The 140392-nt window shown below is 59.0% G+C and overlaps 2 protein-coding genes across 4 annotated transcripts in view; both read right to left on the bottom strand.

Annotated features, from left to right (window-relative positions):
- Positions 1–35, bottom strand: part of LOC311510308 (microtubule-associated protein 1 light chain 3 gamma-like) — a 12007-nt gene extending 11972 nt beyond the window's left edge. Inside the window, exon 1 of the mRNA XM_084609878.1 lies at positions 1–35. This exon is cut by the window's left edge and continues 49 nt beyond it. The gene's annotated coding sequence lies outside the window, so the exon portion shown is untranslated.
- A 47679-nt stretch (positions 36–47714) lies between these two features.
- On the bottom strand, positions 47715–130287 carry OLFM2 (olfactomedin 2). 3 transcript variants are annotated; one of them, XM_084610233.1, is made up of 6 exons: positions 130087–130287; positions 85065–85214; positions 70652–70807; positions 56944–57163; positions 52053–52159; positions 47715–48623 (listed from the first exon to the last, which is right to left on the bottom strand). In XM_084610233.1, the coding sequence occupies exons 1-6, from the start codon at positions 130141–130143 to the stop codon at positions 47946–47948; spliced, it is 1368 nt and encodes a 455-aa protein (XP_084466359.1). In that variant the 5' UTR covers positions 130144–130287; the 3' UTR covers positions 47715–47945. The 3 variants fall into 3 exon arrangements, with proteins under 3 accessions (XP_084466359.1, XP_084466358.1, XP_084466360.1); XM_084610232.1 differs by lacking the exon at positions 130087–130287 and adding an exon at positions 119978–120218; XM_084610234.1 differs by lacking the exons at positions 85065–85214; positions 130087–130287 and adding an exon at positions 76505–76775.
- Positions 130288–140392: the final 10105 nt, after the last annotated feature.

The raw sequence follows: 140392 nt of genomic DNA, 5'->3' as shown, positions 1-140392 counted from the left end.
GCCAGGGAGACTAACTTGGCACACAGCTGGCCGGATGCCCTGTGTCACTGCACGCACAGAGCTGGGCCTGGAACGAGCGATTTGACTCTACCGACTGTTCTGATTGGCCTGGAAAGGAGAGAGCGAGCTCTCAGACCTGTCTGCTTCTCCCAGCTAGAGATCGTACTTGGAGGTCGTGCGAAAAGCGTCCTTGCAGGAAATGGGGCCTCTGACTAGGTGACAGCGTGTGAGTGTGAATGTCCCTGCATCAGGCTGAACCACAGCGACGCAGGCGTCTGAACTAAGCAACCTTCTCTTTGACGGATTGGAATAGTCCCCTACTGCCACCTCCACCACGCTGCCGCAGGATATACTGGAGCAAAGGACAATCTGTCATCCTATTTTCTGATGTGTTTCATATACGTATTTAATATATTTTGCTGTTCTGCAATATATTAGACTGAATTCCTTTGCCATAAAAAATCCTCAGACGTGCTCATCACTGGTTTGGAAAATTACATTAGCAATATATATTCCATCTGTGTAGCAAGTTAGGCTATTATAAATTTATCCCCCTAATAAATTTAATTCTTGAAACTTTGAGTGGGAATCAAAGAGGAGGTTTCACAGGGGAAAGGGTCATTTCAATTCCAGCTGAACTCTGAACCCTAAGCTGATAAATATTAAAAGGCCTCTCAATTTGCTAATAAAGGGAATCGATTACTGTTCACTGGCTTAATTCTATATCCAAGTGGGAACTAATTGCTTTCCTCAGCGCAAAAAAAAGTTTTGAAGAATTTTTATCTCCATTTTAAATTAGTTCATTAAAAGCCAACTTTTATTATTTATTGGTTTAATTTCCAAATATTGCTGAGATATCAGGCTGGACCCAGGAATCCCAGCTCCGCGTGGAAATGTGATGATTTTATTAACCCAAAGTAATTAATTAAAGATGAAGAGAACTTGTTTTTCCTGATTGGAGGATGGCTTTTTAAGGCAGCATCAGTAAAGGTCTTTATGACTCAGCAGAGTCACTTCTCCAGCATTCCCTGCGAAAGGCTGGACCGTCTCCCTATTTCAAAGCCTCTGTTGAGATCTGGAGCCTGATGTGAGATGCCTTGGATGTGATTTTCAGACGTGCTGACGTAGCAAAGTCTCAAGTTTCCCGCCAGGGCCAGCTCATCTCGAGGGGAATCCCTCTGGGGCAGGGGTGTCTTTGTCGCTGCTACTACCATCCTGACACTAATAATGAGAGTGCTAATGATGGGGGGCAGCACGGCCCTAGCCTAGGAGTCTGGACAGCTGGCTTCTGTCCCCAGCTCTGCCTGTGTCCTTGTGGGAAATGGGGTTAGCCTGGGATCGCGGCATGCGGAGGGGGAAGATCTATGTGCTTCTCTTACTGCTGGACCCAGCGGAGAGCCTGGAGCTGTGCTAACAAGAGAGCCCGCGATGGACCAGGCTGCTGCTTCACCGAGTGGGTTGCGGGCTGGTATCCTGAGCATGCTCAGCCTCCGGCCCAGCCAGCTCGTGCTTGTCTAGAAGTCGGGCCCTGCCAGATTCACAGTCCATTTTGGTCAAGTTCATGGTCGTAGGATTTTAAAAATGGCAAATTTCTTGATTTCAGCCATTTAAACCTGAAGTTTCACGGTGTTGTAATGGATGGGGTCCTGACCCAAAAAGGAGTTGTGGAGGTGCGGGGGGGGTTCTCAAGAACATAAGAGTGGCCAGACTGGGTCAGACCAAAGGTCCATCCAGCCCAGTGTCCTGTCTACCGCCAGTGCCCAATGGCAGGTGAGGTTCTTGTAGGAGGGGTTGCGGTACGGCTACCCTCCCTCTGCGCTGCTGCTGGCGGCGACGCTGCCTTCAGAGCGGGGCAGCCGGAGGGGGGCGGCTGCGGGGCGGGAGCCCAGCTCGGAAGGCAGAGCCGCTGCCAGCACCAAGGCAGAAGGAAGGAAGGCAGGGTCTGGTATCGCCACCCTTACTTCTGGGCTGCGGCCTGCAGAGCTGGGCCCTCAGTCAGCAGCCGCCGACACTCTCCGAAGGCAGCAGGGGTGCTGAGCTCTGGGCAGAAGGGGTTTGGCAGGGTTTGTGGGGCTCCCCCACATGCGCTTTAGAAGCCAGCAGGCAACCGGGTCTCCAGAGGCTTTCCTCAGGCAGCCGGCATTCCCTGGATGTAGATATTATAACCCAGCTCCTTCCCTTCTCCCCGAAGGGATCGAATGGTGGGTTGATGAGATGCAGGCTTTATTACCAGCAGCTTCCCTGCCTGTGATTGATGGGGTGGTGACGGCTCCCAGGCTGGGCCTGCTCTTCAAGGAAGCTGCGCTTTTGTCGATGCAGCTCATTGCAAAGGAGACACAGGAGCCACCTGGCGGGATAGATGCCTGAGCTTGCCCTGTCCCCCACCCGGCCTTTCCCTGCGTCAGCCAGCCGAGAGGTGCCTTTGGAACAGGATGCTGAGAGCAGCTGATTGGAAGTGACAAACCGCTCAATGCCCAGATGGAAATGGCTCCTCATCAAAGCGGCCTGGTTAGCAGAGATCAATGGTAGCGCGGTGGGGCAGCAGAGGAACTGAGGATGAGGAAATTGGAAAAAAGGGGGGGGGGATTATCCGCACTGCTCCCACTGCAGTTCTCCCTGCAGCTCCGAGGCCGCACCTCTCTCCTGGGAGGCGTCAGCTGAACTGCCCCCGAGAGCTCACACAGGCTCTGGGATAGAGCAGGGACTTGCACCCCCATCTCCTGAGTCCCAGGGCCTCAATCACAAACCCAGACTAACACGGCTGCTACTCTAAAACCACCTCTGTTAGCCCTTCCTGGGACTCTGAAAACTTTGTCATTGGATCAGGACAGAATTAAGGGCGGCATCAAATGGACTCTCAGACAAACTGTTCTCAGGCCTGTTGTTTCCACAGCTCTGTCCCAGAGATTCGTGGATTTGTAGGACTGAGCTGGGTCTGGGAGCTCCAGGACATGATGCCTGGTGCAACACCATCAGCTGTGGTCCCTCTGGCTGGCGCAATAGCCCTCAGCAGACCCTGCGCGTCTCATGAGGATGGTAACGTCCCCAGTCAGCAACACACATGGACACACCCGTAACTTTCTGCACACGAAACCCTAGCAATGTCGGGCTGGAAGAGACCTGTAGAGGCCAGGTCATCTAGGCTTTCCCACTTGCTGAGGCAGGACCAAGTAAACCTGGATCATCCCTGACAGGTGTTTGTCCAGCCTGCTCCTAAAAACCTCCAGTGACAGGGCACCACAACCCCCTAGGTAACCAATTCCGGTGCTTAGTTAGCCTTAGAGTTTGAATGTTTCTCCTAGTATCTACCCTAAATCTCGCTCACTGCCAACTAAGTCAAGTTTGTCTTCTCCTAGCCTTGCTGGACGTGAAGAGCGATTGCTCACTATCCTGTTTATGACAATCTTGTCCACCTCTGAAGACTGATGTTACGTCCCCCTTTCAGCCTCCCCTTCTCTAGACTAAACATGACCCAGGCTTTTAATATTTCTTCAGAGGTCAGGTTTTCTAAACCGCGGATCAGTTTTGTTCCTCTCCTCTGACACTCCAATTTGTCCCCATCTATCTTAGAGCACAGTGCCCAGAAGTGGACACAGGTCTCCAGTGCCGAGCAGAGTGGGACAATTACTTCCCATGTCTTAGATACAACGTTCCTGCCCCTACAGCAGCACTTGGGTCCTGCTGGCTTCAGTGGGAGGCATGGTCCCGAATGCTTTGCTGAGATCCAACCCACATCTGTGTGGGAGTCCACCTCAGGTGCGTAGTACCAGGCCGTTACGGTGTGTCAGGACAGCTAGTGGAGGTCTCTTTCTTTGCCAACGTACTCGGCGCGTTTTATGAGTCCAGCGCGCTGCGGGGAGCTCCTTGCCAGGCTGCAGGGAGACTGGCAGAGAAATCTCTTGGGAAATAGCCCACATCTCATGCACCGTCCCCTCCATTGTATATTTACCGACTAGCCCCTGCGGGAACCAGAAATTCTCACATGGACCAGGACTGTCTGAGAGAAGCCCCAGAGGCTCCAGGAATCATAGAATCATAGAATATCAGGGTTGGAAGGGACCTCAGGAGGTCATCTAGTCCAACCCCCTGCTCAAAGCAGGACCAATCCCCAACTAAATCATCCCAGCCAGGGCTTTGTCAAGCCTGACCTTAAAAACCTCTAAGGAAGGAGATTCTACCACCTCCCTAGGTAACGCATTCCAGTGTTTCACCACCCTCCTAGTGAAGAAGTTTTTCCTAATATCCAACCTAAACCTCCCCCACTGCAACTTGAGACCATTACTCCTTGTCCTGTCCTCTTCTACCACTGAGAATAGTCTAGAAGCATCCTCTCTGGAACCACCTCTCAGGTAGTTGAAAGCAGCTATCAAATCTCCCCTCACTCCTCTCTTCTGCAGACTAAACAATCCCAGTTCCCTCAGCCTCTCCTCATAAGTCATGTGTTCCAGACCCCTAATCATTTTTGTTGCCCTTCACTGGACTCTCTCCAATTTATCCACATCCTTCTTGTAGTGCGGGGCCCAAAACTGGACACAGTACTCCAGATGAGGCCTCACCAATGTCAAATAGAGGGGAACGATCACGTCCCTCGATCTGCTCGCTATGCTCCTACTTATACATCCCAAAATGCCATTGGCCTTCTTGGCAACAAGGGCACACTGCTGACTCATATCCAGCTTCTCGTCCACTGTCACCCCTAGGTCCTTTTCCACAGAACTGCTGCCTAGCCATTCGGTCCCTAGTCTGTAGCTGTGCATTGGGTTCTTCCGTCCTAAGTGCAGGACCCTGCACTTATCCTTATTGAACCTCATCAGATTTCTTTTGGCCCAATCCTCCAATTTGTCTAGGAATGTTAATTTCTTTGGAGAGCAAACATCCCAGGCGTTATCCAAATAAACTAAAATAAAAAATGCAGGCCCCAGAGTCGGGCCTGTTGCGGGGGAGTGACTTATAATTTATATCCCCAGCTCTGCCAGCACCATGCCGGGGTAGACTTGGAATGAGCGTCTCATCTGTATTCCGGGCTGTGCCCTGCTGGGCCCTCACGGAGCAAATTCCAACTGAAACTCATGAATAAACCCTCTTTGGCACAAGGTAAAGTTTTATTCATAGCTCACTTCGTGAGCCACCGAAATGAAAAAAAAAAACAACCCTAGATTTATTGTTAATCTCAACTGTTAAAGATGAGAGGCTGTGGGTGAATTTCAGGCATAGTTTAGCTCCCAAGGCAGGGGGAGGGGGAGCACCCAAAATGCATCTCTTTAGCTTCATGCTCCCCACCGAGGGCTGAGATTTGCCCAGGACCTGCCCTCTCTGCAGCCGCTGAAGGCAGGTGAAGGAGGATGGAGGGGTCCCCAGGACCCAAGGGGCCCAGCTGCATTTCAGCCCGGCTTTACAGGCACAGTCAGGCCCCGCGTCACAGACCGGGAAGTCCAAGGGGGCAAGAAGCTGTCTTTAGTCTCAGGCGGGGAGGGAGAAGGTGCTTCCTGAATTGTTTCCTTGTGGGTGAGGCCCTGAATTGTGACCCAGGATAGCTGGACTCTGTTCCTGCCTCTGCTGCCGACGCCCTGTGTCTCTTTGGGCCTCCGTTCTGCACTGTGGCGTGGGGGTGATGATCCTTCTGGCAGGGTTTTCTGGGCAGGGATGCTCTCGCGCTGCGTCTTTGTGCCCCTGCCTCTCTGATCCATTCGCAGATACCTGGTGTCACGGAGTCCCTGGGCGATGCTCTGGAACTGCTCCCCATGAAGCCAGTCAGGACTCTGGGGCAGTCACCTTTCTGTGAGCAGCCTGTCTTCAGGACACACAGCTCACACAGCTTCCACCTTCCTGGGTCTGACCTCGGAGCATTCAGCATCCTCTGCCCCTCCGTGCGCTTCCCCCAGTGAGTCCGCTCAGGCGGGGCTCCTGGGGAAGCCAGAGGGTCCGGCACCCCAACTTCGCAGTCAGACGTGACTCTCAGCCAGCCAGTAAAACAGAAGGTTTATTAGATGACAGGAACAAGGTCTAAAACAGAGCTTGCAGGTGCAGAGAACGGGACCCCTCAGCTGGGTCCATTTTGGGGGGCAGTGAGCCAGACGACCACGTCTGCACTTCACTCCATGTCCCAGCCAGGCCCCAAACTGAAACTCCCTCCAGCCCCTCCTCCTCTGGGCTTTGTTCCTTTCCCGGGCCAGGTGGTCACCTGATTCCTTTGTTCTCCAACCCTTTAGCTCTCACCTCGCAGGGGGGGAAGGGCCCAGGCCATCAGTTGCCAGGAAACAGAGTGTTGGCCATTCTCTGTGTCCAGACCCCTGCACACACCTGCCCTCCAGGGCTCTGCAATGATCATACACCCTTACCCCACCCCCTAGATACTTAAGAACTGCCTAGGGGAAACTGAGGCACCCCCACACTATTCAGAGGAAACATTAAGAAGAGTCCCACTTCGTCACACCTGGCCTGCAAACCCAGCCAGGTTCATTCATTGGCTTCTGTTGCCGTGAGCATTGTCTGGTGCACAGCACAGGGAGTGACTTTTTGTGCGAACGGCAGCAGAGGGCCTGCCTGGGGCCTGCCTTCTGGTTCTTTTCCCACATGCAAAGAGGGAGCAAAGTGAACATGCTTTGTTCAGCAATGAGGATGTCCCTGTTCTGCAGCCTGAAATGTTCCTGGGCTGTAACGGGACCCCTTGTCCTCAGGGCAAGGATCAGAGGTGCTGCAGTCTGGCAGCCTGAGCTGCAAACCTTCCCCTGTGCTTGACAAAGGATGCAATTTCCTTCCTTCTCTGCAGGGCACTGAAGTTCATACCTGCCAGGGGCAGGTTACAAGCAATGGCCAAAGTGGTCAAGGGACGAGTGACTGTGGGGGCCTGATTTAGGACACCTTAATGGGGTTTGAGTTCCATGAAACACTGTAGCTCACGAAAGCTCATGCTCAAATAAATTGGTTAGTCTCTACGGTGCCACAAGTCCTCCTGTTCTTTTTGCGGATACAGACTAACACGGCTGCTCCTCTGAAATAAAACACTGAGCGCCCATCCTTTGGAAATCAGCCTCCTTCAAGGTGTCTGAGAGCTGGCTTCTGTTCCCAACTCTCCTCCTGACTCAACGCTTTATCTTTGGGGCTGCCTCCAGGACTCCGGCAGGGATTCCTCATTTCACCTGTTGCCAGCCCTCCGGTGTCACCACGAGAGGAGATCTGGGAAGAGCAGAAGATTCTAACATGAGCCAGGAACACGCTTTGTTTGCGTGTGTCCATTTCCCCGCCACTTCACTTTGACAGGGCTCTATCCATGTATAAAGCCTGACCTGTTTGTCCTCCTTTGAGTCGCTTGCAGCCCACGTTTGTGTGCTCTGCATTTAAAGGGATCAGTAGAGGTCTGGTTATGCTAATCTGCCCAGCAGCACTCTGGATCCTAAACACTGCACCTGGATTAGAAATGTCACACTCAATATTCTGCATCCTTCATTCCCCCCTGTCATAAATATAAAGGGAAGGGTAACCACCTTTCTGTATACAGAGCTATAAAATCCCTCCTGGCCAGAGGCAAAACCCTTTCACCAGTAAAGGGGTAAGAAGTTAAGATCACCTCGCTGGCACCTGACCCAAATGACCAATGAGAGGACAAGATACTTTCAAATCTGGAGTGGGGGGGGACAAAGGGTTCATCTGTCTGTGTGATGCTTTTGCCGGGAACAGATTAGGAATGCAGCCTTACAACTCCTGTTAGTTAGTAAGTAATCTAGCTAGAAATGCCTTAGATTTCCTTTAGGTTAATGGCTGGTAAAATAGCTGTGCTGGAGGGAATGTATATTCCTGTTTTTGTGTCTTTTTGTAACTTAAGGTTTTGCCCAGAGGGATTCTCTGTGTTTTGAATCTGATTACCCTGTAAGGTATTTACCATCCTGAGTTTACAGAGGTGATTCTTTTACTTTTTCTTCTATTAAAATTCTTCTTTTAAGAACCTGCTTGATTTTTCATTGTTCTTAAGATCCAAGGGTTTGGGTCTGTGTTCACCTGTACAAACTGGTGAGGATTTTTATCAAGCCTTCCCCAGGAAAGGGGGTGTAGGGCTTGGGGGGATATTTTGGGGGAAGACGTCTCCAAGTGGGCTCTTTCCCTGATCTTTGTGTAAGACGCTTGGTGGTGGCAGCATACGGTTCAAGGACAAGGCAAAGTTTGTACCTTGGGAAGTTTTAACCTAAGCTGGTAAGAATAAGCTTAGGGGGTCTTTCATGCCGGTCCCCACATCTGTACCCCAGAATTCAGAATGGGGAAGGAACCTTGACACCCCCCCAGCCACTCTCTCTCTCTCTCTCTCTCTCTGTCTCTCTGAGGCTGTAGGTAACCTTGCAAACTCTGCACTTTGTTCTGGTTTCCAGGACTCCGCGGATGAAAACCAACAGCTGTTAACATTCAGGGAAGCAGCAGGTTCTTTTCACTGCAGATGCAGGCATGACTGGAGTGGCTCATCCTTTCCGAAGGAAACCTGATCCACCAGTCTTTTCAGGAAAGAGAAGCCACTTGGATGTTGCTAAGGCAGAGTGGCTGGTCCCCTTCCCCTCCCCCTGCCTTGGTTAAATCTCAGGGACACAGACAGACAATTATAAAGTTAGCAAAACAGTGATTTGTAGCTCAGTGGCCCTTGCAGAGGGTTTTGTGTCTGAATTCACCAGGAACAGCAGGTCCTCTGGGGCCGCTCCTTTAATCTTCATTTTCTGCACAATTAAGTTTAAGCGCAGACAACATTACAGCCTTCTCAATGGCCTTTCGTCCCTGCTTCACAGAGAGATCCCCTCCCCCCCCCCCACACACACGAAGTCACACGTTATCCTGGAACTAAAAGAAAAGGAGGACTTGTGGCACCTTAGAGACTAACAAATTTATTAGTCTCTAAGGTGCCACAAGGCCTCCTTTTCTTTTTGCGGATACAGACTCACACGGCTGCTCCTCTGTATCCTGGAACTGTGTGTCTGGTTTCTCACCGAGGAGGTGGAAGATGGTTGGAGAAGAGCCAGCCAGGGAACAGCCAGGCAGGACAGCAAGGCCACTTTACACCATTTTTATGGCAGCACCTAAGGAACCTAATGGAGCTCTGGGCCCCCTGGGGTCGGGTGCTGCACAGCCAGTCAGAGACGGCGCCTTCCCCAGAAAGCTTCCGGTCTAAATATCAATCCAAAGGGAGGGGAAAAGAGCTGTGAATGATCCTGTTACAAATGGAGAACTGAGGCCCTAGACAAGGGTCTAGGTTTGCCGAAAAGCTAAGGAGTCCAAGCATGTGAACAACTTGGACCTAAGTGACTTGCCTCAGGTCACACAGCAAGTCTGTGGCAGAGCCAGGCGTTGCAGCCTGGTCTCCTAAGTCCCAGCCCAGGCCCTTCCCCACAAGACAGGCCTCCATTGCTGCTTGACCAGCCGTTACCCCAGGAAAGTATCATTCTGCGGCGCTCAGGCGCGTATCTGTGATGCAGGCACCTCGGTCCCATTTTCCAAGGGGACCAAGGTGCTGAGCTGCCCTGCATGGCACTGAAAGGCAGGGGGAGTTGAGCTGCCGAGGGGCAGATTTTCTAAAGTATTTAGGCACCTAACACTGCAGTGAGGTGCCGGGGGGGGGGTAGTGAGACCTGCCCGAGCACTTAAATCCATGGGAGTCAGGCACCCCCATCGGCTTCAGTGCTTTGAAAACCACAAGGGGTGGGTGTATCTCTTTAAGCACCTGAAAGCTATTGAAAGTCTGACCCTTTGGCACCTAAACCTCCCTGACTTTCAACGAGACTGAGGCTCCTAAATCACACCTCAGCTCCTAAATCCCATAGGCATTTTGGGAAACGTTCCCTGCCCTCGAACAGCCTGGCTGGGCTGTTGGGATAATGATGCACGTTCTGCTCTTTGCAAACCTAACAACAATTATGCCATTCGGAGCAAAGGGCACCAGCTCTGTCTTCAGGCTGTCTGGTGCCCTGGCCCCAGATCAGCCACCAGCCTGCTTTGAGAATGAAGCTAACCCCTTCCTTTGCCTGGTGTGACTACATTACCCCCTCCTCTGGCGCTGGCCCGGGGCCCCCCCAGGGAGACAGGAGAATGTGATTGCCTTCCCCAGCATGTAGATTGAAATGCATTCAATTTTTTAGTCTTCCCCTAACCAATCTCCCAGCCCTGACAGCCGGCTACAGAGCCTGCATCCTGAGCAGCTCCTCACACCTGCAAACCATCAGGAGAGAGGCTGGCAATAAAGTGGCTGCAGATCTGTTTGCTTATCTATTCCAGCAGCATCCTGGGCCGGGGGGGAAGCACGGGAATTGTCTCTGAAAGCCAGGGTCCGACCACCCTGCCCCTGCTCACATGTCCTTGTGTCTCCAGCGCGGCTCTGTGCACACCAGACTGGGTCACAACACTCCAGCTCTCTGCAGCCTCACAGACTAGAAGCAGAAGGGGGAGAGAAGAGATTCAAAGTGTTCAAAGGATCTGAAGTGCCCGACTCTCACTGAATTTCCATGGCACTGGTTTGCCAGGCCTGTTGGGAAAGCCCCACCTGAGTCAGGGGCAGAGGTGAACCTGGGGTGGTGTGCTGGTGTTGGGATATCTATCTATCTGTCAATGCACAGTGTGATTGATGTCTCCATGTAATATGTTATCGGGCACTGAGGCCTGGTATGACTGACACATGCTTGGCATGAATGCGTGCGTTGCAAGTTAGCAACCGAAGCAAGGACTCAAGGTCAAGGACTATTAGAACTCTGTGCAAAAACAATCTTCTGTTCCGAGAAAAATACAGGAAATCATCGGAAAAGGAAATAACACCAGCAGGACTGATATAAAATTCCTGTTAGACCCGCAATAGCGGTCTCCCTGCGGGATGGGGAGCAAGCAGATACCAGACACAGTGTTGGTATATAATACTCTAAATGCTCTTTATTGATTACAAAACAAACCTTACTCACTCCACATTCGCACCCCAAACATACCATACCGGAGTCCAAAGGTCAGAATGGTCCCAATGGCCAGTCGAGGTTCCTTCCATCGGGATAAGATCATAAGATGCGGGGAGCCGGTGAAAACCACATCTATATCCACACGGGACTCTGGATCAATAAATGACTCCGATTTGCAGAAATCGTAGGCACCCATTTATAGTCCATTCCGTTGCATCATCGGTTCTTTGCCTTTGTTCGCTAGGCTTTCACCCGCACAACTCCAAAGCGACAATCCTGGGCGAGCTGCCATGATCCAAGGCGTGACATCTCCTGAAATTCTTATACGATTTTATATCCCGCCCTCTACCTCCTTGTGCTTTGTCCTCTACCAGGACCTCTTCCTCTCCCACGGCACCCTGATCGATCAGCACTCTCCTCTGAATATGTTACTGCTTCAAGGAAAGGTACTCTGGGTTTCAATCCTTCCACCTGGCTTCCCCCTTTCATCGTTTGTTGGCACATGCTCCGGCGCGTCCATAACCGTTAACCCCTCATCCTGGGCTGCTGGGTTCACCAACTTAGTAGACAGCGCTAATAAATTTCTGTCCAATCCTTCAAACACATTGTCACGGAGTGTGGGGGAGTCAGGGCCCTGCACCCCCCACTTCTGCGATTCACCCTGACTCTCAGCTAGTAACACAGAAGGTTGATTAGACGACAGGAACACGGTCTAACACAGAGCCTGTAGGTGCAGGGACCAGGACCTCTCAGTCAGGTCCCTCTTGCGGGGCAGGGAGCCCAGACCCAGGTTCTGGGCCTCCCCCCGTCTCCCCAGCCAGCTCCAAACTGCAACTCCCTCCAGCCTCTCACCCAGCCACACACCCCGGCTCCTCCTCCAGCCTTTGTCCAGTTTCGGGGCAGAAGGTGTTCCCTGGCCCCAGCCCCCTCCTGGGCTCAGGTTGTGTGCCGGCCGTCAAGTATCGTCCCTCAGTGAAGTCACCCCCCTGATATCCAGTGGTGAGCTGGAGCCGGTTCGCCCAAACCAGTTGTTAAATTTTGAAGCAGTTTTAGAACTGGTTGTTAACAATTGTTAGGGCTCCCTGAGCTCCCGGCAGGGGAGGCTCCCCCGGCCCCTCCTCCGCCTTCCCCCCTCTTGCAGAGCCCCAGCGTGCCATGCCGCCAGCGCTCTGGGCTGCTCCTGGGCCGCTCGGCAGCTCCTGCCGCGTTGAGCAGCATGGTAAGGGGGTGGGGCTGCGAGCTCCAGCGGGCCACGCGGCATCCAGACACGCTGCCCTGAGCAGCATGGTAAGGGGGCTGGGCCGGGGCTGGGAGTGGGGGGTTGGATAAGGGGCAGGGAGCGGTTGGAGGGGGCCGAGGTTCTGGGGGGCAGTCAGCGGACGGGGAATGGGTGGGGGGGTTGGGTAGGCGTGGGAGTTCCAGGGGTCTGTCGGGGTGGTGGTGGATGGGGTCAGGGCAGTCAGGGGACAGGGAGCAGGGCAAGTTGGGTAGGGGACAGTCAGGGGGGTGGGAACAGGCTGTTTGGCGGGGCACAGCCTTCCCTACTTGGCCCCCGATACAATTTTGCAACCCTGACGTAGCCCTCGGGCCAAAAAGTTTGCCCACCCCAGTCTAGTTTATTATTTTATTAACAGGGGTCGCACTTGCCTCATTCATTATGTTGATATGCATTTAATAAAGTACTACTTTGTGTCTATTGCAATAAACATGTAAAAATGGTTTTTATTTTTTTGATTGTTAAGTATGACTCCCCATGACTCAATGCATCGCCGCTTCTTATGGGGAAAGCTACAAAAAACACACACCATGGCACATCCCTTCAATCAGGACTTTTCATAGGGAACCGGTGGTTAAGATTTTGGCAGCTCATCACTGCTGATATCCCACCACCATCTAGTATCAATGCAGACAGTAAACTAGTAAAACTCCCATGCAACATCACCAGGTTAATACTCCCTGCTCCGTCACATCCATCTTTCCAAATTCCCCCTGATTCAAACCACCTGCCATCAAAGAATCAGCTGTGACATGTCTGATGACCTCCACCCTGGGATTAGTCACCAGTCGTATTTCTCCAGCCAATAATCCCAATGTTATTCTCTTTAACAGGTAATCCCTGGATGAATCTCCAGGCTTCATGTAATCTGCACTGGATAACACCTTCATGGGTCTTTGACCTCTCTCTTTTCCTAACAGCATAATAAATCGTGGTATCAGCTGGTGTGCTTCTGGCTGCCTGTCCAAAACATTTTTCACTTGATCTACTGCCTGTCTAATCTCTCCAGTGGTAGCTGCCCTGATTAACCAACAAGATTCACTCATATTTAAATTCTCTGTTCCTCCTAATTCTGCCCACTGTACTAGACATGTAGCTAAATTTTTCATATTCACTGGGCCTAATGACTTTACCATCAACTGTAAGTGTGACGAACTCGCAGGAATTATTAGTGTTTGCTCTGACTGTATCTCCCCCATTGCATCCTTAATGGTTGATTTCCATTCTACCACTGCTGCAGACTTTTCTGGTTTACGTTCTCCTGGCCAGTTTCTTATTTCTTCCCTCAACTTAGTATAAAACCCCTCTCAAGGTTGCCCAAATTTCCTTTTCTCTTGACCCCCTCGCAGATTCTCTCCATACCAAACATCATTGGAATCCAAATCCAAATCTCTCTCTTTTTGACACGTAGCCGTAAGTCCCAGGTCCTGTATTTTCACTTGTTTTTACAATGCTGCTACAGTTTTCTAGCACCATGTGTGAGCATCGCTTGTGATCTCCTCTTCCTTTTTCTTAGTCAAATCTCGAATTAACTGTTTCATTCCTATCACTTGATGGTCTAATTTATCTTTGTCTGCTTTAATCTTTTCCCAATCCATCATTCTTTTCTCCAATTCCCTATTTTGTTTCCCCATCTGTTCTGAGTTTGCATTATCTGTGCCTGCCTCACTTCCCGTTCCAAATCTTCCTGGGAAGTTTAAAAGGCCCGAGGGCCCCTGGGCTGGGACCTGGAGCAGAGGGAGGCCCCGGATCCCTCACTCTCCACTCCCCTCCTCTAGGACACTAGTGGGGCAGTTAATACCCCAGTTCAGGGGCAAGAAATGGTGCCCTGAACCCCCCCCAAGAAGAGAAAGCGCAAGACCCCCTCACACTAGTGTAGGCAATTTGCCACCGTTTGTAACTCTCAGAACATATGATTGTTTTTGCACAAAGCGTTCTAATGGTCCTTGACCTTAAGTCCTTGCTTTGGTTGCTAACTTGCAGCGCACACATTCATGTCAAGTGCACGTCATTCGTACCAGGCCTCAGTGACCTATAAGATATTAAAAGGATACATGAATCACTCTGTATATTGAGATATACACCCCAACACTGGGGGTGGGTTAACATACTTGGTCTGGGGCAGCAGAAAGAGCTCCTTCTCTTATCCATCAAAATAAACAAAAATGAACCAACATGCAGGGCAGCTGCTAGTGCAAAAGGGTGTGAAACACTCCCATTCCTGCTGGGTAGCATTTTACACTCACTTTGCAGGAGACAGAGGGCAACCTGGCGAGCAGGTGTACAAGCCCCAAAGAGCTTACAGTGTAAGTAGTTTGTTCACGCTGTGCAATGTGAGGCGCATAAATCCCTGCCCTGGGATCAGAAACGTCCTGTCACGGGGTGGATTCCACTGGGCTTTTTTTGGGGCAATCAAGCTCTGCTCGGACACAGCCCCCCCAGTCGCTCGTTATGGGGATTTGTTCACATAGACCACGCTTCACTGAAGCTGTCGTGTCCTGGGAACGTCCCTGCGACAGGGAGTCTCAATGACTCCGCTCCATTCCCATAGGTCCCGCAGGGGGGCAGCCACCCCAGCCGGTGCTGACATGCAAACACAGGCTTTTCAATGGCCCAAGGAGCCCAGCGTGAGATCCGCTGCATCAGTGAAGAATGTCTCGGTTAATACGCTGAACCACAGGCAGGTGTGTGACTTTGTGTTTGTGTGTGCTTTTGGGCATGGGTGCATGCACGTGTGTGTGTGTGTGTGTGTGTGTGCCACACACGACTGCCATCTGAAAAATGAGTTGTTGCCATAGAAGTGAGTTGCAGGGGAGAGACCGGAGCAATGGACCGGAGCAATGGTGAGTGTGTGTGCCCACAAGTGAGCAACACATGGCTGCAAACAAAAATAAGTGCTGTCTCTCCGTACAGCCGTGAAGGCGGTGGGAGTGAAACGTTCGGGAGGCCGTGATCATTCATTTAGCCCACGCAATAACCTGCAGCTGGAGAGAGACCCGCTGCTCAGCCTGGCGTACGGGGGCAGAATGAGCAAGGAGGGTCTGGAAGCAGTCAGGCCCCAGCCCTCCCAGCGTGGAACTAGGTTTCTCTAACTGCGGCCATTCAGCCCAGGTGGGGATCCATAGCTATCAATTACCTACGACGTGCACACCCCCCAGGGCTGCTCAGTCCTTTCCGCTGAACATTCCCTGCTTCTGAAGGATGATAAAGGCCTCACAGCGGCTGGGACTGATGGTGGCCTTGGAAACACAAGGGGGGTCCCTAAAGGGGCAAACAGATACTGGAAGGCAGCGTGAAAAGCGATTTACAGTCCAGCCGAGGACAATTGCTTGAGGTTCGGTGCTTTCCTTTACGGGACTGTTTTAAAGGTGACAGTTATAAGCGCCTGCTGCGAGCTGCTTCCCTTCCATAAATAAGCCTCAATTATCGTGCTCACACTGCATTTTGTTAGGGGAAGGTCCCTGGCGGGCTGTGAAGGGAGCAGCGGCTGCAAACACAACAGTAAGTCTCTGCTGTAAACATGATTAGTGTGCGTCCCCGTGCAGGCGGGAGCGGCGGCAGATCTATGGCTGCTTAACGATGAAGCAGGTTATTAATGGGGAACTCAGTGTTCCGTGAGCTGGGATTCCAGCCGGTCTCGGAGCAAGCATCACACAAGAGATGTTTGGAGTTTGCAAAGTTAACCGCCAGGGTCTCCCAAGTGTCTGAGCCGCAGCAGGGCATGTGGGGAAAACGGAGTGACGAAGTGGGACTGTTCTTAATGTTTCCTCTGAATATTGTGGGGGTGCCTCAGTTTTCCCTAGGCAGTTCTTAAGTATCTAGGGGGTGGAGTAAGGGTGTATGATCATTGCAGAGCCCTAGAGGGCAGGTGTGTGCAGGGGTCTGGATACAGAGAATGGCTGACACCCTCTTTCCTGGCAACTGATGGCCTGGGCCCTTCCCCCTGCAAGGTGAGAGCTAAAGGGTTGGAGAACGAAGGAATCAGGTGACCTCCTGGCCCGGGAAAGGGACAAAGCCCAGAGGAGGAGGGGCTGGAAAGAGTTTCAGTTTGGGGCTGGTTGGGGACGTGGAGTAAAGTGCAGACATGGTTGTCTGGCTCACTGCCCCCACAAATGGACCCGGCTGAGGGGTCCTGTTCTCTGCACCTGCAAGCTCTGTGTTAGACCATGTTCCTGTCGTCTAATAAACCTTCTGTTTTACTGGCTGGCTGAGAGTCCCATCTGACTGCGAAGTTGGGGGGCAGGACCCTCTGGCTTGCCCAGGACCCCGCCTGGGCGGACTCGCTGGGGGAAGCGCACAGAGGGGCAGAGGAGGCTGAATGCTCCAATGTCAGACCCAGGAAGGTGGAAGCCGGGTGAGCTGTGTGTCCTGCAGACAGGCTGCTCCCAGAAAGGAGACTCCCCAGAGTCCTGACTGGCTTCGTAGGGAGCAGGTCCAGAGCATCGCCCAGGGACTCCGTGACAAGTGTCCAGACCCCTGCACACACCTGCCCTCTAGGGCTCTGCAATGATCATACACCCTTATCCCACCACCTAGATACTTCAGAACTGCACAGGGGAAACTGAGGCACCCCCACACTATTCAGAGGAAACATGAAGAACATTCCCGCTTCGTCACAGGCAGCACAAATGATTCCCCAGCATTAGGCCGGGAAGGCGCCATAAATCACTGGGCGCCACCGTTGCGGAGCTGAGAGGGTAAAGGCCTTGTGCCATGCAAACCCCACAGAAGCCATCGCGCAGCGAGCGCCAGGGGCAGACAGCTGCGGGAGGGAGGGCGCGTCACAGGGAGATGCTGAAGGGACCGGTGCGGGCCGGGCGGCAGAAGACTGAGGGGCATCGGCAGAGCTAGGCGTGGGGGGAGCCCAGGGCTGGGATAGCAGGGGGTTTGTGCGTCAGGATTGAGGGGCAGCAGCAGAGCTGTGTGCATGTTGTGGGGAGAACCCCCCAGCTCTGCCGGTGCCCCTCAATCCTGACCCACAGCCCCCTGCTGTCCCAGCCCTGGGTTCCTTTGGTCTTCCCCGTCTAGACGTCCACCATGGCTCCAGCCCCTTCCTGCCAGTTCTCCCCTCTTTAGGATTCACGGCCCTTTACAGGCCCCTGGGAATTCGTCTCCCATTTCTTACAGCTCCCTGGGTGAGGGCAGGCGGCCTGTGCCCCTCTGCAGAGCGGGGACAAAAGACCTGGGACACATCCCAGCGAGTCTGTATTAAGCCCTGTGGGTGGACGGGCGTGTGATGTTCTCCGGGCTCCCTGCCTAGGAGCAGCTGGGCCACGCCCTGCCTGCTAATGCACACGTGTCTGGGGGGGCTGGCACGTCGTTCCACACAGGGCAGCCACTCTGGGAGCGCGGCTGGAGCCTGGCGGACTGATGGCCTCCACCGACCCCCTATGAAACACCCTGTGCATGGCCCGTGTAAGGCCCCGGCTGCTGCTGGGGTGAGAGGTGGCCATGAGGTCTCCCCGTCTGGCTCTGCCCTGTGTCCCGAGGCGAGAGCCGAGGCTGGCAGAGCTGCGGGGCTGGAGTTTTCACCGCAAGAGAAGGGGTGAAAAGGCTGCAGCTTGGGGAAGCGGCTCCTCTTGCAGGCAGCTCCCGGCAGAGGTGTAGGGCTGCGAGGGTGGGCATGTTATGGCTTGTATGGCGGGGACCACAGGCTGTGGCCCAGGGTTCTGTCTCTGTCCCTCGCTCTCCATCGAGGCCTCTAGGTGTGTCTGTGATCCAGACATGAGCCCTCAGCCATGGTATGGCTCATGCCTGGTGCAGATTCAGCTGCTCAGCCCCATCCTGCTAATGTGATATATTTAGATCCTGGTCCCGGCTCCCCAAACGTTCCCTGCATGAGGGGCCTCACACTCTCAGCATCCCCCTTCCTCTCACCGCCAGCTGCTGCGAATTACAGACTTCTTCGGCAGCCCATAACACCGGCGCAGCCAGGAGAGACCCGGCAGCGAGGGTGGGTGGCGTGATCGCGGACGCTCTGCCGCAGATGGCTGGTTAAACACTGTCCATCAGCGCTAGGGAGGGGGAGACGTGCTCAGAGACAACAGCTCTGCTCCACGGAGCAGGCAGCAGAGATTACAGAGAGGGATGGGCTGGCTGCATTCAAAGCCACTTAAATGTGGGAAAACCCTCTGTGTCCCCGGCTTATGCACGCGCTGCAGCAGCTCCTCAGCGTCGCGCCTCTCCGAGGGGCGAGGGACCCTGCCCTGACCCACCCCAGGAGCCGAGCGTGGGAGCTGCGATGACATAGACTCGCTTGGGCAATAAGGGTCATTTGCAGCCCAGGTGTCCTGGGAAAGACACGTCCTTCCCCATGCTACCTCCTGGCAGTGGGTGCAGGCAGAGGATGCCAGGGCTAGGTACGTCCTGGCGAGGAGGCCCAGAGGTCAGTGTTCCTGTGTAACAAGGCCCATGGTGGGTATCGAACCCAGGACCACTGGCTCCTGTTTGCGCGAAGCACACAGCTCAGCTGCAGCAGCTGCGAGGGGGCAAGAGTGGGTCCCTGCGCCAGCCAGGGGGATGGGTGCACTGTGCCGTGGGGAAGGCAGGGCGTCAGGAGATGAGCGAGTCCACGGGGGCCCTGGTTTCCAAAGTGCTCAGCTCCCTGCATGCTCCTTCCAGGACACGCTTTGGAAATCCAGCCCTGCTGTGGGTGCTGAGACAGGCTGGGACTCCAGCCTGAGTGCGGGAGCCCGCACCCAACGGGGCCTGTGACCAATTAACCCTGGGGGTTCCAGGCCAAACCAGCGAGCCGCCCACACCCCGACACTCGCAGGTGACAGAGCTGTGCCTGGCTGGGGGGGCTGCTGCCCCTTTGCTAGCACAGCCCCAGGGGTGGAAATCCAGGAACACACTTTGTCCCAGATGCAGTGAGATGAGGCGTGTGCAGTACGCGGCTTGCACTGGGCCTGGGCTGTGGGAAATCTCCTGGCTGATGCGTCCTCTGCGTCTCTGTCCTTCACGCTGGCCTGGTGCTGTGCTCTATCCACCCCGCCTGCCCTGCACAACACAGACAAACCAACAGAGCTAACGAACCCCTCGCTCGCCCTCCCACCTTCCCGGCGGAGCCTTTCCAAAGTCTCAGCCCAATCAATCCTCATGACATAAGCTCAGGATCTCAGCACGGCCCAGAACAAACATGGCATTTGGCGCCGACTTGCAGAGGGCTCCGTCCTTGGGCTGAAGGTCGGGAGTGACCCCGCAGTCAGAGGATGCCGGCCGCGGGAAGGGCAGAGCGGCACTTGCAGGCAGACTGGGGCTGGGTGCTAGGTCGATGGCCAGACAGCAGAGGCCTGAGCGAGGCTGGGGGTCACTTTGATCGGCAGGGTGTGTGGGCTGCTCTCCTGCAGTGCAGGGGCTAGCTGGAGCACACGGACCTTTTCTGTCCACTCAGCAGCTGCTGGAGGCCAAGCCAGAAGGGCCCATTAGCTCCAGCCTGACCTGCCTAACACAGGCCACGACGTGGCTCCCAGGGACTCCTGCCCTGTGTGAGAGACACGCTCACCCCCATCACCTGTGGCCAAGGACTTGACACTCGCCGCTGGGGCTGGCTTTTGCTGCCAGCTCAGCACCCCCCACCCAGGGCTGTTCGGGAACTCAGGTGCGCATGTTCAAACCTGGCTCCCGGTGCGGGTGCTCAGCCCCTCTGGAGAGCTGGGCCCCGGGTGTTTCTGCGCCTTGGGCCAGTGCGGCCCGGTTTGCTGCAAGACACCATCTTTTGTGGCACTGCTAGCATGGGGCTGTTCTGGGAGCAGGGGGCTGGATTGGGGCACAGGACACCTGGGTTCTCTTCCCAGTGCTGACCTGGTGTGTGAGCTGGGCAGGTCCCTGTCCCTCTCTGTGCGTCTGCCCCCCCCAGCGTTGGGGGTGCCGGGTGCCACGGGGGCCTCACCATGCTGCTGCGATGCCGAGACCAAACAAAAACTGAATTTGCATTTAAATCACCAAAGCCCAGCGAGATGCCTCAGCAGAGGGCTGAATCAGCACCGGCGGGCTGCCAGCGTCCTTAGGGCTTTTATCACCTGCAGACGCGACAGCAGGAGAGTTAGAGAAAGCCAGCTGAGGGCTGCCAGCCCCAGCAGCCGGGGCCCGGCCCAGCCCGGCGCCCACCAAAGGGGCTTTATGGCTGCTCTGGCAGAGGAGTAAGTCAGCTTGGAAGGACACGTCGGACTTTTAGGGCCTCTTCCCACAGGCAGGATGCCAGATATGACCCCGGGCCAGGAGTGCTTCTTCCGGGGCCCATCTGCCACATGCGATCTGCTCAGGGCTGGGGCTGCGCACCACCCCGCACCTGAGCCCAGCAGGCCGGACTGGAACAGGAGCCTTGCAGCTGCATGAGGTGTGGGGTAGCGGATACAAGGCGTCCTGGCAGCGTTGGCTAGATGGCTCCTTCTCTGGAGCATTCACCTGTCCCCCACGACCAGCCTTCGGTGGCCCCTGAGCCCCACTCCTTCAGCTGCCCCGGTGGCATCGCAAAGGCCCAGGCCATGGGCAGAGCCGCTGGCCCTCGCTCCACGGCGTGTTTATTCAGGGCCCCGCCGGCACACGTGCCGCTGATGCGCTGGGTTCACACCGGAAGCCGCTCCACAGGCCAGAGTTGATAGTGGCTGAAATATGGCCCCATTGCTCCAGCTGGTGAAATACCCGGCAGAACCCGGCTCTGGCGCTGCTCTCCCCTCGCCCGGCACAAGGCTCCTGCACCGCGGCTTGGCAGGACCAGTCCCTTTGGGTGGCTCCAATTCATTCCGCTGTGGGGCTGGGGCTGCAGGACGCCATCTCTGAGCGGGGGCAGCCTGAGAGCTCGCGGGTTGCACATTTCACTGCGCCCACTTGGGGGCTGGCACAGCTGCTTAAACTGGTGAGACTTGCAATACAGAGCAGGCCCTAGACGCCAACCAAGTGTTTCCCTTTGGGGTGCCCGGGGGCTCTGGCCACATCCCAGCCCCACTTGGAGAGACTCTGGGGAAAGCCGAATTCGGGACACAACCCTCCGGAGCGGCCAGCTTGGTGCTCATGTCTCCGGTTCCTGCCCTGCGGGTTTATCCCTGCGAGGCAGCCGTGGAAGCGCCTTGCTCCGCCTGAGCTGGGTCCCTGGGCAATTCACGTGTCCTGCTCAGAGACTGGCTCTCTTCATTAGCTCCTATCACTCCAGGGCTATAAATAACTGTAATTGCTACAGACTGGAGCCCGCTTGGTCTCCAGCTCACGCCTCCTCTCCTGGGCTTTGGGGAGTCCTTCAGCGCCTTGGGCGTGGAGCCGAGTTGGCGGGGCAGGGCAGCGTGCCTGGAGATCTCCTGTGGGACTGGAGGCATGGTTTGCCGCAATGTTTCGACCCAGATCCAGCCTTTGGATCAAGGGCAGAGTCCCAGACTCGCTCCATGTCACTGGGTGTGACGGTGCCCTGAGCGGGCAGCAAACCTGTCACTTTAGCAATGACAGTGCTGTTGATTACAGTTGTTGTGTGTCTGGGCAGCACCCAACATGACGGGGCCCCCATCTCGGTCACTGTGCGTCTGGGCAGCACCCAACATGACGGGGCCCCCATCTCGGTCACTGTGCGTCTGGGCAGCACCCAACATGACGGGGCCCCCATCTCGGTTGCTGTGTGTCTGGGCAGGGCCCGGCACAACGGGGCCCCCATTCCGGTCGCTGTGCGTCTGGGCAGCACCCAACATGACAGGGCCCCCATCTCGGTCACTGTGCGTCTGGGCAGCATCCAACATGACGGGGCCCCCATCTCGGTCGCTGTGTGTCTGGGCAGGGCCCGGCACAACGGGGCCCCCATCTCGGTCACCGTGCGTCTGGGCAGCATCCAACATGACGGGGCCCTCATCTCAGTCACTGTGCGTCTGGGCAGGGCCCGGTGCGACAGGGCCCCCATTCCGGTCGCTGTGTGTCTGGGCAGTGCTGACAGATGGTCACCCGATCACCACCCAGCCTCTGCTTAGAGCTCACAGGCCGAACACTCAGAGGCGGATCAATGGGGGCGGGGGAGGCTGTTTTACTGATGATCTGGCGAGGAACAGGCTGATGGATGCGATCATTGCCCTGTCCACATGTCATGGCTGGAGCCCAGAGCAGGCTCCTGGCTCTGCTAGGTGGGGATGCTGTGCCCCCACACCCAGGTGCTGGTCATCGGCCGCCACGGCACTGCCAGGAGCTGGGAACCTGCTGCTATCTGTACCACTGAGGCACCTAGAGACCAAGGGCCTGTCATGCCAGGCGCTGCCCAGACCCCGGCCGAGACCAGGGCCCCGTCTTGCCGGGCGCTGCCCAGACCCCGACCGAGATCAGGGCCCAGTCGTGCCAGGCACTGCCCAGACTCTGATCGAGATCAGGGCTCTGTCGTGCCGGGCGCTGCCCAGACCCCGACCGAGATCAGGGCCCCCTCGCGCCGGGCACTGCCTAGAACCCGACTGAGATCAGGGCCCCGTCGTGCCGGGAGCTGCCCAGACCCCAACCGAGATCAGGGCTCTGTCGTGCCGGGCGCTGCCCAGACCCCGGCCGAGACCAGGGCCCCGTCTTGCCGGGCGCTGCCCAGACCCCGACCGAGATCAGGGCCCAGTCGTGCCAGGCACTGCCCAGACTCTGATCGAGATCAGGGCTCTGTCGTGCCGGGCGCTGCCCAGACCCCGACCGAGATCAGGGCCCCCTCGCGCCGGGCACTGCCCAGAACCCGACTGAGATCAGGGCCCCGTCGTGCCGGGAGCTGCCCAGACCCCAACCGAGATCAGGGCTCTGTCGTGCCGGGCGCTGCCCAGACCCCGACCGAGATCAGGGCCCTGTCGTGCCGGGCGCTGCCCAGACCCCGACCGAGATCAGGGCCCCGTCGTGCCAGGCACTGCCCAGACTCTGATCGAGATCAGGGCTCTGTCGTGCCGGGCGCTGCCCAGACCCCGACCGAGATCAGGGCCCCCTCGCGCCGGGCACTGCCCAGAACCCGACTGAGATCAGGGCCTCGTCGCACCGGGCACTGCTCAGACCCCAGCCGAGACCAGGGCCCCATCGTGCCGGGAGCTGCCCAGACCCCGACCGAGATCAGGGCTCTGTCGTGCCGGGCACTGCCCAGACCCCAACCGAGATCAGGGCCCCGTCATGCCAGGCCCTGCACAGACCCCGACCCATAAAGGATGGAAATATACAAACTTCTCCTGGATGATGTTAGATTGCGATTCCTCCAGAGGGCAGCTCGCTTACTTACCAGATCAGCAGTCGGGGTCACCGATGTGGTCCGACGTTGGCTGCGTGTGTTCGTCCAGTGTGGTGTCCCAGCTCTGTGCAGGTCGCGGAGACAGCAGGCCTCAATTAAAATGCCCAATAAATTCCCAGACTCTGTTTTCCGCAAAGATGCCAGGCCAGGTTTATTGTCGATGGAGCACGGTAATAGCCCCTGGCAGACTCTACGAGGAGACTAGGACACGTCTGCCTGTGACAATGGACCAGCTCAGTCAGTGGTGGGACTTTCCAGTCCCCCCTCGGGTGGCCAAAGACACCCCCTGTGAGATACCTCTTTATACCCCGGTACAAACAAGTCAGTTCTGCCCCGACATAGTTACTGCCCCGACCTCGCCAGTTATCACCTATCACCTTGTACAGGTCGGTTCAATCAAAACATCTCTATTCACCACGCTGTCATCCTGACTGTATCTTTTAGGAGGGTTCAGTGCATTGCTGTTACCCTTGGGGAATGTGTCTGTACCATCCTTGACATCGGGATGTTCTGGTACCGCGGGATGTGTCTGCCTGAGCACTGTGTGCCTAGCACGGCTTAGGAATGTGTATTTTTGCAATATTAGCCCTGTTCTTGCTAAATTCTGTGAGCAGGTCCTGCCTCATTCCAGGCCTCTAATACAAGGGCTTATGTCTCAGGCTCTCTTCCTACTACCCTTGTTAAATGAAAGCTGCGTATCTGATGTCACCATGAGTTGGGGCCCCGCGCACGGGCCTGTGGGGTACCTGGATTCAGGGGAGGGAGCCTTTTTAGGTACCTAGAGAGACAGAAGCAGAAACATCTCCCCCCCACACACACTCACTGTCTGTAGTGCTGCACTTTCCCAGCTATCCTCTGTCAGGCCCCCATCCTTGCACTACCCGAGCCTCAGACTCTGCCGTGCATTCGTCCCCCGGGGGGCAGGGAAGCGTCCCCCGCATGTTACAGCTGGGCTCGGAGACTGGGCAGACGCAGTGACTCCCCCAAGGTCACACGAACAGTCAGCAGCAGCGTATTGAACCCAGGTGTCCTGGGCCCCAGGATTGATGTTGCTCCCCCTTCAGCAATGATTGGTTAATAAAACTGGTGGAGCCGGGCCACCCTAATCCGCGGGCTGCCTTCCCTGCCCCTTTTCCCACCCCCAAGGGCAGAGGGAGGGGGCCGGGGCAGTGCTTCCTCGGTACCCTGCCATACGCTGCCTGGAGCATGTTCTCCAAATCGATACCTACGAAGAGCAGCTTTAGCCCTTCTCATGCCGCTGTTGCTATAGTGATGCGAAGATCCCTCCGTGCAGATGGGCCTGTGCTGACGTCTCCAGCCGCAAGACGGAGAACAAACTTTATAGCAAACGTGGAGCCTGGGAGAGCCCCCCAGTCCCGCAGTGACTGAGCAGGGACATGACCCCTGGGCTCCCTCGGCTCCGGGCTCTCCAGCACCAGCACCTTGCAGCACTGAGCCAGCATCATGCTGGTGCCAAGGGCGGCACGACAGTCTGTCTGGGTCTCTTGCAAAGCCCCAGCCCCCTGCGCCCGGCCCAAATTTGCAGCTGAGCTTGGGAGTGAAAAACAAACTGGGCAGGAAGTTTCTGCCCCTGGGGGCTGCAGAGGAAAGTGCGGGAACGTGGCCCCGGCAGGCTCAGGAGCCGGACAGTGAGTGGAAGGAACCCGCCACTGCTGATCCGTTTTACGATTTCACGATGTGGGGGCCTGGCTCCTGCCTGTTGCATGCCTGGGGCTGGTGATGTGGGCTCCAGGCACAGGGCAATATAGAACCAGGCCCCGCCTGCAATCTTACCCCAGAGCTCCCAGTCCTTTATCTCCCCCCGGCCCCCCACCCTCCCTGCTAATCTGGGAACACCGGCCCCCGGCATGACCCCGCCACGCTGCAAGGAGCTCACCGGCTCTGCAGCGCTTGGTGATAGAGCGAGTGATGGCTGGGAAGCCGGCGGGGTCGTTCAGCGCCATGGCCAGCACCTGTGTGTAGCCAGCCAGCGCTTGCGTCTTTCGCCAGCAGCACCGAGCCGGCTTGGGAACCCCTGGACTCACGGAGCCCGATTCCCGCCCACCCAGTACCACCCACAGCCATTGCATTAGGACAGGGTGGTCTCGCAGTGCCACTGGTCGCACCCAGGGTCACGTCCTGCCCCCTCTGGCTGGGTCCAGGGCAGCAGTCAGCCCGTTGCACGTCCAGGGCAGAGCCCAGCCCAGGCAGCCAACGCGGGGCCGGGGGCTTGGAGAACCAGCCCCCCACCAGAGCCGGCTGTAGCCACCAACCTTCTGCAGAGACGCGCCGCCCAGGAGCCCTGCCCCTTGGGCCCTTGGCAAAGTGTGAGCGTGTGCACACGTAACGGTGTGCACGCATGCCGGTAGCGTGGACGTGAGCGTGTGCACATTGTGTTAGTGACTGCACAGGGGTGTGCGGGGGCTGTGCATTGTGTCCTGGGGGGAGGGCCCGGGCGGATGCGAGGCACGCTGGTGAGGGGTTTGTGGGCGTTATGCCTGCACCCGCCCTCATTCCCTCCGGGGAGGCTCCTGCGAGTTTAACGTGCTCGTTTGTCATGGGGAAACATAACCAGGCAGCCGCGCTGTGCCAGGCCCCCGGGAATTGCAGAGGGGGAGCAGCCGAAGGCAGGAGCCATTCAAAGCCGAGCCTGATGGGGATACCGTCGGCCAGGCTCCCCGGAGACGCGGGGCTCCGGGGCAGCAGCAGCCAGGGGGGATTCACTCCCGTGCAAAGGCCCCAGAGCAGTCCCCAGGCAGCCCTGGCCCGTTTTGCACAGGGAAGGGAGGTCGGGCTGTCGATCGATAGCGCTGCCAGCGTCCTCATTTGGAAAACAAGGGCCCTGCAGCAGGAGCCTGCGGGGGAATCGATTGGCGGGGGCTGCAGTGACAGGGTGGTCGGTCAGGGCAGCGTGGGAGTGTCACCCCCATTGACCGGCACCGGCTGGAAGGAGCCGCGGGGCCCAAGCCCCTGCAGCCGTCTGGCACCGCTCGGCTGCCTTGCAGCTCCAGAAGGCTGGGCTCTGAGCCCCCCGGGTGCCTGGGGCCGCGTGCCGGGCTGGGCTCTAGGACACACAGGCAGAGAAATGCAGCCGCACCTCCCCATGCTCAGACCCTGCCCTGGGTCCCAACTCAGTTCCAAACGGCCACCCTGGGCAGCCTCGGCTGACCCTGCTGCATGGGCCCGCTCCAGCCCCTCCCACGCACACGCCCTGGCACCCAGGTCTGCAGCCAGCCCAAAGCGAGCATGAAGCGTGGCTCTGCTGGCTTTGGTGCAGCATCCCCAGCGGTGCTGGGAGAACCGGTGCCCTGGGCCCCTGGCCAATGCCGCTCGCCCTGCAATGCCACCACCGATAGGGCACAGCCTGCCCCTCCCCCTGCCCCTCCATCATCCCCCCCGCCTCTCTCCCGCGCCTTCGGGGTGGGGGGGAAGCTGTGAACTAGCCCCTGGGCGCTCAGGCTGGGGGCATTGCTCCAAGCGCTCCTAGCAGAGCCGGCTGCACAGAGCTCAGCAGCTGGCAATTGGGAACCCCCATCTGTCTGGGCCCCGTGCATGGGGTGGGGGGAAGAGGTGTTAGAGCCCCTGGGGCCCAGACGGGATGCTCCACAGCACCCCCAGCTAATGGGCCAGTTTGCCTGGCCTAGCAGCTGCTTTGCCCCTTGGAAGAGAAGTTCATGAACTCAACTTACCTGCAAATGCTCCCTGGCTCATTCCCTCCCCAGCCCAGCCCCCCCACTAATAATGCTGGGCACACACACACGCATGGGTGCATGCACTGTGCACACCCGCCCCGCCTGTGCACACACAGGCCACAGCCCCCCACACACACACGGGGGGGCACACGGGGGGCACACACAGGACACAGCCCCCCCACACACGGGGGGGGCACACGGGGGGCACACACAGGACACACACTGTGCACACAGAGGGCATGCACACACATACACACACAAGACACACACAGGACACACGGGGCATGCACACACACACAAACGACACACACTTCGCACACAAGGACACACATTCCTGCATGGTGCTTTGCAATCACCATTTAATCTTTCCCAGCAGCCAAAAGATAACAAATTAAAGCTCTTTGCAGGGCGGTGGCTCCCTGGAACTCAAGAGCAGCAGCTGCTGCTCCAGCCCAGAGCCAGATTAATATTCATGCCCACAGCTTGTTTAGCTCCCGCAATTACCGAGCCAGGGAGTTTCGGCTGGGCCCTAATTGCTAAACAACTGTCTGGGGGCGTCTTGTTTACTGTGTGCTGCCCGGGAGCAGGAGCGGATTGCCGCGCCGCTGATTACATTTTGAATTTGCCCTTTTACCAGAATGCTGTCCCGGCTCGCAGGGAGCGAGGGGGAGCTGGGAACGGTGCTGTACAGCACAGAGCGGGGATTGCCCTGCATATGCCACAACCTGTCAATGCTCAAAGAGCCTTCCCTTGCAGGAACAGAAGTCATTAGGGGAAAGCAGCCTTCGCGGCTACAGGGCGCTTGCCCCGTTGTTCTGAACTCCCTGGTGAGTGTCCCATGCCCTGGTCTCTTGCCTACCCCTGGTGTTCCTCCCTCAGGTGCTCAGCCCACCCCCTAGGTCCTCTGTCCATAGAGAGCCACTTCCGCTCCCTTATGTCCTGGCTGGATAACCAGCCACCTGCCCCTCTCCCAGCAGGAGTGATGCCTGCTGACAGGCACTGAGGGGTCTTGGGGAAATGCAGCCAGTTTGGTACCGCACACAGCAGGGACACTGACAATTGCCCAGACCGTCTAGTACTGGCATGACTGTGATGCCCAGACACCCCGCTGTGCTGGGTACTGCCTCAAAGAGCTCCCAGCCACGCCAGACCCATTTCACACATGGAGATGGAGGCCCAGAGGGATCCAGGCTGGATTTTCAAAGGCACCTGGGCCATTCTCTGACCCTCAGTGACCTCTCCAAGGTCACCGCCGGGGTGTGCGGCACCATCAGGAATCAAACCCAGAAGACCCAAGAGTCCGTCCAGTCTTATAGCCCCACGACTGTTCTTCCCCAAGGCCGTCAAGAAGCCAGCCCGGGCCATTTTCCCGCTGTAGATTTCTCTGCAGGAGGCTGAGTGGGGCTGGGCAGGTGTTTCATGGCCTCGCCCCATCCCGGTGAGATTCCAGGCAAGGCGGGCGATTCAACTGACCAAGATTTCATGGGATTCAGAGGGCAAAGCAGCAGCAGAAAGGCCAGTGACCGGCAGCGCCCCATGACTGCAGCCGTCCCTGGGGGCAGCGCGGCTACGCAGAGTTTGCTCCGGCCTTTCCCGACTGGGTGGGAAGTTTCACAGGCAAAAAGAGCAATAAAGAAGTGACAGACACACTGGCTGGCTCTGGGCAAAGTGCTCCCCGCCTCCGCCCGGCTGTGTTTAATAACGGTTTCCCCAAGACGTGAGGAGCTGGCTGGTGTTTCTCTCGCTCACTGTCTCCAGCAGCCCACGCATTCCTGGCAGCAAATTAAACTCCCTGCCTGCCCTGGGAGCCACAGCCCCAGCGGGAATCGGAGCCCGCCCGCGGGGAGCCCAGCTTCCCTGCTAACAGGTGGGGGGTGCGCAGAGAGCCGCAGGGGCTGGGCTGAGCTGCAGAGCGGGAAAGGAGCTGCCAACAGGGATACATGCAAAGTAATGCACTTTGGAAAACATCATCCCAACTGTACATGTAAAATGATGGGGTCTAAATTAGCTGTTACCACTCACGAGAAAGATCTCGGAGTCATTGTGGATAGTTCTCTGAAAACATCCACTCAATGTGCAGCGGCAGTCAAAAAAGCGAACAGAATGTTGGGGATAATTAGCAAAGGGAGAGATAATAAGACAAAAAATATCATATTGCCTCTATATAAATCCATGGTACACTCACATCTTGAATATTGCGTGCAGATGTGGTTGCCCCATCTCACAAAATATATATTGGAATTGGAAAAGGTTCAGAAAAGGGCAACAAAAATTATTAGAGGTATGGAACAGCTGCCGAATGAGGAGAGATTAATAAGACTGGGACTTTTTGTCACGGAGTCCCCGGGCGATGCTCTGGAACTGCTCCCCATGAAGCCAGTCAGGACTCTGAGTTGCCTTTCTGTGAGCAGCCTGTCTTCAGGACACACAGCTCACACAGCTTCCACCTTCCTGGGTCTGACCTCGGAGCATTCAGCATCCTCTGCCCCTCCGTGCGCTTCCCCCCAGCGAGTCCACTCAGGTGGGGCTCCTGGGGAAGCCAGAGGGTCCTGCACCCCAACTTCGCAGTCAGACGTGACTCTCAGCCAGCCAGTAAAACAGAAGGTTTATTAGACGACAGGAACATGGTCTAAAACAGAGCTTGCAGGTGCAGAGAATGGGACCCCTCAGCTGGGTCCATTTGGGGGGGGGGCAGTGAGCCAGACAACCACGTCTGCACTTCACTCCATGTCCCAGCCAGCCCCAAACTGAAACTCCCTCCAGCCCCCCCTCCTCTGGGCTTTGTTCCTTTCCCGGGCCAGGTGGTCACCTGATTCCTTTGTTCTCCAACCCTTTAGCTCTCACCTTGCAGGGGGGAAGGGCCCAGGCCATCAGTTGCCAGGAAACAGGGTGTCGGCCATTCTCTGTGTCCAGACCCCTGCACACACCTGCCCTCTAGGGCTCTGCAATGATCATACACCCTTACCCCACCACCTAGATACTTAAGAACTGCCTAGGGGAAACTGAGGCACCCCCATACTATTCAGAGGAAACATTAAGAAGAGTCCCACTTCATCACACTTTTCACCTTGGAAAAGAGATGACCAAGCGGGGATATGATAGAGGTCTATAAAATCATGACTGGTGTGGAGAAAGTAAATAAGGAAGTGTTATTTACTCCTTCTCATAACACATGAACTAGGGGTCACCAAATGAAGTTAATAGGCAGGAGGTTTAAAACAAACAAAAGGAAGTATTTCTTCACACAACGCACAGTCAACCCGTGGAACTCCTTGCCAGAGGATGTTGCGAAGACCAAGACTATAAAAGGGCTCAAAAAGAACTCGATAAATTCATGGGGGATAGTGTTATACCAATAAATAAAAACCAGCAGGATCTTATTAAAGGGGAAAAGGCGAAATGCCACATTTATTGTGAATACAGAAAGAATCATAGTAAGCAGTTAGTTATAGCTATAACATTCCATTCAATCTCATATTTATTCACACATTCATTCACAGGTTCTGCAAGGTTGTTATCATCATTACCAGCCTTAGAGTTGCTCATGCCAAGCCACTGGCCAGGCGGCCTGGACATGAGGAGGGAGCAGGGCCTTGTCAGATGCTCATCTGATGCTCCTGGAAGTTGGTTTGCAGAATCAGACCCCAAAGTTCTCACTTTCTAGAGTCCATTTTTATAGGAATTTATTCCTATGCCAGTCTATGGGAATGGCTTCATCATGCTGTTGCTGAATCAGTCAGCAGATGGCACATTCCTGATGGCTCCGTGCTGCCAGGTGTTCTCTTGTTCTTTGGTTCTCCCATCCTTGAGGCTGTTGGGTGGATTCCAGTCTGCCCTTCGGGGGTCCTCTGGTTATTTCCACTTGACGCCTTCTTCAGCCGATGGACACTGGATTCTTAGGCTGGCACCTCCCTGATCACTCAGTTATTATCCACACCAACCATCCATCCACATACATCCTCTATCTCTATTTTAATCACAATTGTTAACAAAGTGAGATGAATACAACAAAAGGGCGGGGAGTCTCTGGGTGCTGCTTCTGCTGTTACAGAGTATTGCTTTGAGTCTCTCTCTGTGTGAGTAGTTGTTGTTACAAAGAATTGCTTTGAGAACAGACTCTGCCTTAGAATGTACTAACACAGTTAGCAGCTTGCAAGTTTCACACACAGAGAGGGAGAGAAACAGCACCAAAAGCCAAGAGACCTCTGAATTAGTAATACCCTGGACTTTAAACTCTGGGGAATCAAACTCATTTGTGATTTTAATACAGAACTTCTTTAATATGATCCAACAATAGATCCATCAATGGCTATTAGCCAGGATGCGCAGGGATGGTGTCCCTAGCCTCTGTTTGCCAGAGGCTGGGAATGGGCAACAGGGGGTGGATCACTGGATGATTCCCTGTTCTGTGGCCCGCGTTGTGCAGGAGGTCAGACTAGATGATCATAATGGTCCCTTCTAATGTCTGTGAGTCTATGTTCATTCTCTCTGGGGCACCTGGATTGGCCACTGTCAGAGGACAGGACACAGGGTGAGATGGGCCTTTGGTCTGACCCAGTCTGGCTGTTCTTATGTTCTTATGGGAATTCTGCAGTGCTCTATGCTCCAGAACTGCCCCCATCCTGTGGGGTGGTCACGTCCCCCCCCGCCCATGGCCTCCTCAGTGGGTCTGGAGGAGGTGGCAAACAAGCAGCGAGAAAGGAAGGTTTGAAAGGTCCTGCAGGATGGGCGTTGCCGCGAGGCCCAGCCAGACATTGGAGTTGCAGAGAGACTCATGGGAGAGAAGGCTGCTCCTCTGAGTGCCGAGCGATAGCAGTCGAGCGCCTTGCTACTTTACCTGTCGCAGGCGGAGAAGGAAATAACGAAGAGGCTGGTGGGGGCGCGAGTGCGCCCTAGGGAGGCGCAGACCCAGCAGCTGTCTGCCAGGTGACCGCCAGGTGCTGGATTGCAAGGCTGATGCAGGCTCAGGCCACCTCGTCTCCCCCTCTGGCGGCGTAGTGGGGCCAGAAGGGAGTTCTGCCCGTGCTGGCCACACCCCGGCTGGCACCGAAGTGGTGTGGCTGGCTCTGTGCCAGCCATGCCCAGGGTAGGGGGCATGAACGCACTGGCCTGTCGTGCTGGTCCCCAGCACTGGTCCCCTGGGGGGCGCACGGGGAGCAGCCACAACTTAGAGCAGCGAGAGGCAGCGGGCATAGGGGCGCCAGACCTAGGACTCCTGGGTTCTGTTCCTAGCTCCAAGCTGCTCCCCATCCCAGCGTCTCGGTTTCCCCTCCTGCCTTTTGCCTGTTGAGACCGTCAGTTCATTGGGCCAGGCATGTCTGCGTCTCATTCAGCACAGTGGGCCCCTGATCTCAGCGGGGTTCTGTGCCCTGACGCTCTGGTCCCCGAGCCTGCAGTGCAGGGACACGGCCCCGGCACGGATGCTGCTGCGACATGTCGTCGCCGTAGTTAGCACGGTTAGCCTGTGAAAGTGCAACGATCTACAGTCGCACTTGGAAGCAATTTACGCTCCTCTCCTGGCACATTAGGCTGGTGGGAAGCAGAGGGCTCGTTAAAAGGAAATTGATTAATCCTCCGGCCTGCAGTGTCTTTGCTCCAGAGAGCAGCCGCGCAGGTGACACCAAGCTCACAGGGGTCACGTCCACTTTATGTCTTATATTTCAGCAGCACCTACCTAGCACCCCCCATTCAAGACAAGGCTGAACCATGCGGGGAGCTTGCCCAGAGAGAGGATGGGACGGGCCCTGCCCAGAAGAGGCTGCATCTAAGCAGCCAGAGGAAGGATTAGCCCCGGAGAACCGAGCCCCAGAGAGTCACTCGAGAAGCCTAGAACTGAACCCAGCTCTCTGGAATCTCAGCCCAGTTCCTGAGCCGCCAGCAGGCCAGTCTTCCCCTCTTCACAGCCACAGCTCAGCCTCCCCTTCCGTGAGCTGTGCAGTGGGGCACACAGGCCAGCGGGACACTGAAGCCCTTCCACCACCTTAAATGCAAACTTTGCAAACAGTCTCTCTCTGGCTGGTTTCAGAGGAGCAGCCGTGTTAGTCTGCATTCGCAAAAAGAGCAGGAGGACTTGTGGCCCCTTAGAGACTAACTGGCTACAGTTATCTGAGGCCCCTGCAGCCCCAGTAGGCTGCTGCGTCTCACCCAGTCAGGGCTCAGCAGGGCTCAGTTGTTTCCTTCCTTGTGCATGAAGCTGGCAGATCAATAACCAGAGACGAAGCGAGGCCCTGGTGTAACGCTGGGCGATAATGATTAGTGGGACCACCTGGGGAGCCCGTGATGAAAACCCAGAGCGGCTGTGGAGGCGTGCCAGAGTCATGGGCTGAGCTGTGGCCGGGATCCAAACATCAGGAGAAACTCGGTGCCACAAGGGAAATTTCAGCAGTAGCAGGGGTCTGAAAGCAGCCACCTCACTGCCCAGGGAAAGGACAGTGCCCACCAAGAGCCAGCGAACCAAACTGTAAGCCCTGGAGACGATGGAAACCGCTGCAAGCCAAGGGATGCAGCCACCCCCCCCAGCCCCAGCACCAAGGCACTGGACAGGATCGGCTGTGAGGGGGCAGAAGTCTCTGGCCAGACTGGACGGACAGCAGGGGCAACAGCGTTGAGCCGGTGGGCACCCACAGCCGGGGCTTTGCCACGGTGACAGGCCCTCCCTGGCATGAGATTAATGGCTTTCCAGTCACAGCCCTGTTGGGCGGAGAGAACACCACCCCCGCCCCCCAGGCAGTACAACCAGAAGCTGGCTCCAGCAGCTGCCCCCCGAAACGAGAACCAGGCCAATTCTGGGTACAGCCTTGTGCCCCGAGCGCTATGGCTGGGACTCACCCTGGCATGAGGCCAAGTCACCCCCCTTGAGCGCTGATACTTCCTCCCTGGGCACCTCCAGCATGTCCTGGCCGTCTGCAATAAGTGGCTGGGACAGGAGTGGCCCCTGGGGGGTTCTCCCCCTCCCGGTCTGGAACTATGGGGAACATGACCAGGGTGCTTTGCTGTTCTCAGCCTGGAAGTTGGGGTGATTAATTCTGCCCCCCCCCGCCCTCCAGCCTGCACCTCGGCCCCGCACTAACCACGCTCGCTGCGCCCTGCCACTATAAAAGGCTTCTGTGGAGGAAGGCAGGAGTCCCAGCTCGCTGGCCCCTCTCCTCCGTTCCATCGATGGCCAGTACCTCGCCTGCTCTGACAACGCAGAGTCACACCCTTTGCACACGCGCCCCTGACTGATTCCTGCCCTCCTGCCCGCACTTAATGGCACCTCCAGTACAACCCCCAGGGCTGCTCTCCTGGGCTTGCACGGGTGGGATTCCTAAGAGAGGCAGACACCCAGTTCAGGGACCACGCTTGGTGTGTATGCGTGTGCACTTCTTGCTCACACGCCTTGAGGTTAGCCGCACCCTCTTTCTTGCACACGCATGCACACTTCCCTCTGCATTTCTCCCCACAGCCCCTCCCCGCGCCAGCCCTCGCGGCTCACGCTACGGTGGAATTAGCAGCCGGGTGGAGCCACGCTCCCGATCGAAATGCCTCCTCCAGTTTGGGAGTGAGTCCCAATGCCCAGCTGGGCTCTGTGTGCAGACGGCCACGGGGGCAAGCCCAAATCTCGGTCCCTACAACCATCAGGCTGTTGGAAAATGGCATCCTAGTGCCAAGGCATGTGCCCACCACCAGAGTTGCCATCCTGGGAAAGGAGACAGAGGGGGTTTCACCCATTCCCCCAGTGGCCCCCTGGCTGGGAGGAGCAACAACAAACACCAAGTACCTGGTTTCCATCAGCAGCACCCCCACGATACAAATTGTTCCTGCCTCCCTGCACTCAGCCCTGCCGAGGCCAGAACCGCCCCTGCTTCAGCAAGTGCTGCTGGCCTCGCACATTGCACTGTGACTGAAGCCAGGGCTGGGAGCGGGACAAGGAGCGCTTGGCAGGACTCGCTCACAGATTGCGCGGCCACAAGGGCCCCTGTGATCAGCTGGTCGGTTCTCCTGCATCGCACCGGCCAAAGACCTGCCCAGAATCGTTCCACCCCAACCCTGGGTAAGTTGTTCCAATGGTTCATTTCTCTCACCATTAAAAATGAACACCCGATTTCCAGTCAGAATTTGTCTGGCTTCCACTTCCAGCCGTTGGCTCATGTTAGCCCTTCCCTGGCTAGACTGACCCATTGACATAGTTAGCTATTTATAGAATGGCATCGAGTCACCCCCGAACCTTCTCACTAGATGAAGCATCTTGAGACTGTCACTACTAATAATTTAATCCTTCTCGTGGCTCTTCAGTCTCTCAGCCTCTGTCACTCCAGAACTGGACACGCTATTCCAGCAGGGATCGCACAGCGCTGCAGCCCCGTCTGCCCTCGCTTGCCTGGCTTTCTGCCAACCCCAGCCTCTGGGCTCCACCTCCAATCAGTGCTTTCTTCATCAGCCCTAGGGCTCCCCCCAGGTGCCGCCTAGCAGGTTACTTTGCCCCTTCTGAGCCACCGTAAATTACCCCTTTGGGGGTGGGGTGAGCACGCCGTCACACGGCCAGAAGTGGGAGTGGATGACAGGGGAGGATCGCTTGATAATTGCCCTGATCTGTTCGTTCCCTCTGTGGCACTGGGCATTGGCCGCTGTCAGCCACAGGAGACTGGGCTAGATGGACCCTTGGTCTGACCCAGTCTGGCCCTTTAATAGAACTGGCCCAGGCTGGAACCGCACGTGAGGATTCCCTGTGCGATGCTACACTCCATAATGTTTTACGGAAATATGCTTATGAGTGTGAATATGAGGTGACTGGAATATGCTTCCTGCAAAAGGTCTCTTGTAAGGCACCATTACAAAGCGTGTGATCTACCGAGTGTGGTCACCCCAGTTGTCTGCGTGTGTCATTTCTGTGTCTGGCGTCAGGAGAATAAGAGATAAACGTGTATCACTGATGCAAATATATTAAGTGGAGGCCATTAAGGGGGCTTCAGAAACCGTGACCTGTGAGTGGCTGTTTACTTCCAAACCTGCCTGGGTACGTGCAGGCCAGCCCAGGAAGAACGGAAGCTGGGGTCTCACAGTGACATGCGACCATGTCACCTGAACTGGAGTCAATCTTAAACCTGGTGCTTTTCCATTGAGAAGGAGGGGTGGGAACCCAGAGAGAGACAAAGGGTTCCCGCCTTTTGCAAAAGATATAAAAGGGGGTGGAACAGAACAAAGGGAGGTCCCAGTCATGAGAAAGCCCCTAGTTACCACCTGAGATGTCTGCTGGAACTAACAAGGACTGTACCGGGGAAAGGATTGGGCCCAGACTAGGAAGGAGTCTAGTCTGTGAAAGAAGCTTATTGGAACATCTCTGAGGGTGAGATATTATCTGTAATCAGTTTCTTAATGTATCAGGCTTAGACTTGCGTTTTTTGTTTTATTTCGCTTGGTAACTTACTTTGTTCTGTCTGTTATTACTTGGAACCACTTAAATCCTACCTTTTACACTTAATAAAATCACTTTTGTTTATTAATAAACCCAGAGTAAGTGATTAATACCTGGCGGAGCAAGCAGCTGTGCATCTCTCTCTATCAGTGTTATAGAGAATGGACAATTTATGAGTTTACCCTGTATAAGCTTTATACAGAGTAAAACGGATTGACTTGGGGGTTGAATCCCACTGGGAGCTGGGTGTCTGGGTGCTGAAGACAGGTGACCTGCTGAGCAGGTTTTGGTTAAAGTCTGCAGCTTTGGGGGCGTGGACAAGAGCTGGGTGTGGGTTGCGGCAGGCTGGCGTGTCTGGCTCAACAAGGCAGGGTTCTGGAGTCCCAAGCTGGCAGGGAAAATGGGCTCAGAGGTAAATTCAGCACATCAGGTGACAGTCCAAAGGGGGTCTCTGTGACCAAACCCATCACACCCTGTGGCCAGTTACTTTAGGCCACCGGTCAGTTAGCTGAGCCGGCTTTTAACCATTCAACGTCTGCCATTTGTCTGGCGGTTTTTTTTAATCAAAATATTGTGCGTCCCGAGACAAATGCCCTATGGAAACCTAAGTGTATTGTGTCAACGCTGTTACCTTTAACAAACAAACTTGAGATCTCATCCAAGGAAGCCAGCCAGTCAGCCTGACAGGCACGATTGTCCACAGACCCACAACGATCCGCTTAATTCTATTCACCTCCTTTACTTCTCCAGGAAGGCTGAGCAAAAGGCCCAGCTCCTGGCAACTCCTCCTCTGCTTTGGCCAGTACAGGTACTGCCCATTCCAGAGCCAGAGGATGAAGAACAAACAAAGCCAAGCCTCTCTATGGCTGCTAAAAAATCCCCAGCTTGACCAGACTCGAAATACAGACGCTGAAATTTCCCTGCCTTCTAATGGGGCTGTGAGCTGAGGCATTTCCTGCCCGGGGATGCTAGGCTGGCCACAGGGCGGAGCACTGCGCTCCCTGCTCTGGCACATCCCAGCCTCTGTGAGAATTGCCGGGAGTCCCCCAGGTGCTGAGAGACAAGGGCAGCCGTAGCCCTGATGGACGGTCCCCGGTCAGGCTGGAGCAAGCCAGACTGGAGGAAGAGGAAGCTGTCCTCTTGCTGCCGAGTAGGGAAAGCCCTGGCCCCAGTGTAGCGCTTTGGTTTGAGGGAGGAGAAGGGTGTGCTGGACTGCTTCCTTCAACACCCGCCTAGACCGTGTCCCTGCTCCTGGGCCTTGCCTGCATCCGCACCCTTTCACCCGCCACTGCAGAATTCTCTCCAGGGAACCCCCCGGGGCCCGAGCCCCAAGGCAGCTGGGCGGGTCATTCCCAGACACACCCGCACTAGCCCTGCTGATAGGGGCACCTAAAATTACAGCACGGCTGCAGCAGCTCAGACCCCTGCGTGCAAACCCAGCTATCTTTAGGTGCTAGCGGAGGTCTTTGCAGGCTGGAAATTGTGCCTCCCAGCTGTGGGGCAGACACGTCCTCAGAGACATGAATTTAGCTTCGCTTGTGGAAGGAGCATGGTCCCCATTTTGGGGACCAGGCCCAGAGAAAGAGTCTCCCGCTGCGGCAGAGCCAGGAATTGAACCGAAATCTCCGGAGTGCCAGCCCACAGCTTTGCACACAGCATCCGTGAGCTCACGCGTGCTTTAACCTATGGCTTTTGGTGCGTGTTACAAATGCTTGTTAGCAGAGCCACCAACGCCCAGGAAAGGAGTCCCTAGTTCTCATGGGTGGAAACTGAGCGGCAGATGGGTAGGTGACGTAGCCAAGGTCACAGAGAGAGTCAGTGGCAGAGATAAAAATCTCTCTGCCTGCAGCTCAAGTAGCTGGATTTCTGTCCCTGGACACGGCCTTGCAGCACGTGGACAGCTGGGCATTGCTCAGGCATCCCAAGGATTCCTTCCTCTGTCCCGGCTTGCTGATTCCTTGTCAATTGGATTAAATTTTGCATTTAAAGGAGGCTGCGGCAAATACAAGCCAGCACAGCACAGAGGCAGGAAGAGCCGATCTCTCACCAGGGTGGAAACATGCATCTGAGCAGAGTGCCCAGGTCTCCAGTCTCCAAAACCCTCTCAGTTGCTTCTCCAGCACATAAGCACATAATGGGATTAGCAGGGGATTAGCCGCTTGCTCCCCACTCAAATGGGGATAAACAGGCCATGGACCAGCCAGCCTCTCCTTGCTTCAATCCAAATGCAGTAAACTTTGCTCCTGTCTCCTGTGGCCAGGCAGCAGGATAAGGGAGGGGTCCAGAACTCAGCCCACAAGCAGCTGGCGGTACCAGGAGCCCGCGGCATTCCAGGAAAGCCAGGGAAAAGAGTTCCCAATAAATACAAGGGCTGGATTCACCACTGCCCTGCACCTCATTGTGCCACCATTTTCACCAGTGCAAAGTGCGTGCCAAGCACACCCAGCGCAGAACAGCAGGGCCTGACGTCCCCTGGCCCCGTGGCAAACGGGGGCACACGTTGCAGGGAAGTGACAAATTAGGCTCTAAATGGGGAGGGGGGGCAGCCCTGGAGCATTGACTGTAGGGACCCCCCAGCCCTGGGGCCGGGAGGCACGAGAAGAGGCCAGGAGGTGAACTGGGGGTGCTCTCCTCGGCCCACCAAAGGATAAGTCCCGGCTGTGGTGCTGCTCACCGTCGACTGTGCAGACATTTCAGTGCTGTTCTGCAGTGTCAGTGGGGCCATCGGGCTTTGATCCAGAGCCTGTCACAGGCAGACCTGTGCCTCGCAGGCTCCTGCAGGCTCTGAAAGGAGCCTTCCAGCCCCTTTCGGTCGCAAAGCTGCCGCCCAAAGCAACAGGCTGCATGGCTGCTCAGAGATAAGCCAGGTGGACTGAGGGGTTTTCCCTCCTTGCAAACAAAGGGGTGAGGAGATCGGTGGCAACCACTGCGTGGTGGTGAGAGAAAGCCGGAGGAATGGTGAGCAGGCATCTGGAGGAGCCGATCCAGGGAGAGGGGGACTTGGGGTTGGTTCTGCTGCAGGACGTCTCCCCGCTGATGACGTAGGAGGCAGGTGAAACTGGGCTGAGATTTCAGGCCCCGGAAGCAGGTTTCCCTCAGCTTGGAGGAATCTCTCCTACCTCACAGCCCTGAGCACACTCCACCTGGTGGAAATCAGTCACAGGCCTCATTCCTCCCACCTCTGCAGCGGTGCTGGGGGGCAGCCGCACCCCCTGGCTTGCAGCGGTTCCCATCACCTCCAAGGGTTACAGTTTGGTTCAGTGGCTCTCGGCACCCCCCCTGCACAAACTGTTCCACGTCCCTGCCTCTCGGGGTATCAGTGCGCTGCAAGCAGCCAGTGCAGGCTCCGCAGCTGGGAAGGGAACCCGACCTCCCCCACCTCTCACCCCATGCCTGGCACCCACCCCAGCGCCCCGCAGTCTGGGCCAGGCCGGCTATTCCCCGGCTGCTCCTCCACTGCTAATTGTTCTGTAAATAATTAAACTTTTATCGTGAATTATTCACAGCCTCCTGAATAACAGTGCCCCTCTCTGTGGGAAGAATCCATCATCTCTGCCAAGCCGGCCGCTGCTGCTGACTCCCTGTGCTGGTTGAGGGGGCTCCGTTCCCCTCCCCACGGACCCCCCCCCAGTTGGCACTAGTGAAAGGTTCTGGATTCTCAGCCCTAGAGGCTGGATCCTGCTGGTCACATCGACTGGGCAAGCTCCCCCTGGCTGCCCCTGCAACAAGAGCCCCACAACCGGGGGCAGCCACCCTGGCCTATTCACCCTTTGCCTTTGCTGCAAAGGCCAAGTGCATCTGGGTGCTGGGGCCCACCCAGCCCCATTCACGTGGGGCCATCTCTGTGACTGGCCTTCGCAGTGCCAGAGAGGTGAAGGGCGGCCCCTGCTGTCAGTGACCCCCCAGAACCGCCTGCCCACCCGTGCGGCTGCCGCACAAGCCAGTCACTGTCTGAAGGTGCCCCGAATCTCCCTTTAAGCAATTCTGAGGCCAGAGGGACAGCTGTGACCTGCGGCCTGATGTGGCCCCTCCAAGTCCCCAGACTAAACCCAGCTGGTGCCAGAGCAGATCTGGCAGGAGTCCAGCATCCGCTCCCCGGCTCCAGCTCCGACGGGAGCCTTGAACGAACCCTAACCCACCCCCTCGGCCCAGTGCGACACCCCTCAGTGTGTGGCTGCTGTGCTGTCCTCGATAACCGGCCTGGCGCTGCATGCCGTGCAAGAGCTGGTGTTGAAGAATTACCTTCTGCAGACCTCCCCTCCGGCCCGCGTGAGCTGCCACTTGGCCCCAGCCTGTTCCTGGCACAGTGCTGCTGGGCCAGCGCTTTCGTTGGGGCCCCGGCCAGCCGCCCAGACTGGCAGCGACCCCATTTGGTGACATGCAGCTGCAGTCGTTGCCGTATCAAAACCAGCTGAACCCAAAGCTGAATCTTGCACGAAATAGCAACAAAAGCCACCAACGGATTTGAAAGGACCCATTTACGTTTTGTTCAGCCCAACAGGAACCCCGGAGCCGAGACCCGCCAGAGCTTTGATCATGGGAGACTGAACCCCCAGAGATGACGGCAGCTGGTTATTCCCTCAGCCGCTGGGCAGCGGTCGCAGGCACCTGAGGAGGACGGTACTTAGTGCGTGTCTGCTCCAGCGGGAAGGGAACTGGGCTGGAAGCCAGGACACCTGGGTTCCAGTCCCAGGGCTGCTGCATGTGCCTCTGGCCTCTGTCCCATCAAGTTAGGGCGTACGATCTCTGAGGCAGGGGCTGTCTCTTGCCAGGTGTGCGTGCAGCACCTGGCGTAATGGGGGGCTGATTTTGGTTGTCCTGCCGTAGTGTGAATGACAACAATTTGCATGGTCAAAGCACTGTGTGGGCATTAGTTAGCTGATCTCCACCAGCCCACTCCTGTGAGATGTCACTATCGCGGTTGCTCCTAAAGGATACTGGGGACCCACTGCACCGTCCCGTGGGGCAGGGACTGTTTGTTCATTCTCTGCACGTACAGCACCTGGCAGAGTGGAGCCCGAGTCTTTGATTAGGGCCCCTAGGTGCTATTGCACTGTTAATATCCCCACAGTACAGACTAGGAAACTGAGTCACGGAACAGAGGCAGGTTAGGAACTCAAAGCCACCTGCCTCCTGACCCTGTGCCCATTCCTCCACAGCATGCTGCCTGAGACAGGGCAGCTGCCCGGGGAGAAACAGCTGCCTCTTTGGACGGGGTGTGGAGAGAGTTTCTGCCTCCCATGTCAGATCTCTCCCACTGCAGACTTTTCTCTCGCTGTGTGAGCAGGAAACAATCCTCAGGGCGGACTTCCTACCAAGAACCCCACTGCGATATCCCCCCGAGAGCTGAGTATCGCAGCCACTGGAAACTCGACCCCGTGGTGCCCTAAAGCCAGTGGGCATCAGGTCTCTCGGAGCAGAGCCGCTCTCAGCTCAGTCACGGCTGGCGAGTTCCAGCCTCCTCAGGAAACCCTTCTGCCAAGGGGCCTGGCAGCCATGAGGGGCCCTTTAACAAGGCTGGCTGGAGCCGCTAGCCAGAGTCTCCCTGGTGTTCCTGCTCTGAGAATGAAATAAACACAACCAAGCGCTCTGGTCACCTGCCCCATTCTGCCCAGAGAACAGAGGGGAAAGGAAACACCAGAGGAGAATGTGGGAAACTCGGGATGATTACGCCCTTGGGCTAAGGAAACCCAGGCTGATTTGTCAGGAGTCCCTTGAACTCTCAGCCCACCTCCTCCACCTGGTACCTGGCTTGCAGAAGCAGTTGATCAGAGCTTTCTGGCTCCTCCTGTCCGGTCTCACCCTATGGTGTGGCTGCAGGCTCAGCTCACCCCCACTTCCGTCATCACTGCCATGTCACCTCCTCGAGGAGTTGGCTTGGCAGGTCCGCCCAGGGCCTCTCAGCCACGCAGATCAGCTCAGCATGGCTCCTACCACCTGCAAGATCTCTGCATTGCACCCATCACCACAGCACCCACACACCTTGCAACGTTCGTTCAACGTCACTGCTCTGCGTGAGCCAGGCCCAGGCTGCTATCCCTGCTATATAAGCAGGAACTAAGCTACAGAGGGGTTGAACTCAGAGCTTTAAGCAAGATCATGCAAAGTCTACAACACAGAGAAGGGGACACCAATTTCTAAGCCCTAAACTAGTATCTCTACCCACTCCACCAGCCTCCCTCTGACCCCAGCTAACTCATTCAGACAAGTCAACTCAACAAGCCCCTTGTCACCAGGAATGAGCACTCACATCATAGCCCTTTTCTGTTTTACTGCTAGCCACACACCATGGCTCAGCTGTGCGTGACTGGAGTTACGGTTAGGGCGACCCCTCACTCAGGGCATATTTCATACTGTTCTTTGGCCCTTTTGCTGCACAATCAGGAGAACTGAATTCCATTACCTCACCACTCCAAACTTAAATGAATTTTTACCAAAATGACCAAAAATTTCACAGTGGAATGGTGCGTAACAAAAATGCAAATGAAGCCCGGGCCCACACCACTTTTTCCCTTGGACACCAGCAAGGGGGCGGGATAGAGACAGCTGAGGCCCAGATCCTCCCATTGGTTTTCCTGAGAGCTGAGCAACCTCAGAGCCCTCAGAGCCCCAGCTATGGGGCTTGCATTTGTCTTTGGCTAATGGCCATGCTCCCACGCCAGGGGTGTGCATGGGTCAGGACAGTCTCACTGTGCGTCCCTGATATAAGAGGGGGGTGTTGCCTCCGCACAGAGATATTCTCTGATACCAGCTGAAATCCACTAGCAACATCAGGGCTGGCAGCCCGAGCAAATGTCTCCTTCACGGTTCAACATCAAGGAGAAAGGCCCACGCACGGCGAGGGGGCGGGGGGGGACAGGGTCGCTGAGGCGTAGCAGCAGCAAGGTCTGGCTGGGCGTTTATCACCAGGTAATAACACTGTCTCCGGCCCATGCAGTCCAGTCGGCCCTCACTCCTCACCCCACAACAGGACGACTGGCTGGGAAGCAGCGGCGGTCTCAGACTTGACTCCTGGGAAAGTGTGTAAATGTGCATGTGTGCACTGAGCATAGGTGGGCACGTGCATGCATGAGTGTGTGCACGTGTGTGTGAATGCGAGTGTGTCTGCATGTGCACGCAGACGCGTGTGTGTGAGAGGGCGAGAGCCTGCGTGCATTTGCAGGTGTGACAGCATGTGTGCACACAGACAGCCACGGGTGTGTCTATGGGAACAGGTGTGGATGTGGATGTGTGACGGTGAGTGTCTGTTGTCCTGAGGATCCCCCTTGACTGTCACTCGGCTGGGGAGGCAGCAAGTCAGAAATGAGCCGCCCGCCCACAGAGATGGGCCCTGAAATCCCCCTTATTCATTGGCTGTCCCTGAGTCCCTGACAGCCTGGGTAACTGTTTCCTGCAGACCTCACCCTTCACCAAAATCAATTAAAAAGAAAAAATAATCCTGCTCCGACACTGCCCAGTACCCCACAGCGTCCTCCTTAACAGAGCTGGACTCAATTTTACTACCAGGGAGCCTTGAGGCCCCAGCTGAGACGAGAGCCCCGTCATGCCAGGCGCTGCCCAGACACACAGCGACCGAGATGGGGGCCCCATTGCGCCAGGCGCTGCCCAGACGCACAGCGACCGAGATGGGGGCCCCGTCGCGCCAGGCGCTGCCCAGACACACAGCAACCGAGATGGGGGCCCCGTCGCACCGGGCCCTGCCCAGACGCACAGCGACCGAGATGGGGGCCCCGTCGCACCGGGCCCTGCCCAGACGCACAGCGACCGAGATGGGGGCCCCGTCGCACCGGGCCCTGCCCAGACGCACAGCGACCGAGATGGGGGCCCCGTCGCACCGGGCCCTGCCCAGACGCACAGCGACCGAGATGGGGGCCCCGTCGCACCGGGCCCTGCCCAGACGCACAGCGACCGAGATGGGGGCCCCGTCGCGCCGGGCCCTGCCCAGACGCACAGCGACCGAGATGGGGGCCCCGTCGCGCCGGGCCCTGCCCAGACGCACAGCGACCGAGATGGGGGCCCCGTCGCGCCGGGCCCTGCCCAGACGCACAGCGACCGAGATGGGGGCCCCGTCGCGCCGGGCCCTGCCCAGACGCACAGCGACCGAGATGGGGGCCCCGTCGCGCAGGGCCCTGCCCAGACGCACAGCGACCGAGATGGGGGTCCCCTCGCACTGGGCCCTGCCCAGACACGCAGCGACCGAGATGGGGTCCCCTCGCACTGGGCCCTGCCCAGACACACAGCGACCGAGATGGGGGCCCCGTCGCACCGGGCCCTGCCCAGACGCACAGCGACCGAGATGGGGGCCCCGTCGCGCAGGGCCCTGCCCAGACGCACAGCGACCGAGATGGGGGTCCCCTCGCACTGGGCCCTGCCCAGACACGCAGCGACCGAGATGGGGTCCCCTCGCACTGGGCCCTGCCCAGACACACAGCGACCGAGATGGGGGTCCCCTCGCACTGGGCCCTGCCCAGACACACAGGAACCGGGATCAGGGCTCTGTCGCACCGGGAGCTGCCCAGGACCCCGACCTCCTACACACAGCACCAGAGCATTTCTCTGCGCACTTCTCCCAGCAGCCTTGCCTTCCCCTGGTCACTGGGGAAATTTCCTGTTTCACGGGGTACAAGACCAGCCGCTGAGCTGGTCTGAGCTCCTGCACAGGGCAGGCCAGAGTCGGGCACCCAGTCCCCATGCATAGCGCCCTGTGTTTGGCTGCACAGCGGCAGAGTTAACACGTTTCGGTTAGCTGGTGCGGAGCAGCCCCTGGCTCCACCCGAGGCGGAACGTGGAACAACTGGCCCGCTTGGCTGACACTTCGGCGAGCCCCTGCTTTTTGCCTTGGCATGCCTTGTTTGTCAGCGCAGCCTTTTGCCAGCAGGGCTTGTGCGCCGAGCACCGGGAAGGGGTGCGGGGCTCATCCCTGAGTCAGCATCTGCACCGAGCCGGGACCGTGTCAGCAGGCGACATCTGACCCCCTGGGCCCAGGCTGAGCCCCCAGGGGCTTTTGCAGGGGCTGGGCCGTTCTCAGCCAGTGCCAGGGGGCAGTGCCCAGGCTAACAAGGGAGGTGAGACGAGGCTGATACAGAGCTTAGCCCTGGAGCCTCTGGAACGCTGCAGGCACTGGGATGCCGGGAGAACCAGCCCCGTCCCCGAGCGCAGATGTGACCCAAATCCCCTTGACAACAGGGTGCTTACAGACTCCAGGGCAGGCAGGGCAACCCAAGCGAGCAGCTTGAGCCTGTGCCCTGCCAGCAGCCTCAGCGACTCCTTGTGTGGGACCCAGGAGGCTCCACCCTCCTGCAGGGAGGCTTTGGCTGAGGCCCATGGCGAGAGGCTGGGTCCTAGAACAGAACGCAGCCTCACGCCTGACAAGACGTGGTGCAGGTGAGGTCCCGGGCCGGGCAGTCCTGTAATGCCAGGCCTCAGCTGAGAGTGCCGTGGCCCCAGCTCCATGGCTCAGCAGGGGAGGGCGCAGGGCTGCAGCCATTCCCCCACTGCACTCCAGCAGCCCAGCTCTCTTCTGCCAGCTGCCCAGGGCTCGTGCAGACGCCGGTCTGACGAAGTGGGACTGTTCTTAATGTTTCCTCTGAATAGTGTGGGGGTGCCTCAGTTTCCCCTAGGCAGTTCTTAAGTATCTAGGGGGGTGGGATAAGGGTGTATGATCCTTGCAGAGCCCTAGAGGGCAGGTGTGTGCAGGGGTCTGGACACAGAGAATGGCCGACACCCTGTTTCCTGGCCACTGATGGCCTGGGCCCTTCCCCCCTGCGAGGTGAGAGCTAAAGGGTTGGAGAACAAAGGAATCAGGTGACCTCCTGGCTCGGGAAAGGGACAAAGCCCAGAGGAGGAGGGGCTGGAGGGAGTTTCAGTTTGGGGCTGGCTGGGACATGGAGTGAAGGGCAGACGGGGTTGTCTGGCTCACTGCCCCCCAAAATGGACCCAGCTGAGGGGTCCTGTTCTCTGCACCTACAAGCTCTGTGTTAGACCATGTCCTTGTTGTCTAATAAACCTTCTGTTTTACTGGCTGGCTGAGAGTCCCGTCTGACTGCAGAGTTGGGGGGCAGGACCCTCTGGCCCCCCCAGAACCCCGCCCGGGCGGACTCGCTGGGGGAAGCGCAGGGGGGGCAGAGGAGGCTGAATGCTCCGAGGTCAGACCCAGGAAGGTGGAAGCCGGGTGAGCTGTGTGTCCTGCAGACAGACTGCTCCCAGAGAGGAGACTTCCCCAGAGTCCTGCCTGGCTTCGTGGGGAGCAGGTCCAGAGCATCGCCCGGGGACTCCGTGACAGCCGGTGCCCGCTCAGAGGGCGCAAGAGGCAATGAAAGCAGCCTGGCAGCAGCTCACACCTGCTGGGCGTGGGGGTAAATGTCTGCACCAGCATCTGGCACAGCGTGGGAGGGCAGCCGGGAGGGCAGGGCATTGGCCAGCACCTGCTGGAACTGGGCCTGGTGTACTCTCACGTGGGGCAGGACGAGAGAATCCACCTGCGGGCAGACACGTTACATGCACGGGGGCAGCCGGAGACCCAGACACCTCGTATGCCCTGGGTGTGTTATGAGCTGTACAGGGTTACCACCGAGGAGCCCCAGTCCTGGAGCAGGACCCCACTGCGCTAGACGCAGTACGGCATCTATCAGGCGTATTACTGAAGTGCCTGGAAGCCCCAGGCATGGGCCAGACCCCATTGTGCTGGTTCCTCTGCACCGAACGACCACAAAAGAAGAGACATGTTACAATCTCTACCACAGCAAGGGCTCTGGGTGACACTGGACTAAGTCAATACCAACAAGGCGCTCGTTCTGTTCTCGCACGTCTAGGGTTTCACACTGACCAGCAGTGTACCCGTATTGCATTTTAAAACCCGTCCTTTCGAACACTTGCCAGTATTTTACTTGCACGTATCGTTTTGAACATTTGTCATTTTAGCTGTATACATTTGATCTCTGTCATTTTGAACATTCACCATTATTCTAGCTGGGTGCTTCGGAGCTCAGCTGTGATGACGGCTGTTATTTCAACATTTAACTCTGGCTGTCGAATCTTTACATTTCTCACCCCTCTGCTTCTATGCACTGGATGTATAATGCACTTTTTGATGTTTGCCATTGTACTGTGTGCGACTCTCACCTATTTCTGTATTTACAGGGGTGAAGTCCCCACAGGAATTAGAAACCCATGTCCCTTGCACAGGGGCAGAGAGACATGGCCAAAATCGGAAAGAAAAGGCACAAGCTCCATCAAATGTCAAAGAGATCATTTTTATTTGCCACCCAAAAGAAAAGAAAAGAAAAGAAAAGAAAAGAATTGACCTTGCCTCCAACGAAAGCAGACGAGATCCATGCGTCATGTGAACCACAGGAAGAAAGAAAAAAACAGCAAAGAAGAACCTCTTGGCTTTGCTTCACGAAAAGAACGGTCGATCCCGAGGTGTAAAAAACGAAAGAGCGAAGAACCGAGTCCGGCAGCGGTTTCACAACTCGCCCGAAGTCTTTATGACGTGGAAGAGCGTGACGTTGTACACGACCTGGTGGCCATTGTTCCATGTGTACAGCACCCTCTCCCGCGGGTTGTAGTCCAGCATGGAGATGTGGGAGTATTGGTTGTGGAACGGGATGTCCGTGTACTCGTAGCTAGAGGTGTTTGTGTAGTAGGCAAAATAGACCTTGGCCCCGGCCAGGTGGGAGTTTGTGACGTAGAGGGTGCCGCAGATCATGAAGGACTCGCCGGCGCTGCGCTTGGGGTAGCCGGTGTCCCAGCTGCGCAGGATCTCCAGCGTCTGCGGGTCCACCTTGCTCACCACGATGTTGCCGGCGTTCTGGTTGGTGGTGTAGACCGCCCACAGCCCGTTCTCGTCCACCATGAAGTCGATGTCGGAGAAGCCGCCCCAGGAGTAGGGGAAGGTGTTGTTGTAGCCGGCGCCGTTGAGGCTGCGTTGCACCAGGACGCTGCGCGAGCGGAAGTGGTACTTCACCACGATGTTGCTCTGGTACTTGTTGTAGTAGAGGGAGCCGTTGAAGACCACGTGGCCCGTCCCGGCCCAGGGGTGCGGCAGCAGGTGCTGCACGAAGTTCTGGCCCGTGATGAAGTCGTTCAGGGTGCGGAACTCCAGCACGCGGCGCCCCTTGTAGTAACCGTCCATGTACCAGACCTGGGCGGGAGGGAACAGCCGCGCGGTTAGACGGGGCGGCGGTTCCCGGGGAAATTCACCCCTGTTTGGGGCCCAGGCCCCTCCAGCCCCCAACCCCTGAGCAGGGCCCAGCACGAAAGAAGTGCCCCCCCCCTCCCAGCAGGGTACTGACTGGCGACACGAGGCGGCCAGGGCAGGAGAGAACAGAGCCCCGTGCGCTCATGCCCCCAATCTTAGCACAGTTCTACATTGTGGCTGGAAATGCCACTTACCCCCCGCTGGCCCAGCCAGCCCGGCTCCCCCAGGGCCAGCGCTGGGCTGAGCCCTATTCTTAGGGCAGAGGAGTCCAGGCACAGAGGATGCCCATCCCCACTGGAGGCTGGGGATAGGCACGGGGGCTTGGAGGCTGGTTTGGTCCTTTGGGACGCCCCCAGGCCGCTGCCCATCTGGTCTGAAAACACAAACCCCACAATCAAAAAGGCCGATTTCTGAATCAATGGCTCCTTCCTCGTCGCATGTTAGAAATCCAATTTCTCCCAGTGGCCATCCATCAGCCCCCGCCGCTCCCCCGAGCCATACACAAAATGTGCCATTTGCAGTGACACGCAGCTCTCCCATCCATCCTGAGCCCTTGTTAATGAGCCAGGCCGCTCAGAGCTGCCAGCACTGGCCAAGCTCCCACGCAGCGCCAGAGCTATGGAGGGCCTGAGCTCTGGCCTCATGGAAGCCTCTCTTCCTTCCTTAATTCAAACCATCAGCAGCATCGGTTACATCTCCACTTGTTACAGCCACGCCCGGTGTGCCTTCGCGCTGCTTTGTGTGGGTGCTGTCTGCGACTCACCCACTGCGCAATTCTTGGGGTCACCCCGTCATATCGCCAGCACTGGGCTCTGACGTGCCGGGCGCTGCCGACACAGGGCAACAAAGGAACGATGCTTGTCCTGAGGCCCAGAGAAAAGTGACTTGCCCAAGTGCTGGGAACAGAATCCAAGAGTTTCTTGCTCTAAACCCGCTCCCCAAGTCAGGGCCGGAGCCCAGGAGTCCTGGCTTCCTTCCCCCCCTCCCTTGATACAGGAATAGAACCCAGGAGTCCTGGCTCCCCGTTTCACTTCCTGAAGCAGTAGGTTCAGTCCCTCTCTTTGACAGCTTATGGCCTTTGGAGCTGGTGGGGGTCACCGAGGACTCCTCCAAGCCCGGAGGCTCCGGGCTCCAAGGCTCACTGATTAACACTAAAAATGTGATGAGCAGGGGCGGGGAGCAGCGCCCACGCGTGGGCAGCAATGTAACACTGCACCAGCTCGGCAAGAATCCGCCACTGACTTGAGTCCGGAGGGCCTGGTCTAGTGCAGTCCCGCAGCTGCCTGGACGCAGCCTCTGCTCTGCTCTGGGGCACAGGGTGGGGCTGTGCGTGGCAGGGGGCGGGTGTGCAGGGCTGGCCTTCTGCCCCAGCTGGCACAATCCCGACACAAACAGCCCGGGCTGAGAGTGTCTCGCCTGGAGGGGCCAGGGCAGTGAAGCACCGTCGCATGGAACGGAGGGCAAACACCCTCTGCAAAACGCCAGCTCCCCAGGAACGTGGGGCCGGGTGCACCGCCTCCGGCACAGAGGGCTCTGGGACACGCACAGAACCTTGCGCCCCGCTTGGGTAACTTCCCCCCGCATCCTGCATCCGTGGCAGGTTCCATCACAAGCGGATGCATGACACAAAGCGTCCCCAGGTGCAATGCACAGCCCCATAGAACCCCGCCCCCCGCAGCCGGCTCTAGGTCAGCCGGCTCCAGCTGGGCTCTGGCTGCGTTCACAAGGCCCTGGCTACGGGCCTGCACGGCCAGCAGGGGCTTCCCCAGCTTCATACAACCAAGGTCCAGTTTGTGTATTGACGGACACACAGAGAAATAAGGCCCCAATTCCCCCTGCACACGGCCACGCGTGCGCCTGCACGGAAGTAACCCACAGCATGAGCTGCAGCCACTGGCATTAGTCTGGCTCCACTTTCCAAGTCGACAAGGCCTAGGATATCTTTAGGCTTCAAGACACCATCTCCGTGGTGAGTGCAGCATGCTTCCCTGCCCCCATCCCCTTCCTAGTCCGCTTTATCCCAACTCCCAAGACCTGCTCCCGGTTGTTCCCAGCCCCGAAGCCAGGGCAAGGTGAAGCCAGGGGAGTCATGCCAGGTTATGCCAGCTGAGGGTCTAAGCCCCTTTGTACCAACGTGTGGCCAGAGGTTACTCCAGGCACCAGGCTCACTCTCCAGCTACGCACGTGTGACATGCTGCTAGGGGGCACCCGACACTGGTTACAGGATGTGCAACAGAAAGACAATTAATGAGAGAGCTGTGGAATTAGAAACAGGATCCTCTGCTTCTGCTCCAAATTGTTAATATCCTCCAGCGTGTGGCCCTAGCACGCCTGGCAGAAAAGCTGGAGTGCATGGCTGCAGAAACAGGCTGCTGTCTCTCACGGGGACCGGGACTTCTCTGCAATAGTAATTGCCTCTCCCGAGCTCTGCTGGGCTCACTGTGCCGAGAAGCTGAGCTCTGCGGAATGAAGACGCTGCACCTTTGCGGGTGTTTCACTGTGTTTTCTTAGCTCTCCCCACCCCCCATTACTCTGCTACATCACACATGGTTTTGCTCTTTCTGCAGAGCGAGCGCATGACGCCGTTTTAAGAGCTAAAGCGGCATCGTGAGAGAAATGCCTGATTTCAGAGCTGTCTGAGCATCACTCCCACCCCGCCGGGCTCCGTCTCCTCTGCCCACGGTTACAGGCGTTTTGTAAGGGGTGCGTGTTTCCCGATGTCTGGATTAAATGCTGGACTGGCCCTGGGCACGTAAATACACAGAGGGGGGCTGGAATTTTCACAAGGGCTCCTTGTCCAGGATCGGGGCTAGCAATCCTTTAGGCCAGGGTTTTCAAACTGGGGGTTGTGACCCCTCAGGGGGTCACGAGCTGTCAGCCTTCACCTCCAGCATTTATAATAGAGTTAAATTTAAAAAAAGGTGCTTTTAATTCATAAGCGGGGTCGCACACACAGGCTGGCTGTGTGAAAGGGTTCACCATACAGGAGTTTGAGAACCGCTGCTTTAGGCACCTGAGTAAGTGGCCAGATTGTCGGAAGCACCCAGCACAGCAGAGCCACACTGGATGCTGAGCTCCGGGGAAAACCCTGCCTTGAGTGACACATCCGGAGCTGCTGGGAGTGGAGAGATCCGGTCCCGACTGCGGGTGCTGCGGCCTTCTTGGGGGCTGGAGATCAGACCCCTTCCTCCACTTGTGCACCCAAAACAACCCTGGAAACCTTGGCCTGCAGCCATCTGAGGCTTTGCAGAGTGATGCAAGCCAGGTGGCTGGATTGCAAGAGGAGAGGAGCCATGGGAAGGTGAGGCAGCCCCCGGACTCCTCCCGCCCCAGCCCGGCACTCACACGCCAGCACAAGCCCTCGGCACTCACCCTGCTGTCAGCGCTGGGAGCCATGGTGTCGGTCATCCACGAGCCGAACCGGGATCCCGACGCCCGGATGGTGATGGGGTTACTGACACCCGTCAGCTTCCCACAGCCTGTGGCAGGGCAGAGAGAATGGTTACAGGAGAGAAACCTGCCCAACTGCTGCAATGCAGGGATGGAGGAAAGGGGGGCAGGGATCAGTGGGGGGCAGAGCAGGGTGCATGGGAGGGGGCTCGGACTGCAGTGACAGAGACCCCTCCACATTCGGTAGCCTCCTGTCCGGGCTGTGCAGTGCTTTGAGAACGTCCCCTACCGACAGCCAGCCGGTTGGTGCCTCCCTGAGCCAGGCAGATGCTGCTCCTGTCCCTGTCTTCATCCCTCACCAGACACCGGCAGCAAAGAACTGCGTGTGTCTCTAGCACTGAATCCCTTTAAACCCCGATTTCTGCTAAAGCAGTGTGACTTTGGGGGGAAAGGCACCCCCGCATCTCCACGAGGACCCCCAATCCCAGGCCAGAGCTAGACAGGAACGGGCTCGAGTCAGCCCCCCGCTTCAGCGGGTGTAAATTACTGCAGCTCCGGTGCCTTTGAGGGGGCAGTGTCGATTCTGGCCAGCGAAGTCTGACATCTTTACAAGGCTCCTCGCCCTCCCACAGTTGATCTGGACCCCTGGGATTCACATCCGAGCAAAGCAGTGACCTTCTGGGGGGTTGTAGCCCAAGCCTGATCTCAGTTAATCCAGTGTAGATCTGGAGTAACTGGGTTCACACGGGCGTAATTCCAGTCCGGGTCCCTCTCCATCGTCACTGACCCGGCTGAGAGCTGGGTCCCAGATTTTGTTCTGCCTGGTGAAATCAAACCCTAAAAGCGCAGCTCAGAAGGGAGCAGGCCCAGGAGCCTCAACAGGCAATGTATGAAGCCTCCAAAAAACACCAGCAAGATTGGGCTGAAAATCCGACATGCAAATATCACTTTGCTTCGGGAGAATTCGTCCACCCCTGGAGCCTTGTGCCCGACTTCCACTGCCTTGGGCACAGCTCCTCACCGCCTGCCCCGGTGAGGGAGTGGCAGGGTCTGAGCCGAGGGGACAGGGTGCAATGGTCAGGGCATGTCCCCGGCCTTGGGGGCCCTGGGTTTAAGACCCTGCTCTGCCACAGGCTCCCTGTGTGACCTGGGGCAAGTCAGTTAACCCCTCTGTGCCTCAGTCCCTGTCTGTGCAATGGGGACACCAGCTCTGCCTGCCTCACAAGGGAACAGAACCGCCCCCAGACCCCCATCTATCACCCGCTCATATTGCCAGGGGTCAGAGCAGCCCGCAACCAGGCTGCCTTGTATACAACAGCCTTCATTCGACACTCCCCCCCACCCACTGTCCCTGTGCAACGCCGGTAGCCAGCGAGCCCGAGCAGGGCTGGGGGAAAGCAGCTGAGTCCTGCCTACCCTGGTTATTACACTATTACGCAGAGACTGGAGCCCCGCTGTGCTGGGCGCTGCCCAGACCCCGGCCGAGACCAGGGCCCCGTCGCGCCGGCTGCTGCCCAGACCCTGACCGAGACCAGGGCCCTGTCGCGCCGGGCGCCGCCCAGACCCCAGCCAAGATCAGGGCCCCGTCGTGCCGGGCGCTGCCCAGACCCCAGCTGAGACCAGGGCCCCGTCGCGCCGGGTGCTGCCCAGACCCCAGCTGAGACCAGGGCCCCGTCGCGCCAGGCGCTGCCCAGACCCCAGCTGAGACCAGGGCCCCGTCGTGCCGGGCGCCGCCCAGACCCCAACCGAGACCAGGGCCCTGTCACATCAGGTGCTGCCCAGACCCCGGCCGAGACCAGGGCACCAACTGTGCCAAGTGCTGCATGGGCCCAGCCACGACTGGGTCCCCCATTGCACGAGGTGCTGCCTGGATGGAGAGCGAGGGACAGCCCCGGCCCCACAGGGCTCACAGGCTAAGCAGGCATCAGGTGAGAGGGGAAAGAGGCCCAGAGAGTGAAGTGTCAGGCCTAGAACCCAGCTCTCCCACTTTCCAGCCCAGCACCACGCTGGCTCATCACACACACAGGTTAACTGGGGGACGCGCAGCCTGGGAGATGCCAGGGGACCGGGGGAGTTTTAAGGAAAACGGCCTGATTCCCTCTGGCTCTGCACGGGGGCAGCGCTTCCTGCCAGCACAGAGCGGGCACAGAACAATCCCGTTCCACTCCTGCTCTGCGCGGGTGCGGGGGAATCGGGCCCCAGGGTCTAAGCATTAGCACTCGAAAGGGATCAGCAGAGCGGCAAACCAGCCATGTGGACGCCGGGTTGCACTGGGACAGCTCCCAGCGCCTGCTGCCTGCATACAGACAAGGGGTTGGCACCAGACCGCAAGCACAGCAGTGGCCCGGAGAGGTGGCGGAGTCCTACCCGCAAACTGCCTCTGTCTCGAGAACCAGGCCTCAGGGCGGCATCCCAAGGCCAGCCCAGCCCAACCGAAGCACCTGCAGCCCTTGGCTACTGATGTATTTGGATTTCTAGCTTGTAGCAGCAAAGCCCGTGGGCTGGGGTCCAGGACAACGAGACACGGGTGAAAAGCAGCCGTTCCCAGCCTGCATCGGAGGGCAAGCAGGGACCCAAGCTGAGAGGGGAAAGCCAGGCAGCCCGACAGAGCTGGGGAGTCATATGCTCATCAGAGCTCCATGCAAGGGCTGCCCCTGCTTCATGGGGAACATGGCGCCCCCTTCTCCCCCCCCACTCCTCCTGGCTCTCATCCCAGGCTGGTCTTGCCCAGGGAAAGCACTCAGGGGACAGGAGACCTGGGTTTCTTGTCTGCTGGGTGACCTGGGGCCCATCACTTCCACTCTCTGTGCCTGCCCCCTGCCACGCCCATTGAATGCCCAGACGGGAAGGGATGGTCTCGCACTGCGCCTAGCATGGTGGACCGCTGAAGGCTGCTGTAATGGTGATGCAAATAGCACTGTAGGAATAAACGCTGGGCTGCTCTCAGCATGGGCCAACCCCGTACAATAGAGTCGTCTTCCAGGGCAAGGCTCAGCTGGATCTTCTGGTCTCCCTATCTCATAGCAAAGGGACGCTCAGTGAAACAAGAAAGTGGCAAGTTCAACGGTAGTGAGAAGGAAACACATTTTCTGTTGGCCAGTGGAACTCTCTGCCACAAGGTGTCACTGACACACAGCTCAGCAGCGTTCACAAAAGGGTTGGACATTCATACGATACAGAGACTATCCACTAAACAAGCAGATGTTCTGGAAGGCTAGAAATCTTCCTGCTTCAGGGTATAACTACTGGGGGTCAGGAGGGGTTTTCCCTGAGGGCAGATTATCCCATCGCTGCCTCCTGCAGAGCTCCATACAACTTCTGACACTGATGGAGACGGGACTGTGACGAAGTGGGAATGTTCATAATGTTTTCTCTGACTACTTTGTGGGTGCCTCAGTTTCCCCTAGGCATTTCTTAAGTATCCAGGTGGTGGGATAAGGGGGTGTGATTGTCCCAGAGCCCTAGAGGGCCAGTGTGATGCTGTCTGCACAGAGAATGGCCGACACCCTGTCTCCTGATGGCCTGGGCCCCCCCTGCCAAGGTGCCAGCTGAAGGGGCTGGAGAACAAAGGGATCAGGTGGCCTCCTGGGCCGGGAAAGAGACAAAGGCTAGAGGAGCGGGGGCTGGAGAGTTTCAGTTTGGAGCTGGCTGGGGAAATGGAGGGAGGCCCAGTTGCGGCTCTGGCCTCCTGGCCCCCAAGAGGGACCCAGCTGAGGGGTCCTGTTCTCTGCACCTACAAGCTCTGTGTTAGACCATGTCCCTGTCGTCTAATAAACCTTCTGTTTTCCTGGCTGGCTGAGAGTCCCGTCTGACTGCGGAGTCGGGGGGCAGGACCCTCTGGCCCCCCCAGGACCCCGCCTGGGCGGACTCGCAGTGGGAAGCGCACGGAGGGGCAGAGGAGGCTGAATGCTCCGAGGTCAGACCCAGGAAGGTGGAAGCCGGGTGAGCTGTGTGTCCTGCAGACAGGCTGCTCCCAGAGAGGAGACTCCCCAGAGTCCTGCCTGGCTTCGTGGGGAGCAGTTCCAGAGCATCGCCCGGGGACCCCGTGACAGGGACACTGGGCTGGTACTTCCTGCTCCTCGCTCTGCATGTGTCCGCTGCGGAGTCTAACCCGGCTGTCTGGCATCAGTCCCTCGGCTGGGGCTGAGCCTGGGAGCATGTGGGAATGAATCAGCCACAATGGAGATGGCATGAGGGTGACACCGTCCCAGGTGCTTTGCAATGGGAGCTGGCACTCCTGGCGCCCTTTGCTGTGGGAGCCCAGGGGAATTCCCGTCACCCTCCTGGTCTGGCCCAGGCGTCCAAAAGTGAGAGAGGACCGGGAGCGTCCCCAGACTCAGCCCACTGGCGTTGAGCTCCTGGAACCAGACTCAGAAACCTGCATCACCTTCCCCAGCAGCAGGCGACACCTCTGCCTACTGTAACACCTCAGCCCCTGCTTCCCTCCCACAGCTGGGATAGAACCCAGGAGTCCTGGCTCCACCCCCTGCTCTAACCTCCCAGAGCTAGGCAGAGAACCCAGGAGTCCTGGCTCCCAGCCTCCCTGCGCTAACCCACCAGACCCTGCTTCCCTCCCAGAGCCAGGGATGGAACCCAGGAGTCCGGGCTCCCAGCTGTGCTAACCCCTAGACCCCATTCCCCTCTGTGCAGAAACAACACAGGGAGTGAGATTAGCGAGACCCTGGCAGGGAACCCTGTGCTCACTCAGCAAGCGGAAACCACACCCAATGGACGTGAAAGAGGCACTTTCATGCCACCCCCCCGAGCTCTCCCTCTTGGCCCTTTGCGAAGCAGAGGGGAGCCCCTGGGTGCTGTCCCAGGCATGCGAGAGGGAGAGGAAGGAAAGGGGAGGGAAAGGCGGCTGGTTCCATACCCAGTTTCTGCATACAGGCATGTAACCGGGCCTCCAGGACCAGCACCCTCCGCTGCAGCTCCTCATAGTCATACGCGCCCATCTCCTCCTGGATTGCCAGCAAGCTCCCTGAGACGTTCCTCACCTCGTCCTTCAGCTGCACGATCATTTTCGTGTCCGCTTTGTATTGATCCAGGACGGGGATCAGAGGCAGCAGCTCCGTCATTTTGTCCTTCAGCTCCTGTCAACATGGCCAAAGGAATCGGTGAAGGGAAAAATGCAACTTCCTGACAGCAGCCAGGTCCCTCTCCCTGTGCCCCCTTTGGACAGGCAAGCATCAGTCATCCCCTGCTCCCCCCCAGACACTCCCCCTACCTACCTACCGCCCGCCCGGGTGCCTCTGCTTCCCGGCCAACGCCAGCACCAAGGGCTTCCAACATCCCTTACTAGCCTTCATGCTTTAGCTTCCAGACTAGACTTAAATTATGTGTATGTCACTAGTGCCTGGTCACCCCACATCCCAGCTCCACGGTGCCGGGCGCTGCCCAGACACACAGCGACCGAGATGGGGGCCCCGTCGCGCCGGGTGCTGCCCAGACACACAGCAACCGAGATGGGGGCCCCATCACACCGGGTCCTGTCCAGACGCACAGTGACCGAGATGGGGGCCACGTCGCGCCGAGTGGATGGGATCAGGACAAGGCTGGATGCCCCCTGCTAGGCCATGGCGCATCTTAAGACTCCTCAGGGCTGAAGTGGGATTTAAGTGGTGCCCAGACCTCCCATGGGGCCTCTGCCCAGGGCCAACGTCCGGCTCAGCACAGAGGGAGGGTTCCCACGGCCTCAAGTCCCCCCAACCCCTCCCCTCTCTGGCCGACTCCCTCTTTGAACCCCCCAGCCTCCCTGGGTGGCTGCCCTTCACTCCTGGCTCACAGGAAGGCAACTCCTGTAACACAGAACCCCTGCAGCTCTCCCACGCTCCGGGAGACGACAGCAGTCCCTCTCTCATCTCCCCCTAATGAAGATCAAGAGGCTTGTGCGCTGTTTACCTCAGACACGATAATGATGACAGAACTCTGGCACCATCGTTAAGGGCTCATTAATATGCCAGAGGCAGGTTCCGGCCCCTGGGTTAGAAATTAATAATAATTACAAAACTTAGCACTTTGCATCTTCCAAGGAGTCGGTGAATATGAGCTAATTAATATTTTGCGATCTGTGTTGTTGTCTCTGTGTTACAGGGGAGAAGGGGCTCACCCAAGGTCACAAAGGGAGTCAGAGTCAGCGTCGGGATCCACTCAGCCTGGATGGCTCTTTCGGAAAAATCCACGCGAGCTCCATCACAAGATATGGGCTGGGTACATAAATCACAGAGTGAAATTCTGCATCCTGCATTCCACAGGAGCTCTGACTAGGTGATCTGAATGGTCCTTTCTGGTCCCAAAAAGCGATGAAACTCAGCACCTCCCAGAGCACATGACTGGTGAACAGCAAACCACTGGCAGCGTTGGCCAAGGTTTGGAAGACAGCTTACAACGAGACACAAGCTGCTCACTTTGGGTGGTTTCTCAAAGAGAGATGGTGAAGAGCTGACTTGTCCCCATCTGGAGAAGATTCCCTGTAGCACAGGGCTCTGGAACCCAGCAGACAAAGACAGACCGGAATCCTGGAGCTGGACGCTGAGGCCCGACACAGCGGGGAGGAATTAACCCGGCAGAGTTTTACTAACGGGTGTGGTAAATCCATGGACGCTTTTCTTGGCTCACTTGCACCTGTATTTCCAGTGACACCGCTCTCAGGGGACATCTGCCTGGCAGCTGGAGGGGAGCAATGGCCGGCTCGGGGAGACCCCCGGATACTAGTTTTGATTGAGCTAGAGCCCTAAAAACAGCAGGGCTGGCTGCCCGAGTGCGACCGCACCCGCGACCCTCACTGCGTTCGCCGGGGGGAGCCCCGGCTGCCGCCTGCACCACTGTCATGGCACGGCGGCTTTCGTGCGCGCCAAGCTGAGCGGGCGCGGGAAACGCTGCATCTCCAGCGGCAGAACCGGCTGCGGCGTCGCACGGGCCGGGCTTTCACCTCAGACTGGGGGGGCCGAGCAGGTTGCTGCCCTTCCCCGTTTACACCAGTGCAAAGCAGATCAGAGCAGCAATGATCTGCACTCACTCGGCGCTGGTATAAGGTGCCAGGCACCGGAGAATCTGGCCTTTGGTGGCTGGCTACAGGATCTGTGCTAGCCCCTGGGAGGGGAGCTCTGGCCTGCGCTATGCAGCCAGCCAAGGTGCTCCCATGGGCCCGTCTGCACTCGGGGGCCGGTCCTCCCCTCCCGACAACCCCAGGAGGATGGTGGTGTTCCCAGGGGTGAGCAGAGGGAGGGGAATCGGGCCCCAGGGCCACGGGCTTGCTAGTCCCCACTGCTTCTCTGAGTCCAGATGCTGCTGTGTGTGCTGCTTTGTGCTCTCCCCCCCTGCCCACGCCGGCGGCGAGACACGGTGCAGGTCCTGCCTGCTGTTGGCCTCCATTATTCCCCTGGCATTTCCTCTGCCCTCCCCAGCTCCCTGCACCTTGCAGACCTGCACTGAGTTCTGGGCAAGGTTGGCTGCACAGAGAGACGCACGCCAGGCCCTGGAAAGCCGGCACAGTAATTGCTGCTGCGTTTTTTATGACCGCTGCTGGAGTGCCGAGTGTGAAAGAGAAGGCCCTGGAACGAGCTGAGCTGCCAAGATCCAGCCTCAGGGACAGGCGGGGGGCGGGCAGTGCCAGCAGGGCGGGGATGGGGGCGTCCAGTGAGGCGGGGGCAACTCAATAGCACTGGGTGCGTGCATGCGGCTCTGACCTGGATGCCTGACTTAAATCACAGAAAAATACCCTTCGACTTGGGGAGCCCAAAGCCAGTGACCAAAATCACCGTCCAGATTGACGGGACCGAATCCACCCTGGAGCTAAATCCAGGCGGCTGCAGCTGAGCGGTGCTTAGCGCTGGAGATGGGAATGAGTCAGACTCACGGCCGAAAGTCCCTCTGCGAGTCAAAAAGCCCCGGCTGGGCTGTGCAGGCAGCCGGCAGCCCTGAGAATTAACGGCCACCCCGGGGGAGTAACATTCCCAGCAAGAGCTGGGGTGGGGGGGAGAGAGCGAGTGAAGGACCCCATCCTGCGGATTAACCCCTTGGCACTCCACCCCCACGCGGCCAAACCCGGAGACCTTGCGTCCGAGCACAGACACAACCCCCGCTGAAACCAACGGGAACCGCGCGTCCGGACCCCCAGGTGGCTTTGACAATCCCGGCCCATGGGGACAGGCGCTTCCAGAACATGCTGAGCTCTCAAGGGGACAGCCCGAGCCCTGGGCTCTGTGGTGCTGCACGGACATCCCAGGCGAGATCAGGGCCCCACCGTGCCAGGCGCTGCGCCGATGGAGAATGAGAGACAGTCTGTCACGGAGTCCCTGGGCGATGCTCTGGAACTGCTCCCCATGAAGCCAGTCAGGACTCTGGGGCAGTCGCCTTTCTGTGAGCAGCCTGTCTTCAGGACACACAGCTCACACAGCTTCCACCTTCCTGGGTCTGACCTCGGAGCATTCAGCATCCTCTGCCCCTCCATGCGCTTCCCCCCAGCGAGTCCACTCAGGCGGAGCTCCTGGGGAAGCCAGAGGGTCCTGCCCCCCAACTCCGCAGTCAGACGTGACTCTCAGCCAGCCAGTAAAACAGAAGGTTTATTAGACGACAGGAACATGGTCTAAAACAGAGCTTGCAGGTGCAGAGAACGGGACCCCTCAGCTGGGTCCATTCTGGGGGGCAGTGAGCCAGACAACCACGTCTGCACTTCACTCCATGTCCCAGCCAGCCCCAAACTGACACTCCCTCCAGCCCCTCCTCCTCTGGGCTTTGTTCCTTTCCCGGGCCAGGTGGTCACCTGATTCCTTTGTTCTCCAACCCTTTAGCTCTCACCGGGCAGGGGGGAAGGGCCCAGGCCATCAGTTGCCAGGAAACAGGGTGTCGGCCATTCTCTGTGTCCAGACTCCTGCACACACCGGCCCTCTAGGGCTCTGCAATGATCATACACCCTTACCCCACCACCTAGATACTTAAGAACTGCCTAGGGGAAACTGAGGCACCCCCACAATATTCAGAGGAAACATTAAGAAGAGTCCCACTTCGTCACACAGTCCCTATGCCAAAGAGCGCTCAGTCTAATCAGACAAAGGGTGGGAAGGGAAACTGAGGCATGGAGGGAGGCAGTGACTTGTCCAAGATCACCAGCAGAGCCAGGAATAGAACCCAGAAGTCCTGAGTCCCTTTGCAGGGCCCCACCCAAGGGAACACGCGCCTCCTGCAATGCCAGGAGCCTGTGGACAGCAGCAGAGATGGTTTAACCGCTGCAGAGCCGGGCAGCCACCGGGAACTCCGGGGCTGGAGAAAGGCTTTGGGGCATGTACTGATGCTTCAGGAAGCAGCCGAGCAAAGCTCCTGCCAGGCACGAAGCCGGGGGGAAGGGGGGGAGCTTGTCATTGAGCTCCCCACTGACAGTCTAGAAGCTGCGATTCCAGGCCATCGCCCAAGGTTCGTGTCACTCGCCCTGGGCTGCTCCACAGAGGCCCCCTTGTGCCCGAGTGCTGTGGACAGAAGCACAGACACCCCCGTCCATCCATGCCAGCCTCATGTGCCATCTCCGGGCTTGCCAGGGCACGGGTCTGGCCTGGACTCAGTGCCACAGGGTCGGCGACTGTTGCTGCATCAGCTGCCTCCCCCTCACCTCACACGCCTGCCTCTGCCCAGTGAGTTACCGCGGCCGGACGCTCGTCTCATCGGAGATGCCGTGGGCTCCCCAGGAACAACGCCCGGCTCGTGCCACGCACCGGAGGCACCGTGTGTGACTTGCCCTCTGTCTCGGGGCCTGGAGACTCACGCCCCTGGAGCGCTGCTCTTAGAAACCGGGGTGATAAACCTGCCAGCCAAGAGCACAAGCCAGATGCAGGGGTGAGGGGAAAAACGAACAAGTGACTCCCCGGCGGGAACCAGCTGCTCTGCTCGGGGCAGTTCTCCAGCCTGGGCACAGCACCTGCGTACGTCTACACTGCAATTACAAACCCACGGCTGGCTGGAGCCAGCTGACTCAGGCTCCCGGGGCTGTTTGATGGCGGTGTGGCTGTCTGGGCTCTGGGACCCTCCTCGCACTCCTGGACCCTGCAAGGTCAAGTGTTCCCGGTCAACACCTCGACTCACACGCACAAACCGATTCGCTTGGTATAGCCTCCTCTGGTTTTATTGCATATGTGAGGGGTGGGGGCTCGGCAGGGATCTCGGCCTGCGAAGCAGGGTCACCTTGGGGGAACGTGGAGAATCACCGAGCAAGAGGAAACACTCTCGTTTGTTGATTGATTTCAGGTTCTTGGTGGAGCCGTGGGAGGTAGGAAGGACGTACTGGTGAAGAGCTGGCAATTTCACTGCCAAGAAGGAACCCTTGTGATTATAGAGCCTGCCCTGAACCACCCAGGCCAGAGAACTCACCCCGAGAGGCTGGCACCCAGCCCCAAACGTCCCTAGTAAGAGCAGTTGTTATTTACTCCTTCTCATAACACCCAATGAAACTAATAGACAGTAGGTTTAAAACAAACAAAAGGAAGTATTTCTTCACACAACGCACAGTCAACCTGTGGAACTCCTTGCCAGAGGATGTTGTGAAGGCCAAGACTATCACAGGGTTCAAAAAAGAACTAGATTAGTTCACGGGGGATAGGTCCATCAATGACTATTAGCCAGGATGGGCAGGGATGGTGTCCCTAGCCTGTTTGCCAGAAGCTGGGAATGAGCGACAGGGGATGGATCACTTGATGATTCCCTGTTCATTCCCTCTGGGGCACTGTCAGAAGACGGGATACTGGGCTATGCGGACCTTTGGTCTGACCCAGTCTGGCCGCTCTTACGTTTTGAGCTACAGCCTCGAGCACAGGCTTCCTCTTCCACGCCCGCCACCAGCCGCTCTGGTCAACGGCAAACGCTGCCCGCCTGTCCTAGGGCGCTGGGTTTGCGGAGGGCGGGTCTGCACTTCAAACGCCGCATCGCGCCGCGGCAGCACGTCGCAGAAGACGTGGGAGGTAGGAAGGACATACTGCTGCTGCCAGAGCGCTGCGCACACCAGGGGCAGGTCGGGATAACGATGCCGCTCGTTTCTCATCCCCCTGAGCGGCCCAGTTGTACCGATGTACGTCCCAGCGCAGACCCGGCCTGAGAGTCACCTCCCCTGGGCTGAGGCAGGAGGGTTGCCTGAGCAGATCTCGGCCTTGGCTCCCCCTGGGCCACGCTGACCTGCGCCTGGCTGGAAATCGCTCTCCAAGTCGCCTTCACTCAAGGACTCCGTAAATCCACCTGCCTTTCAGCGAGCGTCTCCTCGCCCTCAGCAGCCGCACAAAGTCAGGAGACACAGCGATTCCCCTTTTCTTTCCTGCATGTTACTGCGTTTTGGGGTCCTTAACAGTGAGTGAGCCAAGGCCCACGGCTCTCACCTCCCGCTGCTGCAAAGCAAGCTGGAGGGACCTCTCTCCTGGCAGCGCTCGGCTCCTAGACCTGCCAGGGCCTCTTCCCTTGATTTGTGCTTTGACAGCTGGCCCTGGACATGACCATCAGCCCAGGAGGGTGGTGAGGTTTAGCCAGCACCATGCCATGCTCCCTCTGGAGCTGGGCAGGAGGAATTGCTCAGAGGAATGGCCTGGGATCCCGTCGCCACCAGGGGCCAGCACCAGCTGCTCCAGAGACAGGTGCATGAAGCCCCACGGAGGCAGCACTGGGATTATCTGCCCTCTGGGGAAGTTCCCTCATGACCCCTGGCTGTTAGAGGTTGGAAGCAGGAGAGTTCAAGGCCATTCCCGAGTGCCTGTTTCCATCATTCCCACCGGCCTACGAGATGTGCCCCCTTTGGGAATAGCCACAGGACTCTCCTTTTGGTTCCTCTGTCCCTGCAGCCAGAACAGACACGGCTGGCTTCAGGCTCTGGGCATCTGCCTACAGGGACGCATGCACTGACCCAACTCAGCCTCTTGCAGGGTACCAACCTGCCTGCCTCACCCTGCCCGCTGCCCCTCACCCCCCCCCCCATCCCTCCACATCTCACCCTCTGCCCAAGGCGAGGCCAAAATGAGAGACATGTAAGAATAGGTGTCTGCATATGGCACCTTGTTAGCACAGGGATGGGCGCATCCGTATCCAATGGGACAGACAGATAGCAGGGGTGCGTGGTGACAGACAGACAGCTAAAGAGGTGTGAATGGGGATGGACAGCCAGACGATAGCTGTACCCAGCTGAGGTTCCTTTGCCAGTGAATTGACGGATCTGTACAACCCCATTCTCCTACGCTGGGCTCCCTCCTGCAAGCAGCTGGTGCTGGGGGGCTGTGTCCTGCCCGGTGGCCGTGGGTTTGTGCTGACCTCTGCCCTCCCTGCAGCCTGGCAGACCTGCTTCAGTGAAGCAGGAAGGGATCCCAGAGAGCAGGGAGACCTTTCCTAACCAAAGCTTGCAGGCTTTGCTGGGAGAATGGCTCCAGCTCCTCTCTCTCCCACGAACGCAGGCAGCCCATGTGAATCCCAGCCCCACCTTGCTCAGCACCATCTGCAGAACGGCTGGTCCCCCCAGCCCCAGCTCCTGGCAACGCCAGTGCCAATAACCACGAGGCAGTAGCAGGGGGCGGTCACGCTTGCAGGCCCGCGGCTGCTTGGTGGCAAGCAGCAGGTACCTGGGCCCCGGCGTCAGCTGGGAAGGGTTTCATCCATTCCACTGCGCCTGGCAACATGCAGCCTTCCTCAGGGCCTGACCCACCAGGACTGGGAGCAGTGGGCCCTGCGGGTAATTAGCAGCTCTTCACGTGCCCCGGGAGGTGGGCCAGAGTCCCTATCCCCACCCTACAGGGGGAAACTGAGGCACCGAGCAGTGATGTTACTTACCCATAGTCACAGGGGAAGAGAGTGGAAAAGAACCCAGGAGTCCTGACTGCAAGCGCCTTGCTCTTAACCACTACAACACGGCCCCCACCGGAGCAGAATTAGAGCCCAGCAGCCCCCCATTGCTGGTCCCTGCTCTAGCCACTAGACGCACGGGACCCATCCCCCTCACGGACCTCATACCTCCCACCCTTCACAGGCCGGGCGGGCGGCTGGGGGGTTACTGCGGCTGGTGCGGCTTGATGCAGATCTGGGAGGCCCAGACGACAGACAGATGGATAGATGGGCATGTTAGGGCTGGACAGACGGACACTGGCCTGGGGAACGGGACTGGCCAGAGCACCCTGCGGGGAAGGCTATTTAGGGTTTTGGACTTTAGGACAAAACCCCAGCTGCAGAGGGGCCCAGCAGGCTCTGACCCTACTCAGCCCCAGGCTAATCCCTGGGTCTTGGGGCACCCCCCGCAGCGCCCGTATCAGCACAGGGTGCACCTCACATGGGGTCAGTTGGGCTTGGGTGCCTGGGTCACTGTGAGTTACCTCCAGAGACCCCCATGCTCCCGTCCCAGCTGCAGTGGGGAGATTGCAGCTCTTGGCAGCTCTGCTGCCCGGTGGGTCTGGCTGGGTTACAGTTCCTCTCCCATCTGCTGCAGAAATCAACAGCCATCACTCCCAGCAAATGGTTTCTAATCACAGCGGCTTCGGAGCACCTGAAAAATGACTTGGGGGGGCGGGGGGGAAGGGAAGGTGATTGAATGGAGAAGAGGCTGGGGAGGCGGCCGGGCTGCAGTCATTTATCAGCACAGATTCCTCCCCAGGGGCTGCAGGAAAGCCATTTGTTTGTTTACTTATTTTTAATTGCAAATGCCAGGCCCTTCTCCTGGTGTCAGCCTGGTGCTGGCCCATGGCCCTGCCTCCCCCGCTGACTCCTGAGCGGAGCTGATGGAGGCAGGACCAAAGGGCTCCTGGCAAGAGCTGAGCGGCAGGGGCTTGCCTGTAAAGGTGCAGCATCAACTCTGGCCCCAGAGGTACCAGTCTAGTGTCACCTCCTGCGGGCCAGAAAACACCCCCACGAGCCCGGCATCCTGCCCAGGGGCCTGCGGTCTGAGGAGACCACGTCATCCAGAGTCCCCTGCACCTGAGGGTCAGCTGCTCCTGGTCAGTCCCCTCACTGGTATCAGCGCGTGCCTTTGTTCTACACTGAATTCGTCTCGCGCCGCCTGCCAGCCGCTGCCTCTCGCTCTGCCTAGTCTGGGATCGGAAATCTCCTCCCCACGTAGGCAGCGCCGTGATCAAGCCGCGCTGTAACCTTCTCTTCCGTAAGCCCAGCAGATTATCCTTTCGCTGTCGGGCAGGTTTCTCAGACCTCGAGTCCGTCTCCTGGCTGATGCTCAATTAAATGGGTTCGTCTCTAAGGTGCCACAAGTCCCCCTGTTCTTTCTGCGGATACAGACTCACGCGGCTGCTCCTCTGAAACCTGGCTCTCCTCTGAATGCTCTCCAACTTCGCAACTCCCTTTGCCCAAGCTATGAGGCCAGCAGTGGATGCTGCTTTTTTGCAGCTGGGATTTGCAGTGCTGTGGAAGGCTCGCGGCAATGCAGAAGACGTTAGAGATGCAGAGGCCACAGACCATGGAGAAGAAGCAGCTGGGAACAAGCCCGTACTGCCAGCAGAAATGGGACGAGGTAGCCCGGCAGGGTCTCTCCACCTGTAATGTCCATGATCCTCCACAGGCATCACTGCAGACTTCCCAAGGGAGGGGCTGTTTGTGTGGGGACCTCACCTCGCCACCTCCCATGTGAAATCTGTTCCATGCAAGGGGCTGGCAAGACGGCACCTTTCACCAGACCCCACCATGCCAGGCTCCATGGCACCGCCTCCAGAACGAACAGCGATCCACACGAACCCAGCAGGGGTTTTGTCCCTCTTCAGCGGACACGGGAGGTTAACAGCTTACTATAGATACTAGCCGGAGGATCTGCTCCCTTGGCTTGTGTGGCAGCTCAACGACTGACATTTTCAGATGCAACTAGTAGTTTTGGGTGGCCCCATCTGGGGCACCTTAAAGGGTCCTGATCTCCAGGAACACGTACTTACCACATAGTCCCTTTAAGGCAGCTCACCGCTCGGGGTCCCGAACCGCGGCTTTCACAATCAGGCATTGCTTTTGAAAACATCGCACGCTGAAGGCCGCGGGTTCAGACTCTGCTAATGATGCCGGCTGAAGTTTGCCAGGCTGGGGGGGTGAGAAGTTCTGAATGTACGTCTCAGCTGTCGGAGCATCTCTCGCTGAGCTGTAAAATGCTGCTGAACCCCAGGCGTCCCCTGCTTGCGGAATAGACGCCCGCCTCTGCGGCAGAGAGGAATCGCGGGCTCCTGAAGAGTCTGTCTGTACCTGCGACGCTTTGATTCCACCGAGCAGGACTGTTCAAAGCACCATCGGGGGAGAAAACAGGATGAAATATTCATGTGTGCGGCTCGCGAACAGGCAGGTGGCAGCTCTGGGCAAGGATGCCACAAGCTCTCTCATTAGGGAGGAAGAGATGAGAAAACAACTTTCCAGCCAGCATCTCCCTCTCGGCAGCTCCTGCCCGTTCTGTGGGAGACACCTCCTCCACTGAGCAAGTCCGACAGCACTACGCTTTCCTGGCAGGGGCACAAAGGACACAGGGACGGCCAGACCGGAGCAGCTCCGGGTGCCATCTACCCTGGTATCCCATCATCTACAGTGACCAGCACGAGCTGCTTCACAGCTAGGCGTGACCCCTCTTGCAGTCGGCAGAGATGGGGGGCAGCAGGCAGGGGTGGGCCTAGGGCAGGCCAGCCGCAGAGGGTGCAGGGAGCTTGTCTTTGGGGCGTGGGTGATTGGAACGGGCCCACAGCCAGGGAAGCCACATTACAGGTCGACTGAGATCCCTGGGCCTCCCAACTCAAGGGCACGTGAAGACGCTTCACTCTGCAGCATTCACTGCCTGTTGCTTCTGCTCGTGTGAGGTGAAATTGACCCCCAGGCAGTGGGGCAGCCAAAGGCCTAAACCCAGCAGGACTTAAGTGATGCCTGGGTCTGGAGCTGGGCCCTGCCCCGGGGTGAGGAGCTGTGGGGGGAACAAGGCCTCATGCCAGGGCCTGCCCGGGGTTTGTGGGGGGTGCATGCTGGTACTTCTGGAACGGCATGGGCCAGCCCCGGTGCATGTGCAGTCCTGCAAAACAGCATCCCCCAGAACCCGTCAGGGACAAACTCCTCCAGAAACAGGCCTGGCCGGTTTAAACCTGGGTAATTGGCCTGCCTATGGGGGCACTGGACCATCACCGCTGTACCAGCAAGGACTCCAGATGGACACGTCTGAGATCCTGCTTCGTCTTCCCCTCCCTCGGGTGGCCCTTTCCAACCCGCCAGCCCAACACATCCCTCCGTGATGGAGCAGCCGCCCTGCATTTGGAGAACAACAAACCCCATATTTCCCCATCTGTACTGGCCTAGTGCTGCTCCCCCTCCTGGGTCCGGTTTGTCAAAAGCAGGCAGGTGCCCATTGCTCCCAGCCCAGAACCGACCGCCACCACGGAGGGCTGGACAGCACGAGATGCTCACCGATGTCCAGTCTCTGAGACCACGATAGGCAGGGCGTACGGTTGCTTTCAGTCCTCACTCAGTTCAATTTCAACCGGCCTTTGGTTTGGGTTTCATTCCTTGCCCCAGCACATTTGCCATGGCGCTGAGCAGGCTGAGGTCTCTGTGCCAGCCCCGAACCCTGGGCAGCGACAGGGTCGTGTTAACACCTTCCACTCTTTGGGCCTTTATTCCGCTCAGTTTAATACAACAGGCTCAGGCCCGGGGCTGGCCCATCCCCTGGGGTGAAGGGTGGGAGGCCAGGCCTGGTGCTGGGCCCTGCCTGGGGGTGAGGAGCTGGGGGGTGGCCCTGGGCCTGGTGCTGGCCCATCCTCTGGGGTGAATTTCACTCACCAGGTGCAAGGCCCCACCCTACCTCTTGTCCTCCTTCAAGGCATGTTTTGGTGCCTGCAGCCACCCCTCAGGAGCTTCCCCGCAAGCCAGGGTCTCCTGGAAGCCGCTGACCAAGACCAGTCCTCAGCCTTCAGCTCCCATCAACTGGGGTTTTTCTCTCCGGTTCTCGCCAGGGCCATGATTCCCAGCCGGTGTCCTTGGGCCACAACTCCTGCCTCTTGACAGGATCGTATCCCAGTCCCAGGGGCCTGGCACCTGCCGCTGTGATTAAACCCACGAAGACATTTGCTACAGCTCAGATGTTTGATCAACGCCTCGTCTCTGCGACTGTCAGCTCCGGGTCCCTGCTCCGCCTCCGCTTCCTTGGGCCAGGTTTCAGCATTTGGCACTGGCCGCTCCCGAGACACAAACACACTTTGGCTGTCAGGGCTCAGGCTGACAGCTTCAGAAAGAACCCCATTTCCTCGAGGGAAGGTCCCTGTGTGTAGGGATCAGCCTGGTGCTTACTCGGTGTTCGGTCACAGAGTCCACCCATTATGGCACATGGGAGCTGGTTGTCACTTGCTGGGTAGCAATTGCACATTTGCCGGGACAGAGCCCTATTTCATTGACTCATGCACTTATTTAGGGACACCTCAATGTGGCTAAGGCTCTGGACTGGGAATAGAGACCCGGGCCCGGTCATTCCACTCCCTGCACCTTCTTGGTTAGGTGTGATTTTCCCACCGACATCTCTCTGCTGGGAGAAGCTCCAGTGCAGAAACAATTCTGCCACCATGAACGCACATAACCCAGCACAGACCAGAATAAGGGACACTAGCATAAGTGCTTTTAGCCCCGACAGAACTGTCTACATTGTCACGGAGTGGGGGGGAGTCCGGGGCCTGCACCCCTCTTCCTGGCATTCACTGAGACTCTCAGCCAGCCAGTAACACAGAAGGTTTATTGGACCACAGGAACACAGTCTCAAACAGAGCTTTTGTGGGTACAACCGGGACCCCTCAGTCACGTCCTTCTGGGGGGCAGGGAGCTTAGACCCCAGCCCTGGGGTTCCCTGCGTTCCTCCACCCAGCACCCAACAGAAACTAAACCCCCCCAGCAGGCCCCCTCCTGCAGCCTCTGTCCACATTCCCGGGCAGAGGTGTCACTCCCCCTCCCCCTCCCGGCTCAGGTGACAGGCTCTCAGGTCTCCCCTCCCCAGGTCAACACTCCCCCCTCCCTGCTGCCTCACATCGTCACAGATGTGCCGGGGCGTTTGAAGATGCTCCCTTCGGCCAAAGGCCGGGGTCTCCCACTGACGCAGGCACGGAGGCTGACAGGAGAATTCGGTCTACACCAGGGGCCAGGTCGGTTTAACCACGTTGCTCGTGGGAGATGAGGGCGGTGGCGGATTTTTCACGCCCCTGAGCGACGCAGTTATCCGGCCCACATTCCTAGAGCCGACCAGGCCAAGGGCAGGTTTGTGGCTGGCATGTTACAGCAGCAGGACATGGGCCTTGGCCTCGTCCATTTAGGCTGTGAGCTCATTGGGCAGGACGGTCTGTGCAGCCCCCGGCGCCATGCGGCGCTGGTCACAGCTGGTGCCTCTGGGCACTCCTAGCAGACGCAGAATGGGATTTGCAAAGCCACCTCGACGCCCAAATCCCGCCAAGGCCTGGGCATCACTTATGCCTCTCTGCCTCTTGCCCCATAGCCTCAGCTGGACCCACGTAACAGCAGCACCATCCCTATGCTCCAGGCACTCCTGGCATCACTCAGAACCACAGCGCTGACTGCACCCAAGGGCAGCAGTACCAGACAGCTAGACCACTGGCAAACGGGAGTCTGCAAAGGGTTACCTGGAAGCTTTTAGTGTTCAGGCTTTTCTGGCTTTCGGTGGCCACCTTCAGCCTGGAATCCAGCCCCTTCATGAGGGACTCCGTGTGGCGCACGTACTGCAGGTCGCGGTAGGTTCTCAGGTCCAGCACCTCCATGGACTGGGAGACGTTCTGCACCTGGAAAAGCAAAACAGAGCGGTGAGAGCAGGTGCGCTCTTGGGGGTACGGCCCCTCCTTCCCAGAGCAGCCCTGGGGACTGGTACAGGCGAGAGCACGCGGTGTGGTCGTGGGACACGTGCTCTCTCTCTAGGTACATTCGTCACCTCTATTGCTGTTCCCGGGGGATTTCCCTCCTACAGGAACTCAAGTTCTGCTGAAGTTCAGCAATATTTCTACTTCCCAAAGCCCAGAGCTCAGGACCCACAGGATTGTCCAGCTCCTTCCCCATCACGCAAAACAACCCAGATCCATGCAATATAGATCCCGAAATCAGAGCTCAGCACGGATGAGAGCGGAGGAAGAGTTGGCCACCGGAGTTGTTCTGAGTGTTATTAATAAGGACCTGGGAACAGAACGAAGCTCTGATTTAATACCAGCGCTCCAGGGAGATGCCTCATTAGCAGCGCACTCTTCTGCCTTCCCTGGGAAGGCTGCAGGTGACTTTCCCATTTGGATTCTGCAAAGAGTTGGCCAGAATTGATTTGATACGCCCTGCTCCCTTCCCTGATCTCTGTTTAATTAATGAGGCCCTCTCCCAGCTCTGCACCTCCTGCCCATAATGAAAAGATGATTGTGCTAAATGAATTACAGGCATGCAAGCAGAAAGCATTTTCGCTCTGCACCAGAGAGATGGGGAAGCGAGCAGGCAGCTGGCCTGGCAGCATCAGCAGCCATTAGTCACTCATTCGAGCATAGTCACTGCATCCAGCTCCCCTCCTCCTTTTGATCACACTCAGTGTGGGAGCAGATTCTCACTTACAACCAGGCCTGTTTGTGCTGCCAACACCATGTAAAGGGGTTACCAGGTGAGTGACAATGAGGCCCATTATATGCCGAGCCACAGGGCACCAGGAGCGGTGTGCGTGGGGGTTTGTTTCAATCCATTCATATCCACGAGTGGATGGCAACTGGGTTACAGCCAGAAGCTTTGGGATTGTTTTTTTTCCAAATAAATGTTTAGATTCTGGGCACCGCACTGGAACCTGCTGGCGAGCCTTGTGCCTGGGGAGGGAGCGCGAATTAGCGGGGAGGGCGCTGGATTGAGACTCAGCAGATCTGCCTTCTATTCCCAGCCTCTCTGGGCCCGTTTCTCTTTTGTCCGTCTTATCTAGCCACCCTGCGTGTTTGCTACGGCACAGAACCGTCTCTCCCTACCAGGGCTGGGCACGTTGCTGCCTGGAACAGCCATGGAACGGACCCACGAAAAAACCTTTCACTTTGGGTCAAACGGAATCAGAATTTTTGGTGACTTTGGGTCTGTTCCAGAACGAGAATTTCAACCTGCGTCGCCCACCTCCCAGGTGAGCGCCCCAACCCCTGGAAACCGTGAGCCTAGTGGGTTAGGGTGCGAGCCCCCCCCCCCATCTCCTCCTCCTGCAGCCCTTTCACGAGTGGCCGAAACTATTCATGTCAGAGTCACGAGTCAGTTCAAGTCGACCACAACTGCATTTTTCGCTGAATAAAATATTTTCTGACAAATTTCACCCAGGGCTACTCCGGCGCGTGAGCAGGCCCCAGCGCACGGGGCCGGTGTAGCTACTGGCCAGCGGACTGCAGGGGAGCGCTCCCGCCCTGGGACAGCCGGCACCACACCGCCCTGCTGGCTCCTACCGCACACGTCACACAGCACAGGTGTCTCCAGGCGGCAGGGGCAGCGGGCGGGCTGGGGAGGGGAAACGAGGCAGCACAGGGTACGTCACCGGTTCCCAGTTCATCACCCCGCACCGCCCAGTCTCGATGCCAGCTCTTTAATTCCCAGTGTGGCAGTGACATCTCCGGGATGCCTCTGCCCCAGTGCCCCGCTCCCACCCTGCACCCCGTGGGAGGAGAAAGGGACCGCGGCAATGTTCTCCACTACCGCCTGGGCTGGAGAACGAGCAATCCCCACTGCCCAGCGTTACGGACATGTAAACCCTGCGATAAGTGGCTCCAAACCCCAGGCACGGCACGGCCAGGCTTCCTCAGCACCTGGGTAGACACTGACATACGCCCAGCAACGGTGACACTGAAACTGCCGGGCCCACCGTTCCGGCAGAGGGAAGTTTGCCGTAATCGCACAGCAGCAGAACACAGGTGCTGGCCACGGATCTCCAGCTCTGTGTCCTGTGGGGAAGGGTCACGCTACAGCCTGATTTCCCTAACCTCTGCCTGCCCGGGGCTCTCTCTTTTCCTGCTTTCCTCCGCCAGCATCCGCTCCCCCGTCACACGCTGCAGCGCAGTGTCCGTAGCCCGGGGTGCACGCGAGACGTGTGTGAAGATCTTTGCAAATGCAATTTGCTTGCTCACTTGGCTGCGCGTGGTGTCTCGGCCTGGCTGGTGCGTCACCCCCGTGCACCGGTTCTGGATAGACAAACTGCCTGCTGAACGAGAGGTAGCTCTGAGGGGACTGCTCACCGCAGAGAGCAGCACCGAGGTCACTAGCAAAGCCCATCCAGCCGCGGGTATTTAACAAACACCCAGCTTACCTCCCAGAGGCCAGGACAGAGCAGCTATAGGAGGCTAAATAAATACAGCACTGACTGATTGCACACTACGGTCGCACCGACAGGCTCCCGGGAGACCAGGGGCCGGTTGTGCCGGGCGCTGCGCAGACACGGAGATGGACAGAAAGTCCACCCCAACCGGAGGGACTGAATTCTCCTGCAGGTCTGTCTAAGGCACCACGCCGCGCCAGGCAGAGAAGCTCTCCAGCTCAGGCAAAACAGGATGATCACAATCCCGGCCTCGGAATCTCTGCAGCCCAGCTGTCCCAATTCCTGGTCTCGCGCCTAGGGTGCATAGTTAGGCCACTTACATAAACGCGGCCGAGAAGACTCCTCTTCCTGCAGCTTTCATGTATAAACTCCCATCTTTTGTTCAGGGCTGCCGCTGTTCTTTGGCTCTTAAACCACCCGAGTGCACATTTCTTGTGGGCTTCGGTTCTTTCATTTCATCGGCCGCCGCCACTAAAATTAGTTTATTTCAGCGCCTTAACGAGACGAGAACGCAGCCACGTTCCCTCAGTGGTTATTTATTTATTGACAGGGGCCCTTTTGGTGTTTACAGCTGCGGCTGCAGCCTCGGAAGGCTTCAGAGCCGTTTTGCAGCAAGTTATAATAAAAGTTTAATCATTTTTTTGTGTGTGAATGTATAAAAAGCCGAGAGGAAATGAAAGGAAAGCCACCTCCTCGTGGACTCTGCCCACCGCAGATGGGGGAATTGAGACCAGTTAGAAAACTTAACAGCTTTTATTAACATTTACCGCGGTAAAGCGACCCAGGGGGCGATTCCTACGTGGGGAGAGAGGGCAGGTCTCTCTCTGCAGCACCTCGCAGAGATGCAACGTCATCTCCAGAGGCTGCATCCCCCTGTGGAGCACTGCCAGGCACCCCGGGATGCCAACCTTTGGGCAAAGCCCCCCGACCTCCCAAGCTAAGCCGGAGGGGAGACCTCCAAAGGCAGCCCAGGGAGCCACAGCACAGTTAGCTCGGAGCCAGCCAGCTCCGGGAACAGCAGCGGGGCGGGGTGACTGCTCCAGGGCGGGGCAGGGTCCCAGGCGGGGCTGTGTGCTCGTGCGGCATGCTCGTGCGGCTGTTGTTTTCCATGCTAGCTAGGGCCAGGTCGCAGCTCACATGGCAGCGGAGACAAGCCCTGTGTCTCTGCTGGAAGTCCAGGGGGAGCAGGTCATTGGAGCCAGGTCCTGGGGGGCACCCCAACCCCTCCACCCCCCTTCCCCTAGAAACGTCAGCTCTGCGTGCACCCTGGTGCCCCCTTCCCGGCTCGCCTCTGCTGGAATGCTGCAGAGAGCTGCCATCAGCGAGCGCTGGGCTGTGGTCACAGCTCCAGACTGGGACTCCTGCACATCCTGCTAGCTTTGGGACCTTGTCCCTCCCACCCTGGGCAGGTCTCGTCTTTGGGACTGTAGTTCAGTACGTGTTTGTACAGCTCCTAGCACAGCAGGGCACCATCGTGGCTAGCCTCTGGCACGACTGCAATGTGGACATTAAACAACCACCACCAACACCCTCGCACTGGTGTGACCGCTGCCTCGCCAGGGACCGGACTGGGGGCTAAGCACTTGAGCTGCTTCAGCTGTAACCGCCTCTCACACTCTGAAGAACAGGCACTCGGGGGACCCGTAACACCCGCTCCCCAGCAGCTCACACTCACACCTTTGCTTCTGCCGCAGCCTTCCTCTTGCAACCAAAACCCACTCACGCCGATGCAGCCCCAGGCAGGGCAGAGAACAGTGTTCATAATTCATCGGGGGCCCCCCACCCCCAAGTTGGGTCTGACCTGCTGCTTCAGCACGCTGCTAGGGGGCCTTTCAGGCCTGCTGTCAAACTGAGCCCCTGCCGCCCACTTTCCACAAGCGCTCACGGGGTTAACCCTAATGTCGTCATAGAATCATAGAATATCAGGGTTGGAAGGGACCCCAGAAGGTCATCTAGTCCAACCCCCTGCTCAAAGCAGGACCAATTCCCAGTTAAATCATCCCAGCCAGGGCTTTGTCAAGCCTGACCTTAAAAACTTCTAAGGAAGGAGATTCCACCACCTCCCTAGGTAACGCATTCCAGTGTTTCACCACCCTCTTAGTGAAAAAGTTTTTCCTAATATCCAATCTAAACCTTCCCCACTGCAACTTGAGACCATTACTCCTTGTCCTGTCATCTGCTACCATTGAGAACAGTCTAGAGCCATCCTCTTTGGAACCCCCTTTCAGGTAGTTGAAAGCAGCTATCAAATCCCCCCTCATTCTTCTCTTCTGCAGGCTAAACAATCCCAGCTCCCTCAGCCTCTCCTCATAACTCATGTGTTCCAGTCCCCTAATCATTTTTGTTGCCCTCCGCTGGACTCTCTCCAATTTATCCACATCCTTCTTGAAGTGTGGGGCCCAAAATTGGACACAGTACTCCAGATGAGGCCTCACCAATGTCGAATAGAGGGGAACGATCACGTCCCTCGATCTGCTCGCTATGCCCCTACTTATACATCCCAAAATGCCATTGGCCTTCTTGGCAACAAGGGCACACTGCTGACTCATATCCAGCTTCTCGTCCACTGTCACCCCTAGGTCCTTTTCCGCAGAACTGCTGCCTAGCCATTCGGTCCCTAGTCTGTAGCTGTGCATTGGGTTCTTCCGTCCTAAGTGCAGGACCTGTCTTCTCTTCTTAATCCTTAGCCAGCCAGGGGCAAGAGTTACACCTTGCCAGGAACAGGTTACAGGGCCCTGGGCGCGTCCCGGCTGGTGGGATCCTACTTCCCCCGTAGCGCATTCCGAATGCCGGAGTCCCCTCTGCGCCCTGCCCCGATGCCCGGCTGTTAAACTGACACTGCTCCTCACCCTAGAAGTAGCTGCATGTTAGCGGTGGGGGAAGTGCCCCTCATGTGTGTCTGGGAGGCTCCACCTGACTGGGCTGGGTGCTGCGCACGTTGCCCAGAGTTTACAATCTAAGCAGACAAAGGCAAGATACTGGGTGGCCCCATGCTTACACCGAGGGGAGCTGAGACCCACCGTCACATACACAGTCAGCGCAAAGCTGGGAGCTGAGACCAGATCTCATGCATCCCCGCCCACTGCTTCAATCCGCCAGGCCAGCCGGCCCTCAGCCGAGGGCCCTGCCTGGAAAGAGCCCACAGGGCGAGCGGCGCTGTAAACGTCCACGAGTATCTTACATCGGAGGCTGCACCAGCAGCAGGATCTCTCGTCCGTCTCCCCTCCCCGCACGTGGAACACGGGTCCTTCCTTTCGCAGCTCTCCCATCTCCTGCCATCCCAGCTGCCGCTGAGAGGAACAGACGGCTGGCAAAACGGGCAGCGTGGCTGCAAAGAGACTTCCCCTTCCAAGATGCTGTTCCCCAGCCCCCTCTGCTCGCTGGGCATGTTGCATCACGCAGCCAGGGCTTTGCACGCACGCAAATGGGCGGTTCGGGCGACAGCCTCTGATCGATAGCTGTGCTTAGCCGGGATGTTACTGACGGAGCTGAGCAGAGGCCAGCTCTCTCGCTCGCTCACTGCTTCCAAGCTATTTTAATTCCCGCCAAGGTCAGGAGCTGACTTCCCTTCACCACCACCTGAGCCCTCCTGTCACTCAGGGAAGATTTATGGGTCTTTATTATTTATTTTTGGCTGGGAGCATTTATCTGGGTCTGTGCAGACGTGGGAGCTCATCTCCCTGCCAGATCTCCTGCCGTCAGTGTCTGCAGCCCCTTACGTGAGCAACAGGCACCCAAGGAGCAGAGCTGACTAAGGAAAACCACCTTCCTACGTTCCACTCTGACTTGCCGTCCAAAGCCTGGAACGCGAGGCCCAGGCTCCCAGTGGGCGAGGGCAGAACAGATCCAGGCACCTCAGTCACTCAATCTTCTCTCCATGCCGCGTGGAGTCGGGCTGGATGGCTCCGCAGGGGATCCGCGCTGCCCAGGGCTGTCCTGAGCTGAGTGAAATGAGGGCGTTGGGGGGTTGTCACGGAGTCCCTGGGCGATGCTCTGGAACTGCTCCCCGTGAAGCCAGTCAGGACTCTGGGGAAGTCTCCTCTCTGGAAGCAGACTGTCTTCAGGACACAAAGCTCACACAGCTTCCACCTTCCTGGGTCTGACCTCAGAGCATTCAGCCTCCTCTGCCCCTCCATGTGCTTCCCACAGCGAGTCCACTCAGGCAGGCCTCCTGGGGAAGCCAGAGGGTCCTGCCCCCCAACTCCGCAGTCAGACGGGACTCTCAGCCAGTCAGTAAAACAGAGGTTTATTAAACGACAGGAACATGGTCTAAAACAGAGCTTGTAGGTGAAGAGAACAGGACCCCTCAGCTGGGTCCATTTTGGGGGGCAGTGAGCCAGACAACCACGTCTGCCCTTCACTCCATGTCCCAGCCAGCCCCCAAACTGTAACTCCCTCCAGCCCCTCCTCCCCTGGGCTTTGTTCCTTTCCCCGGGCCAGGAGGTCACCTGATTCCTTTGTTCTCCAACACTTTAGCTCTCACCTTGCAGGGGGAAAGGGCCAGGCCATCCGTTGCCAGGAAACAGGGTGTCGGCCATTCTCTGTGTCCAGACCCCTGCACACACCTGCCCTCTAGGGCTCTGCAATGATCATACACCCTTACCCCACCACCTAGATACTTAAGACCGGCATAGGGGAAACTGAGGCACCCCCACACTATTCAGAGGAAACATTAAGAACAGTCCCACTTCGTCACAGGGGTAAGGAACAGTTTGCTCCACACAGTGGTGAGATCTAGCGGCCTGGGACTCCAGACCCCTGGATTCTTTCCCAGCTCTGTGACCGTAGGCCAGCGCTCCTCCTCTTTGGAGCGGAGCCTGTCTCTTCTCGGAGTCTGGGCAGCTGTGGCCACTGGGTTTGTTGTAATGCAGATGTGCTAAGATCTCCGAGCACATGGCGATGTGGGACAAGGCTTTCACACGTGGCTGCATGACGATGAACACATTAAAGTAAGCGTGCCCCAGTTTCCAGGGGAGCGGCGTGCTCACACCTCCAGCGAGGGCAGTGGCAGCTCAGAGAACTGGGACACGCGTCCAGCCAGGCACCTGCGTTTGGAAAAGGTTGACCCTGTCCCTCAGGTAGAATCTGCTTTCCATGGAGCAAATATAGCTTGACACACGAAAGCCAGTCGAGATCACAGCCTGCACTGCAATCAGCAACAAATGCCCAACGCTCAGCCCTCCACCAGAGCCACAAAGGATTTAAACCCGCTTAAAAATACCCACACCCAGGCCCCTGCCAGTCACCCATCGTGGGAGAAGCACGCATGACCCTGCACAGGGCCCAACTATGGAGTCATCCCAGGTCCCACCCATCCCGCAGGGGAAAGAAAACTGCCCTGTTCTCCTCACTCCAAACCAAACCCACTGACTCCATCCAGACAGGGCTTGTTCCCCTGCTCAGCGCCTGGGACGCACCCCCCGGTGGGGCTGCAGGCACCACTTCTGACCTTGGGCAAGGTCATCTGGAGAAACGTCACTCCACTGGTCCGGAGGAGCTCCGAGGCTGCGAGACCAAGGGGGCCCTGCATCTCTGAGTGCGGCACTCCCTCCACCTCGCCCATGGCGCACAAAATGATAGCAGTGTCTCCATGGTGGGGAGCAGCCATTCCAGAAACCATGAAGGATCCCTCCCCGCAACCCACCCAACCCTGGCAGCAGGGATCAGAGCCACCCGCTCCCGAGACATTCAGCACATGACTCTCCAGGCTAGAGGGCTCCCCGGTGCTCACGCCGAGGGATCAGGTTAACGGGACGTTCTACCCAGCGCTACCCAACGTCTCATCTGCAGCCGCACACGGCAAGATGCGGCGCACTTGCAAGGCATCTCTGCAGCAGGTGCAGCCCCCCCATCCGCATTGCTATACGCCTTACGTGGGCGTCTGAGAGTCCCCAGGGGAGCTCCGAGCCCTCGCCAGAGGGAGAGCCAGCCCTGCCCTGAAGAGGTGATGGTCTAAGGGTGCGAGGGACAGAGAAGTGCAAAGCGGAGAAGTGACTTCCCTCGGGTCACCCAGCAGGTCAATGGAGAGCCCAGCTCTGCTGTGCCCATCGGACTGCCCTGCCTGCAAGCGTCGCACCCAAGAGAATGACAGGGTGCATGGTGGGGCGTCACACCTCCCTCTGGGCAAGCACCAGGCGTCATGGGCAAGAGCAGGACCCAGGGTAGCTGGCACATGTGTGAAAGCCTTGTCCCGCATCACCGGGTTCTCGGAGATCTTCGCACATCTGCCTTACAACGCGCCCAGCGGCCTGGCCCCGCTGCAGCCCTAGATAAGACTCCTTCTGTGGCAGTGCCTTCCACCGCCTACGAAGCCCGGGGCTTCAGGCTGAAGCTCCTTGGGGCAGGGGCTCTCTTGCCATGTAGCTGCTCAGCGCTGGGTGCCAGGGGCCCAGGACGCTGCCAGGGCGCGGATGCTCAGGGCTCAGCACCGGGCTGGGCTGCAGGGGCAGCCGCTTGGAGGCAGAGGGTGGCCCCTTATTAAACCACGTGTCCCGCCAGCCTCGGCCCTTCTCCGTCCCCCCTCCCCCCTTTGCCCCCTGCCCCACGGCACCGACAGGGAGGGCTCTGCGCCTCTTCCGCAGGCTCTGGGCTCCTGCTTCCGTCCATGGAGGCTAAGCAGGAACACGTCCTGCGCGGGGGGGACCGGAGTGCGGCACGCGGCCGCTCTCTGAGTGACAGGTGACCTTTGCCGACTCCCCTGGTGGCGCAGGCCGGGGGCTGAGCATTGCTCCTTAGCTATGGGTCTGGGGGAAGGCAAGCGGCGTTCCACCTTCCCTGTAGACACTGGGGCTGCCGGAGCTGCTGCTTCCCAGAGAGATTCAGCTCGCCCCCTCGGCTGCCCGCTGCCCTGGGTCCCAGCAGCCAGCCGCGTCTCTGGTAACGTGCAGGGACAGAAGCAGATGCTCATCGCCGTAGACCGGGTGGGTGGGCGGGCGATCCCCCACGGCAGGAGGCTCTTAACCCTTCAGACATAGGGGGCTTCGCTCCCCCACCCCGACGCATCCCTCAATGAACGTCTCCAACATTCCCGGGCTCCTGCAGCTGCTGCCTCCGAGAGGCAGCGGGAAATGAAATGTCAAGCGCGTCTAAGCGCCAGGCCCCTACGGCTGCAGAGGTAACGGCTGTCCAGCTAGGGGGCCCAAAGGATGTTTATAAAGCCAGGAGCAAAACTCCCCCCAGCCTGTTTTACCCTCTTTTACCAGTGTTTCTGCACGCCTCGCCATCTCCAGTGGATTCATCCTCACAACCCCCCGGGAGGCAGGGCAGAGCTGTTGACCACACTGTGCAGATAGGGAAACTGAGGCACAGGGAGATGTTGGGTTTGTCTACACTACACTCAGAGGTGTGACTGCATACCATGCTACCTTTCACCAGGCCACCCCGGGAATAGGCAACAGGGGATGGATCACTTGGTGATTCCCTGTTCTCGTCACTCCCTCTGGGGCACCTGGCATTGGCCACTGTCGGTAGACAGGACACTGGGCTAGGTGGACTTTTGGTCTGACACGGTCTGGCCGTTCTCATGTTCTTATGTAAAAAGAGCAGGGAAGATATTCCACATAACACCGACCAACCCGGCCTCGCGGGGTCCTGTGCCCCCTCCCCAGTCTGTCCGCGCCCATCATGCCGACCAACCCGGCCTCGCGGGGTCCTTGTGACCCCCGTCTGTCCGCACCCATCACACCGACCAACCCGGCCTCGCGGGGTCCTTGTGACCCCCGTCTGTCCGCACCCATCATGCCGACCAACCCGGCCTCGCGGGGTCCTTGTGCCCCCTCCCCAGTCTGTCCGCACCCATCACGCCGACCAACCCGGCCTCGCGGGGTCCTTGTGACCCCCGTCTGTCCGCACCCATCATGCTGACCAACCTGGCCTCGCGGGGTCCTTGTGACCCCCGTCTGTCCGCACCCATCACGCCGACCAACACGGCCTCGCGGGGTCCTTGTGGCCCCAGTCTGTCCGCACCCACCCTTTTTCTCTAGGGCTGGCAGCTCTTTGGGGCAGGCCTGTGTCTTTGTTCTGTGCCTGAGCCGCGCCCAGCACAGTGGGGTTGTGGTCTGAGCCCGGGGCTCCCAGACGCTACTGTAGCACACCTAATAAATAATGTTCGGGGCCAAGTCCAGGGGGCCCTGGGCCATGACTAGAGCTCCTAGGCACTAGGGTAACCTTCCCCAATGGCCCCCTGCCCCCCCACGCGGGGGTGCAGTACGGGGGCCGTGAGATACACTTACTACATAATTATAAAGATGCAGGGACATCGGCTTCATCATGGGTGGCACAAGCCAGCCCAAGAGAGCCAGCGCCCAGCGAAAGCAGCGTAAACAATTGCTTAGGGCCCCGAGGAGCTCAAGGAGCCCCCTGCTAATTGTTAGTGGGTGTTTTGGGGCGGGGGAGGCGAATACATTCCTGCTTCGGGCCCCAGGGGCTGAGCCCCGACTCTGCAGCCCAGAACACTGGGCACGTTCTCGCGGTGCCGCGTCTTCGCCGCCAGCTGCAGCTGGGCTCCTTGGAGTAAAGCCGGCAGGGATGGGCCAAGCCGCACTGCAGCCCACCTCTAACAGCAGTTGAGATGCCTCTGAGGGACTCAGCCAGAGCAGCCGTGACCTGGGGCTCCTGAACCTCGGCACTGGCCTTTGACGCCGCGCTCTGTGCTTGTCTGCCGGGAGGGAGGGGACACCTCTGCCCGGGAACGTGAACAGAGGCTGCAGGAGGGAGCCTGCTGGGGGGGTTAGTTTCAGTTTGGGGCTGGGTGGAGGAACACAGCGAACCCCAGGGCTGGGGTCTCAGCTCCCTGCTCCCCCAGAAGGACTGGACTGAGGGGTCCTGGGTGTACCCACAAGCTCTGTTGTGGACTGTGTTCCTGTTGTCCAATAAACCTTCTGTTTTACTGGCTGGCTGAGAGTCTCAGTGAATCCCAGGAAGAGGGGTGCAGGGCCTGGACTCCCCCACACTCTGTGACATCAGAGCTGCTGAGCACCCACAAATCTTAAGGGACAGGAGCTGCGTGTGCTCAGAAATCAGCTGCTGTTACCGAGGGGGCAGAATGTGGACTTAGAGCCTGAGGCTCCAGCGGGGCTCCTGAAATCGGTTTTGGAGACCGGGCCCCAGGCTGGGAAAGCTTGATCCAGGCTCTCTTTTCCCCGAGTAGCCACAGAGGCAGGGTGTCTTCATTCCGTCACCACGCGCTGGGAGGCGGTGGGGTGCAGCGGGTAGGGGTGTGAACCTGGATTCTACACCCAGCTCTGACGCCCACCCACTGGGCGAGCTTGGGTAAGACACCTCCCCTACGTGTGCCCGCCTCCCTTCCCACCTTTTGTCTGCCCCGTGAGCATCTCGCCCCGGGGTCTGCCAGCATCTCGCACAATGAGGCCTCTGGAAATCGCCTGCTCTTTTATTGCACATGGTCAGTCGTGATTTGACTCTAATCTTCCCCTTCGCTGGAGGTGCGTCCGTGTCGCTGCCTGAGATTCCCGGTCTTGAAGGCAGATGATAGAAATCAGTGGCTGCCTTGTTCAACCCCTTCCCTGCGAGGCCCGACCCGGCCGCCAGGAGGGAGCGCGTTGCCTGACGGGACTGCGGCCTGAGAACCGCTTCGGGTTAGCTGACTGTCAGGTTGATCCATTATAACACCATGGCGGGCTCACTGCGCGCAGGGCTGATGAACAGTGTGTTACTGCTTCGCCCGCCAACCTTGTCACTCCCATGCTCCCAGACACACAATGGCCCGCGCTGGTGGTCGTAACAACTCACTGCAGTCACGTTACATCTCTGATAGCAGCTCTCCATCATTCGAATGGCTCTGGGGAACCAGGACATTCCCATCTCCGCATCTCAGACAGAATGTAAAGGCACTAAAGATGCTCATGCCGGCAAATAGCCACTTTCCCCACAGATGGGAGGGCAGGGGGGCAGAGATAGAGAGAGCACTGCCGTCATTTTTAGCATTGAGGAGTGCTCAGCTACAGTGAGGAAGGGGCCACCCAAAGACAATCGCCAGCTAGCCAGAGGGCCTGAGGCCAGGTGGACAGATCAGAGAGAGGGGTGCGTATAGGCAGGTAGAGAGGGAACTGGAGAACTGGTCTGAATTCAACAAGGTGAAATTCAATAAAGAGAAGTGCAAAGTACCGCACCTGGGAAGGAAGAATCAGATGCACGATTACAGCATGGGGACGCCTGCCCAGTACTGCTGCAAAGAGCTGGGGCTTCTCGTGGATCCCACACCGAAGGAGTCAACAACGTGATGCAGTTGCAAAAAAGGCAAATGTCGTTCTGGGCCGTATGAACAGACGTGTCGTCTACAACGCATGGGAAGTCACTGTCCTGCCCTCAGCTGGAGCCCTGCACCCCTGTCTGGGCCGCAGGCTGCAGGAAAGCTGTGAACAAACTGCAGAGCATCTAGCAGCAAAGATGGTCCAAGATTTAGAAAACCTGACCCATGAGACAAGGTACAAAACCCTGGGCACATTTAGTCTTGAGACAAGAAGGTTCAGCAGGGATCTGACAAGTCTTCAAACCTGTGACGGGCTTTTATAGAGAGGACAGTGATCAATATTTCTCCATGGCCACTGGAGGTAGGACAAGAGTCTGCAGCCAGGAAGATGTAGGCTCGATATTCGGAAAACCTGCCTAACTCCCCAGGGTGTGAAGCTCTGCGAGAGGTTCCCAAGAGGGCTGGGGAATCCCCGTCACTGGAGGGTTTTAATTACAGGTGGACAAACCCGTGTCAGGGCAGCTCTGGGTTTTGTTGGTCCTGCCTCAATGCCGGGGATTGGATGTGACTTCTCGAGGTCCCTCCCAGCCCCACATTTCCAGGATTTGGCGGGAGCTCGCTCACCCTGTGAGCAGGGGCTGTCTCTCGCTCTGGGTCTGCCCAACGCCCAGCACCACAGGGCCCTGATTGCTGACTGGCCCCACCAGCCGCGACTGCAACAGCAGTCACAAGGGTGAATATCTGGCCCCTGGGGCTAAGTGGGGCATGGGCCTTTACCTGCACTCTGCGGGGGGCTGCTTCTCACCCCCACCAGACCTGGCTCTAGTGGGGAGGAGGCCGCTCCCCACTGTTTCACCACATCACGCTGACAGAGGGGCTTACGCCCACCCCAAGCGCCACCCACCCCTCTGCTCCCCGCCAGCTGCTCCCCTGCACTGGTGCTGACATCAGTAGCTCCAGGCACAGCCATAAATCCGGGGACTCGCCCCTCCCTGATCGGACTAATAAATACCTTATTTGCAGGTTCAGAGTCAATAACAAGTTGGCTTCCTTGGCAGGAAGCGACGGGATTAATTGCATTCAAATCAGCTAGGATGGATTTGCTGCTCACCCTCCATTAGGAGCAACACAGACCCCATTTGAATGTCATTAGCGGAGGGAAGGGAACTCCTGCCTGGCTTCCCCCACCACCCTCTCCGTCCGTGGCTGCACTGGGCTTTCAGCTCAAAGCAGCCTGCTGCCAACATCTGCACGGGGCTGGAGAAAAACCATTGCAATCAGGTGTTGGGGAAGTGGGTGCTAAGGACTTCCAGGGACATGAGCATTTCCCAGGACAGAGAAAGACCAAGCCGCTGCTCCACACCCATTCCTATTGGTGCAGAGGGGAGGAGGTGCGCCGCGGCACACGGCTGCAAGGAGCAGCTGGGACAGGCTCAACACCACCCTGAAGGCCGGGGAACTCGGACAGCCAGTCCGTCCAGAGGCAGTGTAACCCCAGGTCTGCGTGCAGGAGCAAAGCCGAGTCTCTTACCTTTTCCATCAGCTGCCGGAGCTGCCGGCTGCGCAGGTCTCGGGAGCAGGTGCCCTGCACTGGGATGACCGCTGTGCAGAGGCATTTGCCATCGGGGGCTTGAGCGGAGGTGTAAACTTGCCAACCATCATCGGGGCTTTGGAAGAGAGTCTGCAACAGAGAGGGAGGAGACTCATCGGCCTGACTTATCCCATGGCTGCTACTTGGCTTCAGAGCCTTTGGGGAGGGACCCTGTCAAAGGCTCCCTTGAAGTCCAAGGATACTCTGTGCATTGGATCCCCCTGGGCCACCCCTTTGGCGACCCCCTCAGAGAATTCGAATAGATCGGTGAGGCGCGATTTCCCTTTTACAAAAGCCGGGGCGACTCTTCCCCACCACCCTGTGGCTACCTACGCCGCTGATCACTCTGACCTTCACTACAGTGTCAATTGATTGGCCTGGTACTGAAGTCATGCTCCCTGGCCTGGGATTGCCAGGATCCCCTCTGGAGCCTGTGTAAAAACCAGTGTTACCTTAGCTCGTCTCCCGTCATCGGGAGCAGAGGCTGTTTAAGCGAGAGGTTACACGTTACTGTCAGTACTTCTGCAGTCTCTGATCTGAGTTCACAGAATCAGAAAACATCAGGGTTGGAAGGGACCTCAGGAGGTATCTAGTCAGAACTCTGGCTTAAATACCATCTGTTCCTCATGACTTCCTACTTCAGGTTGTTCTAAAATCTCCTTTACTGACACCTCAGTCTGGGACAGTTCCTCAGATCTGTGACCTAAACAGAATGGCTCAGATGTGAGAGTCTCCCTCCCATCAATCTTCTGCAGTGAATCCTGATGCAAAGAATTCATGTAGCTTCTCTGCAACAGCCCTGGTCTTCCTTGAGGGCTCCTTTAGCACCTCGATTGTCCAGGGGCCTCACCGATTGTTTGGCAGCTTCCTGCTGCTGATGCACTTAACAAGTTGCCCTTCAAATTCTTTTTTGGCCTGTCTTGATTATACTTTTACACTTGACTTGCCTGAGTTCATGGTCCTTTCTATTTTCAATTTGACTTACAGTTTTTACAGGATGCCTTTTTGCCTCTAACTGCCTCTCCTACTGTGTTGTTCAGCCATGGTGGCATTTTTTGGTCTTTTCTTTTTAATTTGGAATATGCATTTAGTTTGAGCCTCTATTATGGTGTTTTTAAGATGTTTCCATTCAGCTTTCAAGAATTTCACTCTTGGGACTGTTCCTTTTAATTTCCCTTTAACTAGCTTCTTCATTTTTGTGTAGTTCCCCTTTTTGAAGTTAAACGCTACTGTGGTGGGCTTCCTTGGTATTTCCCCGAGTACAAGGGATGTTACATTTAATTACACCATGGTTGCTACGACTGAGCCGTTCAGCTACGTTTACCTCTTGGATCAGATCCTGTGCGCCACTTAGGACTAAATCAAGAATTGCCCCTCCTCTGGTGGGTTCCAGGACGAGCTGCTCCAAGAAACAGCCATTAATGGGGTCTAGAAATTTTACCTCTGTATCCCATCCTGAGGGGACGTTCCCAGTCCATATGGGGATAGCTGAAATCCCTCATTATTACTGAGTTTTCTATTTCTGTAGCCTCTCTACTCTCCCTGGGTATTTCACAATCACCGTGGCCATGCTGGTCAGGGGGTCGGTAGTACATTCCTACTGCTAGACTCTTACTTTTCAAGCAGGCAATTTTCTATGGTACCGTTAGATTCATTTAAGATTTTTGCTACATTTCACTCTATGCTTTCGCTTGCACCCAGTGCCCCATCCCCACCAGCACAACCTCCTCCGTCGTTCCTGCACGTTTGGTACCCTGGCACTCCCGTGCCCCACTGATTATCACTGTCCCACCAAGTGTCGGTGACGCCTGTTATATCAGGATCCTCAATTAGTAGCAGGCACTTGGGGTCACCCAGCTTGGGGACTCCTAGCATTTGTACACAAGCGTCTATAAAATGTGTCAATATTCCGGTATCTGCCTTCACGGGATGTATCGGACTGGGACTGGTTTTCGTTCGACTGTTTCTCTTCAGTTCCTACCAGTCCTCTATCGACTTCTATCCTCTCCTCGTTACTAGGAAATAGAGAATCCCCTTCAGTAAATCCTCCCCTCTGGGATGGCTCTGTCTCTGCGCCCCTGTGCCTGTCGGCTTTCCCCTAGCCCTTCGGTCAAAAACTCCTCTTGGGCCTTTTTAATTTTCCAGGCCATCCAGCTGGTTCTGGTTTGGTTTAGGTGGAGCCCATTGTGCCTTTGGAGGCTCCTCCTTTGCCAAAAGAATCCCCAGTTCCGAATAAACCTAAACCCCTTCTCCCTACACCATCGCCTCACCCGCATATTAAGACCCTGCAGCTCCGCCTGTCTGCCCGGCCCTGCGCATGGAACTGGAAACATCACCAGATACTTGCTATCCGCAAGTCCCTAATCCTAGGGGTGACGTATGGGCAAAGCTCTCATGGAGTCTGTCCCACAACTGTAGGCTTTTGGCTAGAGCTGGCATCCAGCACCTTGGATCCCGGCACTCCATGGACACCTTGTGGTCTTTGACGTCACGCTAAGACACATCACTGATCCAAAGTGGCGCTGAGGGTTGACGCAGGGACTGGCAGCAGGGAGGAGGAAGAAGGGGCTGGTAGAGTTATGCTAAGAGAAGGTGTGGGCAACAGAGGTGTGGTTGGCAACCTAATGCATCATAAATCCCCTGGCCGCAACACAGACTTCCTAGTCAATCCATCTCTCTGTGCCTCTGCGGATACCAGCCCTGCCCTGCCCCAGGGATGTCAGGGTCAATACGGTAGAGGTGGTGAGGCTCAGACAGCAGAGAAGGGGGGGGGGGCAGAGATAGAGTTAGGGGCTCAGCTTCTGACAGAATTCTCAGGTGAGCTGGATTCTTCACTGGGAACCTTTTAAATCCCTCCCACCTCCGCCAATGTATTGTTTTACTCTGTGTGTCAGACCCACACGCCTCCATCCTCCCTTTCCGGGCAAGGAGCAAGGTGCAAATTAACATCGGTTGCTCCTGCAGGGCCAAGCGCACGGAGAGCCCGGCCCAGACACAGTGCAAGTGCAAAGAGATCTGTGATGTGTGTACCCGCCCACTCTCGGTGCTGTACAATAAACAGGAACGTCACGCAGGAGCCAACGGTGGGATAACATCCATGGAGCAGGCTACAAATATCGTACAGGGACCACGCGAGGCCGGGGACCACGCGATGATGGGCTCACACAGAGCAAGAGGAGAAGCCGGACTAGCCAAGGGAAGGATCAGTTCCCCATTTTACAGAAGGGGCTCAAAGAGATGCAAAAAGTCCCAGCCACGAATCAAACCCAGGTTGCCTGCATCCTGATCCAGCTCCTTCTCCTCACAGCGGCCAGGAAGCCAGTGGGAGCCTTTGCCCGGACTCCTGCGAGGTTTGGCCCAGGGCCGAAGGACAGGAACAGGGAGCGACGGCCCCATGGCACTGACTCTGCGGCCTTTATCGTAGTTCCCACCAGGCCCTTTGGCTCTCCAAACACCGGTGCTGCACTATGCTCTGTTACTCAATCTTTGGGGGAGGGGCCCAGTCTTGGGCTGGGTGAAGGACGGGCGTTATTTGCCACCCAAAGTTCTAAACAAAGAATAAATTCATTTGCTTTAAAGTTTTTCATGGAACATTTCAATTTTTCAAATAAATGCTGGTTTAGCATCGAGGGCTGAACAGTTGTTTTGGTTTGGTTTTTTGCATCTCCGGGGGGGGGGGGAGGGACAAAAGGGAAAGAAAGAAAGGGGAGAAAAACAAAAAAACAAAATGAAAAATGAAACTTTTCCAGTTTTCAAAAACTAACTATTTGATTTGAAACAAGAGAAAAGGAAAGTTTTCACTTTGCTTTTACCTAGTATTGAAAAAAAGCAAAGAGCATCATATTTTGGTCAGAATTTATACTTTGTCCTAAAAGCCTTTTTCTGCCCCAAAACCACCCCAAGAGATTGAGGCAAATGCTATGCAGCATCACAGGACCAGCACCCCCCTTCCAGAGCTTCCAGCAGCCTAGAACTGGGGAGACCTGGGCTATACCCTACTCCACCACCAACCCCACGTGGCTTTGGGAAAGCCACTTGCCTTTCTCTGCTCCTGCCTGTGAGAGATATCACACATCTTCGCTGACAGTGCAGAGAAACACATTACACGGGTGTGAGGTGCTCAGATCCAGCAGTCACGGGGCCTGATAAGTACCCACAACACCGAGGCTGCAAACACCATGGTTTAGCTCATTGGCAGGACCAGACCCACGCAATGCCCCCTCTGTGTTTTAAACATTCCCACCTCTATTCCTGTGCTTGGGACCCGGTTCCCATTCAGCTTGGATGGATTATCACTTTCCTGTTCCCAAGACCTGTTCCCACTCAACTGGGGCGGATTATCACTTTCCCATCCCCGGGACCGGTTCCCACTCGGCCGGGACGCCAGGGCGGATTATCACTTTCCCGTCCCCAGGACTGGTTCCCATTCGGCCGGGACTCCGGGGCAGATTATCGCTTTCCCGTCCCCAGGACCGGCTCCCTTTCGGCCGGGACGCCGGGGCGGATTATCGCTTTCCCGTCCCTGGGACTGGCTCCCATTCGGCCGGGACGGATTATCGCTTTCCCGTCCCTAGGACCAGGCTCCCATTCAGTCAGGACGCCGGGGCAGATTATCGCTTTCCCATCCCCAGGACTGGCTCCCATTCAGCCGGGACTCCGGGGCGGATTATCGCTTTCCCGTCCCCGGGACCGGCTCCCATTTGGCCAGGACGGATTATCATTTTCTAACAAATGCCGACAAGTGGGACACAAGCGGGGCTGGAGCTCTCCTTCCAGGCCAGCTCTGAGAGAGCTGCTAACTGGGGCCTGACCTACTTTGTACGTCCCAGCCCCCCGCCCCGCTAAGTGCCGCAACTTCCGTCCCTCTGCTCCTTCGCCCCCAGCCCAGGCCTTTCGCAGGCCCCTGGAGGACGAGCTGGGGGTGGGGGACCGGCCAGCCCACCTACCGGAGGACGCGCCCTTGTGAAGAAGCACGGCCTGTATTCCACAGCAAACGTCTGGGGGGAACCCCCAAGCCAGGGCGCCAGGGACGGAGAGGTGCTGAATGGGCAACAGAGCTGCACTGAACGGGAGAGGACAGAATAGGTCACGCCTCAACTCGTTGCGCGAGGGCAGCGCGTCCCGGAGCAGCAGCAGCAGCTAAAAACAGGGGCGGCTCTGTGAACAGCGGGATTCCAGTTATGGATCAGCAAAGCCCCCGACTGCTGCCGCGTGCACAGGGCTGGCCCCTGCGGCTCTCTCGGTCCGGCCACCCCCCCAGGCGGACGCCCCTCAGCTGCGCGTCCCGGCGTGCTGCGGCTCCCCAACGCGGGCTGGGGCCGACGCAGTAGCTCCCCAAGCAGCAGGGCCTTTAGCACTATGCCAGAGGCAGGCTCCTTACCGAGGCAGCAGGAAGGGCGGATACCCGTGTTTCAAGCCCAGCATGCCCAGCTCGGAGCAGGGCTGCCGACGCCAAGCGCTCAAAAGCTGTGAGCCAGCTCCCCCCCGATCATGAGATTGGCTCAAAAGCCAAGAGATTTTATAAACACCACTGGGGTTCGGCACACTCGCCACTTCGTTTCAAGCCTCTACGGCCACGTTTCCAGGCGTTCCTCCCCAGATTCGCCCGCGCCCGGGCCACGTTTCCGGGTGTTCCTCCCCAGATTTGCCCACGCCACATTTCCGGGTGTTCCTCCCCAGATTCGCCCGCGCCCGGGCCACGTTTCTGGGCGTTCCTCCCCAGATTTGCCCACGCCCGGGCCACGTTTCTGGACGTTCCTCCCCAGATTCGCCCGCACCATGTTTCCGGGTGTTCCTCCCCAGATTCACCCGCGCCCGGGCCACATTTCTGGACGTTCCTCCCCAGATTCGCCCGCGCCCGGGCCACGTTTCCGGGCATTCCTCCCCAGATTCGCCCACGCCACGTTTCCGGGCGTTCCTCCCCAGATTCGCCCGTGCCTGGGCCACGTTTCCCGGCATTCCTCCCCAGATTCGCCTGGGCCACGTTTCTGGGCGTTCCTCCCCAGATTCGCCCAATTTTTTTTGCCAAATCAAGGAGCAGGGGCTGGGAGGGGAATATAACGGATGGTTTTTAATATGAAACATGGATCTGTCCTTCATCCCGATGACTCCGCATTAACGGCTGGCCAAAGCCCCCCACAAGCTGAACAACGACTTTCCCTACGATGCTTCTGCTGCTGCTCTGCTGCCAGCCGGCTCCGAGAAGGCAGCCGAAAGTTGTCCTGTACTCAAGGAAGTCCTGGAGAATTCACGGCTTGGAATTCCTCATGGAAGAGCAGTTAGGTGAAGTTGCTCTATCCCACCTGCCTTTGCATAAAGTCACTGGGGCAGACAGAAAACAGCCTTATGCCTGGAATCTCTCAAGGCTGGCTGTGAGCTCCCTTTCTCCTTGCCGGGGCTGGGCAGACAGCTGTCGTTGTGAAGTAAAGGAACGCTGCCCTTTGCCAGTACGTGACAGACGCAGGTACGGCGTCCGTGCAGTGCTAAGAAGAGTCGCGCTCCCGCGGTGCCTGGGGCTTTTGGGTGGGTAGCTCCGGCAGCACCTACAGTCACAGACACGCAGGGCTGCAAAGGCCCTCAAGGGGCCATGCACCCCCCACACACTGCGGCAGGTTCCGGGAGCAGGTGGCCCCGGTTCAGCAGCGCAGCACAAGGGGTGAAGATCACCCTCCTTCGATGCACGCTCCTGCCCACGACGCCGGACGGGAGCTACAGGAGAAGCCTGGGAACTCTGTGCTGCATGGCTTGCTGACTGTTTGGGTCGCACCTTCCAGAGCAGAGGCTGTGTGCGGTTTTCTTCCCTTTGCTCAATTGTGGGGACTCCCCCCCGCACGACCTGGGCGAGTCGCTGCAGCTCTCGGTTCTCCACCTGTACCGCGCGGATGATCATTCTGCCTTGTCCACGTAGGTCGCAAACTCCCTGGGGGCCAGGGCTCTTTTGGAGTTCGTGCAGAGCCTGGCACCAGGGGACCCCAGTGGGACCACAGGGCTGCTGCTAACACCACCTCAGGGATGTGTTTCTCGGCCAGTTTCCAGACTGGTGTAACTGCACTGACTCGAAGGGAATCTGGCCCTGTGTTTCCCTGGTGGCGACCGTCTGCACCTGGTAGAGGAACGAGACAATTTCCCCACCGCCCCGAACCGTCCGTGTCTCGTGCTGACACATGAACGACATGCGGTGCCTTCGGGGGAGAGGCACTGAGCGAGCCCTCTATCAAACTGCAAAACTCAGACCCTTTTATCTAACCGTCATGGGACTGACGTTTCGGTAATTCCCTGTGCTGAGGTGACTCTCCCCGCAGGGGAGAAAAGCTACACGAACAATTGCTAATTTATTTCCTCTAATTTCAGGTCCCTTTGGACCTACTTGACGAGTCCGCCAGGACTGAAGTGACAAAGAGCCCTGCTCGTCACAGACCGGCGGAGAGGTGAACAGACGCCACCCCGGAGCCTGGGCAAACTCTTCCCTGCCTGCGTGGAGGCCACAAGCAGTGAGAAAGGACTGACGAGGGAATGGCAATTAGGACGGAGCCTTCTAGGAGGAGGCAGGGGACCAATCAGCTGTTTCAGCCTCTGCTCCGGGAGGGTGAGTCCAGGGCCTGGCGCCCCAAGGCCCCTCACCCCTGGGAAGGGCCCAGCACGAGCTGCAGCAGGGCTGAAGTGGGGCCTAGCCCCTGCCCATGGGTGAAGGGCTGGGTGGGCTGAGGCTTTGTGCTGGACCCTGCCCCGGGTGTGAATTTCTGCCCTATGGGGCCCATCCTATTGCATTATATCGGCTGGGGGTGCTGCCCACAGGCCGAGCGGGGTGACCAGACCCCTGCTGCCACGCACTCGCTGCGAGACGCCCACAACAGGGAGCCAGGTGGTGTGAACAGGATCATGAAAACGCAGCTCCCCCCCCACACACTCCGATTTCCCTCATTCACCCCCCACCTCCACACTCCCTGTCCCCCAACCTCCCCCGATTGCTAGGCACAGACACACCAGACTCTCCTGCAGCAGTGAGCGATCGGGTCCCCCATCACGTTGGTCAGGACAACGCTTCTGCCCCACCCAGCACTGCTGCAGGCCTTGCGCCCGGGCCCTCGGGGGCTGTCTGCACGCCCGGGGCGCCTGTCCTTCATGCTCTCGCCCGTCCGTCACGCTCTCGCCCGTCAAGGTGGAGTCCTCCCCAGGTCACACATATGGCCTGGCTCAGCTGCCCTGCCTAGTCACAGCGTGTCCCAGCAGTCCGCCCTGGGGGTCAGGCAGGCGTCTGGGACCAGGGAGATGGTTCAGTTCCTGGCTCTGCTGCTGATTCCCTGTGTGACCTCGAGCAAATCATTTAATAGCTCTGTGCCTCAGTCCCCTCGTCGGAAAAAGGGGTAAGAATCCTTCCCGTGCAGTGAAATCAAGGCGAAAGCACCTGGCACAGGGGCCAGAGGGTGGCTCTGTGGGAGTGCGAGCTACAGCCTCAGACCAGCCCCATGTCCCCTGCTCAGAACGACATCGGAGGCTCTCACTAGGCAGAATTTTCCAAAGCACCTTTGGCACCTAAATCCCATTCAATCAGGCTCCTTAATCCCTTAGGCACATGCAAAAATATTCCCCGTTCCCCAGGGAGAGACCAGAACCTCCCCGTGCTGAGTGGAGGACTGGGCAGCCCGCAGGAAGGGCCTCCGACACTGGTCCCTGCTCAGCGGGCACCAGCAGAGACGAGGAGTTTCGTAGGAAGGAGAATATCCAGAGTTACCCCAGTGAGCGTTAAAACGACAGGACACACAGGAGTCCTGGCTGGGCTGCTGCTCTGGGGTGCAGGCTGACCCCTAACCACTAGACTAGGGGGGAACTTCCACCAGGCCCAGGTTACCCCAGGCACTTTCCTCGGCAGCCGGAGAGCACAGACTAGGCTGGATGGCCCCTGCTCTGAGCCGATCTGGCAAATCTCTGCTCCCGTCTCGAGGCTCCCATGAGGCTGCCTCTCCCCCGCCCCGATCTCCCTGTTCAGGGTTCCCGGCCAATCCCAGCGTCTTTTCTTTGCTGATGGCTGCAACTGAGCCGCTGACCAGGCCCCGCTGGGCTGGCAGGGGCTACTCCCTGTGGCAGCGTGCATGCCAGGAGATGCCCCTTCCTTCCCCGCCTGCCTGATTCATTCAGGCCATAAGCCGGCATTTCTGCGCTGGGTCGTTTAACATTTCCTGGGCAATTCATCATGATTACTTATGAAAATCAACAGCAAACTCATCTCTCTTGGCTGCCACTGCACTGGGCCAGGCAGAGACAAATGACCTGGTGCCTGTAATGAGCCGGGGACGATACTTTGCTCGGCGCACAGTGGTTTTAACATCGTGTTTCACATGGGAAGGAACTGATTGGACACGGCGCAGGATAAAACTGCTCTCAAATCTCCAGCCCAGTGGGTAGAAATTAGCAGGCAGTGGGGTAACACGCTCCCTGATGATATTGCACCCCGGAGTCATCGCAGGGGGAGCAAACGCCCGAAGACAGGAGCAGAGCGACTACCCACGTTCCTCCAGCCCAGGCCTGCCTCTGTCGGCAGCACATGGGAAACGACGCCTCTGAGACCTCGTCCAGGCTGGGAACGAGCCCCGCTTTCCCCACTCGACGTCGGGCATCAGTGGAGTTCAGCCCCGGGCTAAGTCTGACCGATGTAAATCACCGCTTTCCTGGCCCCTGGCAGCGGCACTGCTGGGCTGATGTCAGGGCAAACCTCCCATGAGAGCTGCCAGGAGGCTGGACGGTTAAAGCACTAGGCTGGGGCACAGGAGATCCGGGTTCAAGTGGGGCAGAGCCCTCTCTGCTTCGTCTGTGAGCTTGTGGGGGCAGGGGCTGTCTGTCCCCCTGTCCGTGCAGCGCCCAGCCCGACGGGGCCCCAATCTCAGCTGGGGTTTCGAGGTGCGACCATCAGGGAACGGGCTTTGAACTCTAACCCTGCCTGTCCCCTTCTCCAGCCAGGGGCTGCTGCAGAAACAAGCGAAGGAGATTAAGTCTCTCCGGGGGTCTCTTCGCTTCAAGCTGCCGTCTGAATGGTCACAAGGGTGGGGCTGCGGTTTCAGCACACGAACAAGGACGGGGTGGATTTCACAATGAACCTTTGGGGGAAAATTGAGATTTCAAACCCAGAGCGCTTCTGTTCTCCACCCCACCAGCCCTTCTCCTATCTATAGCCCCTTCCCCTGGGGCGTCACCTCACATCTGGCTGCACCATCAGCACCTGCAAACAGATGGGGCCAGAGTCAGGCACCGCATTGTGCAATTCTGCCTGGGATCAGCGTTTGCTCCCAGAGGAGGGGGTCACAGCTGTGCGGGCAAGGCCCAGCCCACACAAACACAGCACCAACCCCCTGTGCGGACGCACCTACTTCAACTCAAAGCAGGCTACTTGTCCTGTGATCGTCGAGCACCCGGCACTGCTGGGCTGAAGCCTCTGGCTGCTGCCACGGTAGAGAAATAATTAAAAGCTACGCCTGCAATTGAAGGACCGTTACACAGCAACCAAGGGCAAGCGGCTTCCTGCAGCAGCCTCCCACCAAGTTACTCCTCCTCCCTGTCCTCTCTCCACCCAGTTGTGATGAGTTGTGTCGGGCAGGGAAAGGCAGGGAGGGACTGGGTTGCTGGTGCTGGGGTGTGTTTGTGCACACTCATGGTGTGTGCGTACAGCAATCCATGCAGAAATAACCCTGCCCAAGTCCTCCCCGCAATCTCTGCGCAGCGCTGTCAAGCCGGGGAGCCATGTCTCCGGGTAATGGCTGTTTAGGAAGGAGGCAGATCTCCTGAACAGCGATGTTCACTTACTGCTATGACAGGTGAATTAATATGATGCATGATTATCAGATGTACTTGTCAGGAAAGACTTAATGCCGACAGCGCTCTGCCTGTCATCGCCAGGGGGCTGGAGAACAGCGCTGTGCCCTTTCTCGTGGGTGTGGACGCACGACACAATTCCTCTCACTGAGAAGCCGCCATGTCTTACGGAAGGTACTAACCAACACGGCAAACGGGGAAACGTCGCCCACGCCCACCCAGCCTCGCTGCCCCGTGTGCGGGCCGATGCGCAGGGGGGCGCTGGCAGGCTGGTGATGCACTTGGAGAGGAAAGTGCCACCAAGTTTTCCCGAGCCCCACGTGCGCATGTTTGCACGCGCCCTAGGGACACAAGATGGGTCCTGAACTGGCTGCAAAAAGTTCGCCACACAGCAAACTGGGCACCATGCGGATCGACACCAAGATCCGCCTCCCAGAGCTGGGAGCAGAACCCAGGAGTCCTGCTCCAGGCGTTACAGCACATGGGCCCCCAGTGTGGTACAACAGACAAATTAGGAATCAGCAGTTGGGGCCTGTCAGAAATATAAAGGGAAGGGTAAACCCCTTTAAAATCCCTCCTGGCCAGAGGAAAAATCCTCTCACCTGTAAAGGGTTAAGAAGCTAAAGGTAACCTCGCTGGCACCTGACCAAAATGACGAAGAGACAAGATACTTTCAAAAGCTGGGAGGAGGGAGAGAAACAAAGGGTCTGTGTCTGTCTGTACGCTGCTTTTGCCGGGGACAGAACAGGAATGGAGTCTTAGAACTTTAGTAAGTAATCTAGCTAGGTAGGTGTTAGATTCTGATTTCTTTAAATGGCTGAGAAAAGAACTGTGCTGAATGGAATGACTATTCCTGTCTGTGTGTCTTTTTTTGTAACTTAAGGTTTTGCCTAGAGGGATTCTCTATGTTTTGAATCTAATTACCCTGTAAGGTATCTACCATCCTGATTTTACAGAGGTGATTCCTTTACTTCTATTAAAAGTCTTCTTGTAAGAAAACTGAATGTTTTTTTATTGTTCTAAGATCCAAGGGTTTGGGTCTGTGGTCACCTATGCAAATTGGTGAGGATTTTTACCAAACTTTCCCCAGGAAGTGGGGTGCAATGGTTGGGAGGATTTTGGGGAGAAAGATGTGTCCAAGCTACGTTTCCCAGTAAATCCAGTTAAAGTTTGGTGGTGGCAGTGGATCCAGGGGCAAAGGATAACATTAATTTGTACCTAGGGGAAGTTTTAACCTAAGCTGGTGAAAGTAAACTTAGGAGTTTTTCATGCAGGTCCCCACATCTGTACCCTAGAGTTCAGAGTGGGGAAGGAACCTTGACAGGGCCCCAAAAGTCCCTTGATCCAGACTCGCTTGGACAGGGGTTCCCCCATGCCTGTCTCATCCTGGTATCAGCCACCCCAGAGCCCGAGTAGCCAGAGGGCTGCAGTGCTTTCCGGTCCTCAGGCCAAAGCCTGTGAGCTTCCTGTGCCCTGAGCTCCAGCCAGGGCCAGCTCACCCAGCCACCCCTCCAGAACAGAACACAACCGCCTTGCACTTGGGGCAGGTGTAAAAGGCTTTAAGCCTGCCCTTGGTGCTTCATGTCTGGGACCAGCAATATAAAGCAGAGCAGCCTCAGGGCTGCTGTAACTCCAGCTCTGTTCCCACTGGAGGCGCGGGGGAGCTGAGAAGACCTGCAGACTCTGAATCTGGGCCCAGCATTTTAAGAAGGAGCTGAAGTGCCCCAGACTGCCATGCTTTGCTGAATCAGCTGCCCCCTGTGCTGTGGGGTGGGGCCTTTCAGACAGCTCCAGGGGGGAGGGTTCTCAGGGGGTCGTGTCCACTCCCCAGAGTGGGGCCTTTAGCGTCACTGACAGTTGGTCCTGGTGATTCCCTTTTAACCCCCGTCAGGGGGTTCCCAGCACACGAAGCTCTGAAACCAGCTGGAGACGCTAGACCAGGGCCACGGGGAGCGGCTCGTCGCCCTACGCCCAGGCCCAGCCTCTGCACAGCGCTAGAAATTCCTCCACAGCACGGACTGGGCCCCAGCACACAGGTCCTCCAGCCCGTCGGGCCTCTCTGGTCCCGGGGTCAGCTCCCCTCTGACCGCCTGCGCCCGAGCCCAGCTGCACCGTGCCCCCAGGAGCTGCCGGTGCGGTTAGGATCTAGCAGGCGGTGCGCGAGGTTGCCTACAGCTCATCTCGCTCGCTGCTCTCCGGACGAGGCGGGGAAGGCGACCGCGGCTGCAGCAAGAGCTCAGTGCCCCGGGGGCAAGAGCCCCCGGCACAACGCCGCACCCCCCCCCAGCACAACGCCACCCCCCCCGCCAGCCTCCCGCCAGCAGCCTCGCGCCCTCCAAGGGCCCGGTCCTGTCGGACGTCTCCTCCACTCCTCACGTGCTCAGGGCGCGTCTGAGCAGCAAACCAACCCCTGAGGTGCCGAGTCTCAGAGCCCAGAGTGACTGGCTGGGCCGCAGGGCCAACGGTAGCCACGGGGCCATTCCCGCTCGGGCAGGGCTCTGAATCTCAGACGCCAGGCTCCAGCCCAAGCAGTGCTGTCCACACAGCTTTCAGCCCTGCAAGCCCGAGTCAATCGACCCAGGCTCTGAGACTCCCTGCCCCAGCTTCCCTTTGCAGCATAGACGCGCCCTGATGTGACGTTATTGACATAATCTGGGCCCCTACTGATCATTGTTGCAACCAAGGTCCTGGAGTGGCACCAAATCCTGTATAAAGGGGGTCAAATCAGGTGCCTAAGACAAGGTTAAGGTTTGCTGGTTATGATTATGCTGTCCGTGTGTGTGTGTGTGTGTGTGTGTGTGTGTAAAGTTATGAATAGTGGCTCTATAGTGTCTGTATTTCAAACTTATGCTCTGCTTCTGGGGGACACCCCAGACAAGTTGGTGTCAGCTCTGCCTAGCCTGCTGGGTGGCCCACTAAGGACCATCAGCTACACAACTGACCCACTGAGGGAAGGCAGACACACCTGGGGACTCAGCAAGGCGTGCAGGGATCTGCTTATGCACAGAGCTCTGGGGTGTTTCCAGGCCATGGGATGGGCAGCTTGGCTTTGGGACAAAGAAAGCAGAGACCACATGGCAAGAGACTATAAAAACCTGCTGCAGCTCCTCCATCTGGTCTTCAATCCTGCTTCCTGCCTCTGGAGGGACTTTGCTACACTGAAGCTTTAAACCAAGGACTGAAAGACCCATCCCAGCTGTGGGTGTTTTCCAGAGACTTGATTTGAACCTGCAATGTATTCTATCACTGCTACAAGCCTGAACCAAGAACTTGGCTGTTACTGTATGTCACTGATTCCATTTAACCAATTCTAGCTCTCGTCTCTATCTTTTTCCGATTATGAGTAAACCTTTAGATTCTAATGGATTGGCAACAGCGTGATTTGTGGGTAAGATCTGATGTGTATATTGACCTGGGTCTGGGGCTTGGTCCTTTGGGATCGAGGGAACCTTTTTTCTTTTACTGGGGTATTGGTTTTCATAACCATTCGTCCCCATAACGAATGGCACTGGTGGAGATACTGGGAAACTGGAGTGTCTAAGGGAATTGCTTATGTGACTTTGGCTTTACCCCACTGGCTAACCAAAAGTCCTCTCTGTCTGGCTGGTTTGGTTTGCCTTAGAGGTGGAAAAACCCCAGCCTTGGGCTGTAACCGCCCTGCTTTAAGCAATTTGTCCTGAATTGGCACTCTCAGTTGGGTCCTGCCAGAACCAGCATCGTTACAGTGTCCTGCCGACTACACCACTGTAACGATGCTGGTTCTGGTGGGACCCAACTATCATAATAGGAAAAAGATACAGATGAGAGCTAGAATCGCTTAAATGGAATCAATGACATCCAGTCATGGAGAAGTTCTTGGTTCAGGCTTGCAGCAGTGATGGAATAAACGGCAGGTTCAAATCAAGTCTCTGGAGAACATCCCCAGCTGGGAGGGGTCTTTCAGTCCTTGGTTCAAAGCTTCAGTGTAGCAAAGTCCCTCCAGAGGTAAGAAGCAGTATTGAAGACAAGATGGAGGAGCTGCAGCAGGTTTTTATAGTCTCTTCCCATGTGGTCTCTGCTTTCTTTGTCCCAAAGACAAGCTGCCCATCCCATGGCCTGGAAACACCTCAGAGTTCTGTCCAGAGGCAGGTCCCTGCACGCCTTGCTGAGTCCCCAGGCGTGTCTGCCTTCTCTCAATGGGTCAGTTGTGTAGCTGATGGTCCTTAATGGGCCACCCAGCAGGCTAGGCAGAGCTGACACCAACTTGTCTGGGGTGTCACCCAGAAGCAGAGCATAAATTTGAAAAGGATACACACATATAGACAGCATAATCATAACCAGCAACCCCTAACCTTGTCTTAGACACCTTATTTGGCCCCCTTTATACATGATTTGGTGCCACTAGAGGACCTTAGTTGCAACAATGATGGGTACGGTCCCAGATTATGTCAATAACATCACACCTGAGTGATGCTCACCACTACTGCAGCCAGAGGGGCCATGGTGCCAGGCCCTGCCCAGACACAACCCCCCACCCAGAAGAAATTACAAACCAATTAGACAAAGGGCACAAGGTGAAACTGAGGCACAGGGAGGGGAAGGGACATACTCCAAGTTGCCCAGCAAGTCAGTGGCAAGGCCAGGAATAGAACCCAGGTGTCCTAGCTCAGTCCCCCATGGCCCCTGCCCTGGAGCAGGCTACATAACTTGCCCAAGGTCACCCAGGGCAGAGCAAAGAACCAATCTCAGGCCCACGCTCCTAACCCCTGCCCCATCCTGCTGCTCAGCTGGCTCACGTCCAATTCCTGGCTCTGCCAGTGATGCCCTGAGCGGCCTTAGGCAAGTCCCTGCGTCTCTCTGTAGCTCAGCTCCCCCCATGCACAATGCATGTAACAATCCTGCCTTTGTAGACTGGGAGCTCTTTAGGGTAGGGACTGTCTCCTGCTCTGCCTGCAGCGCTCAGCCTGCTGGGGCCCCCGCTCTGGGCGCTGCTGGACACTCAGCACCTCTCTCCTCGTTATCGCCAGCCGCCCCGTTGGGGTGAAAGCTGCAGTCGTCACCCTCAGCAGCCAGAGGCCCCAGCAGCTCATGGCCTGCACTGGGCAGGCAGACCCGGGCAGCAAGAGGACGAGAGGCGTGGAGGCTGGGTGCGGCAGACCCCGAGCCAAAGCAGAACGCCAGCCCCACTCGGCCGCACAGCTGCTCTCGGGGGTAGACAGCCTGCGGCAGCTCCCACCATCACCAGCGACTTGTACTGTGTGCGGTGCCCCGACAGCTGGAGCGGGGGGGAGGCCCAGCCTCGCCTCCGCCAGATGCGGAGTCCTCCCCAGCCACGGGCTCCCCCACCCGCCTGTCATTCCTCTCCCGCATCTCACCTGGCAGAGAGCAGTTTAACCTTGTTCTCGGCAAACAGGGCAGTTTTCCACGGCAACGTTCTTCCCGCCTACCAACGGGCTGGGAATTATTCCGGTGCCTTGGCTGCGGTAGCCGCAGGCAGGGGCGCTGGGTGACCTCGAGCAGAGGAGGAAGCAGTCCCTCTGCCCTCGCCAGACGTACGGACACCGAACGGCCCCGTGCCCCTCCTGGCCCCGCGCCCCACGGCTGCAGAGGCAGCTGGGAAGCGACAACCAACCGCTGTGCGGGAACTCGTTTCTGGCTGGGACACCTGCCAATAGGCCGGGCGAGTCCCTGCCACGGGCTGGGGTGGGCAGCTGCCACCGGCTGCCGGGCCACAGTGCTGCCCAAGCCCAAGGCGTTGGCTGGCTGCAGGAGCCCTGGGAACTCCACAGGCTGCACCAGGCAGGACGCCAGGCCAGTGTGAGTCTCGCACAATCAGTGAGCTTCCCCCACCAGATTCCGCTCCCGCATCAGGGGTTCGCCCGCCACCGGCAACCGACTCCCAGCCCTCTGGGGAATGGTCCTGCACAGCCCACTTGGCCCCCAGGAGGCAGGACAGCTGGGCAGGGGAGGCTCTGGGCCGGGACCCAGGATGCCTGGGTTCTATGCCAGGCTCCCCACGTGACCTTGGGTGAGTTCCCGAGGGCCGGGGTCTCGAGAATTCAGCTCCCAAGCAGAGGTTGGGGTTCCCTCTCGGGAGCTTCGGGAAGCCTGGCCCTTTTACTGACTGGGAGCTGAGCTTGCGGGGCGGGCGCCGAGCCCCTGGTAACCCGGCCTGGGGGCTCTGGGGATGCTGCGGGAGGAAGCTCATCCGGGGGCACTGGGGCGACCAGAGCCAGCGCAGCACAGACATAGAGCGAGCTTTGCAATACAAACCCCCGGCCAGAGCCAGCCGCAGAGGGCTCTTCGGGCCCAGCCCGCTGGTTCCGCCCGCTTTCGCAGGGAAACGGAGCGTGTGGGACGTAGTATTTATCCCCCCTAAACCCCCACCCCTTCTGCCCGCGCTCTGCTCTGCCGCAGCACAAGGGCCCTGCAACAGCGGCTCGTCACATTACCGGGACAGGGGGTATCGATTAGCAGCCGCCAATGGACGGGAAATCAATCCGGGAGGGAGCGGCACGCAGGCCCTTTCTCAGCCAGGCTGTTGGCAGCCAGGCCAGAGAGATGAACCCACCGCTGCATTCGTCAGCGTGGGAGAGCCAGGAACGTTCACCCCTGCGCATAGTGGCAGGGCTGGAAGGAGCCAGGCGGCTGCTGTGCGATTGCTCATACGGATTTTCCCTGCAGGTGAGCTGCAGCCAGGGCCCCTCTATTGGCTAATTGCCTCCAGAGCGGCATCAGAGCACAGGCACGAGAGACCCCATGCCTGGAGTCCCACCATCACGGCACGGTTGCTGCTTTCCTCCGAAAACGTCAGTCCCATGCGCTTGAGATCGTGAGACTGAAAAACATGAACTGAGCGTCACTAATGCACTGACCCTGCCTGGGTCTGCAGCCAGCCTGAGCCCATCGCTGGGGGGGGGGGGGGCTGCCCCAGATGTAACTGACAGTGACCCTGCCTGGGTCTGCAGAGAGCTTGAGCCCATCACTCTGGGGCTGCCCCAGATGTAACTGACATAGCGACACGGCCTGGGTCTGCAGCGAGCCTGAGCCCATCGCTCGGGGGGGGGGGGGGGGCTGCCCCAGATGTAACTGACATAGCGACACGGCCTGGGTCTGCAGAGAGCCTGAGCCCATCACTCTGGGGCTGCCCCAGATGTAACTGACATAGCGACACGGCCTGGGTCTGCAGCGAGCCTGAGCCCATCGCTCTGAGGGGGGGTGGGGGGGCTACCCCAGATGTAACTGACATAGCGACACGGCCTGGGTCTGCAGCGAGCCTGAGCCCATCGCTCTGAGGGGGGGTGGGGGGGCTACCCCAGATGTAACTGACATAGCGACATGGCCTCGGTCTGAGAGAGCCTGAGCCCATCGCTCTCAGAGGAGGAGCTGCCCCCAGTGTGACCTCAACGTAGCAATTATTCTAGCCCTGGTCCGATCCAGTCCAGCGGGTCCTACCCCGTGTCTGTATTACGTGCTCCCAACACAGCCCTGCTTAGCCGTGCTGTGCATACAGCAATAAAATAATCCACATCCCAGCTGACAAGTCCCAGGGCACCACATCCCGGCAGGCCATTTCCTGTCACATCCCTGCACACCAAGCGCCAGGCTGGGGTGTGACAGGAGCCTGTAACGTGATGCGACAACGTGGCAAAGAGATGTGCAGAGACAAGGGCTTGCTAAGAAATCCAGCTGCTAGGCAAGAGATGTCTTGGGGAGTCTGTTGCCTGCCAAGCATCTTTGTGACAACTCACCATGACGGGGGGCTGGGGGGGGCAGCTGCAGAGAATTAAGGACTCTCGGTGCTCCACAATCCAGGGCATCAGCTGGGACAGGGGGAAAAATTTTCCTGTGGGAAACTTCAGGGGGGAAAATGGTTTTCCCCCCTAAAATTTCCAGCATTTTCCCCTTTTTTGGATGAAAACCCCCAAACTGAAAACTTAGATTAGGAAACCAGAAAAATTCATTGGGGGGTTAGAGGGGGGCTGTTTTGTTTTCCCCTCCTTCCTCCTCCCCCATTTCTTTCTAATTTTTGGAAACAAAAAGATTCAGTTCAAACAGAATGGAACTTCTCTGATCATTTTCTTTCCTTTCAGCCATGAACCAAAATATCCAGAAAGATGCAAACCTTGCCACAGAAATGCTCCTTTCTTCCAGAAAGCCATTTCACGCTCTAACCCGGGCTCAGACGAGCAGCAGCTCTGGCAACAAGGAGATATTTGCTTTGGGGCTCCTTCAGGTGCATGCCGGAGAAGAGAGGCCATTCCTCGGCAGGCGGGAACCGTTCTGCTGTTGCGGGGGGGGGGGGGGGGCTCGTTGTAAGGGACCCATGTCCAGACCGTTTACCGAGGGGTAAGAAATGCCAAGCGCTGGTGGAAGCACATTGCAGACGGGGCAGCCTGTGTCCGGAGAGGGTTCCCTAGGAACACGGGACTGGGAGGGGCCCTCTCGGGTCACTGAGCCCTGCACCCGCAGGCAGCCCCATTGCAGCCGCCTGGTCAGAACCTCAGCAAGCCCCATCCTCCTGGAGTCACGGATTACCACGGGCACCCTCCAGCCCGACCCCCTGGGTAGCACAGGCCAGAGAATCTCAGCCGGCACCCCTGCACCAAGCCCAGTACCAGGGAAATAGCATCATTCGTATTAATTAGCTGTACAGTGGAAGCACCCGGGAGCCCCAGCCATGGCCCAGGCCCCCCATTGTGCCAGGCGCTGCACATTATGTATTAGGTGTATTACAGTAGCACCCAGTAGCCCGATTTAGACCAGGCCCCCCATTGTGCAGGGTGCTGTACGTTAGTTATTAGGTGTATTAAGGTAGTGCCCAGGAGCCCCAGCCATGGCCCAGGCCTCCTCCCTTGTGCCAGGTGTGATGATGTGATGCAGCAGGGAGGGGCGAGTGTTGATCTGGGAATGTGCCCTGGGGATGGGAGACCTGAGAGCCTGTCACCTGAGCCAGGAGGGGGAGGGGGAGGTAACACCTCTGCCCAGGAATGTGAAGACAGGCTGCAGGAGGGAGCCTGCTGGGTGGGGTTTTAGTTTCAGTTTGGGGCTGGGTGGAGGAACGCAGGGAACCCCAGGGCTGGGGTCTAAGCTCCCTGCTCCCCCAGAAGGACTTGACTGAGGGGTCCTGGTTGTACCCACAAGCTCTGTTTTGGACTGTGTTCCTGTTGTCCAATAAACCTTCTGTTTTACTGGCTGGCTGAGCATCTCAGTGAATCCCAGGAAGAGGGGTGCAGGGCCTGGACTCCCCCACACTCCGGGCCACCAGGTGCTGTACATTATGTATTAGGTGTATTACAGTAGCACCCAGTAGCCCGTTATAGACCAGGCCCCCCATTGTGCAGGGTGCTGTACGTTAGTTATTAGGTGTATTATGGTAGTGCCCAGGAGTACCAGCCATGGCCAAGGCCCCATCGTGCTGGGCGCTGCCCAGAAAATTACCGGCACCCCCTGGCCCCATTGCACTCGGCAATCAGAGGTTTATGGTCATCCCCAGCATGCGGCTGCATCCCTGACCTGGCTAGCAGACACTAATGGACCTATCCATCATGAACTTATCTCCTCCTCTTTCAAATCCAGTTATACTTTTGGCCTTCAGAGCATCCCCTGGCAAGGAGTTCCACAGGTCTTGTGTTGTGTGAAGAAATACTTCCTTTTGTTTGTATTAAAACTGCCTGCCTGTCCATTTCCTTGAGTGACCCCAGTTCTTGTATTTTTGTTTCCAGTGCCATGATGCCCTTTCTGAGATGAGGTGGAGGGGTAGGGGATCAGAACTGGGCATAGTATGCAGGCTGCGGGCAAACCAGGGATTTATACAGAGGCATAATGATATTTTCTCTCTTGTCTAAGAGTTCCTACTGAGTGTTTCTGACCACTGCGAGGCACTGCCCGGCCACTCCCCCAGAACAATCCCCGTTGAGTCCAAGACCTTTCATGTGGGTGCTACCAGCTAATTTAGAATTCAGCCCTGTCCTCTTCAGAGCTACCCTTTCCATAACGGTCAACTCTGACCAGCCCCCTCCTCCTGCCTCCTCGAGACTAGACAGGCCCAGTTCTCAGGCTTTCCTCACAGGTCATGTTTTCTAAATCGCTGCTCCCTGGAGCCTTCCAAAGGCTGACACCGAATGCCCCTTACTCCAGTGGGTCAGAGAATCAGCCTCTTCCAGGGGCCAGGACCCACCATTCACAGTGCCGGTCCTAGAGAGGCACAAACTAAGATCGGGGCCCTGTCATGCCGGGCACTGCACAGACACTGCAGGGTCTCAATGCGTGGATGAGACGACGGTGTAGGCAGGAGGGGTTCCAATTTATTAGGAACTGGGGAAACTTTTGGGAAAGGAGGTGCCTATACAGGAGGGATGGGCTCCACCTAAACCAGATTGGAACCAGATTGCTGGCACTTAACATTAAAAAGGTTGTAGAGCAGTTTTTAAACTAAGGGCTGGGTGACAGGAGAGAGGTGCAGAGGAGCACATGGTTCAGACAGAGCCATCCCTTAGGGGGAGGATCTATTAATGGAGATTCTCTATGTCCTAGTAAGGGGGAGAGGATGGAAGATGATAAAATACAGGTAGGATTTTAATGATGAGAAACAGTCAAATGAAAAAGAAAGTCTCATTCAATCACATCATGCAATGGCAGACAGCTAAAAAGTGACAAGTTCTTAATGTGCTTACATCCCAATGCTAGAAGTCTAAATAACAAGATAGGTGAACTCAAGTGCCTCGTATTAAATGAGGATATTGATCTAATAGGCATCACAGAAACTTGGTGGAATGAGGATAATCAATGGGACACAGTGATACCGGGGTACAAATCATATGGGAAGGACAGAACAGGTCCTGCTGGTGGGGGAGGGGCACTATATGTGAAAGAAAGCGTCGAATCAAATGAAGTAAAAATCTTAAATGAACCAACCTGTACCATGTGTCATGGGGTAGCCATGTCAGTCTGTATCCACAAAAACAACGAGGAGTACGGTAGCACCTTAAAGACTAACAGATTTATTTGGGCATAAGCTTTCGTGGGCTAGAACCCACTTCATCGGATGCATGGAGTGAAAATTACAGATGCAGGCATTATTATACGGATACGTGAAGAGAAGGGAGTTACCCCAAGAGGAGAACCAGTGTTGACTGAACCATAGAGTCTCTCTGGATAGCAATTCCGTGGTCGAGTAATAAGACTATAGCAGTAGGGATCTATTACCGACCACCTGACCAGGATGGTGACAGTGACTGTGAAACGCTCAGGGAGACTAGAGAGGCTATTAAAATAAAAAACTTAATAAATAATGGGGGATTTCAACTATCCCCAGATTGGTTGGGTCCATGTCACCTCAGGCCGGGATGCAGAGATAAAGTTTCTTGACACCTTAAATGGCTGCTTCTTGGAGCAACGAGTCCTGGAACCCACCAGAGGAGAGGGAATTCCTGATTTAGTCCTAAGTGGACCACAGGATCTGGTCCAAGAGGTGAATATAGCTGGACCGCTTGGTAATAGTGACCATAATCTAATTAAATGTAACATCCCTGTGGCGGGGAAAACACCCCAGCAGCCCAACACAGTAGCATTTAATTTCAGACAGGGGAACTCCACAGAAATGAGGAAGTTAGCGAAACAGAAATTAAAAGGGGCAGCACCAGAAGTGAAATCCCTGCAAGCTGCATGGACTTGAAACTTTTCAAAGACACCATAATAGAGGCTCAACTTAAACGTATACGCCAAATTAACAAACATAGTAAGAGAACCAAAAAAGTGCCACAGCGGCTAAACAACAAAGTAAAAGAATCAGCGAGAGGCAAAAAGGCATCCTTTAAAAAGTGGAAGTTAAATCCTAGTGAGGAAAATAGAAAGGAGCATAAACTCTGGCAAGCGAAGTGTAAAAACACAATTAGGAAGGCCAAAAAAGAATTTGAAGAACAGCTAGCCAAAGACTCAAAGTAATAGCAAAAAAAAATTTAAGTAGATCAGAAGCAGGAAGCCTGCTAACAACCAGTGGGTCCGCTGGATGATCGAGATGCTAAAGGAGCACTCAAGGACAATAAGGTCCTTGCAAAGAAACTAAATGAATTCTTTGCATCGGTCTTCACGGCCGAGGATGTGAGGGAGATTCCTAAACCTGAGCCATTCTTTTTAGGTGACAAATCTGAGGAACTGTCCCAGATTGAGGCGTCATTAGGAGGTGGTTTTGAAACAAACTGATAAATTAAACAGTAACAAGTCACCAGGACCAGATGGGATTCACTCAAGAGTTCTGAGGGAACTCAAATGTGAAATTGCAGAACTGCTAACTGTGATCTGTAACCGATCATTTAAATCGGCTTTTGTACCAAATGGCTGGAGGGGAGCTAATGTGATGACAATTTTTAAAAAGGGCTCCAGAGGAGACCCTGGAAATTACAGGCCGGTAAGCCTGACTTCAGTACCGGGCAAACTGATTAAAATGATAATAAAGAACAATATTGTCAGACACAGAGATGAACATAATTTGTTGGGGAAGAGTCAACATGGTTTTTGTGAAGGGAAATCACGCCTCACCAATCTACTAGAATTCTTTGAGGGGATCAACAAACATGTGGACAATGGGGATCCAGTGGATATAGTGTACTTAGATTTTCAGAAAGCCTTTGACAAGGTCCCACAACAAAGGCTTTTAAGCAAAGTAAGTTGTCATTGGATAAGAGGGAAGGTTCTCTCATGGATTGGTAACTGGCTAAAAGACAGGAAACAAAGGGTAGGAATCAATGGTCAGTTTTCAGAATGGAGAGAGGTAAATAGTGGTGTCCCCCAGGGGTCAGTTCTGGGACCAGTACTATTCAGCATATTCATAAATGATCTGGAAAAAGAGGTAAACAGTGAGTAAAAATTTGCAGAGGATACAAAATTGCTCAAGAGAGTTAAGTCCCAGGCAGACAGCAAAGAGCTACAAAAGGATCTCACAAAACTGGGTGACTGGGCAACAAAATGGCAGATGACATTCAATGTTGATAAATGCCAAGTAATGCACGTTGGAAAACATAATCCCAACTATACATATAAAATGATGGGGTCTAAATTCGCTGTTAATACTCGAGAAAGAGATCTTGGAGGTCTTGTGGAGAGTTCTCTGAAAACATCCACTCAATGTGCAGCGGCCGTCTAAAAAGCGAACAGAATGTGGGGAATCATTAAGAAAGGGATAAATCATAAGACAGAAAATGTCACATTGCCTCTATATAAATCCATGGTACACTCACATCTTGAATACTGCGTGCAGATGTGGTTGCCCCATCTCCAAAAAGAGAGATTGGAATTGGAAAAGGTTCAGAAAAGGGCAACAAAAATGATGAGTGGGATGGAACGGCTTCCGTATGAGGAGAGATTAATAAAACTGGGACTTTTCAGTTTGCAAAAGAGACGACTAAGGGAGGGGATACGATTGAGGTCTATAAAACCATGACTGGTGTGGAGAAAGTGAATCAGGAAGTGTTATTTACTCCTCCTCCTAACACATGAGCTAAGGATCACCAAATGAAATTCATAGGCAGCAGGTTTAAAACAAATAAAAGGAAGTATTTTTTCACACAACGCACAGTCAACCTGTGGAACTCCTTGCCAGAGGATGTTGTGAAGACCAAGACTATAACAGGGTTCAAAAAAGAACTAGATAAAGTTCTTGGAGGACAGGTCCAAGAATGGCTAGTAGCCAGGATGGGCAGGGAAGGTGTCCCTAGCCTCTGTTTGCCAGAAGCTGGGAATGGGCAACAGGGGATGGATCACTCGATAATTGCCCTGTTCTGTTCATTCCCTCTGGGGCACCTGCCATTGGCCAATGTCAGAAGACAGGATATTGGGCTAGATAGACCTTTGCTCTGACCCAGTCTGGCCGTTCTTATGGCACAGGGAGAGCCAGAGCCTGCCCCAAAGGGTTGAGAGAGGTCGCCTAGGGGCACCCAGGAGCAGACCGGTCTCCTGATTCCCAGCCCAGTGCCCTGCACTCGACCACATCATCTCACGTGAAACAGCTGCTCTATCCTAGTCCAGCACGGGCTGCATGTCAGTCATGGGCGACACACTTCACCAATCTCGTTTGGGGTGAAGGATGCTATATAAAAAGGTGGGGCCAGACCCCCCACTGCCCTCCCCCTTTATTTGCACTAGTGCAGAGGGGGCATAATCCTTCCACTCGTGTGAATAACTGCACAAGGCAACTGAGACTCTGCCCCCAGAGCTAAGGGCCGAACACTGCTGAGGAGCACGCGGGCAAGATGGCCCATTCCAGCCACATCAGCAGCGTTACTTCATCCTGAGCAATGATTTTGCGAGGAACACCACTGAGTGCCCAGCGATTAGCCAACTACCGTAAAGCAACAACTGCTTCCCCGGGAGTGACACTAATGACCGGGCCACACAAGCACTGACCGTGTAATACCGGGGCGGTTCCGCTTGACATGAGCCAGCCCTGGGCCAGATCCACAGGCAAAGCTGCCCCGGACGAGCCGGCTGCATTCAGGCCCGAAACGCGACTCTGGGCACGTGGGAGCTGGGGGTTGGGCATTCCCAGGGGCGCACACGGGACATGTTTGCCGCATGAGCCAGCAGCGTGGAAGCGACTGGGGCGAGCAGTGGCCAACGCCAGGTGCCCCAGAGGGATTGAACAGAACAGGGAATCACCAAGTGATCCGTCCCCTGTCGCCCACTCCCAGCCTCTGGCAAACAGAGGCTCGGGACACCATCCCTGCCCATCCTGGCTAAAAGCCATTGATGGACCTATTCTCCATGAACTTATCTAATTCTTTTTTGAACTCTCTTATAGTCTTGGCCTTCACAACATCCTCTGGCAAGGAGTTCCACAGATTGACTGTGCATTGTGTGAAGAAATACTTCCGATGAAGTGAGCTGTAGCTCACGAAAGCTCATGCTCAAATAAATTGGCTAGTCTCTAAGGTGCCACAAGTACTCCTTTTCCTTTTGCGAATACAGACTAACACGGCTGCTACTCTGAAACCTTCCTTTTGTCTGTTTTAAACCTGCTGCCTATTAACTTCATTTGGTGACCCCTAGTGATTGTGTTATGAGAAGGAGTAAATAACGCTTCCCTATTTACTTTCTCCACACCAGTCATGAGTTTATAGGCCCCATTACAGCAACGAAATACACCGAGCAAGATCTGATTGAACACAAAGCCAACGACACCTCAACCATGAGTTAGAAAATGGGAGAGGCAGGATGGTCGGCTGGCCTGGGACTCAGGCCCCCTGAGTTCTACTCCAGGCTCTGGCAGTGCCCTGCTCTGTGCCTCAGTTTCCCCTTCCATCCTCTCTCTTTGGACTCTGAGCTCTTTGGGGCACGGTCCATCTCTTGCTGTCTCTGCAGCACCTGGCATAACAGCCCCCCCGCATCTCATTCAGGGTCTCTAGGGGTCACTGGAATATCTACAATCTCATCTCCTGTGTCGAGGACCCTGCCAACTCCAAAGAGGGGCTCATGCAAAGGAGCTCAGTAATTACAAGGTTAAGAGGCACAGCCCAGGTTCCCACCCGGCACCCAGCCCAGCCAGCCAAGGGGTGCCGCTTGAGGGGGCAGGCAGCAGCCCCGCCCCGCACTCTCCCCCAAGCTGGTGGCTTCCCAATACTTTCCCATTTGGGCAGCACGCAGCCTTCCCCGCGATCTGGAGGTATTTCCATGCAGAAGGAGGGCGGCCTGCAGGCTTTTAATAGCATTCGCACACAGCAGCTCTCCGGGAAAGGCAGGAGCTGGCATGGGGTTGCCTGCGTCAGCTCTTAATGTGGAAGGAAAATCTCTGCCAGGAGCAGTTATTGGCTGGCTGGAGCCAGATGCTGGGAGGATGTTTGGCAGCAGGAGCAGCCTGGGGCATGGAGGCAGGCACCGGGCTGGAGGACGGGCACAGAGCCGGAGCTCCCATAGCCAGGAGAACTGAGAGGCTATCAGGGGTACGACTGTGCTGGCCCCGTGTGCCCAGTCAGAGGGAGAGCCGGCGGGCCGTGTTCCCCCTGGCGTCTGACCAGAGAGCCGAGCACGAGAGGAGGAATCCAAAGGCAAACCCAGCTGGAGCCGCGTTGGCTCCTGGAAGTTGGAATTACACAACGCAGACAGCTTTGAAGACAAGTCTGATCATCTGGAGAAGAACCATCCAACAAGCCCAACGCGTGGCCATGGAGGAGACCTATTTCCCCTGCGTAGCTCTCTACCTGGGGCGGCGCAAGCAGGGGATCCGGAGATCAGGACTCCTGGGTTCTTCCATGCTCTGCCAACAACTCCATCTGTGCTCACAGGCAAGTCACTTAACCTCTCCATGGGGACAATGGGCTGATCCAGCTTTGAGGGCTCTGGATGAAGGCTGCCAAAGCTACCAGGGGCACCCAAAACTCCTCCTCAGGCCTACTTGGAAACTCCAGCCCTAGCCCCCGGCTGCGTGGGGGTCTCAGGCCATTTCTGCTGTAATGGGACAGCCAGCAACTCAGAGCTCAACAGAGCTGCTAGCTAGGGAACCAGGCCGGCCTGCATTACCTCAGTGGACCCACAATAACAGTGGGTTGTGGCTACATGGTCTAGACAAGGACTGAGACCCAGGACACCTGGGTCAATTCCTGGGTCTGCCACAGGCTTATTTACATTGCAACAGCATCTAGACAACCAAGATGGGGGCCCCGTCGCGCCGGGCCCTGCCCAGGCGCACAGCGACCGAGATGGGGGCCCCGCCCAGGCGCACAGCGACCGAGATGGGGGCCCCGTCGCGCCGGGCCCTGCCCAGGCGCACAGCGACCGAGATGGGGGCCCCGTCGCGCCGGGCCCCGCCCAGGCGCACAGCGACCGAGATGGGGGCCCCGCCCAGGCGCACAGCGACCGAGATGGGGGCTCCGCCCAGGCGCACAGCGACCGAGATGGGGGCCCCGCCCAGGCGCACAGCGACCGAGATGGGGGCCCTGTCGCGCCGGGCCCTGCCCAGGCGCACAGCGACCGAGATGGGGGCCCCGTCGCGCCGGGCCCTGCCCAGGCGCACAGCGACCGAGATGGGGGCCCCGCCCAGGCGCCGGGCCCCGCCCAGGCGCACAGCGACCGAGATGGGGGCCCCGCCCAGGCGCACAGCGACCGAGATGGGGGCCCCGCCCAGGCGCACAGCGACCGAGATGGGGGGCCCGCCATGCTGGGCCCTGCCCAGACATACAACAACCATGAAGTCTCTCTCTCTCTGTTTTGTCACAGTGGGGCGCTGATCCCCACTTATGGCTGCTGCAGGAACGCAGGTAAGGGAAGCACCGGTGGGTGTTTGCGTGAGAGCCGAGTTTACTGGGCCCGTCCTGCGGCATGCTGGCTTCTGGCCCAGAGACGCACCCCAGGCTGTCCTGCGCCGGGCTCCCGCGGCCCCGAGCAGGGAGACAAGAGGAGCTGTCCAGAGCACCGTGGTCCTGAAACGCTGAGTTAGCACCAACAGCCAGAGCCACCCACGCCTGCCAATGCCAGGGCAGATGGGACCAGGCTCCCGACTGAGCCCAAGCCAACAAGGGGGTGTGGGGAGGTGGGGGAATCTAGCTCTGCCCCCGCAGGGCACCCCATTGGGAAACATGCCAACTCCACTGGCATCACCCCATCAAACAGCTTCGAGCCGCCGGCCAAGTCAAACCATAGGTGCCCTGGCTGGGGGGGAGGGGGTGGTTTCCCGAATGTCGGCGGACGCAGGTCCCCCCAACAGGGCGCTGCAGGCAGCCCCAAGGGGGGTCCAGACCCAGAGCCCAGCGAGGCGTTTCTGGCTGAGCTCGCGGCAGACCAGCAGGCATGGGAACAACCCGGGAACACACCCAAGGGCTCGTGTGCACGCCCCGGTCTGTGTGCACCGCGTGTGCACACACGTGCGTGCCCATGACCCACTCCTGCTGCCCCGTCTCCCCCTCACACCACAGCCATCGCCATGGAAACCTGCCACAGGCAGAGGGCAGCAGAGGGGCTGCCCTACACCCAACAGCTGTGGGGGGCCGCCACAGCGAGCTCTGAGTGCCCCACGGGGAGGGACTGTGAGCAAAACGCCTGATCCGGAGGCTCCCCGTTACAGTGAGAGATTTTACGATGGACGGACGGGGTGGACAGACAGCAAGCAGAGCCCCGCTTGCCCCCCAGCTCTGCTGGCAGGGAACGGCAGCAAAGCCGGGCACAGGGGGTCAGAGCACACAGCATGGTGCCCCCCAGACCCGGCGGCTGCTGCCCTGCTCTGCATGGCCACAGCTAGTGCCCAGTCGCTGTCCGGGCGAGGAGCAGGGCTCAGGACACTGCCTCCCAGGGCCCCGCGCTCCAGCCCCGGCCGACGGGTGCATTAACTCAAACTCACTCACGGCAGGCAGCTGCCAGCACCGGGGAAGGAACCCAGGCGTCCTGCAGGCAGGCAAGTGGATCATTATTCCCTGCGCAGCCCCAGCGCGAAGGCAGCCCGCGCTGCAGGGTGCTGCCAACCACCAAGCCGGCAAACCAAACCGCGCCCACGGAGCTGGGGCTTCAGACCAGCCTGGGCTAAACATGCCGACCCCCACCCCGAGCGCTTCCCCTCAGTGCCGATGCCCCAGGAAGCCGCCTGCAATGTGTGACCCCCCCGCCCCAGCAGAGCCAAGGGAGTGGTGCCCATTCACACCGGCGCAGCCCCCAGCCCCCGCCGGACCAGGCAGCTTGCACAGGAGACACAAATCAGCAATTTAGGGCTTGGGTGAGGGCTGGGGGTGGGGGGAAGCACGGGGCGGCCATTACAATCACTTTCCCCCCTGCCAGCCCCAGGGTGCTTTGCTCTCCAGGCTGTGCTCTGGGGCAGGGAAAATTCCCCCCACAGTCACTGCCCCACCCTTCCACAGGGCCAGCACCCACACAGCCCAGCTCCTTGGGGGGGGGGGGAGCAACCTCTACCACACCCTCCACACTCGTTAGGGCCGTAGCTGGGGTTAACGAGGATCTGAGCAAGCTGGGCCAGCTTCACAGCAGCCACTTCCCCTGAGCTGCTCCCGATCCACACAGAATCGGGGCCATTCCCTCCTCTCCAGCAGCGGCGGCAGGTCCCCTTGCAAATGCCACACGGGACCCGCAGTGGGCCCAGAGTCCACCCCCCACCTCCCTCATCCCCAGCCCCTCCAACTCCCTGCAGTCCCCTCACCCCCAGCTCCTCCAATCCCCCCTCCAGCTCCCCAAACCCCCTGCAGTACCCTCCCCAGCTCCTGCAACCCCAGATCTCCCAGCCCCCTGCAGCCCCCTCATCCCCAGCTCCCCATCCCTGACTCCCCCAGCCCCCTGCAGTTCCCCCCACCTCCCCCAGGCCCCTGCAGGCCCCCCCCCAGCTCCTCGAACCCCAGATCTCCCAGTCCCCTGCAGGCCCCTCATCCCCAGCTCCTGCAACCCCGGATCTCCCAGTCCCCTGCAGGCCTCTGCAGTTCCCCCCACCTCCCCCAGTCCCCTGCAGGCCCCCCCGCCCAGCTCCTCCAACCCCAGATCTCCCAGTCCCCTGCAGTACCCTCCCCAGCTCCTGCAACCCCGGATCTCCCAGCCCCCTGCAGCCCCCTCATCCCCAGCTGCCCATCCCTGACTCCCCCAGCCCCCTGCAGTTCCCCCCACCTCCCCAGCCCCCTGCAGTTGTGTCCCACGCAGTTCCTCAGGGCAGAAAAGGTGGGGGAGTAGCACTGTATGTAAGGGAGCAGTATGACTGCTCAGAGCTCCGGTACGAAACTGCAGAAATACCTGAGTGTCTCTGGATTAAGTTTAGAAGTGTGAGCAACAAGAGTGATGTCGTGGTGGGAGTCTGCTATAGACCACCGGCCCAGGGGGATGAGGCTTTCTTCCAGCAACTCGCAGAAGCTACTAAATCGCACGCCCTGGTTCTCATGGGCGACTTTAATTTTCCTGATATGTGCTGAGAGAGCATTACAGCGGTGCATAGACAATCCAGGAAGTTTTTGGAAAGCGTAGGGGACAATTTCCTGGCGCAAGTGCTAGAGGAGCCAACTAGGGGGGGCGCCTTTCTTCACCTGCTGCTCACAAACCGGGAAGAATTAGTAGGGGAAGCAAAAGTGGATGGGAATCTGGGAGGCAGTGACCATGAGTTGGTTGAGTTCAGGATCCTGACGCAGGGAAGAAAGGTAAGCAGCAGGATATGGACCCTGGACTTCAGGAAAGCAGACTTTGACTCCCTCAGGGAACGGATGGCCAGGATCCCCTGGGGGACTAACATGAAGGGGAAAGGAGTCCAGGAGAGCTGGCTGTATTTCAAGGAATCCCTGTTGAGGTTACAGGGACAAACCATCCTGATGAGTCGAAAGAATAGTAAATATGGCAGGCGACCAGCTTGGCTTAACGGTGAAATCCTAGCGGATCTTAAACATAAAAAAGAAGCTCACAAGAAGTGGAAGGTTGGACATATGACCAGGGAAGAGTATAAAAATATTGCTCGGGCATGTAGGAATGAAATCAGGAGGGCCAAATCGCACCTGGAGCTGCAGCTAGCAAGAGATGTCAAGAGTAACAAGAAGGGTTTCTTCAGGTATGTTGGCAACAAGAAGAAAGCCAAGGAAAGTGTGGGCCCCTTAATGAATGAGGGAGGCAACCTAGTGACAGAGGATGTGGAAAAAGCTAATGTGCTCAATGCTTTTTTTGCCTCTGTTTTCACGAACAAGGACAGCTCCCAGACTGCTGCGCTGGGCATCACAACATGGGGAGTAGATGACCAGCTCTCTGTGGAGATAGAGATGGTTAGGGACTGTTTAGAAAAGCTGGACGTGCACAAGTCCATGGGGCCGGACGAGTTGCATCCGAGAGTGCTGAAGGAATTGGCGGCTGTGATTGCAGAGCCACTGGCCATTATCTTTGAAAACTCATGGCGAACCGGGGAAGTCCCGGATGACTGGAAAAAGGCTAATGTAGTGCCAATCTTTAAAAAAGGGAAGAAGGAGGATCCTGGGAACTACAGGCCAGTCAGCCTCACCTCAGTCCCTGGAAAAATCATGGAGCAGGTCCTCAAGGAATCAATCCTGAAGCACTTATATGAGAGGAAAGTGATCAGGAACAGTCAGCATGGATTCACCAAGGGAAGGTCATGCCTGACTAATCTAATCGCCTTCTATGATGAGATTACTGGTTCTGTGGATGAAGGGAAAGCAGTGGATGTATTGTTTCTTGACTTTAGCAAAGCTTTTGACACGGTCTCCCACAATATTCTTGTCAGCAAGTTAAGGAAGTATGGGCTGGATGAATGCACTATAAGGTGGGTAGAAAGCTGGCTAGATTGTCGGGCTCAACGGGCAGTGATCAATGGCTCCATGTCTAGTTGGCAGCCGGTATCAAGTGGAGTGCCCCAAGGGTCGGTCCTCGGGCCGGTTTTGTTCAATATGTTCATAAATGATCTGGAGGATGATGTGGATTGCACTCTCAGCAAATTTGCGGATGACACTAAACTGGGAGGAGAGACACATACGCTGGAGGGCAGGGATAGGATACAGAGGGACCTAGACAAATTGGAGGACTGGGCCAAAAGAAATCTGATGAGGTTCAATAAGGAGAAGGGCAGGGTCCTGCACTTAGGACGGAAGAACCCAATGCACAGCTACAGACTAGGGACCGAATGGCTCGGCAGCAGTTCTGCAGAAAAGGACCTAGGGGTGACAGTGGACGAGAAGCTGGATATGAGTCAGCAGTGTGCCCTTGTTGCCAAGAAGGCCAATGGCATTTTGGGATGTATAAGTAGGGGCATAGCGAGCAGATCGAGGGATGTGATCGTTCCCCTCTATTCGACATTGGTGAGGCCTCATCTGGAGTACTGTGTCCAGTTTGGGGCCCCGCACTACAAGAAGGATGTGGAGAAATTGGAGAGAGTCCAGCGAAGGGCAACAAAAATGATTAGGGGTCTGGAACACATGACTTATGAGGAGAGGCTGAGGGAACTGGGATTGTTTAGTCTGCGGAGGAGAAGAATGAGGGGGGATTTGATAGCTGCTTTCAACTACCTGAAAGGGGGTTCCAGAGAGGATGGTTCTAGACTATTCTCAGTGGTAGAAGAGGACAGCACAAGGAGTAATGGTCTCAAGTTGCAGTGGGGGAGGTTTAGGTTGGATATTAGGAAAAACTTTTTCACTAGGAGGGTGGTGAAACACTGGAATGCGTTACCTAGGGAGGTGGTAGAATCTCCTTCCTTAGAAGTTTTTAAGGTCAGGCTTGACAAAGCCCTGGCTGGGATGATTTAACTGGGAATTGGTCCTGCTTCGAGCAGGGGGTTGGACTAGATGACCTCCTGAGGTCCCTTCCAACCCTGATATTCTATGATTCCTCCAACCCCAGATCTCCCAGTTCCCTGCAGCCCCCTCAGCCCCAGCTCCCCCAGCCCCGGATCTCCCAGTCCCCTGCAGCCCCCCCTCAGATCCCAGTCCCCCCCCAGCTCCTCCAACCCCAGATCTCCCAACCCCCTGCAGTCTCCCCCAGCTCGGGATCCCCCAAGCCCCTTGCAGCCCCCTCATCCCCAGCTCCCTCATCCATGGCTCCCCCAGCCCCCTGCAGTCCCCCTGCAGCTCATCCAGTCTGGGATCCCCCCAGCCCCCTGCAGTCCCGATCCCCCCCCCACTCATCCAGTCGAGGATCCCACAGCCCCCTGCAGTCCCCTGCCCCCCCCTCCACCAGCTCGTCCAGTCCGGGATCCCCCAGCCCCCTGCAGTCCCCTGCCCCCCCCCAAGCTCGTCCAGACCGGGATCCCCCATCCCCCTGCAGTCCCCTGCCCCCAATGCGTTGAATTGGTTTGAAGCAGACAGGTTTCGGACGCCATATCTGAGCAGTCACGGGAGGACCTGACACCCGGCTCGGGGAAGGACACACGAGCCAAGACGGCTCCAGTCCACGAGTGAACAATTCACCCCAATGAGGCCCCAAGGCGCACAGGAGAGAGGCGGGGGCGCATCCCATCGCAAAGCCTGGATCACGTCCCCAGCCCATGGCTGCCCCGAGGGGCCCGGCTGCTGGCTCTCTGGCTGGCAGAGCCGGGACCCCCTGGGCCGGAGCCCATAATTCAAGCCAGAGAAAACGCAAAGTCTCTGGCGCATCCAGTGGGTGCAGAATCGACTCGGGCAGGCGCGAGGTTGCCAGTGCGAGGGGCTGGGGGGCACGGACGACTGTCCTCCTCTTTTCGGGGGAGGATTTTTCAAGCAATTAAGGAGCCCCAAGCGGACCCCGCCCAGCAGTGCCCCACTCCAAGCCAGCTGCCAAGAGCCGCGAGCGGCCGGCCGAGCCTGGGGGAGCTCCGGGCGCCTCGGGAGACGGAGCTGCTCAGCCCAGCGGGAGTCATTTAACGAATGGGGGGGGGGGGCTACAGTTCGTTCAATGCCTGCAGCACCTGCCTCCCAGAGGGGCCGGCTGGCAGGGTCACTAACACTGCCCCATCGGCCCCCCTGCAGCAGCCGGGGGGCCACCAGCCCCTCGCCTGGTCTCCCGCAGGGGCCAGGGCCGGCTGCCTTGCGGGGGGGAGCCACAGCAGGGACACGTCTCTCCACCATGCCATGGGTGCAGGAGGGTCTGAAAATCCCGCTCCACCCCACAAAGGGAACCGGAGCCAAAGGGGTCTGGAAACGCAGGAGCGTGACCGCCGGGGCCCCAGCCGGGCTCAGCACCGCACTCAGACAGATGGGAGCGAATGCTGCAGCCAGTAAACCTGTAACAACCAGCCCCTGCCACCCACAACGACGGGGACCCGCAGCACAGAGCAGTCGCTCGTCTGTTGTCCCCCCAGGGGTCCTGCCCTGCTCAGCCCCAGCGCACTGCTCTCCGGGGGGGCTCTCCAGGCAAAGCGGGGGGGGGACATGGAGATCAACGGCAGGGGGGCAGGGAGCAGAGAGGCTGGGGCATCCCCCGCCAGGCTGGAGCTGGGCAAAACGCAGACGGCCCCAATAGGGTCCCTGCACAGGCAGCCGGACACAGACAGACCCGGACTCCCCCGAGTCAGCCGCCCGGCAGCGTGCGGGGCACCCGGACGGAGGGACAGACGGACGGACAGACACCCCATCCTCCCCCCCACACACACCCACACCCCCAGCTGCTCACGTGGGCACCTGGCCATAGGGACTCACAATTTTCTCTGAGGTGCCAGCCCGGGAGATCGTGGTGCCATTGAGCCCCACCAGGGAGGGCAGCGTCTGCGACATCCAGTTGGTGACCATGGCCATGGTGCTGAGCACAGCTCCGATCTTCAGCAGCGGCACGGTCATGTCGGCCCCTGCCTCATCCCCCCTCGGTGGGGCGGCAGCCTGCTTCCCGACCCTCGGCCCCCGGCCTGGGGAGCCCCCGCGAGCCCCCGCTCACCAGCCGGCCCCCCAGCCTCCTCCGGGACTGAGAGCGAGCCGGAGAGAGCCGCGCGGCTCCGCTCCCGTCCTTATAAAGCGCCCGGCTGGAGCGAACCCCCGCTCCGCTCCCCATCTCTTCCAGCCGAGTGACGTCAGCTGGGGCTGGCCACGGGCCGGCTGGGCGGGGGGGCCTGAGCAGACATGGCATCGGGAAGCCCCGGCCATCTGGCCCGGTCTCAGCGGAGCCCCCGGGGGGAGGGGGGCTCCTCTCTGAGCCTCTAGCACCAGCCGGGAGCTTAGGGGGTTGTCGAGGAAACGGGGAGGAATCCGGGGAGGGAGGTTACGACAGCTCAGCCCTGTCCGGGGGGGGGACGGGACACATCAGAGCGGTGAGATGCGGGGGGCTGGTCACTAGGAGAGCGTCGCACGGGGGGCCCGTCAGTCACCTTGCCAATCGTCAGCAGGCTGCAGGGAGAGGCCCCAGCCCCGCGTGGGGTCTCCGGGGGGGCAAGGCCCCGGCCCCGCGTGGGGTCTCCGGGGGGGGCAAAGCCCCGGCCCCGCGTGGGGTCTCCGGGGGGGGAGGGGGGGAAAGGGGTAGCGAGAGGCCGGCAGGATGGGAATGGCCCGGCCTGGGTTGCCCCCAGAGCAGGAGGGAGGGCGAATGGCAGGCGAGGCCGGGACTCCTGGCCTTTGCAGCCCCCACAGCCCTGCCGCCCCCTCCCTGGAGGGAACCCGAGCCTGCCCTTGCTGCTGACTCCCCACCCCCCATGCAGGGGAGAGGCAGCGGCTTCAGAAAGTGCCCAGACGCCATGGTGGCGAGCACCGTATAAGCCCCAGACAGAGGAGAACAGCACAGGCCACCGGGCCAGGGGAAGCAGGGGCTGCTGCCAGAGTCCTGCCGAGCCCTCCAGAAAGAGGGGGGAGGTTTGCTTCATTTGTAAACTCCCCCCTCCTCAGCTCTGCTGGTGCCCTTCACTCCTGAACCCGCAGCCCCTGCTAGGCCAGCCCTGGGTTCCCCCCATACAGTTCTGCCTGACCCTGCCCCAGACAGTGGCCCCGGGGCCCGCACGTGCCCCATCCCTGTCATTAGCGGGACTGGCCCCTTTGCCCCCGGGCTGCGGCTGCTGTGACTGCAAGAGCCGGTTCAGAGGCTACACGATCGTCCCCCCCACCCCTCGCTCCCCGGCACCTGCCTCAGCCCAGCACCCCCCCCCCCCCGCCCAGCACCCCCCCCGCCCCCCAGCGGATTATTCCCAAGCCCGGCGTCTCCACCTGCTGGCCACACTGACGTCTCACTACCTCGCCGTCCTACAGGATCGGCCACAATTAGAGACACTCCTGCCAGGGGCCCAGCAGCGATCGGGGCCAGAAAGCAGCTCCCTCTTCCTGCTGGGACAGAACCCACGAGTCCTGGCTCCCAGCCCCCTGCTCCAACCACTGGACCCCACAACCCTCCCAGAGCTACAGCCAGAACCCAGGAGTCCGGGACCCTGCATCCACAGAACTCAGTACACAGGAAGGAGTTTCAGAGTAGCAGCCGTGTTAGTCTGTATTCGCAAAAAGAATGCATCTGATGAAGTGAGCTGTAGCTCACGAAAGCTTACGCTCAAATAAATTGGTTAGTCTCTAAAGTGCCACAAGGCCTCCTTTTCTTTTTACAGGAAGGAGTGTTTCCTTTGTTCACATTAACGTAATTTCTGTGATGGGAGCACTTGGAGGCCCCGGCGCGCCGGGCCCTGCCCAGACGCACGGCGACCGAGACCGGGGGCCCCCGGCGCGCCGGGCCCTGCCCAGACGCACGGCGACCGAGACCGGGGGCCCCCGGCGCGCCGGGCCCTGCCCAGACGCACGGCGACCGAGACCGGGGGCCCCCGGCGCGCCGGGCCCTGCCCAGACGCACGGCGACCGAGACCGGGGGCCCCCGGCGCGCCGGGCCCTGCCCAGACGCACGGCGACCGAGACCGGGGGCCCCCGGCGCGCCGGGCCCTGCCCAGACGCACGGCGACCGAGACCGGGGGCCCCGGCGCGCCGGGCCCTGCCCAGACGCACGGCGACCGAGACCGGGGGCCCCGGCCCCTGCCCAGACGCACGGCGACCGACAGTCCCTGCCCTGAAGAGGTGTCGGTTGTGAGACTTCGGGCCCTGGCTCAGCACGATGTAACGCTCGGTGCCTCCGTCCTGAGTCAAGAATCCGCATTCCCAGTGCCCGGAGCGCCGCTGTGGCCCTTCCTCGGGCAGAGGGGCTGGACTGGGCTCCGGCGCCGTTCCCCGTCCCCAGGGGCTGCGTCTCTGCGCTCCGAGGTGGGGCCCCTTGGGGCTGAGGGCGCTTTGGACGTGGTGCGAATGCCCTGGCCAGGTAGGCACCTCCGCCCAGCCTAGCGCCGGGAACCCAGACCGGACCAGACCGGACCGGACGGTCCTGCAGTGCCACCTTGTGGGGACTAGCCGTCACTGCGTGCGCACGCCCACGCCCGCCCACGCCCACGCCCGCCCACGCCCAGCATCCCGGCTCCGACAGCACCACTGCAGTGGAGAAAGGCGCCCGGAGCCCTGCAGCCGGCAGCGATGGGATTCCCGGCCCCGGGGAAGCCCCCGCTGACCCCTGGGAATTAGACGTCTCCGGCCCAGCCAGGCCTCTTGGGCCCGTTCTGCCCCTCGCTGCTCTAAATAGGGATGTTCTCGTTAGCCACAGAAACGGCCGGGCCCTTTTCTCGACCCTGCCCAGCTCTCGGCTGCATGGAGACTGTCGGTTCTTCGGGGCAGGGCCCGTCTTCATTCAGTACCTGTGCCGTGCCCTCACCCTGGGGCCCTGGGCCCTGGCCGGGGCTCCTGGGCGCTGCCATAACTCCCGTAAACAGCACTCCTCAGCCTGGGTGAGCCCTTGGGGCAGAGTCTTCCACCAGCCCAGCGCACAGCGGTGAGGCCACGCAGCTTCCTCTGCCGCCTTCCAGCCTCACTGAGCCTCGCCCAGGCCACGCGGACAGGAGTGAGACAGTCACCCCCCCACCCCCCCCAGCATTTATTCATCACGCGAATCCCTGCACCAGGCACCAGCACCAGCTGCGTGGGCTCCGGCTCCCCACATTGGTGGGGGGAGTGGAGATGGCCCCAGGCCAGGCTGGCTGCAGGGATGGGGGCTCTTCCGAGTGCTGGGGGGTGCAGCATGGAGACGGGATGAACCTGGGGGGGGGGTGGCAGACTCCAGTGGGCAGAAAAACAGAGCACAGGGGAGCAGGAGGGGAAAGGTGGGTGCAGCTCTCCCCCCTCAATCAGCCCCCCCAGCTGGGCAGAGCTTGCAATGGGATGAGACGCAGGGTAAGGGGGGATCGGCGTCCCTGGGCTCTGCAGCCGCTTCCAGGCAGGCGGTGCCCAGATGCTGCAGGCGGCTCCCCCCAAGCCCCCTGGAACCGGCACCCTGAGGGTCGAGGCCCTGCCCCACGTGGCGAACACCAGAGACCCCAGGTCTGTCCCATCTTCCCTGCCCTGCGCCAGGCTGCACGCCAAGGACGCTGCCCTGTGCGTGGTGGGCTGCAGCGCCCGGCGCCCCAGCACTGCCCTGCCCTGACTGAGACGGGGCGGCCTGGTGCCTGGCGCAGGCAGGGAGCCAGCGAGCATCGGGGGGCGGCCGCAGCCCGCGCCTCACACGCCTCCCCACGGGCGCCAGGCAGGGGCTCAGCAGCCACCGAGTGCGGGCAGCACCGGGAGACCGTGCCGCTCAGCCCTGCCCCTGCCCCTGCCCCGCCCTCAGCCCCGACCCCGCCCCTCTGCCGGCTCCCTCCCAGCCCCTGCCCTGGCCCCGCCCTTGGCCCCGCCCCAGCCCCACCCCTCTGCCAGCTCCCTCTCAGCCCCTGCCCCAGCCTCGCCCTCGGCCGCACTCCTCTGCCGGCTCCCTCCCAGCCCTGGCCCTGGCCCTGACCCTGACCCTTTGCCGGCTCCCTCCCAGCCTCTGCCCCAGCCTCGCCCTCGCCCCCGCCCCTCTGCCGGCTCCCTCCCAGCCCTGGCCCTGGCCCTGGCCCTGACCCTCTGCCGGCTCCCTCCTAGCCCTGGCCCTGGCCCTACCCCGCTGCTGGCTCCCACCCAGCCCCTGCCCCGGACCCTTCAAGCTGCTGCTGTTCTGTGCCCCGTGTCGAGCTCAAGAAGGGACCATCCCTGCCCCAAGTGCCCAGCCCTGGCCCACTCTCTGCAGGACTCTGGCCAGCTGGGGAAGGGAGTCCCCCTAGGAGGGAAGCCCCTTGTGCCACCTGGGGCACCCAGCTCCCGACGGGCATCCCAGCAGCACCCACAATGCCCGGCCTCACTGAGATACGCACTCTCCAGGTCGCCAGCACCTCCGGAAGCACGAGGGCCAGGCCTGCCGGCGGGGAGATGGCACTGCCCGGGGGGCCAAGGGCGCTGGAGGTACTGAGGTACCCGCCCCACAGAGGGGGGCACAGACACCCAGACGGGAAGTGTGTTTTGTTATGCTACAAGCCAGAGACAAGTGACGCCCCCCGGGCCCAGCGCTGAGTTCCGGCCCCCGCCCGCCCACCCCTCGCTCATTCTCTTCTCATTTGCCCAACCACAGTGCAGTCACTGGGAAACTGCATGTAAATTGCTCGTTAATTCAGGCTCGTTATGTGGCATTTAGCACCGTGCTGGGGAATGAAACACGGTCATAAGGAGAGAACGAGCAGGGAGGCTGCGCAGCTCCCAGGGGAGGGAGGAGTCAGACACATGCATATCCCCAAACGTGTCCATGGGCACCAGAGCCAGCGTGGGGCAAAGGCGCCCTCAGGAGACAGAGGTAGACCCTGGCGGCCCAGCAGCTCTTCTCGCTAGAAGGCGGGGTAACAAGGACACACTGCTGCAGGGTTCACAAAGAGTTGGTGGAACTCTCTGCCACAAGATCTCTCCGAGGCTGAGAGCCCCACAGGGTTCAGGAAAGAGCCAGACGTCACTACAAGTAACTAAAAATACCCAGAATTAGCTCATGCATCCTCCTGCTTGAGGGCATGAGCCCCAGCCTCTCCCGGGGGCAGGTCACCCCATCACTGCCTCCTGGTGCTGCTCCTCTCAGAGACGGATACCAGACTAGAGGGGCCCTGGGCTGCCCCATGACACACACACACACACACACACACACCCCCGCCCTCGAAATTCCTGAAGTCTGACCCTGTCTCCCAAGAGCTCTGCAGCAATCCGCAGGCGCAAGGCCGTGGGAGTGGGGCACTGGGGTATTATGCACTGTGATAGCACCTACAGACCCTGACTGGGGCCCCCCGTGGCACCAGGCGTCGCACAGACCCAGGCCAGGACCAGGGCCCCCTGTGGCACCAGGCGACACACAGACCCAGACCAGGGTCCCCCAGTGGTGCTAGGCACTGAATAAACCCCTGGACCAAGCAGGAAATTTCCATGCTACGTCTATGAACCATGTGTGCCTCAGTTTCCCCTATATTTTCAATGGCTCCCTGTGGGGGGCGGGGGGGCTGTTTGTGCTCAGGTCGCCCGGCTGCAGAGCCCGAAGGGATTACCGAAACAGACGGGCTGAGACAAACCCACATCACTGGAGAAACGGAGCAGCCAACGGCCACGAACACTCGGAGACCCAGGGGGAGACTGAGCAACGTCCCTGGTGAGAACAAAGGACGGGGGGGGGCGAGGTGGGGGAGTTGGGGCTCCCCCCGGGAACTGGCCAGCGAGGTCAGATGGAGACAGACGGATGGAGTTGGAACACGGGGTGGCTGCAGCATGGACAGGTCTGCCCTACGGACACCACGCTGTGTCCGGGTGACTGACTGGGCGAGCATCCCTGCACGAGCTGCACCCTCGCTTTGCACACCAGGCCCACCCGGCCCTCGTGCACCAATCCCAACCACCGCACCCTCGCTTTGCACACCAGGCCCACCCGGCCCTCGTGCACCAATCCCAACCACCGCACCCTCGCTTTGCACACCAGGCCCACCTGGCCCTCGTGCACCAATCCCAACCACCGCACCCTCGCTTTGCACACCAGACCCATCCAGCAGCGAGTGACAGGCTCACTTTGCATAGGGGTGCGAGCAACAGCAGAACTAGGTGAAATCAGAGCGGGCACTAACTCCCCTCCCCGCACCTGAGGGCAGAGAGGGGGGCAGGGTGGGCTGAGCAGGGGCTGTCTAGCCAACCAGAGCCCCAGGCGCATGATGCATATTCAGCCGGCAGAGCTGGCCAGTGGTGAGCAAGCCTGCCCTGGTGCATATTCAGCAGGCCCAGCAGTCTAACCAGGAGCCTGGGAGCAGCTGCAGCCTCCACGCCCCGGGACAGGGCTTGCAGGTGTCAGCTCTGCCAGGCTGACTCAGCCACCGCTCGGGGGCGTGGGGCGGGAGCCAGGGCTGAGGCTGGGGGACCAGAGTCTGCAACGAGCAGCTCAGGGGACCCCACCCCCAGGGAATCCAGCCCTGCAGGCAGCTGAGCCTGAGCCCAAAAGGCCACTGCAGGCGCCCACTGCAGATCCCGGCTCTCCAACGGCTGCTCCCCGACAGAGCCCTGCCAGCCCCAGGCCGGGGACATCCCCTCCTCCCCGACCACAGCCCCTCTCAAGGGGCTCCGGGCCTGGGCAGCACCCGGATTCCCCGTGGGGCTTACAGCCTGGCTTCCTGCGTGGACGTCTGCACCGGTGCAGCCTGGGCACTCAGTGCCAGCGACTCGGGGGGATTGGGGGTGGGGGGGGATTCCGGTGCAGCACCGCGGGCGGAGACCCAGGGCGAGGCGTCGCTCGTGTTTACAGCCAGGATCCCCCTTCTCTGGCAGCTCCTCCGGCCCAGGGACCCCCAGGCACTGGGGCTGGGAGGGAGGGAGACCGGAGGAGTGGGGGGCACAGAGGCTCAGGGAGGGAAGAGCAGGGGAGGTTGGCTGTCAGCAGAGATGGGTGTCACGGAGCGTGGGGCAGTCAGGGCCCTGCACTCCCCACTTCCTGCAATTTCCCATGACTCTCAGCCAGCCAGTAACGCAGAAGGTTTATTAGACGACAGGAACATGGTCTAACACAGAGCCTGTAGGTACAGAAACCAGGACCCCTCAGTCAGGTCCCTCTTTGGGGGTGGGGAGCCCAGACCCCGGCTCTGAGCCTCCCTCCATTTCCCCAGCCAGCTCCAAACTGAAACTCTCCCGCCCCTCCTCTGGCCTTTGTCTCTTTCCCGGGCCAGGAGGCCACCTGATCCCTTTGTTCTCCAGCCCCTTCAGCTGGCACCTTGGCACGGGGGGCCCAGGCCATCAGGAGACAGGGTGTCGACCATTCTCTGTGCAGACAGCATCACACTGGCCCTCTCGGGCTCTGTAATAATCACACCCCCTGATCCCCCCACCTGGACCAGTGTCCCCAACCTTTCTGTGGGAATAGCACATTCCTATTTTCAGGAGACTGTGGCGGGCGCCAGACACCCCGCCGCCGAGAAACTGCAACGCTTCTCGGCGGCATTTCGGACGGCGGTTCTCCGGCGGCCGTGCTCGGCGGTGGCTTTTCAACGGCACGGTGTCCTGCGGGCACACACGACTGCCCTGGCGGGCTCAAGCACTAGAGACTGATCTAGAGACTTAAGTACTGCCTAGGGGAAACTGAGGCACACACCCAGCATTCAGAGAAAACATTAAGAACGTTCCCACTTCGTCACACCGGGCCTCTGGGGTCACGGCTCCCCCTGGGTGGACTCCGCCCTGCCCAACCTCCCCGGGGAACTGACAGATACTGCCCCCGCTGGGCGGCCTGGTCACTGCAGACGCTCAGCTGGACTCACCCCAGGGCCAGAGCCCTGGAGGCCGCGTGCTCGCCAGCCTGGCCTCTGGGATCAGAGACGCAGCAGCTGCTGCACCCAGGCCCCATTTCCTCCCTCGCCAGCCCCCATCGTGAGCCGGGCCCACCCGTCACCGACACAGTCTGGGAGCGCCTCCCACCCAGGGTCATATGGGTGGGAGTCGGCCCCCAGGGGAACCCGTGGCACCCCCAGCCCTGACCCCTCCCCCTGCAGCATGCAAGCACAGGGCCAGGCTGCAGAGACCCCCCACACAGCTGTATGCATGGGGGCCCTGGGCTCAGCCCAGCTGGGGAGGGGCCGCTGCACCCACTGGGGGGCACACGGGAGCAGAAGCCTATGGGCAGAGCAATGATGGCTGGGACAGGATGGGGGGATGGGACTAGAGGGGGGGGAAGGGAGATGGGGAAGGGGCTCCTGCACAGGGGTTAGCCCCCTGTTTCAGACATTGCAGCCTCACAGAGCATCCACCCCCAAAACTCCGGTTTCCCTCTCCCCGGAGAGTCCCTCCTCCCCTTACAGCTGGGGCACCAAGAGACTGGGCCTGGCACACCCCCTGGCTCCTGGGGACAGAGACACCCCCACCATCAGCCCAGTACTGAGGCCCTGCTTTCACCCTGGCGTGGCCATTCCCACACGGAGGGACCAGAGCCCCTTGCTCTCAGCCGGGATCCTGCAGCCTTGGGAAGCTGGAAAGAGGAACCGTGGGGCAGTGCCCAGGGTCCCGGGGGATGGGCACGGATTTCCCCCTTCAACAACGGAACAAGGTAGGAATTTTCTGTAATACTGTTACGAAGCGAATGCATGCCTCAGTTTCCCTCTGTACTGCTACCCAGCGGGTGCAGCAGGGTTAAAGCTGCTCTTGGGGCAGAGCAGGAGACGGGAGGGACCATGGGATCACACACACCCAGCCCGGCCCCTGCCCCCGAACTGAACAATTAACCCTACTAAGGGATTTCCAGAAGGCAGCACATGGGAACAGGGCCAGGACAATGGCCTGGGAGGTGTCAGGAGGCAGGGGATGAGGACGGGCCCGCAGAGGGGCTCAGCAGCTCTCACCGGGACTGACAGAGTCGGAGATCCAGCCCAGACGAACCCCACGGTGGCTTGGCCGGGCGGAGCCCTGGCTCGGCCGCACGGACCATGTGTCTGATCCTTCGCTGCTCTGCGCCAACCTGGGGCCTTCCCGGGCCGGGGGCTAACGAGCCCATCGCTGCTTGGGGGCCGGGGGTCGCTGCCAGTCCTGGCTGAGCCGCGCTGGTCCCGGCAGAGGGGCCAGGTCTGTGCCCAGGCATCTGGCTCAGCCGGACCCACCAGGCAGAGCTCACGGGGGGCAGCAGGAGGGCTGGGGCCCAGAGGCTCAGCCTCGGAGGCCGTGGGGCCACGTGGTCAGGCCTGCAGGAAGAGGGGGTCCCCTGGGGGCTCTGGCACGCCGAGGGGCTCCTGCCCGGGACGGCTGGAAGCCGGGGCTCAGCACAGAGCCTGTGCATCCTCGACCCTGGCGGCCTTTTGCCATCGGGTGGCACGGGTTACTGACTCTCCCGTGGGAACGGGAACTTCTGCCAGCCCCAGGGCGGGGCGGGAGGAGGCAGGGAACCGTGATGGGGCCTGGCCTGGGGGACAGCAGGTGCCATTTGGCCCGGGACGTGGCACAGGTGCCAGGGACAGGCCAGCAGGACAGTGACAGCCTGCCGAGCCCTCCGCAAGCTGGAGGAACCCAGGAGTCCTGGCACCTTTCGGCAGCTCTGCCTGAAAACACGCCCCGTCCCCCTCAGTCCGCTCGGGGGCCAGCAGCCCAGGGCACTCACCAGCCCGGCTGAGAACAGGCACCAGAGGGGCCCCAAGCGCCGGCGGGAGCCGAGCTCCCCTGGGAGCCACCCAGCGCCCTGGGTCCAAGCCCCCACCTCGGCCCGGCCCGGGGCTCCAGCCGCACACCTGGGCGGGGGGGCTGAGAGCCACTGACCCGAACTGTCACCCTGGGGTGTGACGGGGCTGCGCCCCCGGCACCCCTCGGTCCAAGGGGAGCCCCCCGCAGGGAGCTGGGGGCCCAGCGCCCTGGAGCCACACCCCGCCCCCCCGCGGGCCGCTCGCTCGCCCCCCCGCGGGCCGCTCGCCCCCCGCGCCTACCTGGGCTGCCCGGGACCCGGCCGCCAGCAGCAGGCAGAGGCTGGGGAGGAGGCGCATGGTGCAGACGCGGAGCCCGGCCCGGGCGGCTCCGGCTCCCCCGCTAGCGGCTCCGCATCGCGGCTCCCCGCGGCCCCGGCGGGGACCCTCCGCCCCGCGCGGCTCCACGCGGCTCCGCCTCGCGCGGGGCCCCGACCGGGCTCGCTGCGCGCCCCTTGCGCCGCGCACCGCGGGGCTGCGCCGAGCAGGGAGCGTGCGCGCGGGGGGCGGGGCCGGCCCGGCCCATTGGCCCCGCGCCTGCCGCTGCCGGGGGGGCCAGGCCCCGCCTCAAACACCTGCAGGGGGGGGCGCTGCCCGGCTAGTGCTTAGCGGGGCTGGGCGCCGGACTCCTGGGTTCTCTCCTGGGGAGGGAAGGGGCTGGGCGCCGGACTCCTGGGTTCTCTCCTGGGGAGGGGAGGGGCTGGGCGCCGGGCTCCTGGGTTCTCTCCTGGGGAGGGGAGGGGAGGGGCTGGGCGCCGGACTCCTGGGTTCTCTCCTGGGGAGGGGAGGGGCTGGGCGCCGGGCTCCTGGGTTCTCTCCTGGGGAGGGGAGGGGCTGGGCGCCGGGCTCCTGGGTTCTCTCCTGGGGAGGGGAGGGGCTGGGCGCCGGACTCCTGGGTTCTCTCCTGGGGAGGGGAGGGGAGGGGAGGGGCTGGGCGCCGGACTCCTGGGTTCTCTCCTGGGGAGGGGAGGGGCTGGGCGCCGGGCGCCGGGTTCCTGGGTTCTCTCCTGGGGAGGGGAGGGGCTGGGCGCCGGGCTCCTGGGTTCTCTCCTGGGGAGGGGCTGGGCGCCGGACTCCTGGGTTCTCTCCTGGGGAGGGGAGGGGCTGGGCGCCGGGCGCCGGGCTCCTGGGTTCTCTCCTGGGGAGGGGAGGGGAGGGGCTGGGCGCCGGACTCCTGGGTTCTCTCCTGGGGAGGGGAGGGGCTGGGCGCCGGGCGCCGGGCTCCTGGGTTCTCTCCTGGGGAGGGGAGGGGCTGGGCGCCGGGCTCCTGGGTTCTCTCCTGGGGAGGGGAGGGGAGGGGCTGGGCGCCGGACTCCTGGGTTCTCTCCTGGGGAGGGGAGGGGCTGGGCGCTGGGCGCCGGGCTCCTGGGTTCTCTCCTGGGGAGGGGAGGGGAGGGGCTGGGCGCCGGGCTCCTGGGTTCTCTCCTGGGGAGGGGAGGGGCTGGGCGCCGGGCGCCGGGCTCCTGGGTTCTCTCCTGGGGAGGGGCTGGGCGCCGGGCGCCGGGCTCCTGGGTTCTCTCCTGGGGAGGGGAGGGGCTGGGCGCCGGGCTCCTGGGTTCTCTCCTGGGGAGGGGAGGGGCTGGGCGCCGGGCGCCGGGCTCCTGGGTTCTCTCCTGGGGAGGGGAGGGGCTGGGCGCCGGGCTCCTGGGTTCTCTCCTGGGGAGGGGAGGGGCTGGGCGCCGGACTCCTGGGTTCTCTCCTGGGGAGGGGAGGGGAGGGGCTGGGCGCCGGACTCCTGGGTTCTCTCCTGGGGAGGGGAGGGGAGGGGCTGGGCGCCGGGCTCCTGGGTTCTCTCCTGGGGAGGGGAGGGGAGGGGCTGGGCGCCGGACTCCTGGGTTCTCTCCTGGGGAGGGGAGGGGCTGGGCGCCGGGCTCCTGGGTTCTCTCCTGGGGAGGGAGGGGCTGGGCGCCGGGCTCCTGGGTTCTCTCCTGGGGAGGGGAGGGGAGGGGCTGGGCGCCGGGCTCCTGGGTTCTCTCCTGGGGAGGGGAGGGGAGGGGCTGGGCGCCGGACTCCTGGGTTCTCTCCTGGGGAGGGGAGGGGCTGGGCGCCGGGTGCCGGGCTCCTGGGTTCTCTCCTGGGGAGGGGAGGGGCTGGGCGCCGGGCTCCTGGGTTCTCTCCTGGGGAGGGGAGGGGCTGGGCGCCGGGCTCCTGGGTTCTCTCCTGGGGAGGGGAGGGGAGGGGCTGGGCGCCGGACTCCTGGGTTCTCTCCTGGGGAGGGGAGGGGCTGGGCGCCGGGCGCCGGGCTCCTGGGTTCTCTCCTGGGGAGGGGAGGGGAGGGGCTGGGTGCCGGGCTCCTGGGTTCTCTCCTGGGGAGGGGAGGGGCTGGGCGCCGGGCGCCGGGCTCCTGGGTTCTCTCCTGGGGAGGGGAGGGGCTGGGCGCCGGACTCCTGGGTTCTCTCCTGGGGAGGGGAGGGGAGGGGCTGGGCGCCGGACTCCTGGGTTCTCTCCTGGGGAGGGGAGGGGAGGGGCTGGGCGCCGGGCTCCTGGGTTCTCTCCTGGGGAGGGGAGGGGCTGGGCGCCGGGCTCCTGGGTTCTCTCCTGGGGAGGGGAGGGGCTGGGCGCCGGACTCCTGGGTTCTCTCCTGGGGAGGGGAGGGGAGGGGAGGGGCTGGGCGCCGGACTCCTGGGTTCTCTCCTGGGGAGGGGAGGGAGGTCTGGTGGTTAGAGGGGAGGCCGAGAGTTTCACGGGGGCGTTGAGACCCCTCTCCCTCCCTCCACTGTTGTTGTGGCCTGGGCTGGGGGGGCCCTGCTCCCTGTTCCTCTACCCAGCTCCTCGTGCCCATCATTGTGGCCTCTGGGTGCCCCCTGCTGGGGCTGCACAGCGGGACCTGGCCTAGAGTCCAGCCCTCCCCCCCCCCCCGAGGACTGTGCCCTAACCAGGCCCGTCTCGTCTCCCAGGCGGCCGTGAGGGGTGAGCACACAGCCCCAGAGGGGTGAGCCAGGCAGATGACGACACCCGGGGGAGCCGAGGGAGCTGGAGCCGGCAGGGAGGGTGCAGCTGGCCCGGGGGCGTGGGGGGGGGAGTGCTGTGAGTGGCTCCACATGGCCCCCACCATCTCACGCAGAGCCAGGGCTGGGGCCTGGGCCAGCCAATGACAGGACGCGCCCCGCAGGGCTCTGAATCCGGGGGTATCACAGGACCGGCACCTCCGTGTGACCACACGGCGCCCAGAGCCGCCGTCTGTGTGCCTGGGGTCGCTTGGGTTGGGGGGCAGGGGAAAGGCCTGGGGATGGGGGGGGGCTGCCGGGGGGCAGGTGGGAACTTGTCCTGGGGGCAGGTTATCCCATCGCTGCCTCCTGCAGGGCTCCATCCACCGTGCTCCGGAGCAGTGGGGGCTGGGGGCTGTTGGAGACGGGATGCTGGGGTAGATGGGCCCCTGGGCTGGGCAATTCCTGCGCTCCTCAGAGGAGTGGGAGCCTTGTGCCCCAGGATTTCCCGTGCTGCTCGGGGTGTTCTTCTCCGCTCTGAACAACCCCAGCCCGTAATTAAGCTGCATGGCACAGGCTGCTATGAACTGCCGGGGAGCCTCGTGGCACACGGGTGTCTCTGTAGAAGTGCCAGCAACTTCCCTGTCAATCAGCTGCCCCCACCCTGGGTTCCTCCCCCTGAATAAATTATCTCCTTGTTTTTAAGAGTTGCCTGGCAGCCCCTTGACAGCTCCCCCGCACCTGCACCCGCACCTCCACCCACGCGGGCTGTGACAGCTCCTGGCAGGGCTGTAATTCCTTAATTATCCTCCTTCTCTGCAGCTCTGTCCCCAGGCTCCCTCCCCGGTCACTGGGGGCAGCAAAGAGCCATGGGGAGGTAACTGACTTCGGGCCGGTGCTCGGCCCTTTCAGCCACAACCCAGGCTGCTCCCTTCCCTAAAGCAAGGGACCCTGCCAAGGCCGGGGGTGGCGGCTGCTCCTCGTTCACTATTCCTGGGCACGGTGGGACCAGGGTCTAAGGGGCCGTGCATGGGGGCCGCTGCCCTCCATTGGCCTGGGGCGCAGTGGAAGCCAGCCCGTCGTGCCGAGGGGTCTGTGTCCTCCCCTCTCTTGGTGCAAGGGCGAGACTCCCACCCCCGCTAACAGGGGAAAGGGAAGACCCCACTTCGCCAGTGCCTGGTGCGCTCGTTCACACTCGTGCAAAGCAGGTGTGAGACATGGAGACAGCAGCGTCTTACACCGCCCCCACGCTGGTGCACAAGGCTCTGGTGACGGGAAACAAGGTCCCTTCTTTTTAACCACCACGTCGTTTGGGGGGGTGTATTAGAGCCAGGTCAGCCCCCCCACCCACTGAGTCCCTGTAGCCAGGGGTCCTGCCAGCTGAGCCCCAGTCCCTGTGGGATTCACAGCCCCACGAGTTCTGACACCCGATGTGGGGTCAAGGGTCACCTGGTGGCTTTTGGGATGCAGGGAGGGACGAAGGAACTTCCCCCAGTAGCCTCTCTCGCCCCGAGCCCAACGAGCGAAGCCTGTTCAAAGCGCGGGTTTGTTCTGGCCCAGGAAGCGGAAATGGCTGGTTTCATGCCAGGCCCGGCTGCCCGGAGCCAGGGGAGCTGCTGGGGGGCTGATTCCCCCAACCCGGGCCTATGCCGCTGGGCTGCCAACCTCTCTGCACCATCAGCATATCAGCAGCACAAGTCTTTGGGGCAGAGGCTCTGTTGTGGGCATCTGCAGCATCCGGCCCATGGGGCTCGGGGCAGCTCTCGCTCTGCTATAGCGCCGAGGGTGATTTTCACTCTCTTGCTCCCTTCTCCGTTCCCTTGAAAATCTCTCCCGCTAACAACCCCCAAAGCAAGCGATTGCTGATCGCTCTAAGGACGCTCCTAGCATCCTCCTCAGATCTCTGCTGCTGACTGCTGGCCAGGCCGGCCCAGTGAGCAAGAGACCCAGGGAGCTGCAGTCAGGCGTGGGGCGACTGCTGGCTGCTCCCAGCTGCAATGGGCAGGGCCTGGGAAAGTGGAGAACAGTGCCCAGGGCTGAGGCCTGGACTGAGCCATGCGTGGGGGCCTGGGCGACCTCTGAACTCTTCCTGCAGGAATAGTAGCCACGGGTCACACATGAGCATGTGCACACGCACGGACGCACGGACGTGGACACACGCATGGACATGCAGAGATGCACACACACACGGACGCACACGCATGGACGCACGGATGCACGCACATGGACACACACACGGACACACGGAGAGACGCATACACAGAGAGACGCACACACACACGGACACACATGCACGGACACACGCATGGACGCATGGACGCACTCACGCGGACGCACACATGGACACATGGAAAGACGCACACACACATGGACGCTCACGCATGGACACACAGACACGCACACGGACGCACACACGGACACACAGAGAGACGTGCACACGCATGGATGCACACGCACGGACGCACACACACGGACACACGGAGAGACGCACACACACATGGACGCACACGCATGGACGCACGGACGCACGCACACGGACACGCACACGGACACACGGAGAGACGCACACACACATGGACGCACACGCATGGACACACGGACACACGCACACAGACACACGCATGGACACATGCAGAGACGCACACACACGGAGAGACGCACACACACACGGACGCACGGACACGCACACGGACACACGCATGGACGCGGGCACACACATGAAAGCACCATGGACACAGACGCACATGTGTGGGTACACCCCCTGTCACGGAGTGTGGGGGAGTCCAGGCCCTGCACCCCTCTTCCTGGGATCCACTGAGACTCTCAGCCAGCCAGTAAAACAGAAGGTTTATTGGACAACAGCAACACAGTCCACAACAGAGCTTGTGGGTACAACCAGGACCCCTCAATCACGTCCTTCTGGGGGAGCAGGGAGCTTAGACCCCAGCCCTGGGGTTCCCTGTGTTCCTCTCCCCAGCCCCAACCTGAAAAACTAAACCCACCCAGCAGGTTCCCTGCTGCAGTCTCCGTCCACATTCCTGGGCAGAGGTGTTACCTCCCCCTCCCCCTCCTGGCTCAGGGGACAGGCTCTCAGGTCTCCCATCCCCAGGGCACATTCCCAGGTCAACACTCCCCCCTCCCTGCTGAGTCACATCGTCACACCCCCGCCACACACACCACTGTTCTGTCCGGGGTCCTCGCTGGTTTCTCCTCTGCCATTCCCGGCTCTCCAGCTGTGGCCTGGCAGAGATCCCGGCTGGGCACTCAGTTCTCAGTTCTGAGTGGCCGGGGGGGCGGGCAGGAGGCTACCTGGGAAAGGGGCTCCTGGCTGGGTCACCTGCCAGCCGGCGGCCCTGGGTGCAGAGAGTAGCTGAGCTGCCTGGCAGCCCCCGGCTCCATTTCCATTTCTTCATCCCTCGTTTCCCAGACAGTTAATTATACAAGAGCCGGGTCATGGGCTGGGCTAGAAGCAGCCGAGCGCGTCAGCCCTGGCATGGAGCCACCCAGCTGCAGGAACAGATTGAACCCTGGCACTCGGAGGGATTCCGCCCACCCCACGTGCACCCCCTGCTTCCCGCCACCTCTCCCCTTCCCTCGCAGTCCTGGCTTCCAGCACGGCTCTAGCCAGTGCAACACGCCCCTCCCAGAGACAGGGACAGAACCCAGGAGTTCTGGCTCCCAGCCCCCCTCCCCTCCCCTAACCACTAGACCCCACTCCCCTCCCCGAGCCAGGGACAGAACCCAGGTGTCCTGGCTCCCCGCCCCCTGCTAACCACTAGACTAGACCCCCCTGCCCTCCCTGAGCCAGGGGCAGAACCCAGGTGTCCTGGCTCCCAGCCCCCTGCTAACCACTAGACTAGACCCCCCTGCCCTCCCTGAGCCAGGGACAGAACCCAGGTGTCCTGGCTCCCAGCCCCCTGCTAACCACTAGACTAGACCCCCCTGCCGTCCCTGAGCCAGGGACAGAACCCAGGTGTCCTGGCTCCCAGCCCCCTGCTAACCACTAGACTAGACCCCCCTGCCCTCCCTGAGCCAGGGACAGAACCCAGGTGTCCTGGCTCCCAGCCCCCTGCTAACCACTAGACTAGACCCCCCTGCCCTCCCTGAGCCAGGGACAGAACCCAGGTGTCCTGGCTCCCAGCCTCCGCTCCTCCCCCCTCCCCCCCAGCAGTAGGGCCAGCAGATGGGCGTGGGTGGAACATTAAAAGGGACCAAAGACTTGTTTCCTCTGCCCCGACCCCCCAGTTAAGAGGAGACTGGCAAGTGGCTCCCTGCCGGCAGCTGAGTTTGCAGCGGGGGGGGAGGGACTCAGACCCCCAACAAGAAGGAATGGCTCGCTGGGCTGCTTGGCCAAGGGATTGAGGGCTCAGCACAAGAGCCGGGGGGCTTTGCCGAGTTAGCCCTGACATGCACATGGAGCCGGCTGATGACAGACACTCCTGTTACCTTTTGGAACAGGGGGTGGGGTGAGGGGGTAGGTGGGGGGGTGTTTTCGGTCTCCCCACGTTAGCCGGGTAACTAACGCTCCTGGTTCGGCCAGCCGCAGCTGGGTCTCGCAGGATTGGCTGCAAGCGGTGGCTTTGCGTGAGGGCTCAGGTGTGATTGCCCTCGAGTCAGTGGCGGGACCTTTGGGACGGTCGCTGTGATCCCTGGTGCGAGGGACCGTCTGTTTGGGCAGCTCACCAGGGTGGCGAGACAGAGCCGGGCACCCACGGGGACTCCCCAGTGTGGCTGTTGCGATGCCCAAGGTGTTTACAGTGAGGTTTGGTTGGGGAAATCTCAGCCTAGATCTCCAGCCAATTTGGAGTTTGTGGCCTGGTTCCTCCTGGCCTGCCCTGAGCCGGGCGCTCGCTCTTGGGCCACGGCACGACAGCCAGGCGCTGGCAGAGCCGTGGCAGGGCTCACATCGCACAGGTCAGCTGAGGGCATAGCCCAAAACCCCGGTGCCGGTAACGGTCAGCCCCGATCGTGCCCAGACCTGGCAAGTGGCCCGTCCGAGGAGGGTCCTGGCAGAGCCGGCCTGGAACGGCAGGTGCCAGAGAGGAACGTCTGCCAGAGGGAAACCCCAGCTCGGGAGGGAGAGCTCGGCTCCAACCAGGCGCCGAGGGGAGGGACCCCAAGGACCCCCTGCCCCGGACACCACAGAGGAAACCACTGCAGCGGGCCTGGCCTGACCGCAGCACCCGGGAGCCCAGGTGAGCGGCTTGGCTGACGCTGGAACAGCGGATCTGGGGGACTGAGGTGGCCCAAGGTGCTGTCAGGCCCCGTGCCACGGGAGCCACCAAAGCCACGTGGAACAAACGGCAGCAGCCAAAGCCAACGAGGAAACTGAGCTGGGTCCTCAGGGTCTCTGAATTCCCAGGTGTGAGCAGGGGCTGGATGAATTCGCCCCTGAGTGCTAGCTGGGCGGGGGAGAGACTCCAGGAGCAACCTGTGTTCACATGAAGACACCTAGTCTGCCTAGATCTCCAGGACAGAGCGAGCTGGTGCTGGGCTACAAATCACCGCTGGGGAGTGCCATGCTGGGATGATGGTGACTAAAGGGGAGCAGAACCTGTCCCAAAGGAGGGGGTCACGCTCAGCTGAAAGGACCAGGGTGGCTGGCAGAGTGGGGCAGTGGCCGAGTGCCCAAGCCGCGGAGAGGGGCGAGTAAGGTGCTGCCTGACCTCCACCCACAGTGGGAGGTGAACTCTGGGTCTGCACTGACCAAGGACAGGGCCTGTGAGTGGGGTGCAGAGAGGGGCGGGCACGCTAAAGGGACTTTTGGGTCGCTGGACATAAGACCCTGAGGGGAAAAGGACACTGGCCGACTTACTTGGGGGTGGGACTTTTGCTCATGGTTTATGTTTATGAACTGTGTTTCCCCAAATTAATGCCGAGTCACTTCCCTCCTTTTATTAAAAGTTTCTTTTCTACACTGGGACTCTGGCCTTGCGAGGGGGAAGTATTGCCTCTCAGAGGCGCCTGGGCTGGTGTGTAATTTCCCCAGGTTACGGGGCGGGGGCTCGAGCCGGGTCTGTGTTGTATCGATGGAAAGGAACCCCCAGATACGGAACCCGGCCCTGGCTGCGCCTGGCAGGGGTCAGACCGGCGTTCTCCTCGGGGCTCGGAGTCAGCAGGGAACAGCCGCCCGCGCCGGGCAGGGTCTCTGCCCCGCTGCCCTGCTAGACCCAGCTCCGCGGCCTGTCGTGCTGGGCTGCGCATGGCATCTGTATTCACCTCACCCCACAGTCACCAGCCTGCCGTGGGGCAGATCTGCTGCCCGTGGGGCTGGGATGGAGGACTAAGGCCCTGGGCCCCAGGAGCCCCACGCCGCATCCCCCGGCTCCTCGCAGCAAATTCAAACCCGCCAGGGCTCACCGCAGGGGCAGCGGCCGGGACAGACCCGCAGCAGGTGAGAACAGCCCCAGGGCATGGCCCTTGCTGCTGAGCCGGAGAAATGTCCCCCTCGGAGCGTGACCCTCCTGCCAGGGGCTGGCAGCAGCGCGAAAGGCCAGGGTCAGTTCCCCCCCGAGCACGAGGCTGCCCCCCCACTGCCCCACAGACACGGGCCGTTACCCCCCTGCGCTGCCCCACGGACAGTGGGTGGAGATCTCCCTGCCCTGCGGAGCCTCTGTCCACACAGATCTTGGCCTGGGACGCTCCCCCACATCCACCAATGGGGAAATAGTGACCCCCCCCCGGGGTCCTCAGGCCTCAGTATGAGCCCCCCCCAGCCCCTCCCCCCCAGGCAGGGCTTCCCCACACCCAGTCATTCAGGAAACAGCAACTGATGGCAGCCCTGCCCCCCTCAGCCCCCCCAGCCCCTCGGCACGGGGTGCGGGTGGGGCAGGCTGGCACTGAGCCAAGTGAGGGTGAAGCGCGATCGACATGCCCAGAGGCACCAGTGTCTCCTCCCAGCCGCCCTGGGCCTGGCCCCCTGGCTGAGCTGGGTCCATCCCTGCGCCAGGGCGAACCCGGGCGTCAGCTGCCAGCAGCCAGCCACTTCCATTAGGGTACCGGGGCTGCGGGTCGGGCGTGAGGGGCACCGGCAGAGCTGGGGTATCAGGGGGCTGCGGGTCGGGCGTGAGGGGCACCGGCAGAGCTGGGGTATCAGGGGGCTGCGGGTCGGGCGTGAGGGGCACCGGCAGAGCTGGGGTATCAGGGGGCTGCGGGTCGGGAGTGAGGGGCACCGGCAGAGCTGGGGTATCAGGGGGCTGCGGGTCGGGTGTGAGGGGCACCGGCAGAGCTGGGGTATCAGGGGGCTGCGGGTCGGGCGTGAGGGGCACCGGCAGAGCCTTGGCAAACGGGGGTGGGGGTTGGGGGGGGACACACAGCCACACAGGCCTCTCCGTTCAGGACAGCAATGGTTGCCATGGCTACAGGGGCTGCTGGTCCCCGTTGCCATGGGCGATAAGAGGAGCTCCCTGCATCCCAGGGCAGCAGGGGTCCCCCCCTACGCCGAGGAAGTCAGGAAGGCGGGGGGGGGTTCACTGGTCCAGATTTACCTGTTGGGGAAGCCCCAGGGTGGGACCAGCCTCAGAGACGGGCCAGGGGCTGGTGGCCCCCCCCCGCCAGTATCAGGCCAGGCAGCTCCCACCTGTGTGCACCCCCCATTGCCCCACCCATTATGAAGAAACCCC

The sequence above is a fragment of the Lepidochelys olivacea genome (assembly GCF_965140295.1).
Source record: "Lepidochelys olivacea isolate rLepOli2 genome assembly, chromosome: 20".
Lineage (NCBI taxonomy): Eukaryota > Metazoa > Chordata > Testudines > Cheloniidae > Lepidochelys > Lepidochelys olivacea.
Note: the sequence above shows the minus strand (reverse complement) of the source record. Positions and strands in the feature narration are given on the sequence as shown.

What these genes read in the sequence shown, in the direction of transcription:
- OLFM2 (XM_084610232.1), bottom strand. Translation starts at nt 120,115, where the DNA reads ATGACCGTGCCGCTGCTGAAGATCGGAGCTGTGCTCAGCACCATGGCC. An exon ending in TGAACACTAAAAGCTTCCAG is followed by an intron (nt 57,164 to 70,651) that starts GTAACCCTTTGC and finishes CCATGTTGACAG; the next exon opens with GAGCTGAAGGACAAAATGAC. An exon ending in CTCCCAGCGCTGACAGCAGG is followed by an intron (nt 48,624 to 52,052) that starts GTGAGTGCCGAG and finishes CCTCCCGCCCAG; the next exon opens with GTCTGGTACATGGACGGTTA.